The 144,179-nt window shown below is 43.0% G+C and overlaps 1 protein-coding gene across 1 annotated transcript; it reads right to left on the reverse strand.

Moving 5' to 3' along the window:
- Positions 1–39,473: 39,473 nt before the first annotated feature.
- ndufa10 (NADH:ubiquinone oxidoreductase subunit A10) lies at positions 39,474–90,936 on the reverse strand. Its single transcript, XM_048598721.1, has 10 exons — positions 90,794–90,936; positions 89,321–89,489; positions 88,267–88,482; positions 84,508–84,594; positions 80,073–80,194; positions 64,225–64,304; positions 56,084–56,138; positions 50,676–50,761; positions 43,685–43,793; positions 39,474–39,725 (listed from the first exon to the last, which is right to left on the reverse strand). Exons 1-10 carry the CDS (start codon positions 90,854–90,856, stop codon positions 39,657–39,659), a joined length of 1,056 nt encoding a protein of 351 aa, XP_048454678.1. The 5' UTR covers positions 90,857–90,936; the 3' UTR covers positions 39,474–39,656.
- Between the last annotated feature and the right edge of the window lie 53,243 nt (positions 90,937–144,179).

Raw genomic sequence — 144,179 nt, forward strand, 5'->3', positions numbered from 1 at the left:
CACCCTCTGTGTGAAAATGTTGCCCCTTAGGTCCCATACAAATCTTTTCCCTCTCACCTTGGACTTATGCCCTCCAGTTTTGGACTCCCTTACCCTGGGGAAAAGACCTTAGCTAGTCACCATATCCATGCATCTCATGATTTGATAAACATCCATAAGGTCACACCTCAACCTCCAATGCTCCAGGGAAAATAGCCCCAGCCTATTTAGACTTCCCCATAGCTCAAACCCTCCAACCCTGGCAACATCCTTGTAAATCTTTTCTGCACCCTTTCAAAGTTAACGACATCCTTCTATAGCAGGGAGACCAGAATTGAATGCAGTATTCAAAAAATGGTCTCACCAATGTCCCTACAGCCGTAACATTAGATCCAACTCCTATATACTCAATGCACTGACCAATAAAGACAAGTATAGCAAATGCTTTCCTCACTATCCTGTCTACCTGCGACTCCACTTTCAAGGAACTATGAACCTGCACTCCAAGATCCCTTTGTTTGGCAACTCTCCCTATGACTCTACCATTAAGTGAATAAGTCCTGCCCTGATTGGCCCTACCAAAATGTAGCACCTCACTTTTATCTAATTAAACTCCATCTGCCACTCCTCGGCCCATCTGCCTTTCAGATCAATATCCCATTGTACTCTAAGATAACTGTGCACTAAACCTCCAATTTTGGTGGCTTCTGCAAACTTACTAACTATACCTCCTTTGAGACAAAGATTTTGCAGGCCATCTTCTTTCTGGGGGGATCTGATGAGGCAATTTACCAACGCGAGAATTTCTCATTAACATTCGGCCAGCTGCTGAACATTAAGGATATATTTGGAATCTACAGTTAACATTTTAAATGAGAAAAAACACAATTCATACATGCGAGAAGCATGCAGGCAAGTTTTCCTCTCAGAGTGCTCATAATAAGAAGGATGGAAAACCCTCATATTTTTCGATAAACTATTTTAATGGAGTCTGGAAGTGTTTCCTCCCTCTGCCTTGGCTCTTGTTAATCTCTCCCCTCTCTTTGATGTGACTTTGGTGTGATGTGGGGAATGGCTTGCCAAGCGAGGCTCTCCATGATAAATAACCCAGGCAGCAATTCATATTAGGCCAAGCAAGGCTTGTGGAATTTACAATATACTTTGTTATTGATGTTCTACACAGGTTTCCCCTGCCCATAATCTCCAGATGTGTAATTCTGTGACTCACTGCAACTACCTAAGCTTATTATACCTCAATAACCTATCCCAGTCTCAGAGGCAATGAAAGAAATGTTTCTCCATTCATCCAGTTAACATAGATCCCATCAGCTTTTAACAACAGTGTCATTGTTTTCATCTTTTCAATGAAATAAGAGATGCGTTGCAATGATTTTCAAAGAAGAACAGGAATTGGGTTTGATAGATAAAACAATTTTAGGAGTTTATTTATTTTATACATTGTTGTATTTAATTCATTACTTAACTTAGGGTCCTTAAAGAAGTGGTTCATGAGATTGTTGATGCGTTGATTTTTTTTCTCAGTTTTCCAATTTTTTATTTTTAATTTGGGGGATATTCCATTTGAGTGAAACACACCCCCTAATGCAACTCCTTTACTCAAAAAGAATGGAGAGAGAAAGCAGAGAACTACAGGCCAGTCAGTTCAATGTCTGTCATAGGGAAGATGTTAGAAGCTCCTGTTAAAGATGTTACAACAGGGCACTTGGATAGGTTTGACTTTAATCAGACAGAGGCAACATAACTTTGTGAAACAAAAATCAAGCTTAACCAATTTATTGAAGTTTTTGGGAAGGTAACATGTGCTGTAGGTAGGGATACTGGTGGATATGCTGTAACTTAGACTTCCAGAAGGTTTTTTTGATAATATGATGCATCAAAAGTTATCGTGAGAAATAAAACCTCATGGTGTAGGAGGTAACGCATTTGTATGTATAGAAAATTGGCTGGCTAACAGGAAACAGGATAGCGTAAATAGGTCATTTTCCGGTTGGCAAGATGCAATGAGTGGTGTGTCACATGGATCAGGGACCTCAACCTTTTACAATATAAATGGCTTGCATGAAGGGTCACAAGCTATGGTAGCTAAATTTGCTATTGACACAAAGGTAGGTAGAAAAAGTAAGCTGTGGAGAGGGCTGAGGAGGTTACAAAGGAATACAGATAAATTAAGTGAGTGGGCAAAGATCTAACAAATGGAGTATAATGTGGGAAAATCCAAAACTGTCAATTTCAGGAAGAATAAAACAAGAAGCATATTATCTAAAAGGTGGGAGATTGCAGAGCTCTGAGAAGCAGTAGAATCTGGGTGACCTAGTTCATGAATCACAAAAGATTAGTATGCGGGTACAGTAAGTAATTAGGAAAGCCAACAGAATGTTGTTTTTTAGTGTGAGGGCAATCGAGTGCAAGAATAAACAGGTTATGTTTCAATTAAACTGGTATTGATGAGACCACATATGGGATACTATGTGAGTACCACATTGCTGTTAGGGAAGCTTGCTGTGCAGAAAATGGATGCCTGTGCTTCCTACATTACAGCAGGAACTGCACTTCTGAAGGTACTTTGTTGGCTGTAAAGCACTTTGAGATGTCCAGTGTTTGTGAAAGGTGCCATTTAAATTCATGTCTTTCACTTGCTTTTCTTTTTAATGCTCTACCACGCTGTCCTGTCAGATTGAAACAAATTATCCAGGAAATATATAAACTAGTGCAATAATACACCAGAAGTGAAAATCAGTCAGGCTAAAAACAAAGTCATTGGGGTGAATTTTCCCATTTTGAGTTTCAGTGCTTTATTAAGTCAGATTCATGGTGCACAGTTTGGTTAGCTCACAGTAGCATTCCTCACACAGTCTTTCTTCTTATGAATCATGCATCTGGGTCAACAGTGCCATTCTCATGGAATAATCTAGCAGGCGATGCACTCACCACTGCCAGGACCTCCTGACATTCACTCTGTAGGCACTCTCTGTAAAGCCACACACCATTTTGTAAGCTGTGAGCCAGGAACTGCCCCTTGCACTCTTGTGCTTCACAATCTTCGCTGAGGACCTGGGCCAGGAAGGAAGGCTGGCACCTCGTTTCGCTAACATGGTCTTGGAGGCAGAGAGGAGGGCAGTGCTTTATCCTACTGACTGCCAAAGGAGATCATGCCACCAGACGCAGCCAGCCTGGGCCCCGATCATGGCTCGGGTCAGTCCTGGATGAAGCAGGAGGCCAAGCAGTGCAGGATGAAAGTCAATGATCTCTCCTACTCCTCAAGGACAAGTGCCACACCCTCACTCTGCTGCCTCACACTGACAGGAGGAACACTCTCTGACTCGCCACTGCACACTCCTCTCACCACAACTCTCACTATTGCATGCATCATGTCCACTCAACAGCTCTCATTGTCCCAAACTGCAAACCCTTCCTGCCCTTTGCAATTTCTGCTCAGTCCCTGGGGACCTCTCCTGCTCCTGCATCACCATTAACTTCTCTTCCATTCACTCCTATCACACACAACCATCGCCTTTGTCTCTCTGCAGGAAAACCTGGCACACAACCTGGATGCCCCTGTGGGTAAAGGATTCTGCACAGATCCTCAATTCCTTCCTTGGAACAAGCCACTGGCAAAAAATTCAGAGCTGTAACTTTGACAGCTGGCAGGATGGGATGGCCATTTCTGAGGGCATGGCCTGCTCCAGCAGATGGCATAGCTCAGGGATGATGGCACAGAACACCACTAATCTGCTCTTGGATTGTGTTACGAGAACTGTAGGAAGTGACAATGAGGTCTGTAGGTGGGAGGTCGCATCGTTCTCCTCCACCTCCTTAAGGGGCATCATCACCTGCTGCTTTCTCCCTCGGGACAACGTTACAACTGCTCTCCCTTTCAACATTGTCATTGTATTTGAACCAATACCACAAGCCTCCAGCCATGGCAATGTGCATGTTAGCTGCATGAGTAGATACTCTGTGGGGATTATCAGAAAGAGAACACCATCTCACTCACAGTAGATCATAGAATCCCCACAGTGTGGAAACAGGCCCTTCAGCTCAACAAGTGCACACCGATCCTCAGAGCATCCCACCCAGACCCATTCCCCTGTGACCCACCTAATCTAGGCATCCCTGGGCACTGTGGGCAATTTAGCCTGGCCAATCCACCTAACCTGCACATCTTTGGACTGTGGGAGGAAACCAGAGCACCCAGAGGAAACCCACGCAGACACGGGGAGAATGTGCAAACTCCACACAGACAGTCACCCGAGGGTGGAATCGAACCTGGGTTCCTGGTGCTGTGAGGCAGCAGTGCTAACTGCTGAACCACCGTGCCGCCCACATGAACCCTCACATCCACCCCAATGAAAAAACCCATTTTATGCCCTGACACTATGTGCCATGAGGAGGTCAATGTCACGCCTCAATATGTTCCCTAATCTAAAAGGATGTTATGCAATGATTGTGTTCATGTTATCCTGGGGCAGTGGAATTCTAGCAGTAAGCCACTTTACTGGCCTATCCTTTCCAAAAATGCGCAAGTCAGCTTGTCTGATCGTATTTGCTTAGCTGACATGACAAGGAGGCGATTAGTGTGCATAATGTAATGTGGACGATTGTTTGATGCCATAATTTAGAATGGGCCTCTTGGTCAAGGAATGACCTGACAATGAATCTAGCAATATAGTGCTGGATGGGTGATATGACTGAATCAGTGGATGTATGATTAATTCAATTGCCCCTACTAGGGCCTCACATTCAGGCCATTTTACTCCACCCACTGTGCATGATTGTCTTGGTTTGGATCAGAATCAGAGGTGAACAGGATATATCCATAGACACCCCTGCTCCCTACCAGTGTGTCCCAACAGGTCATTTCTCCAGGCTGCTGCCCCTTGGTCATTTACACTTATATAACTTACTGGTGTCTTCCCCCCCACGCCCACCCCGGGGGAAATCCCAAAGGACTGTTTCTTTCTGGGCAGAGTAGGCTCAGCCCATCCCTGTTTCCTGCCCCAGGACAGAAGATGCAGCCTCTTTGATCATTATACTATCCTTCATTTGATCCAGCGACAATCTCCCACTCACACACATACACACACGCACACCATTTATTCTTCCTGCCTGGTGGATATTTGCTGCCTGCATATAAAAGGATAAAGCAGATGACCAAAATAAAAAGTTCAATGTTTTCACCGTCCGTCTCTGTTGACTCAAATATGATACATTTCTAATAAATAAACAATCTTGCATAATACTCCACTTTATGTATAAAATGACTCACTTGTTAGATTTAAAGCTTCCCTTTGATCTTTAGTTTTGACTTTGAAAGTTGCAAAGCCCAGCTGAGACCACTTGCTGAGACAGCAATAACGATTAAGGGGACTTCCTGTCATAAGGCAACGTGCAGTGCCAAAACAGCCATCTGCAGGTAGATCATTATTTCCCCAAATTATGCCAGCTTGGAAACACACACAAAAAAAACACTTTTAAGATTGCACAATGCAAGCCAGCAGCCTGCTCGAAGAAGCAACGTATATTTCAAATGAAAGCAAAATGCTGCGGGTGTTGAAAATCTGAAATAGAAACAGCAAGTGCTGGAGGAACTCAGCATCAGTGGAGAGATAAACAGTGCAGTCAGTGTGACTATTCTTCTGAAGAAGTTGTGATAAATCAAGAAGTGGGGGCAAGCGAGAAAGGTATTAATATGGAAACACTAAACAGATCTGGAAAGGAAGGGATAGAGAGTGAGAATCTAAGAGTAAGTTAACATATAAGGATAGGAGTGAGAAAAATTATAAAAGGGTGGGTGCAAGGAGTGTTCAAAACAAAATGGATGAAGCGATCTGATAGCCATTACAGAGTCGTGGCTGTAGTACAAGATGAAGTGGGACCTGAATGTTGAAAGGTACATGACATTGAGGAAAGTTCAAAAAGGTGGAGAGATAGCTGTATTAATTATGAATGATGATTTACTGTCACCCATACTCTGCAATGAATAACAGGGTAAAATACAGTGAAACGCTTCAACTGTCGCCACAATCTAGCACCATTCAAGTACTTCAGGAATAAAAAGAATAAAAAGACAAAGCTGAAAGGAGATCCATCTTCACTCCACTGCCTCCGCCATGTGTCCTGAGCCCTGAGCTGGCCTACCCTCACTGCGGCCTGTACCAGACCCACAATCGTTGGTGTCACCACTTTTCAGGCACCATCTCTTCATTGCTGGGCCCACCTCGCTGATGGATTGCTAATGTCGGGCCGCGTTCCAGACCCAAACTCGCTCTGCACCCAGGAACCCCCGGCTCCGCTAACGTTGCCGCCTTGCCAATAACCAGGAGTCCCCGCTCTGGGCCTAGCGGCAGCTAAAGTCCCTGACCAGGCCACCACCTCGCCAAGAGTCCTGCTCCAGCCATTCCTCTCTGCGACATCACCCCCCCACCCAACTTCTGCTACCACCAAGAAGAAGAAGACGAAGGAAAAGAAAAAGAAAGAAGACGTAAAGGGTATGGAAAGAAGGGAGGAAGTAGTCACTTGGAGCAGACAGGCTCAGGAGGCCCAGTGTTGCCTACCTTGCTGGCGCCGCCATCTTGAGGTGAAGTAACTAATGATGGCATTGGCACAATAGAGAGGAATGACCTAAGTGCAGGAAACCAGGACGTAGAAGCAAGTCGAGTAGAGATGAGAAATGATTAAGGCAAGAAGTCACGTGTGTGTGTTACACAGGCCCCTAAACAGTAATCACATGGCAGGGTGGAGTATAAAGGAAGAAATAATGGGAGCTTGTCAGAAAGATATGACAATAAAAATCAACCAGAAAAGTTAGATGGATAAAAATAGCCTAGATGACAAATTCATAGAAAGTTTTTGTGTTAATTTCTCAGAACAGCACATTCTGGAGATAACTGGAGAGCAGCCAGTACTAGACCTGGTATTGTGCAACAAGATGGGGTTAATTAATAACATCATCATAAAGGTGTCCCTACATAACACAGATTATAGTGTAGTTAAATTTTACATTCAGTTTGAGGGACAGAAGAATGAGTCCAAAATAAATATGTTAAACTTCTTTGAGGGCATGAAAGCAGACCTAGCTAAAGTGAACAGGCAAATTAGCTTAAATGATAGATCAATAAAGATGTAGCAGCAGACATTAAAGGGGACAAAGAAAACAGATACATTCCAACAAGAAAGCAACATTCTATGGAGAGGATTAATGGTTAATTAAAAAAGCTAAAGATTGTATCAAACATAAAGAATGTAAATATGCAAGATGCATGGAAGGTCAAAAGAAATTTTAAAAAAGTAACAGATGTCTAAAGCATTAATAAGCATGATAAAATTAGAGTGCAAGGAAAAGATGGACATGAATATAAAAGCGGTAAGAGTTTCTATAGATAATTTGAAAAGAAAGGAGTTAACAAAGTAAATATCGGTCCTACAGAAAGTGAGGCCGGTGAATTAATAATGGAAACCAAGGAGTGGACAGTTTAATTTAACAGCTATGTTGCATTAGTCTCCCGTATAGAGGACACAAGTAACATCCAAGAAATAGCTGTAAATCTCAGACTGAAAGGGAAGGAGGAACTCAGGAAAATTACAATCACTAGGGAAGTAGCATGGAACAATTTGCTCACAATGGGCTGACAAGGCCTAGAGACCCATTGGACTTCATCCATTCAGACTAGGTCTTAAAGAAGAGGCTAGTGAGATAGTAGATGCTTTGGTTTTAAGTTTCCAAAGTTCACTTGATTTGGGGAAGGCTCTATTAGATTAGAAAATAGTGAATGTAAATCCTTCATTCAAAGTGGGAGGGAGACAGAAAAATAAACCACAGGCCAGTTAACTTCACATCATAGCGAAACTATTAGGAGCTAGCATTAAATAAGTTATTGTAGGGCATTTAGATAAGTGCAAGGTAACCAGGCAGAGTCAACATTGTTTTTTCGTGAAAGGGAAATCATGTTTAAGTAATTTATTGGAGTTCTTTGAAAAAGTTACATATTCTGTGGATAAAAGAGGCAAATGTCCCATATTGTATTTCCAAAAGCATTTGATAAGGTGCCACATCAAAGTTAATTGTAGAGGATAAGAGCTCAAGATAACATATTGGCATTGATGGAACATTGGCCAACTAGCAAGGAACAGAATTGACAAGAAATGGGTCATTTTCTGGTTCGCAAGGTCTAATAAATGGTGTGCTACAGGGATTGGTGGTGGGCCCTCAGCATTTTATAAAGTTTATTAATGACTTGGACGGTCTGTCCAATGGTGTATAATGTAGGAAAATGTGAAATTGTCCTTTTGGAGTGGAAGAATAGAAAAGAAGCACACTATCTAAATCATGAGTAATTGCAGAGCCCTGAAATGCAGAGGGATTTGGGTTTCTTAGTGTATGAATCACAGAAACATTGTAGGCAGGTACAACTTAAATAATAGGAAAAATAATTAGGAAAAGATATAAGATCATGAGGGCTCTTCATAGAGTAGATGTGAAAAGGATGTTTCCTGTTATGTAAAAATACAGAACCAGGTATTATTGTTTCTCACTCAAGGCAGAGATGAGGAGATTTGTTTTCTCAGAGGGTGGTAAATCTTTGGAAGTCTCTTCCTGAAAAGTTGGTGGAAGCATTGTCCTTGAATAACATTCAGGCAGTCGTGGAAAATTTCTTGTCAAGCAATGGGGTGAAAGGTTTTCAGGAGCAGACTGCAATGCAAATTTCAGGTTACAATTGTATCATCCATTATCTTATTGAATGGCAGAACAGACTTGAGGGGCTGAATGGTCAATTCCTGCTCCTTGCTTGTATGTTTGCATAAGAGGGTGAAAGGTTGGCAGGGGTAGGCAGGAGAATGGAGCAATCAGTTCAGCCATAACCTTATTAAACAGCAGAGCAGCCTTGATGTGCTGACTGGACTACTCCTGTTCATAATATATATTCTTATATTTAAGGGTGACAAATAGCTACTCTACATATCCAAATTACTTTTCCTTTTTCAAGCATTTATCACCGTTTGAATAAAAAATTTCTTCTGAAGTTGCAAGTGCACTTTTCACTAACTTAACCTCCTGGGAGCTTATTTCAATTTAATCAGCTGTTTACCTTGTTCCTATATTCAGGATTTGTTGCAGTGCAATAGGTGTTACTTTTGCTTATGCTACAGTCATTGCCTTCCAGAGTTATTCATGTGTTTAAGCACTTCAAATGGGATGTTTCATACAGTTAAATGATTCCCTGGCTTAATAAATGCATGAATGGAACCACCTCTAATTGGTTCTCTTTGCAGAATTTTCATTGCAAGACCTCTCACCTCCAATGACCTTGAATGCATCTGCCTCCAATTTCATCATTGGCCAGCTCAATGTTCATTCCTTGTGTTTCCCTGTCTCTCCATCTTAACTGAGTGGTGAACAGATTCCCCATCACTTCATTCAGTTATTCTTGACAGCCTTTTGATTCATTTCCCAGTATTTTCCTTTCCATGAGCGATCTCATGTTATAGATTGGATGCTAACTGTAGGTCTTTCAATAGTATGTTTTATATTCACTGAATAAGACCATAAGATATAGCAGCAGAATTAGGCCATTCAGCCTAATCTGATCATGACTGATAAGTTTCTCAAAACCTATTCTCCTGCCTTCTCCCTGTAGCCCTTGATCCCCTCACTAATCAAGAGCCTATCTATCTCTGTCTTAAATACACTCAATGACTTGGCCTGCACAGGTTTCTGCAGCAGTAAGTTCCATAGATTAACTAATCTCTGGCTGAAGAAATTTCTCCTCATCTCAGAGGTAAAGGGACGTCCCTTCACTCTGAGTGTGTACCGTCAGGTCCTAGTCTCTCCTACTAGTGGAAACATCATCTCCACATCCATTCTATCCAGGCTTCTCAGTATTGTATTGCTGTTTCTCTCATCAGTCAAGCTTAAGTCCTGGCTGGTTAGCAAAGCACATGGGACCCTGGGTTTTATTAATACAAGCATACGATAAAAAAAAGATAAATCTACATTAAGCCTCTCCAAAACATTCATTCAGCCTTAGCTGAAGCATCGTTTTCCAATTCTGGGTGGGACACTTTAGGAAGAATGTAAAAACGTTAAAGAGATGGCAGAATGAATTTACAAAAATAGTTCCAAGGGTGAGAAATAACTTTGTGTACAAGGGTAGATTGGAAAAACTGCAGCTGTTTTCCTCCCAGATGAGAACAGTGAGAGATTTGATAGACATGTACAACATCACAAGAGGTCTGGACACTGTAGATTGAGAGAAACAATTCCAATTAGCAAAAGAATCAGAGGGCACTGATTTAAGGCAATTGGCAAAAGAAGCCAAGGTGACATGAGGAAAACCTTTGTCCACATTGAATGGTTAGGATCTGGAATGCATTGCCTAAGAGAGTTATGGAGGCATATTCCATCATGGATTTCAAAAGGAAACCTGAAAAAAATGGCAGAGAAAAAATCCTTGCAAAACTACAGGGGCAGGTTAGGGAGGATAAGGAATAGTCAAGTAGTCTCTTTTACAAAGACCTATCATGGAAAAGATAGGATGAATGGCCTCCCTCTCTCCTTTAACAAAAGTCTACAAACAAAATAGAAGGAAAGCATATTTAAAACAAATGCTCCAATACATTTTCTCACAGTAGGTTGCTGGAGATAAAGCTTTAATTCCTGTAGACTCAGGATAGTGCTGCCCTTTTTTCCAACACTAAACTTAGTGAATGCTGATGATATTTGAACACCAGTCTATGTTCCACATTCTGAGATCAATCCCTGAGCATTATGCAGAAACCTTATTCTTGGATGACATACCCCTAGCGCAGATATTTCAGGCTGTCTAAATATAAAATGCTGCCTACCAACCCCAGGAAACACACATTGATCACACTCCACCCTGTTTGCTCGTCAAAATGTAGTTAATATTTCCTGTACAAAATGAAAACTTGCAAGTTCAAATACAGCTTTGATTGATAGGACATGCTTTCCTTGACGATGGCCAGAGCCCATATAAAATTAGTTGGGCTCAGCTGTCAACTTAGTACCTGAATGTACAAGTGAAGACCATTAGGACATCTATAAGTGTGAACAGATATTCAATATGATACAGGAACATGGTAAGGATAACTGGTAACTTGGAGGGGATTCTGAGAGATACGATTTACATGCATTTGGAGAGGCAAGGACTAATTAGGGATAGTCAGCATGGCTTTGTATGTGGGAAATCATACCTTACAAACTTGGAGTTTTCTCAGGATGTAACCAAAAAGATCGATGAGGGCAGCGAGGTAGACATTGTCTACATGGACTTCGGTAAAGCCTTTGACAAGGTTCAGGATGGTAGACTAATCAATAAAGTCAGATCACATGGGATTCAGGGAGAGCTTGCCAATTGCATACAAAATTGCCTTGATGGTAGGAGACAGAGGGTGGGGGTGGAAGTTTTTATTTGGACTAAAGGCCTGTGACCAGTGGTGTTCCACAGGGATCGGTACTGGGTCCACTTTTGTCACTTTTAAATGATTTGGCTGAGAATTTAGGAGGCACGGTTGGTAAGTTTACAGATGACACCAAAATTGGTGGTGTAGTCAACACTGAAGAAGGCTATCGAAGATTACGAAGGGATCTTGATCAATTGGGCCAATGGACTGAGGAGTGGCAGATGGAGTTTAATTTGGATAAATGCGAGATATTGCATTTTGGTAAAACAAACAAGGCCAGGACTTGAGCAGTTAATGGTATGGCCCTTGGGAGTGTTGTCAAACAGAGAGACCTAGGTATTCAGGTACATAATTCCTTGAAAGTTGTGTCACAGGTAGTCAGGGTGGTTAAGAAAGCATTTAGCACACTTGCTTTCATTGTTCAGATCATTGAATACAGGAGTTGGGACATCATGTTGAGGCTGTGCAAGACATTGATGAGGCCACTTTTGAAGTACTGTGTACAATTCTGATCATCCTGCTATAGGAAGGATATTATTAAATTGGAGAGCGTCCAGAAAAAATTTACCAGGATGTTGCTGGGACTAGAGGGTTTGAGTTATAAGGAGAGACTGGATAAGCTGGGAGTTTTTTCACTGGAGCATCAGAGGTTAAAGGGGTGACCTTATAGAAGTTTATAAAATCATGAGGGGCATAGATAGGGTGAATAGCAAAGGACTTTTTTCTAGGAGGTGGAGGAGAAACTAGGGGCCATATTTTTAAGGTGAATGGAGAAAGATTTAAAAGAGACCTGAGGGGTAACGTTTTTACGCAGAGAGTGGTTCGTATGAGGAATGAACTGCCAGGCGAAGTGATGAGTGCAGGTACAGTTACAACATTTAAAAGAAATTGGACAGGTATGTGAATAGGAAAGGTTTAGAGGGATATGGGCTACATGCAGGCAAGTAGGACTAGTTTAGTTTGGGATAATTATCAATACAGTGTGGCGCTGGAGAAACACAGCAGATCATACAGCATCAGAGGAGCAGGAAAGTTGACGTTTCGGGTTTACACCCTTCATCAGGACTGGGGAGGGGGAAGGGAGCTGGGAAATAAATAGAAGGAGGAGGGGTGGGGCTGGGGGAAGGTAGGTGTGATGGTGATAGGTGAGTGCAGGTAGGGAGTGGTGGGGATTTGTCAGTGGGATGGGTGGGAGAGAAGATGGACTGGTTGTGCCAGGTCAAGGAGGCGGGGATGAGAGGGAGGGCTGGACATGGGATGAAGCCAGGTGCGGGTCGGGAGATTTTGAAACTGGTAAATTCTATGTTGAGGCCATTGAGCTGTAAGCTCAAGAGACGGAATATGTGGTGTTGTTCCTCCAGTTTACGTGTGGCATCATTGTGACATTTGGGATTATGGTCGGCATGGATGAGTTGGAATGAAGTGTCTGTTTCTGTGCTGTATAACTCTATGACTGTATGACCGATAAAACTCATAGTGAGGCAGTAGATAGTGCTCCTCAGAGACCAAAGTGAAAGCTGAGGGATGAGTATCATACGGTTGATATGGCAGTGTTTATTTGCTGGACTAGTGAACCAGAGAGATGCACTAAGGATCCACAGACATGAGTTCAGCACAGCCATTAATTAAGTAAATCTGGAAATAGGAAGCTTGTCAAAACCGAAGTAGAAGAACAGGAAAGAATTCAAGAATAAATAATAAATTTGGAGGTAAACTATGCGATTGTCATAATATGTGGAGCAAAGTGTAAGAGGTTCAGTTTTCTGCAGAATCAGTTTGCACAGGAAAGATTGGATGGAAGTCCATTCTCAGGAAACCAATGCCCCTTTAAGTCCTGGGTCTGTATGTTCCAGCTATTGCACAATCACCCTTACTCAGCACTAGTTTATATTTGGTTTTAATGATCATAAGAGACAGATTGCCTGGACATATTTCCTGTGCTCAATTAAACACTTTGCCACCAGGCAAATCCTTTGTTTCTCCTGCATTGTGTCTGTGTATACCCTGTTTCAACAGCGCCACCTGCTGCCTCTTTGTGAGCACCACTTCAATAAAGAAACTTGCAGAGTGTTCCCTGATAAACTAAATGGAAAGAAGAAGGGCCTAATCTACTAATTTACTAAGCTACCAAACTCATTTCTCACACAGGTCACACTGCATGAGTCACCCTAACCAACACACTCTATTGGTTGAAGGAGTCAATAAGACGTGTAAGAATTTAAAACTTCCGGAAATGTCTTTTTCATGAAGCAAAATGCTGAGCAATAGTAACTTCCAGAAAAGGGGTAGGGTATTCTGTGCCTTTAGCCTACGTTGCTATTCAATTAGATCATAGCTTATATGTAGTCCAACATTGAAGCACTTTGTTTCATATCTCTGATAATCTAACAAAAATCTATCTGAACCCTCACATCTTCAATTGATCCAGCATCCACAATCTTTTGGGGAAGAAAATTCCAGATTTCTACTACATTTTGTGTGAAACGCTTCTTGGTTTGGCTCCTGAACAGCCCCTTGCATGAAGTTTTAGGCTTATGTAGCCTTGTTCTTGACTCCTCCTCCACAGAAGATACTTTCTCTCTCTGTATTTCCTCAAGTTGCCTTAAACATCTCAATTAGATTACTCTTCTATCTACAGCACTCAAAGGAATACAAGCTAAGCTTATGCTGTCATGAATGTTGAACTGTAAGAATGGTTATGGTTTGAAATGTACATTTAACAAATTAAAGTTGAGAATTCCGAATAAATACTACAGTGTGGAGACATGTCAATGTGATCTGGTTGCTACGGGGAGAGAAATTCAAGCAGAAATCAATTGAGGACTTGAGGTGGCAGTTTAAACACCTCTTCAGAGCATCTAATAAAATGAATAGCTACTGTCACAGCTGCAGAAACAAAGATGCTTCTGCTCTGGAGTATTATGTTTCTTTTTGAAAGAACTGCAGGGGTATGGAGGACGATGTGCATAGGATACAGGTTGTGGTTATTGGAGGTCAGTCATCTCAGCTCCAGGACATCCCTCCAAGAGCACTTCAGGGTAAGTATTTTTAATCAACCATCTGGTTCACTAATATCCTTCAGGGAAGGAAACTGCCATCCTTACCTGGTCTGGCCTACATGTGACTCCAGACCCACAGCAATGAAGTTGACTCTTAGCTGCCCTCTGGGCAATTAGAGATGGGCAATAAATGCTGACCTAGTCAGTGAAGCCCTCATCCTGTCAATGAATAGAAAAAACTTGTTCAAAGATGTTATGTTGCACCCCTGTAGCAGGTGGGACTTGAACCTCAGCCTTTTAGCCGAGAGGTGGAGACACTACCACTATGCCACAAGAGCCTTAGTTCCTAAGTGGTGTGGCCCAGGCCTCAGCATCTTCAGCTACTTTGTCAATGACTATTCCTCCGTGATAAGGTCAGCAGTGGGGATGTTCGCTGATGATTATGCACCATTCACAACTCCTCACGTACTTGAACAGTCCATGTTCAAATGCAACATGATACTTCTCCACGTAGGACTGGACATTGACAAGTAACATGCCACACAAATGTCAGGCAATGACCATCTTCAATAAAGGCTAATCTAAACACTGCCCTTTTCATTCATTGTGATCACTGAATCCTCCACTATCAACATCCTGGGGTTACCATTGACCAGAAACTGAACTGGACAAGGCATATGGTACAGTGGCTACAAGAGCAGGTCAGAGGCTAGGAATCCTGAATCAAGTAACTCATCTCCTGACTCCTCAAAGCCTGTCCACCATCTACAAGGTACAAGTCAGGAGTGTGATGGAATACTTGCCTGGATGAGTGCAGCTCCAACAACACTCAAGAAACTCGGCAGTATCCAGGACAAAGCAGCCCGCTTAACTGGCACCACATCCACAAACATCCATTCCCCCACCATTGGTAGCAGCAGGAGCTGAGTAGCAGCAGCGAGATGCAGTGGAGGAATTTGCCACAGCTCCTCAGATAGTCCTTTCCAAACCCACAACCACTACCATCTCGGACAAGAGCAGCATGTCCTTGGGATTTCTCACCCCACGTCCCCACAAACAACTCATCCTGACTTGGAAACACATCACTGCCCTTTCAGTGTTGTTTGGTCAAAATCCTAGACTTCCTTGCCCAGTGGCATTGTGAATCATTCTACAGCAGATGAACCGCTCCAGTTCAAGGTGGCAGCTAACCAGCACTTTTTCAAGCACAACAAGAGATGGGCAATAAAATGTCAGCCTAGCCAGCAATGCTCACATCCCACGAGAGAACAATAACAAATAAAATGTCTAAACATTTATTCCACTTCCTCCAGGACCAGTATAACATTCTCCTGGTTTACAGCAGTTTCTGGATATTGTTATTTCCTCCATCGTGAAGACAGAAGATAATTGCTTGCTCAGACCATCCTTATGAGCTTATCACCTTGGTATGGGGCTGGAGTCATGTGTGGGCCAGACCAGGTGAGCGTGTTAAAGGACACGAAGGAACCTGTTCAATTATGTTTCTTGATAGTTATTTCATAGTCACCGTTACTGGGACTAGCTTATGCTTTCTAACTTTTAGGAAATTACATTCATGTTCCACAGATGACCTGCTAGCATTTAAATTCTAGTCCCCACAGAATTTAGCTGGTTGCTTTGGGATTCTAGACCAGTCTGCCCACTAGCACTGCCAGACCAGCTGAGCTTCACCAGCAATTTGTTTTTAATTCAGATCTCCGTCACTGCCAGTGTTTTGTTTTTGAATGTGTTTATTTATACCGACATCTTTAAATTCCTTATTCTCACTGGAGTCTTTGTTCCCTATCATTGGTAAAATGGTTTTGTCTCCCACTATGCAACAAGAGATAAAATATTCACCCGATTTCCCCGTTCCCTTACACCCTGGCTTTGGGGATGGTGATGAATTGAAGGTGTATACTGCTCACCAACTGACAAACTGCCCCTCCTTGCCTATTTCCAAGAAGACAGTGGGAAGCTACACTCCCAGCTACAGTTCAGATCTGTCTGTGAGTTGCCTGGGGAGACCCAGGGCTGTGTTCATGGTGAAGACACACTGCTTCTTACATCTCCATTTGAAGACCTGCCTGTGAGGAGTGACTTCAGTTCACACTCCGAAGCTCAACCAGCTGAACATTGGAATTCAGTTGGGGCCACTTCCGATTGTTCAGCTGTTTATTTTCAGTTTTGTCCCAACATGCTGCGATTCTCCACAGGAACAATTGGGATATTCCAGCTGTCTAAACTGGGAATCTTGGTGTCAACAGCTGGGATGGTCCACTCTGTAAACCAAAGGTATGAGTAGCTGATAGAGGTTTTCAGCCACCATCTCTGTACCTTTGCAGTGGTGGTGGGGATTAATGACTACGTTTGACTGTGGGGAGAGCCTTTAGTGGAAGATGTTGATGGAGAGGAGGGGATGAGTTTATTCAGGGAGGAGGGGGCTGTTGGTTGTTGGGAGAGAGAGGATGTTGGTGGAGGGAGGGTGTCGATTGAGTGGGTCTATAGGTCTATAAACTCCACCCTTTCCCAGGCTCGGTATTTAATTACAACCACACCACATGATAGCCACTAGAGGTTTCCTGCGCGCTCGCATTCAAACTCCTGGCCATTGGCCGTCAACCGCTGTGGAGTGTGTGTGCTCGCCAGTACTACAACTCCCATCAGGCCTCACAGGTCTCTGTCTGACACCAAGCTGCTCGGCCTTACCGTGTAGGCGTGGTGCTCTAAAGCCAGCATGGGTAATGTAGTTCAAACGCAGAGTGCTGGAGGAAGTCAGCAGATCAGGAAACCTGTGTGGAGAGAAACAGTTAATGTCTAGAATCTGACCTAACTCTTCCTCAGAAATGAAAGGGGCTGGAAAATGCAGGTTTTTATGTTATAGACAGAGGGGAAGTAAGGGTGAGGATGCCCAGAGCCAAAGGAAGAGGTTGCCAATGATGGGAAAGGAGCGATTGAGATGCCAAATGGGTGTTAATGAAGGTGTGAAAAGGAGAAAATTTCCACACTGCTCAGACGCAGCTGTGGGGGCAAATGGATGAAAACTAGACAAGGCAAACCAGGTTGGACTAATACAGTTAATGGTAGGGCTCTGGGGAGTCCTGCCAAACAAAGAGACTGAGGGATGCAGATGCATAGTTCCCTTGAAGGTGGAGTCACATTTAGACAAGGTAGTAAAGACCATAAGACATAGGAGCAGAAATTAGGCCATTCAGCCCTTCGAGTCTGCTCCACCATTCAATCATGGCTGATAACTTTCTCAACCCCATTCTCCCGCTTTCTCCCCATAACGCTTGATCACCTTTCTCCCCATAACCCTTCATCCTCTTGACAATCAAGAACCTATCTATCGCCGTCTTAAATATATTCAATGACTTGACTTCCACAACCTTCTGTGGAAATGAATTCCATAGATTCGCCACTCTCTGGCTGAAGAAGTTTCTCCTTATCTCCAATCTAAAAGGTCTTCTTTTAACCTTTACACTAAGGCTGTGCCCTCGGGTCTTAGTCTCTCCTACCAATAGTAACATCTTCCCAACATTCACTGTCTAGGCCATTCAGTATTCTGCAAGTTTCAATTAGATCCCCCCCTCATCCTTCTCAACTCCATCAGTATAGACCCAGAGTCCTCAAATGTTCCTCATATGTTAAGGTTTTCATTCACAGAATCACAGAAACCCTACAGTGTGGAAACAGGCCATTCGGCCCAACAAGTCTACGTGTCCCTTCTGAAGAACATCCCACCCAGATCCATTCCCCTACCCCTGCATTTCCCATGACTAACCCACCTAACCTAAACATCCCTGAACACTATGGGAAATTTAGCATGGCCAATCCACCTACCCCGCACATCTTTGGACTGTGGGAGGAAACTGGAGCACCCAGAGGAAACCCACGCAGACACAGGGAGAACGTGCAAACTCCATACAGACAGTTGCCTGAGGGTGGAATCAAACCCGGGTCCCTGGTGCTGTGAGGCAGCAGTGCTGACCACTGAGCCACCGTGCTGCCGTCCTGGGACCATTCTAGTGAACCGCTTCTGAATCTGTTCCAGGACCAGTATGTCCTTCTTGAGATATGGGGCCCAAAACTGCACACAATACTCCAAATGTGGCCTGACCAGAGCCTTATAGAGCCTCAGAAGTACATCCCTGCTTTTATATTCAAGTCCTCTCAAAATAAATGCCAAAGTTGCATTTGCCTTCCTAACTACTGACTCAACCTGCCAGTTTACCTTGAGAGAATCCTGGTCCAAATCTCTTTGCATTTCAGACTTCTGAATTTTATCCCCATTTAGAAAATAGTCCTGCTTCTATTCTTCTTACCAAAGTGCATAACCTCGTACATTTCCCATGTTGTACTCCATCTGCCACTTCCTTACCCACTCTCCTAACCTGTCAAAATCCTTCTGCAGCTTCCCCACCTCCTCAATACTACCTGTCCCTCCACCTATCTTTGTATCGTCTGTAAACTTAGCCAGAATGCCCACAGTTCCATCATCGAGATCATTAATGTATAAAGTGAAAAGTTGTAGTCCCAACACTGACCCTTACGGAACACCACTTGTCACCGGCTGCCATCCTGAGAAAGACCCCTTTATCCCCACTCTCTGCTTTCTGCCAGACAGCCAATCTTCTATCCGTGCTAGTATCTTGCCTCTAACACCTTGGGCCCTTACCTTACTCAGCAGCCTCCTGTGCAACAGCTTGTCCCTGTACCATGCTTCTTTCTCCTCGGCATTAATTTTTGCTGTGTCTCCTGAATTACTCCTAGAAACTCCTACCGTTGCTGTTCCACTGTCTTTCCTGCTAGTCTCCTCTTCCAGTGAATTCCGCCCAGCTCCTCCCTCAAGCCTCTGTAGTTGTCTTTATTCAACTGTAATACCATCACCTCTGATTCTATCTTCTCCCTCTCAAATTGCAGAATAATTTCAATCATGTTATGGTCATTACCTCCTAAGGGTTCCTTCACCTTAAGTTCCCTTATCAAGTCTGCCTCATTGCACAACACTAAATCCAATATTGCCTGTCCTCTAGTGGACTCCACCATAAGCTGAAGAAGGTGTTTGGCATGCTAGCTTTCATTGCCCTGAGCATTGAGTATAGGAGTTGAGATGTCCTGTTGTGGCTATACAGGACATTGGTGAGAATACTGGTGAGAATATTTTAGAATACTGCATTCAGTTCTCGTCACCCTTCTTTAGGAAGGATGTTGTTAAACTTGAGAGGTTGCAGGAAAGATTTACAAGGATGTTGCCAGGGTTGGAGGGTTTAATTTATAGGGAGAGGGAGGCTGAATAGACTGGGGCTGTTTTTTTCCCTGGAGTGTCAGAGGTTGAGGGATGACCTTATAGTGGTTTATAAAATCATGAGGGGCATGGATATTGTGAATAGCCAAGGTATTTTTTCCTGGGGTAGGGGAGTCCAAAACTAGAGGGCATAGGTTTAAAGACAGAGGGGAAAGATTTAAAAGGGATCTGAGGAGTAAATGTTTCACACAGTGGGTGGTGTGGGTATGAAACAAGCTGGTGGAGGAAGTGGTGGAGGCTGGTACAATTACAACAATTAGAAGGCATCTGGATGGGTACATGAATAGGAAGGGTGTTAAGGGATATACACTAAATGCTAGTAAATGGGACAAAATCAGATTAGGGTGACATGGTAAACAGTAGCTCAATCATAAGGCTGATGAGACCTATCGTGCTTGAACAGTCAGCAAGCAAGTTAACCTACAGGTGAAGCACATGGTCAACAGTGCTAAATCATGCAGAAGTGCATGAGATAACCCTTGCCCTTTAGTTCATTGCTGCATAAGAGAGTGTTGAAAACATAGCTCATTGTTAAGCAGACATATCCTCACTGATAGGCCATTTTAACTCACTTGAGAAAGACAAGTGAATAAGCTTTGCTGCTAGATCAATAACAAGCAAGGAGAGGTCAAAGGAATATTATTTGCAAAATTCCCTATTTTAAATTGGGACACAGCAGACCCCCTAATCAAATTTAAAATGTTTAAGCATTCAGAGCAACGGGTTTCTAGATATAGGTGCGATTGATGTAGGAAAATCAAGCTTTAAAATTTGCTTAGAAATTGGGAAGAAAAGTCAACAGAGAATTAACACATCAGTGTTAATAGCTAAGGAGCTAAAAGATCCCTAAATGATGCGGATCACATTAGAAGACCAATTAGAATCAGATTAAACTTGTGTAGCTAGAATTTGTGCTGTTTAGACAGAAGCCTACCAAATCCATAGACCACTTCATCCACAGCCATAGAGAAAAGGGCCCATTTTGTGATTTTTCAGATTGGGAACTAGTGGAATGAATTGTTGAGTTGGTGATCACATCAGCCCCCGTAGAAGCTTTCCAGCAATTGTTGTTGCTGAGATTACCACCATGGTGCTGGAACTGTATATGTAACGACAGCATCAACACGGGGAAGGAAGACTTTATGGACAAATGATAATTGTCCACGTGACAATTTCCAGCTTTAAGGGGAGAAAGCATGGCTGACCATGACAAATGAAGTGTTTTCCCCGACTAGGGTTTCTAGAACACAGGAACACGTTCTCAGGATAAGGGGTCAACAATTTAGGACAGAGATGAGGAAAGGTTTCTTCAACTCAATGGCTTATGAATCTTTGGCACTCTCTGTCCCAGAGGCCTGCGGATGCTCCATCATTGAATGTATTTAAGGCTGAAATCGACACTGTTTTGACCTCTCAGGAAATCAAAGGATATGGAGAGTGGGTGGGAATGTGGATTTCTGTCTGAAGATCAGCCACATCATACTGAATGGTGGAAAGATTCAAAGGCCTAAATGTTTGCCTTCTACTCCTTTCTCTTGCGTGTTCATTAGCTCTGGGTGAATGTATTCTTGGAGGTTACAACATATGACCCGCCGATGCCGACTGCCCCATGCCCTACATTTCCACATTGGTCACTGACAGTTCCTTCTTCACACCACATGGGTCTTCCTTATGCCAGTTGGAAAATGACAAGCCATTCTTACCCAATTGGGCGAAGTTTAACTCTTGGTGAAACGGTCCCCATTGCTTTTTCCCTATAATTAATAAACAAAAATGTTAAGGAAAATGAGACTGTAAAGCACCAATTATTTTAATGTTTCCATGAATTTTGTCCCACAGCAGTAACCTCCTATAAGAGCAAAAGAAGCTGTAAAGGTCACGAGTGATACATATTGGTCTAACCTGCATACTCTAAAATGGAGCTCCAGTACCGTCAGTGTGTTCATTTCCAAGTGGAGCTGTTTTGCTACTGGTTTTTCTGTCTGGCCGTCACTCATACACCTTGCCTCCAAGTCAGAAGTCTGTGGGGACCTGAACACAACAGATTAGATTGACACCTCCAGTGGCGTATTGGGGGAGTGCTGCATAGATGATTTGGAGTTGGGGACCACGTGTAGGGTGTCAAAGTTTGTAGATGACACTAAGATGAGTGGCAAAGCAAAGTGTGCAGATGACTGTGAAACTTTGCAGAGGAACACAGATACATTGAGTGAGTGGGCAAAGGTCTGGCAGATGGAATACAATGTAAATAAATGTGAAGTCATACATTTTGGTAGGAGTAATAGTAAAAAGGATTATTACTTGAATGGTAAAAAGTTGCAGCATGCTGCTATGCAGAGGGACCTGGGTGTCCTTGTGCATGAATCACAGAAGGTAGGTCTGCAGGTACAACAAGTAATTAGGAAGGCAAATAGAATTTTGTCCTTCATTGCTAAAGGGATTGAAATAAAAAGCAGAGAGGTTATGTTGCAGCTGTACAAGGTGCTGTGAGGCCACACCTGGAGTACTGTGTGCAGTTTTGGCCTCCTTACTTGAGAAAGGATGTACTGGCACTGGAGGGGGTGCAAAGGAGGTTCACTAGGTTGATTCCGGAGTTGAGGGGGTTGGCTTATGAGGAGAGACTGAGTAGATTGGGACTATATTCATTGGAATTCAGAAGATTGAGGGGGATCTTATAGAAACATATAAAATTATGAAGGGAATAGATAAGATAGAAGTAGAGAGGATGTTTTCACTGGCAGGTGAAACTAGGACAAGAGGGCATAGCCTCAAGATTAGAGGGAGCAGATTTAGGACTGAACTGAGAAGGAATTTCTTCACCCAGAGGGTTGTTAATCTATGGAATTCCTTGCCCAGTGAAGTAGTTGACGCTACTTCAGTAAATGTTTTTAAAAAAAAGGTAGATTTTTTTTGAACAATAAAGGAATTAAGGGATACGGTGAGAACGCGGGTAAATGGATCTGAGCCCACGAAAGGATCTGCCATGATCTTATTGAATGGCGGAGCAGGCTCGAAGGGCCAGACGGCCTACTCCTGCTCCTAGTTCTTATGTTCTTATGTTCTTATAGTGAGATGTGCCACCTTTCAGGTGAGCCATTAAACCAAGGCCCAGCCCCTTTTCTAACGTGAATATCACTGATTCCTTGACAATACTTTGACAAAAAGCAGGGAAGATAGTCTGGTGTATAACGTCACAAAAAAGCAGATCATCTGGTCATTCTGATACTGCTGTTTGGGGGAGCTTACTGTGCACAAATTGGCTGCCATGTTTCATCTATTAGAACAGTGACTGCACTGTGAGTGTACTTCCTCAGCTGTAAAGGACTTGGAACGTCATGAGGACATGAAAAGTTGAATTTTGCTGAAAATGTTGTGCCCTGTTGGCGAAGCTTTTGACCTTGCACTCACCAGGACAATACAAGAATGACATATTTTAAACTGTTCTCACAATTTGTACTACAGGAGCAAAGAGTCCTTGGTAGTTGGCAGGTTGACTCTGATTGGCTGAGGCATTGCCATGGAGAAAATGAAGGGAGATTGTATGCTCCCCATGTTCCCAGGGAAAAAAAAAGGTGCAATGCTTGCTCACATTCCTTCTGTTTATGAAGAGGTGCTGTGGGATAGAAATCTTTCTTTTCTATTGGAGATTATTATTTAATTCCTGGAAACTCCAGAACATTCTGAGAGGATTAGCAACCCCTGGTTGGGATGAAAAAGGCTGTGGTTATTTTCTGGTCTTTGAAGAAAAATGAAGTACTCTACATATTTTTCAGCAAGTGATTTATTGCAAAAGGGTTTCATTGCCAACGCTAGATCTGGTGGGAAAAGATATAGATTTCTGTGCTGAAAGAAAGCTGTCAGCTTTTCCAAAACTGTTGCCTGAACACAAGAGCAAGCCCTGAGGAACCACCCAAACTGTAGCTCGTGCCTCTACGGCTTTAATAAAGGTCAGTGTCTGTGTAAATATTTCTTGAATGACTTATCCAAAGTCGTCAAACCATAGGGATCTATATTCATTAACAGCTGCACGAGCCACATATAACACTGATAAATAAGATCTGCATATCCCTAAAACATTTACAGCAGAAAATAGCAACTGTTACTAAGGGAGAAACCCAATAAAGCATAGCAGAGCGTTGGGATAGTGACACAATGCATAACGTTCCACAACAGATACCATCACTGACCCCCGGGATAATATTACATTTCTCCACATACTTGGCAAAGTATAGCAGCACTGTGTTAAACCCATCACAGTGCGCTTCACAATTTGCCTAACACAAATAAAGATGAACTTGAATACTTACAAAAGTGCTGTTTATTCTTTTATTTCTTGTGATTACTTCTATGATTTTATGAAGTTGACGTAAGGAGCCTACAAAGGGATATGGATAGGCTAAATGACTGTGCAAAAATCTGGCGAGTAGTTTTCCATTTCGTTAGGAAGATTAAAAGAACCATATTATCTAAATGGTGAGAGATTGCAGAGATGCAGTGGGATCTCAGAGTTCCTGTATATGCACTGCAGAAGGTTAGTATGCTGGCACAGCAAGTAATTAGGAAAATACATAGAATGTTAATATTTATTGCAAAGGAAACTGAATACAAAAGTAGTGAGGTTCTGCTTCAGTTATACGGGCACTGGCCAGATTGCATCTGGAGTACATTATGGTCACCTTAAAGAAAGATGTAAATGCATTGGAAACAGTTCAGAGAGAGTTTATTAGACTAATAGCTGGAATTGATGTCTTGTCTTATGTGGAAAGATTAGACAGGCCAGGCTTGTACCTGTTTGAATCTAGAAGGGTAAGACTTGATTGAAACATCTAAGATCCTGAGGGCTCTTGGCAGGATGACTGTGGAGAGGATGTTTCCCCTTGTGGGAGAATCTAGAACTACAGCTCACTGTTTGAAACAACAGCGCTGCCCATTTAAGACAGAGGTGAGGATAATTTTTTTCTTATCGAGTGTGGTGAGTCAACAGAACTCTGTTCATCAAAATAAAACTAGCAGCAGAATCTTTAAATGATTTTAAGGCAGATGCAAATGGATTTTTAATTCGCAAAAGGGTGAAAGGTTATTGGGGTATGCAGGAATGTGTTCAATAATCAGATCAGCCATGACTGGCTCAAATGGCAGTGTAGGATTGAGTGGCTGACTCCTGCTTCTGTCTTTATCAAGGTGATGACTAGAGGGAAGGAAAAAGGCACTTTTCATACTTACCTCAGAAGGGCAATCCAGGGCCCTCAGCGTGATACCAACGATCCATTTTAATGCCAACACTAAACATGCGAGCCTTGCTTTATGAAAATAACATTTCTGTTTCCCAATCCAACAATCCCTAAGCCTGAACGAACCAACAATGAAATGCTAGTCTATGCCAAGCCTTGCAATGTTTTGTACTGTTGGCCCATACCCACAACACCATCCTGTCTCCCTCAGGTCTGTAGTTTCTAAAGAAAAAGCTTTGTTTACATTCCCTGAGGATGATTCTCTGGTTCACACACACTGCATAAAAAAAATCCAAGAGCCACAGGCAACAGAATAAATGTGAATGTCTGAGGATAACAGGTTATGCGATAAATAACAAGTACTAAAGGACATTTTCCAGTTGAGAACTCCTCAACTTTAAACTTCTCATCTATGTTTTGAAATCGCTCCGTAGCCCAATTGCTCCCAATCTCTGCAATCTCTGACAGTGAAGTGACTGAGTTTGACATCAAGGCAGCATCTGACTGAGTGTACCATCAAGATGCTCCAGCAAAACTGGAGTTTACATACTCAGGGCAAAACTCTCCACTGGTCAGCGTCATTCTCAACAATAAGGAAAGTCATTGAGCCATTTGAAGGCCCCTATTCTCAGCTCCAGGACATCTCATAGAATCCCTACAGTGTGGAAACAGGCTCTTCAGCCCAATTAGTCCACACCGATCCTTGGAGCATCCCACCCAGACCCCATTTCCTGATAACTCACTCAATCTACACACCCCTGGACACTATGGGCAATTTACCACAGCCAATCCAGCCACCCTGCACATCTTTGGACTGTGGGAGGAAACCAGAGCACCCGGTGGAAACCCACGCAGACACGGGGAGAATGTGCAAACTCCACATAGACAGTCGCCTGAGGGTGGAATTGAACTCAGGTCCCTGGCGCTGTGAGGCAGCAATGTCAACCACTGAGCCACCATGCCGCCATCTCTTGGGGGGTGGGGGATGGGTGGTGTGTGGAGGGGTAGTGTCCTCGGCCTAAACATCTTCAGCTACTTCATCAATGACCTTCCTTCCTTCATAATGTCAGAAGTGAGGATGTTCACCAATGATTGCACAACATTCCACACCGTTCGCAACTGCTCAGGTACTAAAACAATCCATGTCCATTGGAGCAAAACAGATTGAGAAAGCAGTTAATAAAGTATACTGTATACTGGGAATTATAACCAGATGCATAGTGTAACAAAAGTGAGGAAGATAGGCAAAAATTTTACGAACATTTGTTTAGCTTTGGTTTAACATCTTATCATTGTAGCACCCCTCAGCACTGCAGTAGATTTTCAGCCTGAAAGTTCATGCTCACCTTCTGGAAGAGAGTTTGAACCTACAATCTGATGACTATGAGGCAGAAATGCTACCAACAGAGCTTTTTCTGAAACATAATTCACAACTTTTTAACTATGTCTTATGATGATATGATGGCTTTTAGAGGGATATTTTCCCTTTTTTTTAAGGAAAGAAGTGATGAGTTGTCTATTCTCTGAACCAGAGAATCATCCTCAGGGAAGGTAAACAAAGCCAATAAAGTAAACAGCTTGTGAGACCTTGGGTTTTTAAAAGTTGGAACAGTAGATACTTCATGAAAGGGTGGAGTCAGGGTCCCACAGAACCAAGGTTTTAGTTCATCTTTTGATAGTTGTTAGGATTTTGAAGCTGCCATACATTTTGCCCTGCTGCAACAAAATGCTTGAGTTTTCTCTCTCTATCTCTGCCAGAATTTTCTTTTGATGTTCTTTCCTCCTGGAGTGGAGAAACATTGCAAGTGAGACAATCTATTTTGCTGAATTTGCCTTCGCCAAGGGTGTGTTTATGGGATGTTACTTTAGTGGAACAGTTGCTGTTTAATAGTTAAAGAATTTATTACTTTGTTAATATTTCCAGTAGAGTTAAAGTTAGACCAATTCTTTCTTCTGTTTGTATTTTAACTGTAGACTAAGAATGAAGTGTGTTTTGCTGAAAGCCGAGTAGTATAACCAATTGGGTTACATCTGGAACACAGCACCTTGCCTTTAAATAAGAAAAAGCTTGGCTGTCTCCTTGATATATTTGAAGGGGGTTTGGTCTGGTCCATACATTCTTCTCAATGAAGTTAGTGCTGTAATGACTACACCTTGAGTACTAATTCGAAAGGCAGTGGTCTAAGTTATGGGGAAATAATGAAGAAGTTGAACTTTTCAGCCTGGAAAGACAACTTTAAGAGAAAATTAAGCTTGGAATATTACATTAAATTAAACTGCAAAATGGGGGCACATAGGTTCAAAGTAACAAAGGTTCTTATTGAACTTGAATCAGTAAATACATAAGGAGGGAACACTGTGTAGAATGAACTTCCAGGATTGCCTTAAGAAGCAATTGGAGTGGGAATGGAATTGTGATATCACTAGATGGACAATTGATAATGAGTCAAAAGATCTCCCTTGTCCTTCCTTATTTTGTGATCAGGAAATGCTACTTTTTAAAATAAATATGTTGAATGCATTCCAAACCGCATCTAACAGTGCTGACTAAAATGGCAACGACAAAATGCAACTGAAACCCTTTAAAGGCACATTTTTTAAAAAAATGCTCAACGTAAAATTTACCCTACTTGTAGGATTAACTCGACCTCACTAATCCAACTGTTATTTTCACCCACTTCTCCCCAGACTTGTACTGCCATTGGATTTGTAAGTATGATCAATAAGGCCTGATCCTGAATTCAGCTCACATTCTGAAGGCAGTGCCACCTGCAGTTACAATAATAGCTTTCGGGTTAAGCAGCAGCTTTGATATTTTCCTCTCCATAACTTCAGTACTGTAACAATCTTCCATTCATTAAGCAATTAATTTAACTGCTATTAGCCGCCGTGTTTCATATCCTCTGCCCTACGACCAAACTGGGACACGATGATAAACAGGAATTTATTTTAACATGTATTAGTGCCTTGGACAGACACTGCAAACAGTTTTGGTTTTTATGAGCAACATTCTACTTTGGGCTCCTGTTTTGCTGACTTTGCACATCGGGTGGTTAACATTCCTCAGCAGGATTGTAATGTCTTCCAGAGGAAATATTAGGGAATTCTGTTGGAATGATGCATCAGCCTGTGTCTGCTTTATTGTCCTTTATTTAAGGCAGCATCTATCACTCTGAATCGTCGACAGTTCTATCTAACAGCACGCAGTCAACAGTGACCAGCTCACTCACACACAGTTTGGATACTGCCTAACCACTTTCAGACAACATTACAGCATTGGCCAAAACATGGATTACAAAAATTAAACTGCAGAGATAAAAGTGAGAGTGATTGTCGTTGACATAAAAACAGCATTTAGCTGAGTGTAAGGAGTTTTATCAAAATTGGGGTCAATGAAAATCAGGGTGAAAACTCTTTGTTGGTTAAAGTTATGCCCAGGAGAAAACATGGTTGTGGTTGTTGGAGGTCAATCATCTCAATCACAGGATATCTGTGCAGTAGGTACTCAGGGTAGTGGCCTAGGTAGAATCATCTTAAGCTGCCTTGTTAATGACCTTCCCTCCAACCTAAGGGCAGAAGTGGAGATGTTCGCTGATGCCTGTAAAACGTTCAGCACCAGTCACAGCTCCTCAATACTGAACCGGGTTCTTGCAAACGCAGCAAGACCTGGACAACATTCACACTTAGACTTTTAAGTTGCAAATAACGTTCACGCTACACAATTTCAGGCAATGACCATCTCCAACAATGGAGAATTCAGAGGCGAACGCTGATTGGTCAGCAAGTGGTCTAATTGGTAAAGGCACTGCCATGGTGATGTACCCATCAAGATAACTGACAGCTAACTGCAAGATTTGTTTAAATTTTAAATCAGGCATGTTGACTCTTGATTGATCAAGGCTTTGCCCTATAAAATAAACCAGTGAATGGTTGTTTTGTTAAGTTGAAATAGACATGATATGTTTACACGTTCTTTCTGCCTGCAAACAATAAGGCATTGTGTATTCACATATGTAGCTTCCAGTACACGCAAATATGCCACATTCAAAACTCATCTAACAATCTTAAATTTGTTGTCACTTTAATAATTTGCACTTTCAGTATTATGTAGGAAGTATTATCCAATCACAGGATCGTATCTAATGTTGAACACTGTGTTGAGAGTTTTGAAAACGCAGGCTGGATGGGTACAGCTAGTACCTTGCTGTGAACAGTCAAAGGACATGCTGTTTGATACTATCTCCCAGCCTCTGGAAGGTATTGCCCAGATACCCAGCATCGTGCCAGCACTGACATTCATGCACCCAATTACCAATTTGTATCATAGGCAAACTGTGCTTTTGACTTGATACAGCAATCCTGTTGATGGTGAGTAGCATTCCCGTTGCTTCTGCATAATAGCAATGTGAAACAGCTAGCTCCACTGTTGTTCAAGAGATACTTTAACCTTCCAGAGTAATCTGAGGTACGCTGGGCAGTTTTGAGGACTAAGAGTGTCTACCTTAAGCCTGGTCATCAGTTTATGTTACTTAGAATGATAAATGAGCTAATCAAGGTGGTCATTATTCCACACGATGCCTTTGTGTGCCCCCATTTCAGCATCAAGCTTGTACAGTGAATAAATAAGTCAAGCCTTATTTACAAGATTGCTGGCAAGGCCAATCTCATTGCATGTAAAGTATGACAGTTAACTGTCATTCATCATTAACTGGTGAATTGTCCATGGTAATACCTTTACCAATCGGTGCACTTGTCTGCCAATCAGCATTCTCCTCTCATACCGTATACACATTGTTCTTCCTTTACATGGGTATTCTTGCAAAGTGTCCTGGTGAGTGCAAACCAAAAAAGCTTCAACGAAATGTCTTTCTTTCATAATATAAAGGATGTGATAATTGTACGTTGAGAAACTAATGCTAACATTGAGAAGTCAATATGGATTTATAAAGGAGAAATCATGTTTTACAAACCTATTATCCCTTGGTTGAGAACGTAATTAGCAGAATAGATAAGGGGAATAGTGGATATGGTGCATTTGGATTTTTAAGGTTTCTTTTGACAAGGTCTTACACAAGAGGTTAGCAAGCAAAATAAGGACAGATGGATTTGAGGGTATTATATTGACCATGAATTAAAAATTGGCTAACTGACAGAAAACAGAGAGTGGGAATAAATGGATTATTTTGAGGTCACAAGGTATGACCAATGGGACACTGCAAGAATCTATGTTTCAACACAGGTTGTTCTCATTGATATCAGCAACTTGAATGCAAAGAACTACATGTAATATTTACGACTTTGCTGATGACACAAAACTGGGGAGTTGTGAGGAGGATGCAAAGAGACTTCAAGGGAATTTGGACAGGCTGAGCGAGTGGCAAGAGTATGGTAATTGGAACATAACACAAAAAAAGGTTAAGTTATCCACTTTGGTAGGAGAAAAAGAAATTCACAGAATTTCTCAAATGGTGAGAGTTTGTGAAGTATTGGTTACAGAAGAGATTTGGGCATCCATGTTCTTAATTCACTGAAAGCCCTCACACAGATGCAGCATATGATTCTGAACACAAATGACATGTTGGTTTTTATTGCAAGAGTATTTGACTACAGTAACAATAAATATTGGCTGCAGTTGGACAGAGCTTTGGTGAGGCCAAAGCTGGAGTATTGTGTGCAGTCTTGGTTCCTTTAGAATCATAAAATCCCTACAGTGTGGAAGCAGGCCATTTGGCCCATCAAGTCCATACTGGCGCTCTGAAGAGCATTCCACCCAGACTATGCCCCTCCCCCCACTTTATCCCTGTAAGCTTGCATTTCCCATGGCTAATCCACCTAACCTGTACATCTTTGGACTTTGGGAGAAGCACCTGCAGGAAACCCACGCAGACACACGAGAGAATGTACAAACTCCACACAGTCACCCATGGCTGGAATTGAACCCAGTTTCCTGGCACTGTGAGGCAGCAGTGCTAACCACCAAGCCACTGTGTAAGTACAAACATACTTGCCAAGGAAAGAATGCAGTGAATATTGATAAAACGGATCCCTGAGATGGTGGGATTATTCCAAGGGGAGATTTTGTTTATTCATCTGTGGAATGTGGACATTGCTAGCTGGGCCAGTATTTATTGCCTATCCCTAGTTGCCCTTGAGAAGGTGGTGGTGAGCTGCCTTCTTGAACCACTGCAGTCCACCTGCTGTGGGTTGACCCACAATGCCATTAGGGAGGGAATTCCAGAATATTGACCCAGCAGCAGTGAAGGAACGGCAATATATTTCCAAGTCAGGATGGTAAGTGGCTGGGAGGGGAACTTGGAGGTGGTGGTGTTCCCATGTTTCTATTGCCCTTGTTTTCTAGATGGAAGTTGTTGTGAGTTTGGAAGGTGCTGTGTGAGGATCTTTGGTGAAATTTGAGGAGACTGGATCAGTGCTTTTTTGCAGGGCTGAACAGATGCACGAAGAATGTTTGCCCTGACTGAGGGAAAGGGATGTCTGCCTAGAACCAGGGAACGCAATCTCAGATCGAGAAATAGACCATTTAGGGCTGAGATTAGTAGAAATTTCTTCACTCAGATGGTAACAAATCTTTGAAATTCTGTACTCCACAGAGCTGTGGGGGCTGAAGTATTGATATAATGCAGGAGAAATGGATAGATTGTGTGCTATTAAAGATTTGAAGGAATATAGGGATCATGCTGGAAAATGGCATTGAGGTGAAAAATCAGATACAATTCGGCTCAATAGTAGAGCAGGCTTGGGGGACGGAGTGGCCTATTTTCTCATCTCCATATTTCCTATGTCAATCTGTGTTAGAGCATGTTGAACTGAGTGCTATGTTACCTGGTGGTGTTGCTTTGGGCACAGGAGTAGATTTGATTTTTACAGAGAGAGGTGTCTGTATCATTCACGTCAATGCATAAAACATCTGCAGTATAATTCCGGTAGATGTTGTATTTGATAACGTGCGAGAGGAAAAGAAAATCAAGTGTTCACAAACTGCTGAATGGATTATATTTTTTTGGCCATTATCGGGAGTAATAATCTCCTTGCCCACTGTGAGTGAATCACCCCAGAGATGCACAGGGAAGATGAGTATTTGCTTTTCTTTTAATATATAATTATCACTTCACACAACACAATGCAGTCAGCAGGGGACCAGAGTTTCAAAATCTTGTTTAAAAGGAGCCCTGCTGCGAGACGCTTGCTTCCCACTTCCAGTGACTCAATTTGTTTTGTGATTTGAATGAGTGAGCTTTTCAGGGCTCTGAAGGGAGAAATTACATTCCTATAGCACCTCCCATGACCTCAGGACCTCACAGAGTGCTTTTCATCTTCACAATCCCATTTAATAAAGTCAACAGATAGCTCAAAATTTAATGGGGCAGCTCTACAATAACACCATCTCAATTGGAGGGCCAAATCTAAGAGGCGTTGGCTCTTACTAATTCACATTGATGAGATGACGTGTGTCCTATCTGCTAGCTGTAAAAATTTTAGTCTAAAAACTACAACGGGAACAAAAAGCCTACACTAAGTGGGAACTGCCCCCAATTGGTGTCAGTGCAGGCAAAGAAAAACATCACCGAAAGAAGGCTGATTTACCCAGGATGGTGTAGAGCTTCTTGTGTTGTAGGAACTGTGCTCTCCACTTGTCTAGCTGAGTAAAGTACATAAGGAATTCACGCTGAGGCCAGCAGTAGTGACTCACTGTGCAGGGACTCCAGCCTGCCTTGAATCTAGTCAGCAAGCACCAGTCTCACATGGCTGTTGAAAGCCTGCCATTCAACAGATGGAGGTTTGTCATAAAGAATGTAACGATCGGATAATCTGACTTTGTGATGTTCGTTCAGAGATAAACATTGGCCCAAGACACCCAGGAAGGAGAACTCTCCCATTCATCTTCAAAGCAGTGCCATGGGATCAGGTACATCCACTGAGCAGGCAGATAGAGGACTCAGTTCAACATCTCATCTGAAAGATAGAAGCTACAACAAGATTCACACTCTCAGTTCTGCATCAACCTTCATTTCCTTGTTTCCCTTGCTGTGGGATTTGAATGTAAAACCTTGTGGTCCAGAGGTACAAGAGCAGTTTCAACTGAGCCCTGATTAACAGCACAGCTTACTCTGTCATGGGTAGTGCTGGAAATATCAGAGGTGGGCACTTATAGCACACAGCATATTCTTACATCTTTACAACTAAAGGATTTTACCTGAGTTGCAATAAGCGTTGTCAAGTAATGAATAGATATGAGAATCCTACACATGACTCCAAAAACAAATACAAAGATGAATGGCATGTTCTGAAGTGGGAACGTGGACTTGGAAGGTTAACTCTGTTTCTCTCTGCACTAGTTGCTCTCTGACCAGCTGAGTTCCTCCAGCATCCTTTCTTTTTAGTTCAGCAACTGCAACATTATGCTTTTGAATTAAAGCCGAGACTGAACTGAGACATACAGTCAACAGCTTTAGCAGCAAATCCCTACCAAAGCTATTGTCATATTTTACTGTAAGAGTTAAGATTGTTAGTTTGGATATCCTGGGCAGAATTAGCTGCATTCCATTTACTGCTTATCTTAACTAAATGCTAAAAAAGTTTCTGAAACCCGAGCTCAGTCCGCATTTATCCTACTGCCTCTGAAGTCAGAGAGAGTTATTTGATGGCAGATGATGTATTCAATAAGATACGGTGATAACAGTTTCTATCCAAACCCTGTGCTCGCTGCAGTTATGTAGATATCAAATACATAAAGGCAGACTGGTTTGTAGTGTGTGTGGACTCACATACAGTAAAATCTTTCACACTAAACACAAGAAAAGCCCATCAACAGAACACTCAGAATTAGTATTAAATGTGAGGAACTCAATGATCTCGGTCCCTCCAATCAAAGTTATTTGCTCTGTTGTCTCCACCTCCTCTGCTCATGTTGGCCCTTCTTGCTTGCTTTTATTATTTTTACACCTGCATGGGCTATGAATATTCCTGCCTCCGTTTATTGTCTGACCCTAGCTGACCTGAAGATGTTGGTGAGACACCTTCTTGAACCACAGTAGTCTAAGGGGTTTACATACATCCACAGAGCTGTTAGGAAGAGAGTGCCAGGATTTTGACCCATTGACAGTAAAGGAACAGTGATATGTTTGCAAACCAGGATGATGTGTGGTTTGGAAAGGTACTTGCAGGTGGAACTATCTGCTGCCCTTAGAGGGCTGGTAGAGGGCATGGGTTTGGACAGAAGACTTGGCAAGTGCATCTTGTAGATGGTACCCACTATTGCCATCTGAATCTGAGCGTGTGAATGTTGAAGAGTGTGGATGGGGTGTAAATCAAGCAGGCTGCTTTGTCCTGGATACTGTCACGATTCTGGAGTGTTGTTGGACTTGCACCCATCCAGGCAAGTGGGGAGTATTCCATCACACTCCTGATTTGTGCCTTGTAGATGGTGGACAGGCTTTTGGGAGTTGAGGATGAGTCATTGTTTCAGAATTTCTAACCTCTGCCCTGCGACTGTAGCCCCAGTATTTATATGGTTGGTGCAGTTCAGTTTCTGCATTCCACATGGTTCACTTGGCAACAGTCCTTGTCCACATAGCACACAACAGCACATTGCGTAGAGCTAAACTCTCCACCCATCCATATATTTTCACAAGTGTTTTGTTTTAAACATAGAAGCTGCAGCTGGGGAATAAGTTAAATGTGCCGTGCATTGTGGATTGTTTTACTTGCAACAGAGTAAACTGTCTCCACTCACACCTCTGGGACCCATAGATGCTCCAATTTACCAAACACCCAGCTTACCTTCCTCCACTCACTCTGCCGCCTGTTATGTGTGACCTTCAGCTCTAAAAGGAACACACTATGGAAGGGGAAAGTGAAGCACATACAGTGCAGCACCTTACCGTCATCAAAGACTTGCATTTGTGAATCACCTTGAATATATCAAATTACCCAAGCAGCTTCAGAAGAGCAATATAAAATATGACACCGAGCTAAAGGGATAATAGATATCTAGAAGCTTGATTAAACAGGTCAGCTTTAAGCACCATCTTAAAGAAGGGAAAGAAACAGAGAGATGGCTAAGTTTAGCGTGGAAATTACAGGGGTTAGGGCTGAGGTAACTGAAGGCACAGCCTCCAATTCCGAAGTGATTGAAATCGGGGCTTGTCAAGGCAGCCATAGATAAATGCAGAGAACTCAGAGTGGTTTTGAGGTTGGACAATTTTAGAATTAGAATTAGCTTCATTACCACATGTGCTCACAAGCACACTGAAAAGCTTACAAGTTGCCACTTATGAAGCAATGTCAGGTACCTAGGTACAGATGGTCAAGTACAAATTCTTAGGGAAATAAAAACAATAGAAAAATAAGGAAAAGTCCAACAACAGGTTGTAAAAATAGAGAAGTAAGAGTTCAGAACGACAGTCCTTCTCACCCAGACTGCACTGGGCCTCACCTCGAGGCCCAGAGTCCGCGGTGTCTTTCACCCCGGACATCGCCCGAAGCCAAGAGGTAAAAAACAAAAAAAAAAATGCAAAAGGAGAGAGGTTAAATAAAAAAGGAAATGTATGGAGCGAGCGAACTCCGGCTCAGGAGTCCTACTCCACCACCATCTTGGAGTTGGCAGTGCTATATTACAGATAGGAAGGGGCTTGAAGGCAGCAAAGCATTTGAAACAAGGAGCAGAATTTTAAAATAGAGGTGCTGCTTGACCAAGAGCCAATGTAGGCGAGTGCGCTCAGGGCAGGAGGTGAAAAACTTGGTGCCAGTTGAAAGACAGCAGAAGAGTCCGGAATGACCCCAACTGCACAGAAAGCAGAATATGGGGAGAGCAGTCAGGGGTATGTTGGAATAGTCGAGTCTGGAATTAATGCTAACATGATGAGGGATGGATTCAGGAGCAGATGAGCTGGGGCAGGAGCAAAGTAGGGAGTTGTTAGTGAAGGCGCGAATATGGGTTTGGGGTCAAATAGGAGCGCAAACAGTCTGGTTTAATCTCAACACTGTTGCCAGAGTCTTGGAAACATTCTTTGGAGTGGGGACTGAAGGTTTCAGCCTTCCCAATATTTAATTGTTGGAAATTTGAAAGAATCCAGGACTGTTGGGTTTGACCATTTTGTACATTAGCTATTTATAGATTAAAAAAAAATCTAAAATCTGAAGAACATTTCTGAACACACAGTTCCTGCAGGGCCACCTTTGAGATTGATTGCTGCTTTCCATCACATACTATGACTTTCTCGTTGCAAATGCCTGCTTTCTGCACCACCTACAGGTGGCTTTTATAGACGTCTCAGCGATTCTTTGAAAACTTAAAGAATGATACTGTGGATCTAAAAGGCAATGGTATATTTCAAATAACGTCATCCGGGGTTTATGTAAAACTCCTCGTGTTATGCGAGGGTGCTGGATTGGAAGGGATGTGCTGTTCGAACACTTAAACCAGCTCTATTCAATCCAACCCTGTGCGAAGGCATAGTTGGCGTCTGCATTAAATAGCTTGTGCAGCAAGTCTAAAAGGTGAGATTTTAATGATGGGTCACCAGCAAAAAAGCTGTGACATTAATAAACTGAGGGAAGCTTTCCTGAAAATAATCCAAGGTGTTTAGTGCAAAAATATTACATAGTTGACGGATGCTAGAAACTGCATCAATTTGCGAGAAACACATTAATTCACTTTGCTTGATATTTAAACCAACACTTCTTTAACTTGGCTCCAGTAGCAAGTCACACTGTGGCCCTGATTCCGAGCCAGGATTTATTGGTAAGCCATTTACGCAACTGCCTGTTCATTATAGAGGTGTTTTCTCCAACATAGTGAAAACACAACACTGCGATACTATACTTTCAGAATAATGTTCCCAGAACAAGGCACTCTGAATGCTGTCACTCCCAATTTCAGTGGGTAATGTGCAAGCGTTAAGATTGCTGTTGTGGTTCTGGCAAGGAGAGCTTGTAAAAAGTGATACCAACTTGAAGTCAAACTTACAGCATGCCTTAAAGTAATAACTGAGCTGTGATCTTCCTGATGATACTCACCAAGGGCCGTGGCCTGACAACAGCTCTGCAGGGCCAAAGAGGCATGCCACCTGTCACATTTATTGGCCATTACGCTCAGTGCCTTCCGTCGTTAATAGTTTTCCAGTGACCTGCTCACTGGGCCTGTCCTGAGAAAGTTATAAAAAGTAATCCTTGGTGCAACCTGTAATGAGGAGTTTCCCAGCAGGGATGGAGGTAGTCAGGTCCCTCAGCAAGTTACAGCAGACCCTGGGGGAGGGCTCTGCTACTTATCAAGGCTTCTGGAGCATGCAGCTGCAAAAGCTCACATCAAAAATAAGAGGCAGCCCTTTGGAGAACCCTCTCGACAATACAATGCTGCCTGAATAGAAATAAAGAAGACAAGCTTGTTCTTTTCTTGTATTATTTGTACTCAAATAACTCAAGCTGCATGTTAATTCTGAGAAGGCTATTAATTGTTGAAAGAGGAATAAATTCACTTTATTACAAAAAATATGCGCTAGCTCAGACAGGGTCTGTCCTCATTAGGATGGGTTTTATGATGACAAATGTCATCGGTAACACCAGAATTGAGAGCCAGTGAAGACCTGCTTCGGTGACAGCACAAAGGGGAAAATGCTGCCTATACGTCCATGTCTTTTATTCACAGTGGTGTCAATGAACAAACGCTCAACACCACTCGTGCTCCCAGGCTGTCTGTAATTTAAAATAATAGTGTGGAGTTTGCAACTTTTGTCAAGTATTCCACACAAGCTCGTCATTTCATAGAATCACAGAGACTCTGTAGCTTGGAAGCAGGCCATACAGCCCATCAAGTCCACACCAACCCTCTGAACAGCATCCCACCTAGATCCACCCCCCCTACCCTATTCCTATAATCCTGCATTTCCCACCGCTAGCCCACCTAGCCTGCACGTCCCTGGACACTATGGGCAATCCACTCAACCTGCACATTCTTAGACTGTGGGAGGAAACCCGTGCAGGTACGGGGAGAATGTCCATGCAGTTTGCACACTTGCGCCGAGGATGGAATTGAACCCAGGTCCCTGGTGCTGTGAGGCACCAGTGCTAATGCCTGAGCCACCGTGCTGCCCATTTTTTCAAAAAATTCATTAACAGAATGAGGGTGCTGCTGACCAGGCAGCATTTATTGCCCAGAGGGCAGTTCAGAGTCAACCACATGGCTGTGGGTCTGGAGTCACATGTAAGCCAGACCAGGTAAGGATGGTTTTCTTCCCGAAAGGACATTAATAGCATTTGCAACTGCTATGTTCAGCACCTCCTCAAAAACAACTCAACCTCACTGTCTCCTTGCAAACTATTACCTCAAAATCCAACCTTTGGCTTCTCTTTCTTTGAAAACAAAAGAAAATCCCTAAACATTTCATGAATACAAAATCCAAACATCATGGTTCATATGGTCAGCAGCTACAAACCAAAAATGCTGGGCATACTCAGGTCTGGCAACGTCAGAGACAGAAACAGATTCAGTGCTTCAGCTTAAGGACCTTTCAGCTCAATGTGTAACAGTGACTGTTTCTCTGTCCGCAGATGATGCCAGACCTGCTCAGTATTTCCTGTGTTTTGTTTTCATTTGGAATCTTTGCAAACTAACTTGCCTCAAGATCTTGACATTTTAAAAGCATTACTTTGCAATGATAAATCAGGCTGATTCAGAGGTTTGACGTGGGCTCTGGAAAAGAAAATTGGGAGACAGATGAGAGAAAGTTATGCCTAGAACCAACACAGCCAATCAACAGAACAGTGCCCCATGGTCACCTTTCACCCATGTTACCATCATGGCTATCCACCATTAGGACCTACCCTCTGAGCAAAACATATTTCTGTATGTACGATACACACACTTCACACATTGAATAACTGACCAAAACAAGAAAGATGGCCATGTTCACACCATATTCACGTCTTGCAATCATTCTCAAGATTCTGCTTCTCAAAAGAGTAGTTCCTAGCTCTTAGAGCCTATCATAGGGATGTAAGGAGATGCTTTATAGCAGCATTCAATCCTGTCGTCCTCTCCTGCACCCTTTCCGAAGTCTGAGCATTATCTCTGGGAGGAGATTAAAAACCTAGACTCCGCATTCTTAGACACATGATTGAAGTCAGTCTGGAGGTAACAAAAAACACGGCAGATTTGCTGAACCAGAAGTTAAAATAGGTGATAGTAAAGGAGGCAGAAAGCTTGAAGACAGAGGATATTGGGGGGGCGGGGGGGACATTTTTTTCAGACACTGAACTGTGCTAAATAACGCAAGTGCATGAACACCCACCAAGGACAGGGTTGTAAAGGACAGTATCACTCTCTAGGAGAAAAGGAAGACTGCAGGGTGTCAGTCATTACCAGACCACCACCAGATTCTAGAATAATACTGACACAATTCACTTAAACACATTAAAGAACTGGTGTAACAACCACCCCACGTTGGGAATGTTTGCCCACGCTACCACATTTCATTCAAATCAATAAGGACACAGTAATTTCAATGTCAGGTTTTATTTGATATCTACAGTCAATTAATAAGGTACTCAAAATTCTGCACAGGCCCTGGGTAAATCCAATCAGGTTTGCCATGCTGAGCTTGCTATTTTACCATGCATCAGAGTTCTCTCACTTTCACTTCCTTTCAAATCTGTTTAATTGGTATTCCACAAGCCACACAGTTACTTTAACCAGATCCACTTATCTCCAACATCAGCATTGAAACCTTCTGCATACTTTCGACCTGGGAGCTGAAACAGGAGACATAAAACAGACATGGTAAGATTGCTTCATACAGGTTGCAAGAAAGCTGGCCTCTAACTCTTTCATGTTGCCTGATATCACTGTGCACTCAAGTTCCATTTGATGAGTGCACAGTTAATTGGTTTTAATTAACTACTGTATAACCAGTATGGTTATACGTGGAACATCACTTAAAAAAGATAATTGAATCCTATAATGACCTTGCATATAGATACAATTACTCACCCTTCAATTTCATAACTTATTTATTTACGTAAAATGAATGATAAGTTCCAAACGACAGAAGTAAGCAGGAGAAAGATCAGGGAAGGTGACTATAAGCATGCTCAGAAAGTGAAGTTTTAAAGGTGCTTAAGCATGCAGGTGATACTGAGGCAAAGACGGAGGAGGGGGCCGGAGCCGGGCGGAGGGGTGAGGGAGGTCAGAGCCGGGCGGGGGGAGTGGGGGGGTGGGGTGGGGAGCGGGGAGAGGCTGGTGTCTCCTACATCACGGCGAATACATTCCTCCCACCCAATCTAGCCTCCCCAATGGAATAACCTAGCTCTGTTGTCCCAGTTAACCCTTAAAAAATCTTAAAGTGCAATTCCTTAGAACATTACGAGTCTGCACCACGTGACCAAGCCCAGGAAACATTCCAGAGGAGTGTTTCCACTCCCCAACCCCAACCCCAACCCCATCCCCATCCCCATCCTCTATTATTTGGTTATGTCAAAGAAAGCTGTCACTATTCATTTTCAGTGTGTTGGCCAAACCTTGATTGCAGTAGTCCCTGCATTACATACACCAGCCTCCAGTGTGACCCGAAACAAAATCATATTTAAATATTTATGTCCAATTACCTGGGCCGTTAGAAGTTGTTTTGATATTAAGCAACCACCTTTCACTAAAGATTACTTACAACCAGAAACAAGCCAATACTTTTTTTTAAAAAGCAGTGTGTTATGACAGAGGGTTGGCGTTCGGGACAGGGAGGCAGGGACGGAGCAGAAAGGAAGAAGGTCCATCCTTCACGTGTTCAAAGCGATCAGGTCAGAGGTCAACATGAAGTTGAAGTTGAAGGCTTTGGTGAACTGAGTAAGTTTTCTCATTTTGCCTTGTGCACCTGAGGCAACACAGTGTGGAGTTAGAGGAACACAGCAGGCCAGGCACCATCAGAGGAGCAGGAAAGTTGATGTTTCGGGTTGGGACCCTTCTTCAGAAATGGGGCAGTGGAAGGGGGTTCTGAAATAAATAGACAGGAGGGGTGGGGGTGGGGAGGGTAGGTGGGATGGTGATATGAGAGTGCAGGTAGTGAGTGGTGGGGATTGATCAGTGAGATGAGAGAGATGATGGACACGTTGTGTCAGGTCAAGGAGGCGGGAATGAGAGGGAGGGTTAGACATGGGACAAGGCCGGGGGCGGGGAGATTTTAAAACTGGTGAATTCTATGTTTAGGCCATCGGGCTGTAGGTTCCTGAGGCGGAATCTGAGGTGTTGCTCCTCCAGTTTGCGGGTGCTGTCATTGTGACACTGGAGGCGGCCTATGATGGACATGTAGGCAAGTAATGAGAAAGGAGAGGTGTCTGTAGCCGGGTTTGCTTGAGTGTATGGTCGAAGAGTTTCAGGGCAGAGGAAATCACCAGAGGGTTGCAGTGGAGGAAAGATCCACTGAGGTCCTTCTGGAGGGAGGAGGATAACTTCTTCAAGGTGGGCATCCTTGGAAGGGCCTTCGCAGGGGTGTTATAAATTACTCAGAGATAGCAAGAACTGCAGATGCTGGTGTCAGGGACAACACTGTGTGGAGCTGGAGGAACACTCGGACATAGCAAGAACTTTCCCCATTTCTGAAGAAGGATCCCGATCCGAAACGTCAACTTTCCTGCTCCTCTGATGCTGCCTGGCCTGCTGTGTTCCTCCACCTCCACACTGGGTTGTCTCTGACTCCAGCATCTGGGGTTCTTGCTACCTGCGTACTTGAGGTACTTCTTATCATCATTTAATGGGAGCATTGAGGGATCAGCCCCACTCAATGCCGTGGGCACCTCAGAAATTTGCAGTGTCACCTATGATTCAGTTGGCAAAGCTCTCACCTGAGTCACAACATTCTGACTTCAAATCCCATCCCAGGCAAAAATAATCTGACCTGACATTCCAGTACAGTACTGAGGGAACGCTCACTGTCAGAGGTGTCCCGTTTTGGATGAGAAGTTCAACTGAGGCCTCGTCTGCTTACTTGGTTGGATGTAATAGTAATATTTTGAAGATCCATGATGAAATTAAAATTATAATGTGCGTCGGTTGTCGAGGGGGAGAGACAGAACAGAGCGAGAGAGGCTGAGTGGTCTGTACGCTCTAATCTTGCTTGCATTTCTTAGCATTGTGTTCCATGGACTTATTAACTGACCAGTCTCTTGGGATCACATTTTCCTCTTTCTTTCACTGCAACTTCTCAGCTTGCGTCCAGACTATAAATAGTAACCTTTGAACAGCCGTGCCAAGTTGCCTTGTTTAAACATGAAAGGCTAAGGGAAACCATTGTGGTTTCAGCCCAAAACTGAAATATGCACAGATTGCATGCTGGACTTAGTGCTCAAAATATACTTGCTCACAGCAAATTTTTCACCTCACTTGCCTAAAAACTACCTTCGGCCTGGGCTTACTGCACTAACCTAGTGCAGTTTTGTGGAAATGGGTCTTTCAGCAGGTTCAGCATACATTTTAATTCGAGAGAGCATTTTACAACTTGTACTGAGAACAGCTTCTTTTTCCTAAATGGGTGTAAAATTTGTAGGTACCAACAGCTTCCTACAGGTCTTATCATCATGCATTCAGCTGCACCCAAGTAGCTTTGGAACCTGTTGTTGACCCAAATACTGAACAACAATCAGAGAGAAGGAAAACCTTATCATTGTCCTGAGAAGGAAGAGTTGGACATTCTCAACTGAGAAGCACATTACACAAACCCAGCAGCAGCCAAACAGGAATGTGGCAATCATATCCAAGATAAAGTAACTGGATTGAGTGATGGAAGTTTAAGATGCACTGACATACTCTTAGAAAAACACCGGAAATGCCTAATGTAGTTCTTGATCATCTCATTTTCAAGAAATGTACAAATTGTTAACAATGAATCACCTAGGGTTTTAAAAAAAAAAAAATCCTTCCCTGCTTAAGCTACAAAATTCTCCCTAAGATATTAAATACACCAACAGTTGACTTGCTGTTTATTCATTTTTAAAAAGCCATGCTTCTCTAAGGAAGTGCTGTGCAAATCCTTCTCCCTGTGTGACCACATTTTAAAACCTCAATCTTCATGGGACCCCTGGGTAGGAGGGGTCATAGCACCTGAGCAGGGTTGGAGGCAGAGAGGAGAAAAGAGTGAAGTTCAGCTGGTCAGTGTCTAAACTGCAAGGGAGGTATTTGTAAAAAAAATAAACAAACTTTCCACAAGCTTTTTAAGGCAGCAAGAACCTTCCGTTTGGCTACATCCACCCACAGGAAAAGTCAGGAGGATTTAAAGAAGCTCATAGCTGTTAGCATTTAATTCCAGTTCCATGGCAGCCATTGCTGGGGACTTTGGGTCTACCTTTGGGCCAGAAGGCTTGGGTTCAAGTCCCACCAGGCTGGCACATGTGTCACAGCATGTTCAAACAGGTTGATTAAAATAACTGGTTACCATTGCTGCCTCGAAATCTCACTATTCTCCAGCTTTTAGGATTACCAGTGTGGAAACAAACCAACTTTGCAAATCATCTATGCTGACCCTGATCTGGGAGCCTTTGATACTATCATGGGGGCAAAAAAGCGTGATTCACAGTAAAAGCATCGAGTCAGACACAAATTATACTTCTATTCAGCCTAAAAATCCTTTGGAAGCACAAATACAGAAAAGCAGAGAAGAGACACATTGCATGCACTGAAATCTTATTTTTAATGCAGCCTACAGGCTTAATATCCAGTTCCCTACCTGTCTGTAGGCATGATACATTCGATCAAACTCGTGAGCTCCAATTGTGATTTCTGGAAGGAATCTGGGAAACGATGTCAGGTCAGCTACACGTTGCTTGTCTTCAACCCTAATCAAGATAAAAAGGTAATGTGAGTTGGCATATATCCCAGTGACAGATCAATACATCCACGCACACACTTTGCCAAGATGCACTGAACCTGGATTGTGATTGCTCTTTAATGTGACAGTCGGTACCATATTAAAAATTGCTGGATCAGAAACTACCACATGACTAAATTTTGCCAAAATATAGTATTCATTAATTTCTCCAAAAATAAAACTGTTGTTCGTTAACCAGGAACAAAACACAAGGGTAAGCAAGAGGCAACTGTAACACAGAAAACAAACTTGTTCAATGTAACAACAGCACACCCTAGTGTTTTTTCTCTGGCATAGCCCATAACTCAATGATATTAGTAGAAATCAAATTTTTCTACAATTATCATCGAGAACAACTTTTCTGACAACTGGTGCCTTCTTTGTCAAAACCCATAGTTCAAAGCTTTCAATTGCCTTACTACATCTGCGCACTCTGCTATCAGACTTGTGCATCTGCATCACTTTTGACTGAGACTGTTCCACAGAGTCCTGCCCCAAGACATAGAGGTGATCCAAGACTGACAGAATCTAATGCGAATAGGAGATCAAGAGAAATGGCCACAAGATGGTGGGATTATTACAGGGCCATTTTCTATTTTCAGTGAAATTCAAGTGTACAACAAGACTTCAAGTTGTCCTGACTTGTTCTCTACTCCCATGGCTCACTCAAAAATGTCAGATCAAAACAGACGGAAAGAAACAAAAGACTGATGAATTTGATATGTTTTTGCTGTGTCCCCAAGGCAAAAATTGTTCAATAAAACATACTGGAAATCAGCCAGCGCACATAACATTTCCCTCTTTTAAAGATGATATTAACCCATTTACTTGAATGCAGTAAAATAGCAATGGGAGCATGTGAAGAATTTTATAGTAGAATCGATATCAATTTATAACCTTACAGTCTGATAGTTTCAAAAGACGTTCTAAGCTCATAAGTTTTGCAATGCAAATAAATGTTGGCCAATGAACTTCCTTAGCTCGTTTCAACCACTCTCCAGACATACAGTGGATCCTGAAGTGAGCTGTCCTGATGTAACCCTATAATGTACCAATTGCCAAAGGCTCTCTCAACAGTGCCTAAAAGACTTAAAAAACATTTTTTCCAAAGTTAGGCAAAATAGTGACTGATCTTCTTATTGTTCCCTCTAAAATGAGTAATACTATTGTATTTTAATACAAGTGCACTGTTATATTACAGATTGCAAAGTCTTTTATGCTTTTGCCCATTGAAGCTGCATTGAGTCTTTGAAAGAGCACATGGAACAATGGCAACATTTGTGTGGAGCAGACAATGAGTGACTCAAACTAAGGACATATTGGTGCCATTTCAAATGAGTTCACATCTCTTTATTATTAACAACAGATTATCCAGTAAAAGGCAAAAATTTCTCATCAAGAGAAAATGCCAACATAATTAATTGGGACAGAACTTAACAGCAAAATAACAAAGGTTATGGAGCACACAATTATTAATGTAAAAAATTGTGCTGTTAACCTCACGAACCAGGGCTCACCATCAGCATCAAGAGATTCAAAACATTTGTTGGATTTGAGCAGTAAATATGTATTAAAATTGCTACAGGAAGTTAGAATAAGTATTTAACAATACAAAGACCACTTAAATGGCAGATATGTTCCTCAACCTCAGAAGACCGAGAACAGAATATTCAGTTGTAGAGTTCCATTCCTAACGGAATTGCTCCAAGAATCTTAACATTCAGTCAGTTTGCCTACTTTCTCCTTTCAGCCAAATCATTTTCCCCTCTCTTCATTTCCCTCTATTAAATTTGAATCCAATTGCTGGGCGGTAAGTCCCTGCTTAACACTGACTTGCTGAACACTATCACACTTTAATGTCACATGTAGTTATCGAGATATATCCATTTTACAGTGGAAACCAATGCTAAACAATATTCATATAGTCGACTTGTTCGGCTGGCTAGTCCGCTCGCAGAATCTTTTCCCCAGTGCTCCCACTCCCACTCTCAGTCCTGGGGCCTCTCATCCCTTTAGCTACCAATACGAATCTTCAATCTCGAAGTCTTTCAAACCCTTGGAGTCCACAGCCCCATTGGACACGTCAGCTGCCACTCCTACACTGGCCTGGTTCCTGCTCATGCCCCCACAGTCCAATTTCTGCCCACTATTCTCACCTTTAAAGTCCCTGGTGTTTACTGCTAACACCAAGGACTTGCTGCCCCTCTCCAACTTCAGTTCAGATCTTGCACTGAACTCTCCAGTGCCGTCTGGTAACAAAAGTTGGTTACTGGAGGTAATCCTGGGTTGCCTTCTGCTACCAACAAGCTGAGCAGGAACCCTGTCAATCTAAAGCTGGAGTGGGTGAGTGTAATTTTTTTTTTAAACATTTACTTACACTACAACATTCATATTTATTTTGTTTAATTTTGTCTTGATGCCATTTTATTTCCAAAGATTGGCATTTACTAACACTGGCCTTTCAAGTTACAATGTTTTGAAGTTTTATTTTCTGTTGCGAGAGGTCATTAAGTACCAAACTGTATGTTTTGTCTTTTAGGCACAGTGACTGATTTTGTAAGTTCCTTCAGTTGGGAATGCTCAGTTTTACAGATGTATGACATTGTAATCTGTACATTGTTTTTCCAGGCCAAAAATGTACAAGGGAACCAAACTCCGTTTTAATATTAATCCCTATCAGGCCTTAATGATTCACTTAAAGATTTCATCTCCAACTTTGTTGAGGACTTGCTGCATTTCCTTTTCCATTGTTCACACTGTACTCTAAGACAGATAGTTGACTATTTTGTTCAGAGATCCCAGATGTGCCTTTGCTGCTGTGCTATCAGCCACTTTCCCAGTAATCCACAGCACCAAAAATTTAGAATCAAAAGCTGCAGAAAACAATTCAACTTGTGGTGCACACTGTGAGATTACACACAGCATTTGCAAAACAGAAAGATGTAATTCTGTCTAAAATGTCTATAATGGTATTTACATTCCACACGGTAGCAAATTCCAAATTCTAACTCCCCTCCAAGTGACGAAAGGTGCCACAGCATTATTTTGAACACTCACGATGTTCTCTCCCGTGTCCTGGCTGATATTTAGGCCTTCAGTAACACCACTAAAAACAAATTGGGATTTTGCATTGCTGTGGGTGTGATCTTGCTGTGCAGACATTAGCATTTCCTGCATTATGGCAGTTCCTGCTCCTGAAGTTCTACATTCAGCAACCTCAAAACCTACAGACAAGATACTATGCATGCAACAAAGTGGGTCAATTCAATGTGTCCTGTAAACTTGAAAGGCTGGCTTTATATTGCCATCAAGAGTGATGTTAGCACTGAAGGATTAAGTGAACACAATGGCATTATGGGAACGTTATTAACAATTTAAGGCAAATGCAGAAAGTGAACCAATCAACTTTATAATGGACAGCACTATGTTACTTCGCACACACAAAGATGTTCAGGACAGAGCAGAGACTTTTAAAATACTTGACAAACTGAGAACAACAAACAATAAACCTTTAAACTCAGGCAAATCATGGGGAAATGCAGGAAGGAAGTTATCACTTTTTTTATGAACTTCAAAAGTACTCAGTTCATTCTTCCCTTAAAATACACACAGCGGAAGTGCAGCTCGACACAGAATCTTGCTCAAATATTCCCTTGATGATAAATAAGTGCCAATACAAAGACTTATCAGTCATTCAGTATTTATAGGGAAACCGCACAAACTTCCAAGCTCCAAAACTTCACAAAAGAGCCAGAAATCTGAAATAAAAACAGAAATGCTGCACAAACTCAAATATAGCAGCAGGTATGGAGACAGAGACAGTTAATATTTCAGGTCTGTGGCCTTTCATCAGAATTCCTCACATCCCAGCAATGAATAAAAGAAAATGCTGCAGAGGAGCAAGCAATCCTTTGTGGCAACAGTCTAATGCAGGCGACAGATTTGATTGGGATGGGAGAATGAATGTTGTAGTGTAATTCTTGACACTTCATACATGAGTGCTAGAAACATGCACAACTCATCGATAACGATACACTTCCACCCTGCTCACTATTCCATTATTTTAATTACTCCACTTGATGAGTGTGTATACATTGGAATGGAACAGGGACACAGCCCAGTCAATTTCCTCAAGTGAATTTGGTCTCTGGCCATGAGTGGTATTTCTTGCGATGCTTACACCTCTAGTCTCATCTGCTTTGCTCGTTCTAGGAACTAGATTTGATCTTTAGAGGGCCCCAGTGCACAGCAGTTAACCCAGTTGCTTGAAAAATGTTATTCCTTAATATCACCTTCAAAACATTCTCAATGTGGAATTAAATAAAAACAGGGACATGGTTTATATTGGAATGACAGAATCCTACAAAAGCTAACAAATACCAGAGAGATATTTATGACGTTGTGGATTTACTAGTTTATAAAAAGCACTGTTGATTTACTTTTCTATTTAATTTTTGTAGTGCACTGGAGCATTTCCAAACCAATAGGACAAAGCAATGTGGTGCTGAGGTTTTGACAAGGGCAGCTTGCTCTCAGACAGAAAAAGAAACAGTAACGTGTCTTAACCTTACAGCCAAAATCAGACTCCTTAATACAGACTGGAGGGGGACAGGAAGGAGTAGAACGTACAAGTATATGAAAAGATAGACAGGGTAAGACCATACAATTTAACAGCCTGCCTCGGTCACAAAGCACCAAGCATCAGAACCTTCAAATGAAAGCCCCAAAATGTATTTCAGTGTAACGGTAAGTGGCCCTGTCCGTAATATCCTATGGTATTATTTTGAAGAAGAGATTTACCTTTGATCTGACACATACTTACCTCTCAATCAACACCATTCTTAAAAAAATCTGGTTAATATCACCTTATTATTTATGGGATCTTGCTATGGAAAACTTGACTGCCATGTTTCCTATATTATAGCCTTGATTGCACTCAAAAATATCACTTTGGATGGGAGGTGCTTTGCAGTGTCCTGAGATTGTGTAAGGTGCATTATAAAGGCAATTTTGTTTTCTTACACTGACACCAAGTACAAGTCCAATGCCAATCATTGCCTGGGATAGATTTCTTCCCACTCACTTCAACAAAGGACTCAATTCTCTGCTGCAATAGCACTGCAGAGAACACCCAGCAGAATGCGCTCTCTTCACACTGGTAAAATGTATCAACCTGTCTATCCTTTCTCTCATGCTCCGGCTCCCACTGATTCTTCTCAGATTGGTCTCCATTATCCAGCTCATCTGTTTCCATATTCAACTGATCATCTTACACCATTTCAGGTCAAGAAGATCCTTCTACCAAATACAATTTGCCTTCCCTGATTTTTAAAGGGACAATTCCCCTCTGTGACACCTGGTTCCATTCTCCCATCATCCCTAATATTGCTCTCCTCTCTCTGGCTCCTTCCAATTTTAATAACGAACCTACTTTGTTTTCTTAATTCAGGATCAGGGTGTTGCTGGCAAGGCAACTTGCCAATTATCTTAACGTGGTGGTGAGCCACCTTCTTAAACTGCTGGAGTTGATGCGTTGTAGGTAAAAAGCACTGTGCAGCTTCAGAGTCTTCCAAGATTTTGATAATGAAGAACTGTGATATAATTCCAAGTCAAGGTGGCCTGTGTATTTTGGAGGGAAAATTGCAAGTGGCAGTGTTCTGTTGCTCTTATACTACGAGGTGCTGGAGGTTGCAGGAGCTTTGGCAATTTGTCACTGTACGTCTTGAAGATGGTACATACTGCTGTCACTATTTTTCAGTGGAGGGAGCAAATGAGCTGCCAATCAAATAGGTTGCTTTGTCCTGGATGGTGTCAAGTTTCCTGAATGATACTTTAACTTATCTGTTCACTTCACAAATGCTGGCTGACCTGTTCAATGTTACACATGTTTTCTGGTCGTAAGGTGAGCTGGTCTATCAAACCTGCACTGTACAGTTATGGCAAAAATCATGTACCCATCCAGTGCAATACAGTTGCTCAAGTGCTCCCCACAAGAACTGAAATGGTCACAGGCAACCAAATATATGTTTAAGTAAACAGTTATTCATTATATCCACATATTTTTCAGTTGCCCTCACCTAACTACGATATGGTTCATAGCTGCCACACCAAATCCCTAAAAAGTAAAATTCTCCATTACACCATCATTAGCTGATTCAGTTGTCCCTGTAACTTGCGACAAGAATGCCAGGTCATAATGAGCTCCTTGACCCAGATTCCAACAACAGGAGCCAATGATCACATTTCAAAATAGAGCAGCTGGAGTAGGGTGAAACAGGTCTGGAGTGATTCAGAACAAGAGGCTTCTGTCAAGATAGGTAAAACATTATCCAAAGATAATAAGCATATGAGGAACAAAAGACTGTGTGTGGGACTGCCAACTGCGCGGCAGCAACAGATTTTCAGCACCCTATTCAAATGGAACACATGCTTTGCAGTACTCCCTCAGCTGAGCATCAGAAAATTATTTTTTAAAAGTTTACAACTCGTCTAAGCAGGCAATTTTTTCCACGAATGTCTATTTAGCATTTCACTGGAATCTGACAGCAGGCGTAAAAGCAGAACATTACATAAATGCACGGTGGATCTAAGAGCATTCACGAAGAGGAACAACAAGTTTGACATTTCAGATATGCACACTCAGCTAGAATCCAGCAGTTACTCAAACAGTATGCTGTCTCTCTCTTTTCACAGTTATTGATAGAGCTGCTGTACCTTTCCTGATTTTCATTGACTGTTCTTTCAGACATTCAAATTTAACTGCATCTTTGTAACATCTTGCGGCATTCTTAGCAGCACAGTGAGCTCCATATTCTGAATGGTACTAATATCTAGTGTAACATGTACTCACAGCTGTCTGAGTAAATGGAAGGAAACATCACTTTGCTCCAGCCATGGCCCTTTCTCCCACTTTAACAGTCTGACGTCCTCAGCAACCTGCAATTACAGCAGGAATAATTTGGTCTCAGATATCAGTCAAAGTTTATTTTTCTAATAGGAGAGTACAGAAATGTTTGATACCTGAAAATAACTTCATTACAAATGGTACAACCACACAAACGAATTGGCAACCTCCAAAGTGGCAGCCACATTTCAATAACAATTTAAATTTATATGATTCAGAGATAGTAGGAACTGCCTATGCTGGAGAATCTGAGATAAGGTGTAGAGCTGGATAAATACAGCAGGCCAAGCAGCATCAGAGGAGCAGGATTTTCTGAAGAAGGGTCCAGACCCTAAATGTCAGCTTTCCTGCTCCTCTGATGCTGCTTGGCTGCTGTGTTCATCCAGCTCTACACCTTGTTATCTTAAATTTATATATCACCTTTGATGTTGTAAAATGTTCCAAGAAAACGTAACATCAAGGTGATATTGGGGAAAGTACCAAAAAAACTCAAAGATAAGTTTCAAAAAAAGAGAGACAGAGATGTGGAGAGGTTTAGAGAGAGAATTTCTGAGTCAAAGGATCAAACAAACGATAATATGGTCTCCAATGGTGCAGCAATTGGGAAAATGCAGTGGTAACACTGTGGCGCCTGACTAATATTAATCCTCAGCCAACTACGTGTGAAAAAATTACGTGGCCATTCATCACATTGCTTGTGGGCTATCGATGGCCTACACATAGTGGCTTGACCTCAAGCCACTGCTGTAAAGCACTCAAATGTGCAGAGAATGCAACAGGTGTTATACAAGGGCAGATTTTCTCTCTCCTCTGTGCAATGCCCAGAACACCACTAGAGAAAGGACAAACCTTTAAAGTGCATTGTCAAAAGACATGATGAAATTGTGGCCCAGGTCCTTTCTTAGTCAATGTTTCAAGTCAAATCAAATTTCTCACCTGCGTATCGCTCAATAATGATAAAGGACAACACTTAAAACCCAAACAAAACAAACTAACCATGTTTAAAAAAAAAGTTACTCTCTTGGTTCTATTTGACCCAATATGACTGGTTATGGCTTAAATCTGAGGCTACCATAAAACGACTTTTGTACCTTATGCAAGAATCAGGTCTTACTGCAAAGATATAGTGGCTTTGGTGAGACCAGACCTGCAGTACTGTGTGCAGTCTTGGCCTCTGTACTTAAGGAAAGATATTCTTACAGAAGACACACCAAAAGTTAATTAGATTGATTCCAGGTAAAGTGGGCTCTGGGGGATAGTGGGGAGGTGTTGGGAGGTATTGGGAGTGGTGGATGAGTGGACCAAAGTCTCCCAGAGGTAACGGTCCCTGCAGGAGGCTGACAAGAGCGGGGAAGGGGAGTACGAGTCTGGTGGTGGCATCCCAGCAAAGGTGGCGGAAGTGGTGACTAATGATCCTTTAGACATGGATGCTGGTGGGAGGGTAGGTGAGGGACCCTTTCGCTGCTGCGGATGGGAAGGGAGGGAGTGAGGGCCAAAGTGCAGGAGATGGGTCAGACACGGGTTGGGGTCCTGACAACCGTGGTGATGGGGAGCCCTCAGTTGAGGAAGGTGGTGGACCTTTCGATGGCCCCCCTTTGTCAAAGGTAGCATCATCAGAACAGGTGTGGAGACGGAGGAACTGGGGGAATGGAACAGAATCTCAATAGGAGGCAGAGTGCGAGAATGTGCAGTTGATTGGTGGGTTTGTAGCAGATATTGGGTAGATGTATACTTACAAAGATATTTTCTATTGAATATTGAAGGATTGAGTTTTTTGAGGAAGTGATGAAGATGATTGATGAGGGGAAGGTAGTGGATGTTGTCTGCATGGACTTTACTGAAGCACTTGACAAGGCCCCTCTTAAATAGGCTAGTCCAGAAAACCAAATCACATGGAATCTATGGTGATATGGGAAGTTGGATACAAAATTGACCTTGTCACAGAAAACAGAGGGTAGTTGTGGAATGTTTTTCTGACTGGAGGTCTGTGACCAGTGGTGCTCCATCAGGAACAGTGCTGGGACCTCTGTTGTTTGTAACATACAAAAGTGATTTGGATGAAAATTATTTGTAAATTTAGAGATGACATGCAAGTTGGTGGAGTTGAGGGTAGTGAGGAAGGATATCGAAGGATGCAGCAAAATATAGATCAGCAGGAAAGTTGGACAGAGAAATGGCAGATGCAGTTTAAACTTGACAATGTGAGGTGATGCATTTTAAGAGGTCAAATGCAAGAGGAAAGTAAATAGCCTGACCCTTAGGAGCACTAAGATACAGAGAGATCTTAGGGTCCAAGTCCATAGCTCCCTGAAAGTGGCAAGAAGTGGATAAGGTGGTGAAGAAGGCAAATGGCATGCTTGCCTGCATTAGTCAGGGCATTGAGTGAGTATAAAAGTTGGCAAGTCATATTGCAACTGTACAAGACTTAGGTCAGGCAACATTCGGAGTACAGTGCGCAGTTCTGGTCACCACAACAGACAAAGGATGTGGATGCTTTGGAGAGGGTGAGAAAGAGGTTTACCAGGATGTTGCCTGGATTAGAGTGTATTAGCTATTAGGAAAGGTTAGACAAACCTGGATTGTTTTCACGACACCGGTGGAGGCTGAGGGTCGACCTGATAGAAGTATAAAAGATTATGAGAGGCATGGTTAAGGTGAAATGTCGGGGGCTCTTTCCCAGAGTAGCAATGTCAAATACTCGAGGGCAAAGGTTTATGGTGAAGGAGGAAATGTTTAAAGGAGATGTGAAAGGGAAGTTTGTTGTTTAGACATAGGATAGTAGGTGCCTGGAATCTCCTGCCAGGGGAGGTGGTAAAAACAGATATGGTAGCAAAGTTTAATGGGCATTTAGACAGACACATGATTCGGCAGAGAACAGAGGGATATGGACAATGTGCAAGCAAGAGGGGATTAGTTTAGAATAGAATCACGGTTGGCACAGACATGGTGGGCCGAAGGGCCTGTTCCTGTGCTGTATTGTTCTGTGTTATCTGGAAAGGAAGGAGATGTAGGGTTACAGGTAGTAGTGGGGAGAATGGTTAAGATGGACTGATCATTCAGGGAGCTGGTGCAGAGAAGGACAACCTGAATGGCCTCATCCACACTGCAACAATCCACAATTCAGTAACTTCTCTGATGTAGGCTCAAACCAGATTGCGTTCACTTAAAATTAAATAAACAGTGCTTGTGCAGGCCTATTCAGCTTGTTTATCCTGGCAAATGATAGCTTCAACAATGTATGGTATACTACTGAAAACCTCTCTGGGCAAACACAAAGTCCAGAACAAATAAGTTGACAGGCTTAGCTCAGTGCAGTTTGATTTATTTTATGTGAAATAACCAAGACAAAATGTGGAACATAATCCCTTTGATACTGGGATCAGAAATTATATTAGGTCAATTTGGACCAGTTGATGGTGAATTTAACCAACACACTCAGTACATAAGCATGGTATAAAATGATTTATTCCAGTTTTAACAATTCAAAATGCGTCACAAAAACCACAATCATGTTTTGATTAAAAATTTTAGAGGCATTACAAGTATTTTGAAGTCTGAAAAGGGGAAGGCATGCTCCAATAGTTATTGAAAAGAACTTTACTGTTTTTTTCATTCAAAGTTACATGTGACCCTGCCACAACATTGAAACACCCCTTATTACTGAAGAATATTAAAGGCTGTTTAATCCTGTGGCAGGTGTCTTGGTTGTTTCCTTTGTCTGTCCACACCTTTTTGCTCTCTGTCGCCAAGCTTTGTAACTCCCTATAAAGTGCACATTTTTATTGTTTACAGATGCCATGTATGACACATGACTAGATTGATGTAATCATGAAAAATTAGAGTTTGGGATTTTTCCCAAAGGTCCAATCTATGACTAGACAGTAGACTGCATTAACAAAACAAGTCTAACTTGCACTTAAACCTACTACCATGAACGAGCCTGTGCTGTCTGGGTTCAACAGCTTGCATGTAGCCACAAATAAAATTTTAGGTTGTCCTTTCATCAGGATTTCAAAACAATCCCATTTAAAATAAACAGGACAGACGTATTAATAGAACGAATAATTTACAGAAGCAAAAGGACATGAATGACACACTACAAATACCAACTTCACACTCCATAGGAACTGTTCTACACATTGAATCAGAATCTGAAATCCTTCCAGGTTTCCTTCAATACATTTTAAAGCTTAGAATTTTGTCAAATCATATACATTAAGATTATTAAATCATAGAATTCCCTTCAGTGTGAAAAGAGAACATTTGGCGCATTGAGTCTGCACCGACCCTTCAAAGAGCATCAGACCCAGCCTCCTACCCCTATTTACTATGGCCAATCCACCTAGCGGCCATATCCCTGGACATTATAGACAATTTAGCATGACCAATCCACCTAACCTGCACATCTTTGGATTGTGGGAGAAAACCGAAGCACCCAGCAGAAATGGGGAGCAAGCGCAAATTCCACACGGACAGACAGTCATCCAAGGCTAGAATTGAACCCGGGACCCTAGCGCTGTGAGATAGCAGTGCTAACCATTGAGACACCATGCCAAGAAATCAAAGTATCTAATGTAGTTTATCTGATAACACCAGGCACTTGCCCCATTCCCTCAGAACAATTAGTGTGAAGTGGTCAGGTTCTACTTTAATGCCAGGGAAAACAAAGTGAATTGGATGTGAATACAATGTAACAGATAGCATGCTGTACAATAAAGATGCAGTGTGCTTACTGTCCAACCTTTTGTATTAATTGTATATTCAAGCGGTGGACATTGACTGGGAATGTATTTGCTTTTTCAATAGGAATAGGCTGAAATTGTGGTTGTTGGATTTGGAAGTGCATCTTTGTCATGTGCATCTCTAAATAAAAATGTAAGCGTGTTATGATCAGCTGCTTGAATTAAATCATTCTGTCTTAAGACCTCAGCTCTGCGGTCAGGGATAGTAATAATATTGTGAGGGTCTTAGAAGAGGCAAGCACCCAGGTCAAAAAAAAATACAATTTCAAGGAGCCAGTCACATTCTTCAAAGTTGCTCATCTCCAAATCTACCTGCTCAACTTCCATAAAGGCCTGAAAGGAAGGGAATGTTCTAGAAATCACACGAATGAGGAGGGGAAGAGGAAAAGTGGCCCTAAAAAAGCAAAATTATCCACAATTAGATGACTGGAAAGGAAGAACAATGTGGAACTGGAGTCACAATCACAAGTGATGTTACAAATATAAGCTCTTCTTGTCCATCATTGCACAGAAACATATTCTACTAAATACAGAAACAGGATGGGTGAACACTCAGCAGCTGGCCAACATGGGACGTAACCTTTTAGAGGAAAGTTCCATCATCATTCTTACCTTCTCTACATCAGGAGCCTGGAATGTATTGTACAGCAGAATTTCAGATGTTTCACTAGAAGTAAGAAAGAAACAGAAGTGATTACTATTGTTTTGGCAATATCTGCTGCTCAGACTATCCAGTGTTTAAGGACAGATATCTCAGAAAAAGATGGAACCTCACATACAAATTATTGACTTCTAAAGAACAGCATGTTACATTCTCTGAATGAGAGAAGGTCATTAAACTTATAGACACCCTCTTCACTCATTACTATGAGTATTCAATCCTTTGTTAATAGGAGATGGAATAAGTATGATAGCAAGAATACTCTTGGAACTGAAGTTTTAGAATCCATAGGAGTAGAGTTAAGAAATAACAAAGAGATGACAACACTGGTGAGAGTAGCCCTTTGGCCCCCTAACAATAGCTGCTCTGCAAGACAAGTGAATAATGAGACAATTAGGGCAAGTTAAAGCAATAGGCAGTCGATTAATCATGAATTAGTTTAATCTTCATGTAGGCTGAGAAAATCAAATTGGCAGAAGTAGCCATGAGGAATAATTCATGGAGTGTCTTTGGCATTGTTATCTACAATACCTTGCAAATCTAACCAGGGACCAGGCTATTTTGGATCTGGTAAATGTGTAACTGAGGCAGGTTTAATAAATGATCTCAAAGTAAAAAGTATCTCCAGGGAAAAGTGGCCATAACAAGGTAGAATTTAGCATTCAGCTGGGGGGGGGGGGGGGGGGGTGGAGAGAGAAGAAGAGAGGAAATACTTCAGTCGGAAACAATCGTGCCAAACTTAAATAAGGATAAATTACATGGGAATGAGGGCAGAGTTGGCTGGCGTGGTCTGGGAAAGGAGTTTAGCAAAAAGGATGGTTGATGAACAATGGCAGATGTTTAAGAAAATAGCTCATGACTCACAAAGATATATCCTAGTGAGAAAGGGGAATTCAAGGAAGGGGATAAACCAACCATTCCAACCTTTCCTGGCTAACCAGGAATGTTGAGGATAACATCAAATTGAAAGAAAAGCATTTTGGCAAAGATTAGTGGAAAAATCAAAGGATTGGGCAAGTTTTAGCAGGCAACAAGAAATGGCCAATAAAAAAGGAAAAAAAATAAATTAAGGGAAACTAGCACGCAACATAAAAACAGTCAGTAAAAACTTCTTTAAATACATAAAAACGAAGAGCAAGGCAACAGAGTACATAGGCTCCTTAGAAAATAAAGCTGCGGAGATAATGGGGAAGCCAGTAAGCTGCTAAAGAGTTGAATAAATACTTTTCATCAGTCTTCACTGTAAAAGGACACTAATAGTATCATAATGTACTAACTGATGAAGGGGCTAAAAGGAGAGGCAGAAATTACACAACGCAAGAGAAAAGGTATGATGAAACTAATGGGACTAAATATCAACTTGACCGGTTGCACCAGAGGATTTTAAAGCTGCTAGACAGTGGATGCATTGGTTTTTAATCTTCTAGTAATCCCTAGATTCTGGAGAGGTTCCAGAGGATTGGAAAACTGCCAATGGAACACGTTTATTTAAAAAAGGAGAGCAAAAACAGATAACTATAGGCCCGTCAGCTTAACATCTCTCATGGTGAAAATGTTAACAAGTCTATTAAAAATACTGTAATATCACTGCATTTAGAAACACATAATATAATCAAGCAGAATCAGCATGGTTTCCTTAAGGGGAAATCATGTCTGACAAATGTATTACAGCGCTTTGAAGTAAGAAGGGTAGATAAAGGGGAACCAGTAAATGTAATATATTTGGATTTCTAAAACACATCTGATAAGGTACCACATACAATACTTAATAACAGCCCATGGTATGGGGATGGTATATTAGCATGAATAGAGAATTGATTACTAGTTAATAGAAGATAGAGATTTGGATAAAGGAGGCATTTTCCAGAGAGGTTAAACTGTAACTTGTGCAGCACCACAGGGATTAGCGTTGCAGTCATAATTACTTAATATGTAATAAATTACCTGGATCATGGAAGTGAATAAATGACTGCTAAGATTACAGATGACAAAAATAGATGTGAAAGCAAGTAGTGAGAATGACACAAGGAGTGCACAGAGGGATAAAGACAGGTTTAAGTATGTGTGCAAAAATTTGACAGATGGAATATAATGTGAGGAAATGTGAAGTTATGCACTTTGGCAGTTAGAGTGGAAAAGATGAATATCATTTAATTGGAGAAAGACAGCAGACAGCTACAGTACAGAGGAATTTGGAGGTCCTAGAGCTTGAATCATAAGTAGTTAGCATCAGCGAGTAATCGGGAAGACAAATGGAATGCTCGCCTTTATTATAAGTATCAGGATAAGGATGGGCAAGTTACGGTGTACCTTTATTGAACTTTAGTTAGGCCACACTTAGAACATTGCCTATAGTTCTGATCACCACACTACTAGAAGGATGTGGTTGCTTTGGAGCGGGTACAGAAAAGGTTTAATTGGATGTTGCCTGGTATGGGGGATTTTAGCTGCAATGAAAGGTTGGAAAAACTGGGCTTGTTTTCACTGAAACACGGGAGGTTGAGGGGTGACCCGATAGAAGATTGTGAATGGTATGGATAGAATGGAGAGTATGAAGCTTTTTCCCAGGGTGGAGGGATCAATTACCATGGGACACAGGCTCAAGGTGTGAGGGAGGGGGATGTTTAAAAGAGACGTGCGATGCAAGTTTTTCACACAGAGGGTAGTGAGTGCCTGGAACATGCTGCCAGAGGAGGTGGTGGAAGCAGACACAATAGCGGCATTCAAGAAGCACCTGGATGAATACACGAATAGGATAGGAATGGAGGGATTCAATTCCTCCAAGTGAAGACAGTTTAATATGGAAGGGCAGAATGTGTCAGCGCAGGCTTGGAAGGTCGAAGGGCCTGTTCCTGTGCTGTATTGTTCTTTGTTCAAAAAAGGAGTGAAGTATAAAACTAGGAAGGTGTTGCTAAAATTATACAAGGCACAAATCAGGCTAACACTTGGAACACTGAACAGTTTGGATCCCCTTATCTAACAAAAAATATACTGGCATTGGAGGCAGCCCTCACAAAGTTCACTCAGTTGATCCTGGGTAAGGAGGGATTTTCTTATGAGGGGAGATTGAGTAGGTACTCATTGGAGTTCAGGAGAGTCAGGGGTGACCTTATTAAAACATAATTTTCTTCAGGCACTTAACAGATGTAGAAGGATTGTTTCCCTATGGGAGAGTCTAGGATGAGAGGGCTTAATCCCAGAGTGAAGTGTGACCCATTTAATACGAGATGAAGTGGATTGCTTTTTCTCCTAAGAGGGCAGTGAATCTGGAACTTTGTGGTACAGAGGACTGTTAAAGATATTCAAGGTTCAGATGGACAGAATGTTAAACAGGTAAGGGAATCAAGGGTTATGAGGATGAGCCAGAAAAATGGAGTGGAGGATTATCAGATCAGCCACGATCCGAGTGGCAGAGCAGTCCTCGTAGGCAGGATCTACATCTAGGAAAGGTTAAATTAGGACATGGCCAAGACCAAGGTGAAAATTTTACAAAGGAAGCTTCAGGGCAAGCAGGGCTTAAGACCAACAGGCACGAGGATGGCCACTGAGCAGGTGTGTTGCAGTTTGGATGTCTGTTGACATGAGCTGAAATTAAGTGGTGGGTCTGGGTTGTGGGGGGTTGGGGATGGGGTTGGTGCTAGAAGCAATGAGGGAAGTAAAGATGACCACCAAACTTCCTTTGCTGTCTCCATATGAACTGACATTGTAAATGGTTCCCATACCTCAGGTTCTGTACTGTTCCCCTTTCCCCTTTTAAAAGGGTCAACCTCGCTCCAAAAATAAATGCCACAAATATCAGCTTGTTCAAAATTCTGCACTCATCCTATAAACACTGAATTAGCATTTAACTGATCTATACTGGCACTCCCATTCCTCAACAGAGTCCATTAAACTCTCCATATCTCCTCCCACTCAAACTCCACCATATCCTGAAACCTAATTACCCCAATCCTTCCCAAATGAGCCATTCCACAAAGTCTTAACTTTTTATTCATCCATGCACTCCACCTTTGGAGGCAGGAGCATGTTTTGTTACGGCTGTGTTTGTATTGGCCACACAGGCTCTTGGTCAAGCAGTGCATCAATTTTAAAATTCTCATCACAGCTTTCAAATCCCTCGATGATATGGCCCCTCTTTATGTGCTATTGCCTCCAGCCCCTCAAGCCTTGGAGATCTCTGCTCTCCTCTATTCTGGCCTCTTGAAAATCTCCAACTTTAATTGCTCCACAATTAGCAGTCATGTCCTCAATTGCCAATAACCCAAGATCCAGAATTTCCTCCTCAAACCGATCCACCTCTTCTCTCATTTTGAGGCATGCCTTACAACCTACCTCATCGGTTAAGGTTTTGGTCATCTGTCTTAATATCTCCGCTGTGGCTCAACATCTAATTGTGGTGTAACTCTCCTGTGAAGTGCCTTAGGATGTTATAACACATTAAAAGGTGTTATTTGAGACTCACCTTAGGTCATTCTTTTACACTGGAAGTGCTATACAATGGGAAACTGTTACTGTAAAATTCAATGTTTCCTAATCACAAAATCCATAACGTACCAAGTGCTTTATTTCAGGGAATGCACCTGGGTGTAAGTACACTGTAACTTTACTCAACACTGTTAACTCTACTCGACAGATGTGGTTAATTATGAGCTGAAAACATTTCATTAATGAGCTTTGGGAAATCTGGTCCAGCGCAAATCCCATTTCATAATAAAACAGTTTTGGCCAAATGTACGCATAAACGTTGCCTAAACAGCAACTTACAAGCGCAACCATCCAATGTGTTACAAATTATGTATACAACAGCCAAGCTCTTTTTATGTAAAAAAGAGAGTTCAGAAGTGGAATTTTATTTAAAACAGTCCTCTCCCGTTGCATTTACGTACAGACTCCCAGCAGTGCCTATCGCATGCACAATTATTGTTGTTGCCATTTTTGAAATCCATGTCACTTTTTCCAGAACAAATGCATCAATGTCTGGTGTTTTTTGGCTTTGCTGCAGGAGCAAACTTGTATGAAGTATCCTGCCCGACACTTTACTCAAATGTCACTAAAACAAATACAACTGATGCTATCTTAATGGATCTCTGTATCCGGAAAGGTCAGCTTTTACTCTTCCTTAAGCAAAACTCTGCAATTTTAAAGCCATATATCAAAACCGACAAACATTTGAAAAGGATCAAAATCGTATTTTAACTCACAAAAGGTTTTAAAGCATTTTCTGGGTTGGGTGCTGAGCCACATTTATTAGTGAGCTGAAAGGGAAGTCAGTGGACCTCTGGTTTTCCACATGCTAGCTACGGCCAAAGGCTGAGGAGGATGCTTGAAGAATTATTTCAAGGATGTCTGCAACCGAGACAAGGGGACCCAAAACATCAATTCCAGCAACTGGAACATACACTAATTGATGATCAAGAAATACGATGACATCTTCTGTCAGCTGGTGTGCGCTAGATATTTTCTAAACAACCCGTTCAGGGATATTTGTAAACAGCAGGTGGCCTCCTGGTCCAGAGGCAGGGTCGCTACCACTGTGCCACAAGAGCCGGTGGCTGCAACAGCTTGGTAACAGACACAGAGTAAACAACAACCCACAAACACCACCCAATAACCGCTTCATTAGAACTGCCTCCAGCAGATTCTGCCCTTCAGCTACCAGCAAGACTGCACCAGAAGAAGCTATCCAATTCCCAGCGGCTTTGATTTGATGCGTGCCCATCATCTTACACAAGAACACCAATTCCGAACAACAGTAATTTAAAGCTGATGAACAGTGGCTGGAAAGAAACAGTACATGGCGAAATACTCTCTTTCGCCCAGTACAATCCACACTCAAAATGCTACTGACTGCACAATCTGATCTGATATAATTTCGACTGGGAGACCAGCAAGACACAGCCTGTCAATAACACACTGCAGAGCAGACTCTGGGGTTAGGTCATGGTGGAGTCAGGAGAGAAGTAGGAAAATAGATTGTAAGGTGGCTACAAAATACGAAACAGAACACTGGGGTTGAAAGTATTTAGATTAAATGGCACTGGGAGCACTGTTGTTCACCGTTAAAAAAATTATTTGGACTCAAATTCAACGTAAGATTTCAAAATTTGAGATTGACACAAAATCAAGTTGTGGTATTGACAGGGAGGAGACTGCAACAAATGCAGGAAGACATGAATAAATGTGCAGAATAGCTATGTATTCAGCAAACTAGTTTCAAAATCAACAGAAGGTAATAGTGTTTGGTAAGAGAAATAAAGAGGGCAATGCTTCTTGGAAAACAAAAGTGACTAAATCATGGAGAAGAACAGGCAGGTGGAAATAGTTTAGTTTGGGATCATGTTTGTCATGGGCTGGCAAGACCAAAGGGTCTGTTTCCATGCTGAGAGACTCTATGGTACACATATGTGAATCATAATTTACCAACACAGGTTAATAAAGTCATCAAAATAAAAACCAAAGCAGTAGGACAGTTCATCTTTAGAAGGATAGAATTGAAAATCTGACAGGTTATGTCAAACTTGGAGAACTTTGGTTAAGCCATACTTATGGAATAGTGTGAACTGTTCTGGTCTCCCTCTTACAAAAAGAATGTTGGAGGAGGAGATTTATTTGGAAGATTCCGGAGCTGAGATATTACACTCAACATAAAAGATTGAATGGGCTTGGCTCATTCCTCTACGGAAATGAAACTGAGGGGGGTTGACATGATAAGGCCTTTAAGATTATGAAAGGGTTTGATAGGATAAGTGCAGAGAAGTGCCTACCACTTGTAGACAACGCCAGAAATGGGACGTACAACCAAGGAAGTCACCAACAAATCCGGTAGTGAACTCAGAAGAAACTTCTTTAAAACAAGAGAAAAGTGAAAAAGTACAACTCGCCAGCACAGGGAGCAGTCGAGGTGAATAGTTTAGATGCAAAGGAAAAGCTTGATAAACTTGAAGGAGAAAGGAATAGAAGGTTAAATCAGAGGAGATTCTGAGGCATGGTTTAATAATAAAAATAGAATCCCTACAGTATGGAAACAGGCCCTTTGGCCCAACAAGTCCACACCGACCCATTCCCCTATAACCCATCTAATCTATACATCCCTGAACACTACGGGCATTTTAGCATGGCCAATCCACCTAGCCTGCACATCTTTGGACTGAGAGAGGAAACCGGAGGACCCGGAGGAAACCCACGCAGGCACGGGGAGAATATGCAAACTCCACACAGACAATCACCCAAGGGGTGGAATCGAACCCAGGTCCCTGGTGCTGTAAGGCAGCAGTGCTAACCACTGAGCCATCGTGCCGCCCACCAGAGAATCCTTACAGTGTGGAAACAGGCCCTTCAGCCCAACAAGTCCACACTGAACCTCAGAGCATCCCACCCAGACCCATCCCCCTATAACCCACCTAATCCACACCTCCCTGAACACTACGGGCAATTTAGCATGGCCAATCCACCTAACCTGCACATCTTTGGACTGTGGGAGGAAACGGGAGCACCCAGAGGAAACCTACACAGACACGGGGAGAATGTGCAAACTCCACACAGACAGTCGCCCGAGGCTGGAATCGAACCCGGGTCCCTAGCACTGTGAGGTAGCAGTGCTAACCACTGTGCCACCGTGCCACCTAAGGGGTCTTCCACTTCTGATGGAAGCAAAGAGAAATTCCTTCTTTCAGAGGATTTGGTCTTCCCAAGATAGCCATGGAGGCAGAGTCACTGAATACTTTTTTAAGGCCGAAATAAATAGATTCTTGAAAAACTGAGTTAAATGGTATAGGGAATAGGCAGGAATGTGGAGCAGAGACCAGAAGCAGATAAGCCATGATCTTATCCAATGGCAGAGCACATTCAAAGAGCCAAGAGATCTACTCATGCTCTGAATTCATGTGATTAGGCGTACGTTGTTTGTTCCAGCTTTATACTGTTGCATTCTTGTTGATGTGTACCATAGCAACATGGACCAATTAGGCCATAAGGCTGGCTCGTACTGTAAATTCTTTGTAAAGACTATTGTATGATGATAGCACATTTGTTGAAAATTCATGACCACTTGTTTCACACAACAAAAATGAATAAGGAATTGAAGTGCACCTACCTGATCTCTGGAAGAAAAGACTTCTTGTACGCGTCCTCAACGCTCTGTAAGTAATCCGCAGAAACGTTTTGTTCGTAAGTCTGCAAAACAACACAGTTCATTTTGTGGATACACGTGAAAAATATCATTAACCAAAAAAAAGGGGGAGGTTATTAAACGGGGATGTTAAGGTAAGGGACAGATTTATCCCATCAGCCACTCACTATAATTTCAATGTTCCTCAGGAAACCAAGACGCGCTGAGAAAGGAATAGAAAACCTGCATTTGTAATAGCTCATTCAGAAATTACACCCTAAAAAGTATTAAAACGTACTGACAATTCCAGAAAAGATTGGGCCAGATTGTCCGTTGGGTAGCATTCTCACACAGGTCGTCACTCCTGTCTGCATTTCTGAGGAGATTCTGCTCAGGGCTCCTTCTGTTCTGACAGTTCTCTCATAGCGGAGAACAGTTAGAGTGCAGCAAGCCACAGCCGACCTTCACAAAGCAGTAAGCTGCTGCAATCTGAAATTGAAAAGTCCTGACAGCCAATCTGACGACTATTATAAAAAGGGCAAGTCCGTGAGGGGAGTGCAACGTCAGGCTGACGGGAGAGTTAGGTGGCAGATGGGTGGAGGGGGTAGGCTTCAGTTAGGGGTGGTGGTAGTTGCCCCTTGCACACTGGCAAGCTAAGTGTTTGTAGTAGCGTGGGGTGGGCTGGGCAATGGGACAGGCGGGGGTCAGTTCCAGTGGGCAGAGGGAAACGGATGGTCAGGTCCAGTGGATTGGGTTCAGCTCGGGTCAGGTCTGTAAGAGGTTGGTCAAGCACAAGCGGGAGGTTCAGCTGTGGATTGGGGCAGGGGTTCCAGCTTGGTGGTGGAGTGGTGCTGAATCCTGGGGCAAGGAGTGTAAGGGGTCTAGGGGCTGTGAGCGAGACAAGTATGGGGCCAGTTTAATATGTATTCAGGTGTTAGACTATGAATTTAAAGAGTCTCACTTTCCTGAGTAACTATTTGACTTGGTTTCATTAAAACCGTCCAAAGTCTCCAATTTTTATGGCGATCTTTGGAGGTTTCTAAGTGTGGAGGAATTTTGCAGTATAAAATTCAATTTCCCAGACAATTCCTTTGGACCGTGCTACGATGGAGATTCTGTCAGGTTCTCACGTGTAACTCCTATCTACACTAGAACAACAGCAGTCTGCCAGTGGAAAATCTGCCCCATACAGAGTAGGAGTAGACCACTGAGCTCACTCCAGCATTCAACATGCTCATGGCTAATACTCTATCTCAACAACATACTTGCGCTCTCTCTCTCATATCTGCTGACAGTCTTAGCCTCAAGGCATCTATTTGTTGCTTAAATATATTCTGTGACATAACCTCCACAGCTTTCTACGGTAGAGAATTCTACAGGTTTACCACTCCGAGTGAAGAAACATCTCATTTCAGTTTGAAATGGCACTCTGTATATCCTGAGGCAGTGATTGAGTGCCCAGCTTGGGGAAATAACATCCCTGCATCCTGTCTGTTGAGCCCTGTAAGAATTTTGTGTGTTTCAATGAAACCCATCTCCCATTCTTCTAAACCCCAGTGAATACAGGTCAAGTTGACTCAATCTCTCCTTTTACACAAGCTTACGATCCCAGGAATCAGTCCTATGAACCTTAGCAAAGAGGGAGGGCAGCAAAGTATACAATTTCTATGGCAAGAAGACTAAAACTGCACAAAAAACAGCAGGCATGGTCACAGCAAGGCAGTGTAGAGCTGCTTGTTTCAACCTGCACAAAGTCCCATTCACACCCCACCCCATGCTCTTCATCCAGCTACACCTTGATCGCTGAATACTAATTTTTCAAGTCCTTCTATGACTTCATTCCTTTCCACCTCTGCAATCCCATTCAGTCCCCACAACTCAGATGTCTACACTCCTCCAAATCTAGCCCCGATATGAATCATTCCAGGATGGCTGGTGTTCCTTCAGATGCCTAGATTCTGGAACTGCCTTTCTACACCTCTCCAACTTTCTTCCACCTTCTCCTCCTTTAAGGCGCTCCTTCAAACCTACCCCTATAAACCAACATCGCGCATCTCAATATTCCCTCATGTAGCTCTTTGTCAAATATTGTTTGATAACGCTCCTGTGAATCGTTCCTGGGGCTTAAAGATTTTAAAGTGACTTTGCAAATGCAAGTTGCTGCTGTTACAAATAAAGGTTTTAGGTTGGGATACTTCTCTCAGTAGGACCTGCTGCTGCCATCAGGCATGCAAACGTACCAGAATTTAGCATTACTTAAAAGAGAATCAGGAAGATAACCTCTAGCTTCTAGCTGACCGTAAAAGCACTGGTCCTCAGTCCAGGCCACATTATACTGGTTCTTAGTGAAATACACAAATAAATAACTCCTGACTCAGAACTGAGAAGGCAACTAAGTGTCCCATTCAATGGCAAATAAGAAACTCCCCTGACAAACATACCGCCACCTTATAAATATCTCCAGGTACCAATAGTATTGGCGACTAATCTGCGAGTAGACCCTCAGCATTGTGCTTGTGCACAGTCACACACACATGGAAATTATCACCACTTTCTCACTGTCACTGAGTGAAAATCTGGAACTCCCTCCATGACAGTGTGACAGCATTTTAGATGTACTTAGGATAACACACTGCAATGATCTCAAGAAGGTGGCTCACCACCGGCTTCTCAAGGCCAAATACAGTAGATTTAAGCAGCACCGGGTCAAAATATGCTGACCCAGCCAGCACACTCGCATCCCAAGAGAGAATACAGGTATTTCTGCTATAATGCATGTTTCGTTAACATAAATTGGCTGTAACGTGATTGATGAATACTGCACACAGTATGGATAATGCAAACTTTTTGCTGTGCAGGTGTAGCGATTTCCCTATAACGCGATTTTCTTTGGCAATTTTCTATTGCGTGAGGTCACGCAAGAACACAACTATCACGTTATAGGAGAAATACCTGTATATAAAGCTATTTTTCAATGGATAGACCAGACAATATGCTCTAGTTACAACAGATATTCTCTTATGAAAAAACCTGGCATTCTCAAGGCAGCCAGACAATCACTACATTTAACACAGTAAAGAAGCATGACCAAAAGACTGTACAAATGCCTGGCATGAGTCAGAGTCCAAATTGTTGTGTGGCAGCTCTCCAATAACTAAATGCAGAAGGTTGTATTCGATTATATCCTGGGGCTGATTTCATGTCAGTTCTTAGCCAGATTGCCACACAGACTCTGTAACAAGGAGTGCCACTTTCTGCAAAGTAGGTGGGTGGTTGCGTGGTTAACTAGGAAAACCAGCCCATCAGGTGTTTCAAGATTCCTTTTGTGCTCTCCACAATCAACTAGTTCAGCCAAAAGAAAATTAAAGCTAAGTTCAGATTTTTCATTTTCAAATGAAGTTTCCAAAGCCTTCTGACATGGTTGCAGCTGCTGTCTTTATGAAATGGTCAAGAAGTGGATACGTCTACTACATTTCCTCCCTATTGTTCCCTTCCTAAGGAAATGGAGTACTCTCACTCTCTGATACCAGTATCCCACACCTTCCTGACTTGGAATGTTTTGTGCCAGTATCCTGTACCTATTATTCCACTATAGTGCTGATGAAAGCAATAAAGGATGTGCAGGAAATTGTGGTTTGATCAAGACAAAACGTAAGTTCAACTACTGGAAAGAACTTAAAATAAACAATAGTACTTAACCTTCCAGCTGATGGTGGATATTTAAAGCAATTTATATATAGAAATCATCATTCATGCCTGTCCATTCTACACTCCATTGAAAAAATGGCCATTCCTTTGCAGTCAGTTGCTCATTAAGGATCATCAGTGCGCAACTTAAATGGTTAATTAGAAGAAATGGTTTGAGGTAGATAGACACATTGCACATCAGAAACCACTGCTCTTTGGTATTATTAAACTGGGCCATGGAGCATAATGTCATAGAGTCAAAGTCGTACAGTGTGGAAACAGAACCTTCGGTCCAACTCGTCCACACTGACATATGCTAAATTAATCTAGTCCCATTTACCAGCATTTGGCCTATATCCCTATGAACCCTTCCGATTCATGTACCCATCCAGATACCTTTTAAATGTTGTAATTGTACCAGCCTCCACCACTTCCTCTAGCAGCTCATTCCATATACACACACCACCCTCTGAAACGGGTGTCCCTTAGGTCCCTTTTAAATCTTTTCCCTATGCCCTCTAGTTTTGGACTCTCGTACCTGGGGGAAAGATCTCGGCTATTCACCCCATCCATGCCCCTCATGATTTACAAACCTCTGGAGGTGAGCTCCAAAACTGAGGGCTCTTTGAACTTCTTGAGACAATCACAAGGGCTCAATAACCAAGGAGTCAATAACAGGAATAAAAACTAAATTTGACTTTTTTGACCAGCTTGACAACACAATGAAACTCGGATCCCATTGATTTTTGTATTTAATTTTCAATACCGGTCAATCCATTGCGTGCCCTGAACTTTACATAGTCCCGAGTTTTTCACAAATGTCTTGCTAAGCTTCCATTCCTTTTAATGTCTACCTCCAAGTTCCAGGAAACCAGATTTGCTCAATGCAACTGTTCCAAGCCCGCTGTGATGTGTGACGTTTTGGCAAGAAGACAGCAGCTTACAAAAACAAGCCATGCCAGACAAATCACATTCAAATCTTATAATTCGCTCGCCACAATCAGCAACAGAGAGAACTAGTTTCTGGATGTGGTTAAGCTGTTGTGTTTAAGCAGAACAGGCTGTTTACTTTGCCTGCACGTACCACTCAAAAACCATTACTGCTGAACCATTTGCAATATAGCATGTTAAACTGTTTAGATTACACAATATCAAATCTCAAAAGGAAACAGAACTGTAGACTGCAATTAGTCAATAATAAACACCAATGCAAACTGGCATTGCCATTATGTCTCTAACAAGAGTCAAACATTCTAAGGGACTTCACTAGGAGCTAAAATTTATTCAACAGGGCAAGAGCGTGTTAGGGGCATCCACACACATGGTCAAAGTGGTAGACATTGAGAATAGTGAGAGGCAACAAGATGGAGAGCATCCCAGAAAGCAGGGTCAAGACACCAGAAAGCTCTGCTACCTGACAGACAGGGCAAAATTATAACAGGAACAGAAAAATATACAGTGGACTAATTTGCCATCAATCAATTTTGAATTTGATGCATGAAGAACAGACAGCCAATTGAAATTGGTAAGGACAAATGTAACTGGGTCAGATTTTGTTCAACAGCCTCCTACAAACATCTTTGGGCTGTTTTATGATCTTGAAAGTGCTTTAGAAATGTGAGTTATGAGTTTATACTGGATAGAAGTCAGAAAGCCAGGAAAAAAAAAATTGAGAAAATAGTATTGTCAGAAGGTGAGATGGAGATGATTTGATGACAAATTGAAGTAAGACTGTAGAGACAAAACTGGGGAGTGATGAATAGACCATGAGGTCCTCAACTCAATGCAAGCTTAGAGAGGGCATGTATGTTGATTTCTGGCTGAACAAGCAGCCAAGGAAAGTGATGGAAATGGTGGCACAGCCAGTGCGGAGGGAGGGGTTGAGAGTGAAACTGCACTGATTTTGGTGGGAGGCAAACATGATCAAATGTAACAGTAGAGAGGCAGAGCTGGATATTGTCAGTGAACAGAAGCTAAACAGAGCCCAAGGGATTCTGACCATAGCTGAAGAAGACTTTTTTCTGGTTTCTTTCACCTTGAAATGATCGGAAAGGCTAAGACTCAATGAATGATGTTCACTACCTGTTCCATTTTTCTGAGTGATTTCAATATATCCACCAGTTGTACAGATTTTGATTGCCAAGGGAATCAAAGCCTTTTGGGGGCAGACAGAAAAGTGGAGTTCAGGCTACAATTGTGAACTTATTCAGCTGTGGAGGCAGCAAAAACTCTAAAATGGTCTATTGCTGAACTTTTTGTTCTTGTTAATGCACATACATGATTTTGTTTTGTTTTATGCAACTGTACATCCACATGTTATGAACAAATAGAGACAAAAAAACTTGTAAAAAAAGAGTTTCCCAACAACTGACAGAAGCAACCAAAAGGATAAGATTGCACATTCCATAACTTTTTTTGTAACAAATAAGCTAAAATCAACTCAAACAGTACTTAATAACTAGATAATATACCAAATTAAAGGTAAAGTTACTTTCACATGAATTTACACAACCGAGATTAATCTCACATCTCTTCTAGCTCTGCACTTCTATGCGGTAATACAAGCTACTCCTAGCTTTCCAGCAGGCTCACTTCACCCTACTTTACTACACAGAATTTTCCAGTGTCCTTCAAAAATCATTCCACTCAGCCTAAGTATTCCAGAACCAAACTTCACCAGAAAGGTCCACTCTGGTGCCTCCTCATTCCTTAAATTTCCAGGAACCCCAGTTTGGCCCTCTTCGAAGAGAGAGCCAGCTCTCACCAACCCTTCCTGCTTGGTTAAACACAGACTTTTCTTTGTCCTTCTCAGCAGTAGCTGCTTCTGTCTCCCACTTTCTCTCCGTTTCCAAAATGCTGTTGTCTTTTATTCCATGTCAAAGTGTGAAAGCACTTGATTTTCAATAGGTTTTGGTTGGGTTTCTTTTCCCCAACAACCAGATTACATGGGTATAAATGTTTAGTACTGTTAAGAACAGGGATAAGAGAGAACTGAAACCCTCTTCTGTTAAAACTCAATGTGTGGATAAATTTAATAGCCAACAACAAGCCTTTTACAGGTTAAAATGAAAGGTCATAGAATTTCAGGGTAAACAGATGGATAAACAAAGTATGTCACTATTCACTTATACAAATGTTTTGAGAAAGGTAGTGAAAAAGAATAGTGCACGTATCCAACAAACAAAAAAATAGTTTATAATTCATATGGTAGAAACATTGGTTTCAGTCTCCAGTTCTTGAGGCATAGATTTCTGCAGCTGTTGAGTTTGAGCATCCTTTTCGAACAGCACTTGGAGATCAGACAGAAAAACCAACATGACTGCCATATCACAGTGTTTATCTCAATCATTTTTCCAATGTTGAACTTCCTCCCTAAACCAATTCAAAAGCACTTTAGGGGTTGTGAAGTGCTTTGGAAAGTCAGGAAAGGTGTTCTATAAAAAGCAAGTCTCTCTTCCTTGTTATCTTCCTTCTGGGTGTTGAAAACTTACCAAGAGGAGACCCATCTGTTCCAGAGATGTACAAAACTCTCCCCGAACAGGTTTGCTTAGAAAATAGTTTTTTCAGACTTCTGCATTAACTCTCATACTCAGTATCCACAATCTCCTCTATGAGGTGCTCAAGATTTTTACAGTGGTAAATGCACTATACAAATCAAGTAGTTTATGGGGATACTAAAATCTGCTGATACATTGAAAAGCAGTTGCCTTTCCTATCCAAACACTGAAATCACAGCAACTAATTTCAGCATTAAAATAATGGAAGCAATTGACCTATAGTAGCATTTCATGGTTGTTCTATATGCACTGTGGAATTGCATAACATTTGCGCACTGATAAACATGCTGCATTTGAGTACTCAGGCAAAATGCAAGACCAGGTGCTCTGTACCAGCCAATTGTTGCAAATAATTTAACCATTTAAACCTGGAAATCTTGTGGGAAGGGGACAATGATCAGCCAACAGTAGACCACTAAGATGATCACTCGGTATCAGCCATGATCTTTTCATCATTAAACTGGGTGATGCCATATCTTTCAGCTTCCCAATCTCAGCATTAGTAATCTACGTGCTGTTAATCATAATGTTTGTATCTATTAATATCCAATTAAACTGAGGTGAAAGACCAGATGCTATTCTTCAAGCTCCTGACACTGCTGGAGGCACACAACGATCAGTGGGAGCAAAATGGAAAAGCAAAATGAGAAGCAACTGAAGGGGTCACACTAGCAGACTAAATGAAGATGACCCACTAACATCCATTCTCTGTTCAGCATCCCCTTCTTAGACGGTCGCTTGGGATCTAGGATGACTGGCTCAATGACTTCGGAGATAGCTGATCAATCAGCAATGCGATTCTGTCACATGCGGAGCACGGTAACTGGGTAGATGGGTTGTTTGGAGATTTGTGTGCTCCTCATGACACGTTAACTTTACCCCTTCACCGCTGATGAAGTCTCTCGATGCCTTCTAGAATCAAATTTCTCAATTCTAGTTGGTTTCAAGCCAAGAACTCCCATGAGTTAGTGGGTACATTTGACCCCTTCACCAGTTTTGAGGACATTCCTAAAGTGCTTCCATTATCCTTACTGTGGAGGAGACCTACATTTCTGCTTTTGTGCTGGCAGTGCAATACACACACTGAGACAAAGATCAACTGTGCAAGGAAGACCATCAACTTGGTGAAAGATGCTCTTTGGTCCGCCTAAAATTTGTTGGACTTCTAAAACAAGGAGTTGACCTTTTACGGAGTGTTGCAGACTGGCACATTTCAGGACTACGTGCTGAGGGACGCACTAAAGCTTGGGGCAGCTGCCGCCAAGGTGCAGTGGGGAAAGACCACCACCTAATATCTTTCTGCCCAACGCTCAATTGTCAGACCCTCCCGGTGCCTCAAATATGCGTAAATATAGTTGTGTACAAGTAAGATATGCCTTTGGTTTGTTTGCTGGATAGAGTCAAATTCCAATGTTTATCAATGTGTTTTTCTCCATATGCCAGTGAACAGAATCGAACTGCTTTAGTGACTGTATATAAAGATATTTCTATGAATAAAGTCTTTTAAATAAATAAAAATTCAACTGAGTATTTAAATTGTTTCAAACACATTAAACAGGAAATGTTTATACAGGAGCAAGTACTACAGATGCTGAAAGTCTGAATTAGAGACATGAAGTGCTAATGTGGCAGCATCTGAATGAGAAACAGTCAATTCTAACTGGATTAGTGAAATAATTATTCAGTACAGACCACAGATCTGTCTGATCATTAACCTGGGTGATACCATAATCCTTCAGTTTCATTTTTAGGAACAAATATATTTTGGCCTTTATATTTGTAACAATTAATATCTAATAAACAGTTTCAATTCATTTCATTTGCACCATTCAGCATCGTCCCTTTGCTGGTTATTCAGCTGTTGACACTTTACTCACCGTCTGACACTCTCGGTCACCCGCAGAGACCTATCATCTGACACTCCAATCACACCAGTTTATGATCTTTTGATCTCTCTGCCCATAAACTCTGTGTCTGTGTGCTCTCCTCCCTCACTACACCTGACAAAAAGGCTGTGCTCCGAAAGCTTGTGTAATTTCAAATAAACCTGTTGGACGATAACCTGGTGTTGTGTGACTTCTGACTTCATTGCTTCCTGTTCGAGAAAACACGCAGCCAATGCACTCAGAAAAAAAGCCCTGCTTTTTCACTAATTTCAAGGATGACCAGGGGGTTGTTTTCCTGTAACAATCAAACATAGCCCCTGCAACAGTCAGACACAATTGAGACTGTTAACAGGTGCTTAATTTGAGCCAAAAACTTTTTGTAACATTCTCAAGGGTAAATCCAGCAAAGGTCAGTCTTCAAAGACAAGATAAATTCTGTATGCAATTAACATCTGAAAGGAATCACTGCAAGCAACAGGCTAGACAGACATATGGCCCGGAGAAATGTCTATCAGGACGCTTTTGGATATAGCATTCCCCCCCTCCCCCCAAGAATATTATTCCTGTGAGACAGGGGGCAGCGTTAAAATGCAAGTTGGATGTGGCTGATCAGAATTTAGGGTTGAAACTTGTTTTTTGTTTGCCCTTGTTCAAAACTTCCAGCACGAAGGCGAACAAAACACTTCTGTACCTGTGATAACAAGATATACAGCTGGATGAACACAGCAGGCCAAGCAGCATCATAGGAGCAGGAAGGCTGATGTTTCGGGCCTCGACCCTTCATCATTTAGAACACCTCTGGAAAGAGCCTGCATTTATAAAGCACCGTTTATGATGCTGGGGGTATTTCAAGCACTTGATGTGAACTTTTTTGTTTGAAAAGTAGTCACTTCAGTTTTGCAGCCAAAAGGAGTGACCTCATTGTGCATGGGAATGACAGCCAAGGTGAACCACCAGTTAGTACTAGTGGCACCAATTCAGAAATATGTTGGCCAGGACTCCCAGCACAAAAGTGTCATGGAACCTTTCACATCTACCTGAATATGCATATGGGCATTGGTTTGATTTCTGAAACCTGGTAATACTAACAATACAGCATTGCACCGTCAGAGAGAGCCATAGAGACGTACAGCACGGAAACAGACCCTTTGGTCCAAATTGTCCATACTGACCAGTTATCCTAAGCAAACCTAGTCATATATGCCAGCATTTGCCCCATTTCCCTCTAAACCCTTCCTATTTGTATATCCGTCCAGGTGCCTTTTAAATGTCCTAACTGTACCAGCCTCCATCACCTCCTCTGGCAGCTCATTCCTTATACACGTGTGTGGAAAAAGTTGCCCCTTAGCTCCCTTTTATATCTTTCTCATCTCACCTTAAACCTATGCCCTCTAGTTTTGGACCCTCCTACCCTGGGAAAAGACCTTGGTTATTCACCTTTTCCATGGATCTCATGATTTGATACACCTCTAAAAAGTCACCCCTCAGCCTCCGATGCTCCAGGGAAAATAGCCCCAGCCTATTCAGCCTCTCCCGAGAGCTCAAACCCTCCAACCCTGGCAACATTTGCGTAAATCTTTTCTGAACCCTTTCAATTTAATAACATCCTTCCTATAGCGGGAGACCGGAACTGCATACAGTATTCCAAAAGTGGCCTAACCAATGTCCTGTACAGCCACAACATGACCTCCTAACTCCTATACCTCAATGCACTGACCAATAGTGGCAAGCATACCAAATGCCTTCTTCACTATCCTATCTACCTGCAGCTCCACTTTCAAGTAACTATGAGCCTGCACTCCAAGGTCTCTTTGTTCAGCAACACTCCCCAGGACCTTATCATTAAATGTATAAGTCCTGCCCCGATTTGCCTTTCCAAAATGAAACACCTCACATTTGTTTAATTTAAACTCCATCTGCTGCTCCTCAACCCATTGCACCATCTGATCATGATCCTACTATATTGAGGTAACCTTCGCCGCTGTCAACTACACCTGCAAAATTACTAACCCCACCTCCTATTTTCACATCCAAATCATTTATATAGACGATGAAAAGCAGTGGACCCAGCACCGATCTTTGTGGCACACCGCTGGTCATAGGCCTCCAGTCTGAAAAGCAACCCTCCACCACCACCAGTCTTCTACCCTTGAGCCAGTATCCAAATAGCTCGTTCTCCCTCTATTCAATGCGATCTAACCTTGCTAAGCAGCCTACCATGAGGAACCTTGTCAAACGCCTTACTGAAGTCCATATTGATCACATCCACCGCTCTGCCCTCATCAATCCTCTCCTACTTCTTCAAATAACTCAATTATGTTAGCGAGAAACTCTTTCCCACGCACAAAGCCATGTTGTCTATTCCCTAATCAATCCTTGCCTTTCCAAATACATGTATATCCTGCCCCTCAGGATTCCCTCCAACAACGTATCCACCACCGGTGTCAGATTCACTGGTCTATAGTTCCCTGGCCTTTCCTTACCAACTTTCTTAAATAATGGCAGCTCACCTGTGGCTATTGATGATACAATTATCTCAGCAAAGGGCCCAGCAATCACTTCCCTAGCTTCCCACAGAGTTCTAGGGGTATGGCTGATCAGGTCCCGGGGATTTACCCACCTTTATGCATTTTAAGCCATCCAGCACCATCTCCCCTGCAATAAGGACATTTTCAAGTCGTCACCATTTATTTCCCCATATTCTATATCTTCCATATCATTCTACACAGTAAACACTGATGCAAAATACTCATTTAATATCAACCCCATCTCCTACAGCTCCACACATAGGTGGGGCCTTGCTAAATCTTTAAGGGGTCCTATTCTCTCTATAGTTACCTTTTGCCCTTAACGTATTTGTAGAATCCCTTTGGATTCTCCTTAACCTTATTTGCCAAAGCTATCTAATGCCCGCTTTTTGCCCTCCCGATTTCCCTCAAAGTATACTCCTACTGTCTTCACCAATTTTTACAGATGCACCATTGAAAACATACTGTCCGGGTGCATAATGGCCTGGTATGGCAACTGCTGTGCCCATGACCGTAAGAAACTACAAAAGGTTGTGTGCACAGCCCATCTCAGAGGCCAATCTTCCACCCATCGACTCCATTTATACGGCTCGCTGATGCAGAAAGGCTGCCAACATCATCAAAGACCCATTGCACCCCATTAATGATATCCTACAATCTCTAATGTCAAGCAGAAGATACAGAAGCCTGAATGCACACACCAGCAGGTTCAGCAACAGCTTCTTCTCAGCCGTTATTATACCAATGAATAGACTCTCTAGCCTCAAATAAGCTGATCTCGCCTAGCACACGCTCTGTGCAATGTAATCTGTATGCATCTGTTTAAGTCTTTTCGTTCCGTACATCCTTGCTGACTATGATCTGCCTGTATTGCTCGTAAACAAAGCTTTTCACTGTACTTCAGTACACGTGACAATAAATCAATTTATACTCTTCTACGGATTCACTTGATCTCTGCTGTCTATACCTGACACATGCTTCCTTCTTTTTCTTGACCAAAACCTCAATTTCTCTAGTCATCCAGCATTCCGTACATCTACCTTGTCGTTCACCCTAACAGGAACATACTGTCTCCGAACTCTCGTTATCTAATTTTCTGACGGATTCCCACTTTTCAGCATTCCCTTTACCTACAAACATGCACGCCCCCAATCAACTTTTGAAAGTTCTTGCCTAATGCCGTCAAAATTGGCCTTCCTCCAATTTAGGACTTCAACTTTTAGATCCGGTCTATCCTTTTCCATCTCTATTTTAAAACTAATGGAATTTTGGTCACTGGCCCCAAACTGTTCACACACTGACACCTCAGTCACCTGCCCTGCCTTATTTCACAAGGGTAGATCAAGTTTTAAACCTTCTCTAGCAGGCGCATCCACATGCTGAATCAGAAAATTATCTTGTACACTGCTGTCATGATTTTATTGCATGCTCAAATACTCTGGCGTGTGGTTTATATTCGCAATCTCCAAATACAGCAGAAAACTAGGCAAGCTGATATGTCTCAGTGATGTCTCCAAAGACTGAAACGCAACACCTCGTTACCCAGAATGGACACAGGTTAAAGTGTTCCTGGATAGTTTGGAGGGTTTCTTCTGTAAAGCAGAGACAAGGAAGCTTCGTCTCAATTTTTAAAAGCTAATTTTTGTACAAGTGTAACCATGCTCTCTTGTTGTTCTGGACAATGCCAGCATCCTTCAGAATCTTGGAGCGGGGGTGGGGGGGGGGTGTGGTGGTGGTGGTGGTGTGGAGGAGAGTACACAACAGTATGCACCTTGGCATTTGCCAATGCTGTTCTACCCACCTGTCGTGTGGTTATAGAGCATAGGTGAGTTCAACTCTCCATGTAATTTCTCTTCAGGGACATAGCTTGTCTCCACTGAATTGCCAATTTCAAGTGGAGAACCAAGACTGGGAAATAGCAAAAGCAGACCCATAATCAAGCACCAATCAACACAAGTGATGTTATTAATCTCAACATTTTACCAACGGGTCTTGGAATGGAAGAATAATTACCACTCTAAAGCCATCAGTACTTGTTTAGGTGCTTGCACTCAAGCTGCTGGATAGTGTATTATGTGCACTTGAGGCAACTGACTCAACATCTGCTTCAGGATAATGTAAAATTTGGTTGGAAAATCCTGAAACAGAAGAATAAGCAAATTATGCTAAAATATATGCACATCTCCCTGTCAGTGAATTACGCCAACATTTCAGGAAAATCTCACTAGCATGCAGTAGAAATTACAAATAACATGAAACAAGTGAAAACTTGCATAAGCAAATATTAAAAAACATTAAATTGCACCATATTATCTGTAACTGTCTTGCATTAAGAGGGGCTAACAGTGTGAAGCCAAGAAACTGCCCTTTATGCACACCGAAGCACAGCACATTTCAGAAAATGCAACACTTTCTAAACGTGTCTGCCTACGAAGAGCTTTGTACATGGAAAGGTGACTGGAGTAGCTGCAATTTTCGCTACCTTTCCTTTGTATTGCTGTAGGAGATTGAAGCTCATCATATGGCAAAGCAGAATTACAAACAGCAAATCTCTGCATCCAGTTTAAGTCATAATGTAAATGGGCAGGGAGCGGTAAGTGCTGCACTGGTTGACAGTATACCACGCTCTCATCACGCAGGATTGAAGTTCCTCATTTAGTAAACACAAAAATTCACCCCACACAAAATAAAAATGTGAACGCGGAGTAATATTCTTGCTGGATTAGTTAATGAATCAAAAAGTGCAATCGACAAAGAAAAGCAGCGAAATAAATCTCCTGGCTAGATATTACATAGAAATTACAGAAAAAGCCATCCAGCCCATTGATCTAGGCTTTTAAGGGAGTTCCACATTAGCCTCCAACAACCCTCCTTCATATCACACCATCAGCACATCCACTCCTTCTTTACTCCCTCACGTACTTAACTAACTCTTTCTTGGATGTGTCAACAAATACATAAACGTACATCTGATACCAAGCTAAATCTATAACCAATGAGTTGCGTAAATGAAGCTTCCCTCAGTTATAGAGTCCTACAGTGTGAAAGCAGGCCATTGATCCATTGAGTCCACACCATCCTTCCAAAGAGACTCCCCCTCCAGACCTAACCCCTACCCCATCCCTGTAACCCTTACCCTCAAGTGTTTGGGCAAGTTCTTCCACTAAGCTATCAGGGAGATGACAAGCTCAATCTCCAAGATGTCTACAACATGTTTAAACATCCCTATGTGCCAATGCAGAAAAAGCGATACTCTGCCATTTGGAAGGAAAGCCCCAGTCTAAAGACCATGTTGCGGAAATGCTACATATGGTTTCATTACTATGTCTTTATATTGAGATAGCCCCAAGGATGCTGTGAGACTGCTTCTGCTCAGCTTAGTCTTAAAGCAGGTAACCATCTCAGCCTGAGGCTTCGACCACAATACAGTACGTGGACGATGGCTGTGTTGAATATTTTCCAAACTCATGATTACTACCTGAGGAGAAATTTACAGCTTCCAGCCACTTCACTGAGAAACTCATGTGGATCAGGTCTGGGGAGGAGATTATGCAAACAACCTATTTCCCCATAAATCCTGAAGTCACACATCGTGTGCATTAACAACTGAACCAATATCATGAAGTGACGACAACAGGACACAATTTTTGCCTTTGATCCACAGTACATGAGGCTGATGCAAGGAATCGCAAACTGCTCAGATACAGTCACTTCCCAGAATTTTTGAAAATAGAGCCCTACAGTGCTAAGCAAAGCATCTCAAAACTTCCCCACTATTGTATATGAAGTTTAATAATTCATTAAAATACCAGCCTCCAAACTGATTTTGTCTCTATTGAATACTAAACATGCAATGAATGACCCGAGATATATGCATTTGTCAATACCCTAGTATTTGCCCATAAAATAAATGGAAACCGCAGAGGGTGGCGCATATTTGGAATGAGTTGCCAGAGGAAGCAGCGGACGCTGGTACAATAATAACATTTAAAAAGCATCTGGTTGGATACATGAATAGGAAGAGTTTAGAGGGATATGCGGCCAAATGCTGGCAAATTGAACTAGATTAATTTAGGATATCTGGTCGGCACGGATGAGTTGGACCAAAGGGTCTGTTTCCATGCTGTACAGCTCTATTACTCTATGAAAACGAAAGGAGTACACAAAGCCCTTACCTCACCATGCTGTTTCAACCGCTTCTGTACTTCCACAACAGGTACATCCAGGTAGATAACAAGGTGAGGGGGAAGGAACTCACAAATGCTGTTTCCTTTGAGCTCATTGTAATGGTCGATACCTGAAAATAGAGCAGGATTGCACCACAGTGATTGGGTTATGGTCTAATAAAGACTGCAGTTGGAGATTTAGGAAATTGCCAGTTAGTTAGCAGCCGCACTAGATAATTACTGGCTTATGCACTTCCCCCAAGCAACTCCAACTCCTGGGACTTTTCCTGAATCGCAGTCAAACCTAGAGACTTCCAGAATTTCTCGGCATTTTAAACACTAGAACCCTGCCACAGCAGCATTCTTTTGGGGACAAAGCCTCTTCGCTCTGCAGTAGACCATCTTAATCAGCTCTCCAGCACTTCTCCTATGTCCTAACTTCATGGAGTGCTACTAATGGCTCATGGGACTTCTTTTGAACCCCCAACTACACAGAGCGAGTGACCGTTAGCTGTGTTGCTGAGAAAGTGGCTAAGGGCAGCATTTGCCCTGTACAGAGCTGATTCCACTGTCCTCTCCATCTTAACTCTGACTCATGACTAAAAACCTGACTGTTCAGTAACTCTAATTATTGAGTGACCCAATGATAACCGCACAACAAGCCCATGCTCTTGTTCTTTGGCAGTATTGGAACATAGGGGCAGGAGTATGCCATTCAGTTCCTTGAACTTGCTACATCATTTTAGATCATAGCTGACTACCTACCTCAATACTACAATACCACACTGCACAAACACCCCTCGATATCATCAATAACCTGAATTAATCAATCTTGGTTTTAAACATTATTGGAGCACTGGCAGCACGGTAGCTCAGTGGTTAGCATTGCAGCCTCACAGCACAAGGGACCCAGGTTTGATTCCAGCCTCGAGTGATTGTGCAAAATCTACGCAGACTTTCTCCACATGCTTGTGTGGGGTTTTCTCCAGTTGCTCTGGTTTCCTACCACAGTCCAAAGATGCTCATGTTAGGTGGATTGGCCATGCTAAATTGTCCATAGTGCCCAGGGATGTGCAGGTGGGTTAGCAATGGCAAAACGGGAATAGGGTAGGAGGCTGGGTCTGAGGGGGATGCTCTTTGGGGGTTGGGTGCAGCCTCGATGGGCTGAATGGCCTTTTTTTGCACTGTAAAATTATAGAATCTCAGAATCCATAATGTATATGATTAGACAATTTGGCAAGCAAAATTTTTCATGGTTAGACCAAGCGAGCCATGTGTCATTCATAGCATCTGACAAAGGAAACAACCAAGACACCTGCCACAGGATTAAACAGCCTTTAATATTCTTCAGTAATAAGGGGTGTTTCAATGTTGTGGCAGGGTCACATGTAACTTTGAATGAAAAAAACAGTAAAGTTCTTTTCAATAACTATTGGAGCATGCCTTCCCCTTTTCAGACTTCAAAATACTTGTAATGCCTCTAAAATTTTTAATCAAAACATGATTGTGGTTTTTGTGACGCATTTTGAATTGTTAAAACTGGAATAAATCATTTTATACCATGCTTATGTACTGAGTGTGTTGGTTAAATTCACCATCAACTGGTCCAAATTGACCTAATATAATTTCTGATCCCAGTATCAAAGGGATTATGTTCCACATTTTGTCTTGGTTATTTCACATAAAATAAATCAAACTGCACTGAGCTAAGCCTGTCAACTTATTTGTTCTGGACTTTGTGTTTGCCCAGAGAGGTTTTCAGTAGTATACCATACATTGTTGAAGCTATCATTGCCAGGATAAACAAGCTGAATAGGCCTGCTCGAGCACTGTTTATTTAGTTTTAAGTGAACGCAATCTGGTTTGAGCCTACATCAGAGAAGTTACTGAATTGTGGATTGTTGCAGTGTGGATGAGGCCATTCAGGTTGTCCTTCTCTGCGTCAGCTCCCTGAATGATCAGTCCATCTTAACCATTCTCCCCACTACTACCTGTAACCCTACATCTCCTTCCTTTCCAGATAACACAGAACAATACAGCACAGGAACAGGCCCTTCGGCCCACCATGTCTGTGCCAACCGTGATTCTATTCTAAACTAATTCCCTCTTGCCTGCACATTGTCCATATCCCTCTGTTCTCTGCCGAATCATGTGTCTGTCTAAATGCCCATTAAACTTTGCTACCATATCTGTTTTTACCACCTCCCCTGGCAGGAGATTCCAGGCACCTACTATCCTATGTCTAAACAACAAACTTCCCTTGCACATCTCCTTTAAACATTTCCTCCTTCACCTTAAACCTTTGCACTCTAGTATGTGACATTTCCACCTTTCTCTGACTATCCACTCTAACAATGCCTCTCATAATTTTATATACTTTTTTATCAGGTCATCCCCCCCACTACCAGCCTCCATTGCTTTAGTGAAAACAGTCCAGGTTTGTCCAACCTCTCCTAATAGTTAATACATTCTAGTCCAGGCAACATCCTGGTAATCGTCTTCTGCATCCTCTCCAAAGCATCCACATCCTTTGTGGAGTGTGGCAACCAGAACTGCGCACTGTACTCCAAACGTTGCCTGACCTAAGTCTTACACAGTTGCAATACGACTTGCCAACTTTTATACTCACTCAATGCCCTGACTAATGCAGGCAAGCATGCCATTTGCCTTCTTCACCACCTCATCCACTTTTGCCACTTTCACGGAGCTATGGACTTGGACCCCTAGAATCTATCAATCTCTGTCTTGAAGTCATTTAAGCACTGGTGGCACGATGGCTCAGTGGTTCGCACTGCTGCCTCACAGCACTGGGGACCTGGGTTCAATTCCAGCTTCAGGTGACAGTGTGTGAAGGTTGTACATTCTCGCCATGTTTACACGTGTTTTCTCTGGGTGCTCCAGTTCCCTCCCACAGTCCAAAGATTGACAGGTTAAGTCTATTAGCCATACTGAAATTAGCCATAACGTTCAGGAATGTAATTTGGGGTTACTTGATACAGTGGGGCGGCTGGGTCCGAGCGGGATGCTCTTTGGAGGGTCGCTGCAGCCTCGATGGGCCAAACGGCCTCCTTCTTCACTGTCCGCTTTCTATGATTTACTGAGCTTCCTCAGCCCCCTCAAATAGTGAGCTCCAAAGATTCACTATCCTTCAAGCTAAAAGATTCTTCCTAATCTGAGTCCTGAATTGTATGCCTTTTATTCGGAGACTGTCTCTCTGGTTCTCGACTCTGCAGCCAGAGGAAACACTAGCTGCATTTACTCTGTCTAACCCTTTAAGAATATTGCAAGTTTCCATGAGATCCTGTTTTACTCAGCTAAACCAGAGAACATAAGCCCAGTCTCCTCAATGCCTTATGATGAGATAGTCCCACCTTCCCAGAAATCAGTCTGAATGTGGCTATTACCATAACATGTTCTCTGCATAATACACTTCCTCTCCACAGCTGCCAGCTGACAGCATGCATAGAAAAAAAAGGTACAAAAAAAAGTCATTGCAAAATTTAGTGCAGTAAATATGAAAAGATCTTCAGGCTGAAATACACCATTGTAATAACTTGACATTTAGTTAAAGATTCCATGCACTGGATCAATATACCATTTGCTATGTTAATCTTTAGGCATGTATTTCAGTGCATTTAAATTCCTTTTCATTTACAAAATATTCATATATAACCAAAACAGTAACTTCGAAAATGTTGTCTAACAAAGGATCAATGCAATTTTGGGAGTAAAGGTAGTTACTTGGAATAGCAAATGTTTTGAGGTGCCACAAGACGAGTCGCTGGGTGCCCTGTTGTTCACTTATTGACAAACAATCAGTGTTTGGGAAGCAGGGTAGACACAAAGAAGGTGCCTCCACTTGGGTGGGGTCCAAGATTATAGGCCATGTGCGTAAGGCAGTCATCAATTAATCTAGAATGAAATTCAGGAGAAATTTATTTACCCAGGGAGTGGCAAGAATCTCAGAATTCAATAATGACAGACAAATGGTGGAGATGCATTTAAGCAAAGGTTAATAATAAGCACAAGAGTGAAAGAAATGAATACATTGATAGGGTTCAATGAAAAAGTGTAGGAAGAGGCTTGTGTGAAGCATGACCAACAACATTGATCTAATAAGATGAAAAGTCACTTTCTGTGCTCTAAACAATTTGTAATGCACAGAACAGAAAGTATAATCTGCCAACATCACCTTGGACTGTCTCATTCCACAATTGTAAAAAAATGGTCTCAGTGCTTTGGAGTGATGAAGAAACCTATTGGCACAGACTCTCGGATGAAGAGTGCAACTTGGGCAAAGTTGCAGGTGCCTGTACCATTAAAGGTCAAAATGGAATCAGGACAATAAAAACATCAAGCCACATCCAGCTCAAAGAAATCCTTCTCAACAGTTGAAGAATGCAAATCGTGCAAAGCATTGCTGCTACAAAATGGTATTACTTACACTGCTTCCGGATATATCCTTGTTGGTACATCGCTTCAAGAAAAACATAGTCACTGTAGGGCGACCGCTCCAATACAACACCTTGCCCTAAAGGTGCAAACACAAACGGATCAAAATGCAAAGTCTGTTGAAAATGTTTATCCTGTTAATTGGTTATACCATGATACAGCTGTCAGAATCTTTCGGATTTGCAGCTTCTACTTGGAAAATTCATGCCCCTTTTCGTTATCGTGACTCCAATCCTTACACCCACCCCTAGAAGTGATTCACAACGTATATCAACTTTACCCGGCTGAATTTAAGCTCCTCTGATGGGCCAGAGAGTTTATCCAGCTAGTTCTTGAGGTGACAAGCCGAGTTGTTGTCTGGCCTCAAAAGTGGGCCTCACTTCTGTCTTAGTGCCATGTGATTTTAGGGGACAAAAATGACCAAGTTTCCTGCTGGCAATTGCAACCTATTCAACACCACTGAAAAAAAAATCACATTGGTAGATAACAGGAACATGATCAGGCATTTGTGGCCATTTGTTGAATTGTGGGAGATACACATGGCCTCAGCCCACAAATGAAGAATAACTTCACTGAGCTGACGGCAAGCAGAACTCACAGAAACACACCTCAAGAAAAGTCAATACTTTGCCGTAAAATAGCGAAAATGTGCCAACTTATACAGCGAGGTATACTTAACTATATGTAAGCACATAAACTTTAACATGAAATAAAAGTCACCACATTTACAATGAAATTTTTAGCAAAATTAACAGTGTATAGAAATGCTGGCAACACTGGGTTCATGACAATTTTTGGCACCAATCCTCCCGACTGGCAGTAACAAGTATGGAACATACAAATATGGAGAGGCCATTCAGCTTCTCAGGTTTGTTCCAACATTCACTGCATTCATGGTTAGTCCGTATGTTAACTCAATCCAACTGCCTTGGTTCATTATGTTTTATTACGCTAAGCTAAAAAAGACTTGAAGTTATTAATTCAGCTAGCCTCTACTGTGCCTTACGGGACAGTGATCCACACATCTACCAAAAAGAGTTTACTGACTTCACTTTTGAAAGGTCTGGTTGACTTTGTAATGTCTCCTTGCCAAAGACTCTCATGAGCAGAAAAGTTTTCTATCAAACTAACCTATGAATACTTTAAAAAATCTTAAGAACCTCAAACAGCTCCACTTGCATTCAAAAACCAGGAAAAACAAGCCAATACATGCAATCACTCCTTAATCTCAGATTTAGTGACCTGGAAAATCTGTGCTATATCTCATCTAAGGGCAATATAATCCAAGGTGCTTTTTTCCAAAATTGTACACAATACTCTAAAAGTGATGTAGCTAGGGATTCATCCTGATGCAGTGCAAGTGTCTCCTCTCTATAAGTCAAGGAATAAATGGGGGTTAGTTAGCTCAGTTGGTTGCAAGATTGGTTTGCAACGCAGAGTGACATCAACAGCAAGTATTCAATTCCGGGACAAATTTAATGAATAGTCAGGGTCACTGTAACAATCCCTGGGAAACTCAGCAAATCTCACTCTACCAGTTTGAGTGCACAATCCTTACACCTTGGGTTGGCGATCAATGACAATCTACAAGCCAGTTTACTAATTTATCTTCAATTTTATGATCTTTGTTTTGAGCTAACAGTCACTTATTTTCAATCTTATTAAATGGCTTCTGGAAGTCCATAATAACCTACAATTTACTGACATTTCCCGGTCTACAGTGTGATGATAATACTGAACAAGTCAGATTTCACAGAGAAACCTGGCTTGATAGACGAGAAAATTATTTTTGCAATTTGGTTACCATGGTGCCTCGTCACCGAGCATGTTCACAAGAGGCCGCCATTGCACTTTTAACAAAAGAACAATAAGTTTATTAAAGCACAATAGGAGATAAAAAGTGGAAAGATGTCGTCATAAGGAGAAAAAAAATGAATCCCTTATCCCAGCAATATCTTTCTCAGACATTCAACATCCAACAAATGATCACTATTATCTTCACTTTTTCTTACTCAACCGACAGGGGCATAAGAGTTTCCTTTCAGTAAATTTTGGCTACCATCACTAGATGCGGTTCTCTCTGTCTCTGCCTGTGCACACAGGTAGTCTAACTCACTGATTTTTCTCACAGAACTCTGTCAGGGCTTTTTATCCAATTACTCTGACTATTTTCAGGTCGCTTAACAGCGCAACCCTAGCATGCATGTTTTCTTCTAAGTTTAAGCTGCTTCTGGATTCTCTTCTTCTAGATCATAAATGCTGAACTTAGTAATCATTTGGCAATTATTTCACCAGTTAGCTGGTCTAGTCATTTAGCTTTACTCACATGATTTCTCAGAAATTCCGTTTCAACCTACTGAAGTAAATTCCTGATTCTTAAAAGTAAACAAGTCACCTTTATAGAACTGAAAACTAAAATAAAACACATTTACCACTACTTCACAACTCAAGTTCCCAAATAATTACAGACCTCACACAATTTCTTTTAGTTACTTCCTCAGAAATTTAAATTAGATTTGCCAGACATGAGCTCTTCTTTATAAATACTTGCTTGCTCTTTGTTTTTCACAATTAATGTGCTGTTTCTGACTTCAATTACAGATTCCAGTAACTCTCCCACAAACAATGTGGCAAACAGATCTTTAACTTAATAGTTTCTCTCTCTCTCACCTTCCTTAAATGATGGAGTTACATTTCCAATCCATAAAAAAAATCCTGGAGTCGAAAGTCTTTGGAATATTATGATAAAGGATCTTTAGTCTTCTCACCACTTCCTGCAAAACATCAGCTGCTGAGAATTTGACAGACTTCACTGCCATTCTGTTAAAAGGCCTGCTTTGATGTAGTGGGACTTCATCCCAGTTATTGTAATAATGACAGAAGAGCCCTCTAATCTTCACCACTCATCTCCCCACAGTCACACACAATGAGCCACCCACGTCAACTCAAGCCTATATAGAAGGCTATGCCACTCCATGGTCTCTGACTCCCCCCATGACAGTCATATAGCATTTCCATTCCTACTGGCCCAGTATATACTGCATAGAACAAATGAACTCTATCATAACAAGAGGATGAGTGAAATAGGCTTCAAAAAAATTCATAACTTTCTTTGTAGAAAGTCTATGAATAATTTTAATGGAAAGTCCTTGCACTTAAAGGAATAAAAGTGTTAAATTACCCGGAACATTTAAAGTGTCAATGGCAAAAACTGTAAACACTTGAAACCTCTTATGTAAATGAATATTATGCAATTGGCAGCAGAGATCAGAGAGGCAGAGAAATTTTCAATCACCTGGGACCAAAGTGATTTACCACCCTAATGAGTTTCTGGACTCTCAACCAAGAATCACTACGCTGTCCTGGCTGAGATCCCACAAACCTATAATGGAGCCAGCCAGGTCTGGAATACTGGATATGGCCTCAAAACCTGAACCGGGCTTACCCATGAAGAAAAGGCACTGAAAACTGGAAGAATTGGGGATAGAGCCAGGATCCCAGAATCTGGGCAGATACACTGATTTCAAAAGACTCCCTAGTCATTCTGCCTTGATGAAAATCCAGGCCCAACTCTTGGGAGATAAAACTCTGAATATCTTATGGGAGAATCCTATAGTGTCAGTAGTCAGAGTGAAATGAATTTACAATTGCTCCTTCTTAATGGAAAATAAACTGCCACACCAGAAATTTATTTAAATTTGGACTTCTCGCTTTTGTAAGAAAAATAAATAGTTTCTTTTCAAGTCCACACCTGTTTGAAGAAGGTGCTCCAGAGCGTCAGAGTACTGCAGGGTCCGAAGGTGGTACATCCAACTCTGCAGCCGATAGGAATTTCCATCTGGAGATTTAGGGTCCTTGTAAAACTTTTCCACACTGCAGTTACCATTAAATGCAGAACTTAACTTCTGGCCATCACCTGTCTTCCAGTCCCAGTAATGAATATCAACCTCAGGGATATACAACATGTCTGAAGAAAGCAGAGCGTTGATAAATTGCAATAAGAACATGGTATTTCAAATAAGACAAAATACTTGCTGTCGTATAGCATATTTCACATCTTTGTGACATGTAAAGCATTTCATGGTAGAAAAAAACACTTTGCAAGTAATCCTTTTCAATTACAGAAAATGGTATTGTTTAAAATAGCATTACTGTGAACTAATGATGTTATGAAGAAAACTATGCAAAACATTAGTCAAACCGCAGCTGAGATACTTTTGGGCCGTTTACTGAAGGAAAGATATATTAGCATTGGTAGTCCAGAGAAGGTAGACAAAGATTGTTTTGTTTACAATTGAGAGATTTTATGGTTCTGGTTCTTTCAGTTAAATTTCTGGGATTATTGAATTTCTCATTAAATGAGAACAATCCTTACTGTGATTGTGGCACATCACAGAAAATTTACAAGCAGCTTTGATCAAGTTCCTCTTTAGGAAAAGAGCAGCAAAATAATTTTCAAACCACATTACCTGGAACTAAACTACAAATGCAGTCAATGTTGCATATTGCCCTCAATAACAGCAGGACTTGCTCAACTGCACTTACAGTTTTGGGAGATGTTTCAGTTTTATTTGTGATTACTCAAAATTTCCAGGAGATTGCTTTGGAGAGGTTATAAACTATGGTTGTTCATTGCAACATGTTTCAGCCCTCATTATCCAGTAATACAATAACAAACATCAATTGCACTACATCTATAACCTAAACCGTCCAACAAGCAATAGAGCACAGAAAACAGAAGCACAAACAATGAAGAGATGTTTAACATTTGGTGTGAGAAAAATAAAACAACCCCAGCATTTTACCTAGTTTCTCAGCCAAGCTTTTCACTAAGGCACCTTTTCCAGACGCAAGGTTTCCATCAATGGTGATGATTTTACTGTTGTCCTTGAACTTTCGCATTGTTGTGTCACCTAACATGTATGCCAACCAACCATACCTCAGCTCTCTGTGGGGAGTCATGTGGATCCGAGCCTGGAGCCCAAAGCAGAAAAACACAAACTGAGAGAGATGCAGGAAAACACATCTCTCTTAACTACACATAGCTTTTATTAACAGCGAGCCATTGGCCTGATTTGCAGTGGTTATAAATAGCAGGATTGAATTTATCCTCCTCTTTTGTGGGCAGAACAAACCACAGCAATCTTTCACAGTGCCAGCTAAATAGCAGTGTTGTAGCGACACTGGAATAGCTTGAGCTAGGGGTTTAGCTTGTTCTGGAGTGCAAGTCTTCAGTACTATTGCAGGAATACTGTCAGAACCCATCACCTTTTCAGTACCAAGGAACTTCAGCCCTTTCTTGATATAATGTGGCATGAATCAAATTGGTTAAAATCTGATGTCTTTGATGCTGGGGCCCTCTAGAGTAAACCGAGATGTGTCATCCACTTGGCACCCACTCTCTGAAACTGGATGCATATACTTGTCTTTTGCACTAAAAAAGACGAGGCTCCCCCAACAATGAGGATGTGGATATTTGTGAAGCGACCTTCTGCAGTTATTTCATTGACTGCCCATCACCATTCACAACTGGCTGCGGCAGGACTGCACAGCTTAGAGGTGACCCGCTGGTTGTGGAACTGCCTAGCTCCATCATTTGCTGTTTGGCATGCACAAAGTCCTCTCTTGTCACTTCGCAAAGTCAGAAGTACACAACGCCAGGTTACGATGCTGGCGAAGGAACAGCACCACAAAAGTTTGTGAGTTCAATATGAACCTGTTGGACTGCAACCTGGTATCGTGTGACTTCTGACCTTGTCCACCCCAGTTCAGCGCCGGCACCTCCACACCAGACACTTGGCAAGGTTAAAGTCCTCAACTTTAGTTACGCCTGGTGTTGCTCTTGGCATGTCCTCCTGCGCTCATCTTCCCTGAAGCACAGTTGCTTTCTAGGATTGAAGGTGAAGTTTGGTAGCGAGGGGGTGGGGGGGGGGGGGGGGAAGAGTGGGGGTGATATATTGGGCCTGGAAGTTACAGATTGTAACGGGAAGATAACACTGCACAGCGACTCGTGTATCCCCAGCTCTGCGTTGCTAAACCTGCTCTCAGCAGATTCTATTTCGTGCCCTAACTGCAAGACTTGCCCAACAGTTTGTTTTAATTTTCCTTTTGGCTCCTTGTGCTCTCTGTCCCTTCCCCCGGTGACCTCCACCTGCCCCTGACACTTTGCTCATCTCCCCTCCCCCTCTCTTTTCTTTTCCGCCCATCCCATCCTTTCTCTCTCTCTCTCTCTCTCTTCCCCTCTTTCTCTTCCCCCCCGGGGATGTGACCACACTGACCCCGGGTTGAAGGGACTGTCGGACTCCCCAGGCCGCCGCCGCCAGCAGCCTCCGCGCCGCCATCCTTGTCGGTTGCGGGGTCCTTCGTGACCCGCCGCCGCACGTCCGGAGACGCCGAGTCGCCCAGCGCGGTGCCTGGCCACAAACGACACACCCGCACGTACACGAGCTCGCCCGCGCACGCAAGCACGTGTCCTCATTGATGTACCGCCTCCAGCCACTGCTTCGTGCCCCTGACCTGCTCCAGCAACCTTTCCCGCTGCTTTAAGATCCCCCTTCCAATGCCTCAGCTGTTACATTCCAGTTCCTTCATGCAAATTTGTTTTCCCCCTTCACACCAACAACTCACTGCAAAATCTATGACCCCCTCCCCAAAAATCCCTGAGCACGTTGCGTTGCCCTGGTTGGTGATGTCAAGTTTAACCAGCATTGTTGGAGCTGTACCCACCGCTCCCTTAACACCCCTCAAACACCTGAGCAACTCCCTTGCATGCAGACCAGGGGGCGGCACGGTGGCTCACAGCGCCAGGGACCCGGGTTCGATTCCACCCTCGGGTGACTGTCTGCATAAGAGTTTACACGTTCTGCCCCTGTCGTGTGGGTTTCCTCCGGGTGCTCCAGTTTCCTCCCACAGTCCAAAGATGTGCAGGTTAGGGTGGATTGGCCATGGGAAATTGTCCGCAGTGTCCAGGCTGGGTGGATTTGCCATGTAGGTGTGGGGTTAGAGCGATAGAGTAGAGGTCTGGGTTTGGATGGGATGCTCTTCAGAGGGTCAGTGTGGATTCGACAGGCTGAGTGGCCTGCTTCCACACTGTAAGGATTCTATGATTCAGAGTGGCTTTAACACACCCAAATCTGTTTGATCTCCATTCCCATGAAAACCTCAATCCCTTAATATATCCTGTAGCCATATCCAAGTGGCTTATATTCTGCGCAACCATGAGCTTCTGAATAAACCCCTGAAGCCCCAAGCTTCTTTAGTAATTGCCCAAATCTCTGAATAAACCTGCCAGCTGTTTTAATGACATCCCAAATTTCATAAGACTTCCAATCTATTAATAAGACCTCCACCCTCATGTATATCTTCCTTAACCCATTCACTCCTCATCAATTCCTTTAAAAACTCTCTACAAGGGATAAAATAGTAAAACTAGGAGGTCAGTAAACCTGGAGATGACAGTACTGGTCTGGAATGAAACGTTTTTTTAAAAGATGAGCTAACTTGGCTCAGTTCAGTCAGTTCCAAGATTTGCTGATGTTTTGCATTGAGGAGCTCCCCTAACCCCAACTCCCTTAATTGTCCAGCTGCCTCAAACTAAAGTATACATGTGGCTTTCCTGCCCAGAAATAAGTAATATTGTTTATGTAATGGAGACTAAACAGATATAGATTGTTTAAGTGAGCGAATAAAGAAGTAGCAAGTGGGGTATTCTACTTTTCTTCTTTAATTAACTTATTGGTCCTCCTTTGCTGCATTTCAAAATTGCTCACAGCCCTCAAGTTTGCTTTTCATCAAGCATCTTTATGTGACTTCTCTTTCGATCTAAAACTAACGATCTTTCATTAGCCGTGGTTGGGCTACTTATTCTTGTGTTCTTTCGCTCAAAAGGAATGCAATAACTATTACAATGCATGTGATAATCTCTTAAATACTAACCATTGCCCATCCACTATCATGCCTTTCAATGAGGTTACCCAGCCTATTGCAGCCCTCATATCTTCAGAATTTCTTTTGTTTAAGTTGAGGACCCTAGTTTATGATTGGACTACAATTTCTACCCCATTGAAGAATTCTATCATGATATGATCACTGTTTCTTAAAAGAACCCTCATAACACCATTCCTAATTGACCCCTTCTCATTGCACAAAATGAAACCTAAGATAGTTTCAATGTACTGGTCTAAATAACCTTCTCGTAAACATTGCAGGAATTCATCCGTCGCAGGTTTATTGCTCATGTGGTTTGCTCAGTCTATATGTAAATTAAGGAAACCTTATACTGACTAGCACCTTTGTTGCATATTTTCTGAATGCAGCCATCCCCTAGCTCACCAATATTGTTTGGAAGCCTATAGACAATACCCATTAATACCTTCCGCCCCTTATTACTTCTGAGCTCTGTCCAGACTGATTCTACACCTAGATTTTCTGCACCAAGAACCTTTCTCATTAATACATTGTTTTCATTATCCTCTATCAATGCCATGCCATCTCCTTTTCCTTTTTTGCCCATCCTTCATTAAGATTTGATAGCCTTGAATATCCAACTCCCAGCCTTGGTAACACTGCAGCCATATTTCTAGTATCACAATCATATCCTACCCATGTATATTTATCTGCACTGTTAATTTGTCCACCTTATTACGAGTGTTCCACGTATTCAGCTTTGGGACCTTTAAATTTCTCTTCTTTACAGTTTCATCCTTTCTTTTTTGAATCACGACCCTATTTGCTGATAGCCCTTCTTCCCTCTGTCATCTCCTTTTGCTTTCGACTTTTCTATCTTTTGTTTCCATCTTTGATTCCTTCAGACTTGCCTTCCCGTTCACGTTCCCAGCCCACTGCCACTCTACTTTAAACATTCCCCCACTGAACTAGCTCATGCCCCTGTGAGGATATTGATGTCAGTCCTGCTGGGGTGCAATTGTCCAGCTTGAACAGGTCCCATCTCCCCCACAATGAATCCCAATGCCTCAAGAATCTAAACCTCTACAGCAACATGTTAAGGCAGTCTCTTCTCAAATTCCTGATCTTGCTGGCACAAAACGTTGGGATCGCTGGCCATTCACAATATGTGTCAATGACTGGGATGAGGAAATCAAATATAATATTTCCAAGTTTGCTGATGACACAAAACCAGGTGAGAAAGGGAGTGGTGAAGAGGATACCAAAAGGCTTCAAGGTGACTGATATAAGTTGGGCAAATAGGCAGATGCGGTACGACTTGAATAAATTTGAAGATGTCCACTTCAGTAGGAAAACAGAATGGCGGACTATTATTTAAATGTTGATAGAAAAGGAAATGTTGATGTACAAAGGGTCTTGTGTGCCCTTGTACACTGGTCACTGAAGACAAGCATGCAGGTACAGCAAACAGTTAGGAAGGCAAGTGCTATTTTGACCTCCATTGCAGAAGAGTTTGAATACAGAACAAGGATGTCTTATTGCAGAGATTACTACCAAGATTCTAAGTCATCACTTATTTTGTAGCTCCTTGTGTTGTCGTAGAGTCATAGAGATGTACAGCATGGAAACAGACCCTTTGGTCCCACTCATCCATGCCAACCGGATATCTTAAATAAATATAGTCTCATTTGCCAGCATTTGGCCATTATCATTCTAGACCCTTCCTATTCATATACCCATCCGGATGCCCTTTAAATGTTGTAACTGTACCAGCCTCCACAACTTCCTCTGGCAGCTCATTCCATACACGCACTACCTTCTGAGTGAAAACCTTGCTCCTTAGGTCCCTTATAAATCTTTACCCTCCCACCTTAAACCTATTCACGCAAGTTTTGGACTCCCCCACCCTGGGGAAAAGACCTTGTCTATTTACCCTATCCACGCCTCCCATGATTATATACACCTCTAAAGGTCACCCCTCAGCCTCCGACACTCCAGGAAATGTAGCCCCGACCTATTCAGAGTCTCCCTACAGCTCAAACCCTCCAACCCTGGCGACATCCTTGTCAATCTTTTCTGAACCCTTTCAACTTTCACAACATCCTTCCTATAGCAGGGAGACCAGAATTGCATGCAAAACACACCATAAGTGGCCAAACCAAAGTCCTGTACAGCCACAATATGTCCTCCCAACTCCGATATTCCATGTAGGACCAATAAAGGCAAGCATACCGAATGCCTTCTTCACTATCCTGTCTACCTGCGACTCCACTTTCAAGGAACTGTGAACTTGCACTCCAAGGTCTCTTTGTTCAGCAACACTCACCAGGACCTTACCATTAAATGTATAAGTCCTGCCCTGATTTGCCTTTCCAAAATGCAGCACCTCATATTTATCTAAATTAAACTCCATCTGCCACTTCTCGGCCCATTGGCCCATCTGATCAAGATCCCATTGTACTCTGCGGTAACCTCCTTTGCTGACCACTGCACCTCCAATTTCGATGTCATCTGCAAACTTACTAACCAAACCTGTATTTGTAGGACGTCATCTCTTCATCTATTTTGTTGGTACTGATATCGACCATAACGTCTGATTGTTCTTCCTTCACTTTCAGGATGTCCTATAGTCTTTCAGCGATTTCTTGATCCTGGCACCAGGGAGGCAAGGTACTATCCTGATGTCACAACTGTGACCACAGTTTATATGTTCCCCTTATCATGGAATCCCCTTGCATTATTGCTCTCATGCACATTTTTTCCAACTGTTTCCCCCCCATCAACCCAACACCAACGCATGCCACAGAGCCACTCCCAGTGCCACAGACGTTTCCCCCTCAATGCTAGTATCCGTAAAGGAAAATCTGTCAGAGAGGAGATGCCCCCAGTGGACTCCTGCACTACCTGCCTGGAGCTTTTACAATGCCTGGCAGTCACTCATTCCCTTTCTGCCTGTGCACTCTTTACTGCGATGTGACCACTTCACCGTCTGCGCTATCCATGAAGACCTCAGCCTTATAGTTACTCCAGCCGCTGCTCCAGATCCAAAACACAGGTGTTCTGTAGCTGCAGCGGGATAACTTCCTGTAAACATGGTGACTCCGGAGAAAGGATGTTTCCCTGATTTCCCAGATTGTACGGGAGGAGCATTTCACCAGGTCAAAGCCACCCTGCCGTAACTTACTCTTCAATGATTATTTTCCATTCATTTCATCTAGTTTAAAGAATATTAATTATATACCAGGGACCTGACCTTATTTATTATACTTTAAACATTTTTAACCTAGAGACCAATTTTTACATTAAAGACTGGACAGTAGAAATACTCACCTGTCTTACCTACCAAGATATCCACATGTTTTGCAGTGGCTCCTAGTCTCACTTGGTGAGCTTATGTTTTCCCTGCGTTATCGCTTTAGAATATTTTCAGGATTCACCTGTCTTGTGCAGCTTTTCGTCTCCTGCTCTTGTTGAGGCTGACAACAGAGAAAGAAAGAGGATGAAAAGCTCTCCTTCCCTTCTCTCTGAACTCCCTACTCACCAAACTTACAGTGTTACTAGACTTCACCAAGCACCAATAATAGAGCGCATAAACTTTCTCAATTATTCCCCTGGGTCTTATATCTCTATCCTATCAGTCAGTTACTAAACCCAGTGAGCTGATCTCACCTGCTGTGCTGCAGAAATCTTGATTTGTTTGTTTGGCGCAGCCTACAAGATTCTAAGGGACTTTCGATTTAAATTAGTAACTTCAAGTAAAAAGATAAATTTCAGACAAGTAGTCCAAGACTTTACATGAATCTTAGTTATGAAATAGAAAAATAAAGAAAATAGTTACATCATAGTATCAATTAGAAAAATAAGAACTACTGTTAAAAAGATAAACATTATGGTCTTTCGATAAAGGGCCTGCAGTGGATCAACGCAGAGAGCTTCCACATGTGGACTGACTGGGCTCAAAACAGCTGATCCCCGGCACCGTCCCCAGTCCAACAACTTTCCCCGCTCCACTCCGGGGATGCTCGCTGTCCCCACTGCGCTCTGGGCACACTGGGTATCCCTGCTCCGCTCTGGGCAAACTGGGTATCCCAGCTCCACTCCGGGCACACTGGGTATCCCAACTCCACTCCGGGCACGCTGGGTATCCCTGCTCCGCTCCGGGCACACTGGGTATCCCAGCATCACTCCGGGCACACTGGGTATCCCAGCTCCACTCTGGGCACACTGTGTATCCCTGCTCCGCTCTGGGCACACTGGGTATCCCAGCTCCACTCCGGGCACACTGTGTATCCCTGCTCCGCTCCGGGCACACTGGGTATCCCAGCACCACTCCGGGCACACTGGATAGCCTCGCTCCGCTCCGGGCACACTGGGTATCCTTGCTCCGCTCCAGCCACACTGGGTATCCTCGCTCAGCTCCGGGCACACTGGGTATCCCTGCTCTGTTCCAGGCACACTGGGTATCCCTGCTCCGTTCTGGGCACATTGGGTATCCCTGCTCCGCTCTGGGCATACTGGGTATACCAGCTCCACTCTGGGCACACTGTGTATCCCTGCTCCATTCTGGGCACACTGTGTATCCCCGCTCCGCTCCGGGCACACTGGGTATCCCCGATCCGCTCCGGGCACACTGGCTATCCCAGCTCCGCTCCGGGTACACTGGCTATCCCAGCTCCATTCCGGGCACACTGGCTATCCACGTTCCGCTCCAGGCACACTGGGTATCCCCGATCCGCTCCGGGCTCACTGTGTATCCCCGATCCGCTCCGGGCACACTGGGTATCCCCAATCCGCTCCGGGCACACTGGCCATATCGCTCCGCTCGTTCTCCGCATAACATGAAGCTGTAAACCTTTCACTGTACTCCTGTACTTGAGTACATGTGACAATAAACCTAATTCTAAATTCAAATTCTGAAACTCCCCCTTTCACCAATTCACAATCTTGTCGCTCTGTAACAAAGCAGCCCAGGCTCATACCTGGAATGGAAGGGTTGTTTAATGAGGAAATGTTGGACCACTTAGGCTTGTTTCTGCTGGAGTTTAGAAGAGTCAGAGGTGATTTGATTGAAACCGATAAGATCATGCAGGACCTTGACTGGATAGATGTGGAGATGATGTTTCCACCTCTGGGAGAACCTAGAGGTGAGCGCCACTGTTAAACAAACAGGGGTCACCTTGTTGGAACAGGGAACAAGCAAACATTCTTCTGTCAGAGGGTATTGATTCCTTGATACTCTTTTTTGTTAAAAGGTGATGAACGCAGAGTCCCTGAATAGCCATATAGTCATACAGCAGGCAAACAGACCCTTTGGTCCATCCAGCCCATGCCAACCATAATCCCAAACTAAACTAGTCTCACCTGCCTATGATTGGCCCATATCCCTCCAAACATTTCTTATTCATATACTTATCAAAATGTCATTCAAACATTGTAACTCTAGCCACATCCACCACTTCCTCTGGGAGTTCATTCCACAGCCAAAACCACTCCTGTATAAAAAGAAGTTGCCCCTCACGCTCTTTTTAAATCTTTCTCCTCTCACTTTAAAAATATAACTCCTAGTCTTGAAATCCCCAACCCTAGGGAAAAGACACCTGCTAGTCACCTTATCTATACTACTCATGATGTTATAAATCTCTACAAGGTCACTCCTCAACCTCCGACACTCCACTAAAAAAAAAAGCCCCAGCCTATCCAGCCTCTCCCCTTAACTGGAACCTTGAATGAGAGGATGGGAATGCAGATTTGACATGATAACCAGACCAGCCATGACCCATACTGAATGATAGAATAGGCTTGGGGGCTGAATGGTCTACTCCTGCTCGTTGTTCATGTGTTAGTGTGTAAATCTGACCTCCAGTGTCCTGCCACATGACCTTCATGTTATCCTGGGATATGATGTGGAGGTGCCGGTGTTGGACTGGGGGTGGACAAGGTCAGAAGTCAGACGACACCAGGTTATAGTCCAACAGGTTTATTTGAAATCACAAGCTTTTGGAGCACTGCTCCTTTGTCAGGAGAAGTGAGAGGGTAGCACACAGGCACAGAACTTATAGGCAGAGAGATCAATGGGCAGAGAGATCAAAAGATCATACAAATGGTGTGAGTGGTGTGTCGACAGACCGAATAATATGTCTCTGCAGGTGATCAAGAGTGTCAGATGGTGTGAGTAAGTGAATAACAAGTGAAGGGATGAGCAACAATCCGAATACACGAGGCAGAGAGATAATTACAAAAAATTAAAAATAAGATGGTGCTGGAGACAAACCAAATGGCTGGAATAACATGCCAGTTATAAGAGTTGCATGCCGAGGGTCTAACCAAAGTAACAAGTAATCCAAAACTGTACAAACTAATTAAGGTACAGAGATGATAACAAGTTATCGAGGTGATGGTGTCAAAACAGGACAGCAAGGAAGATTTTACAGATATGGAGCAGTGTGGTGGGGTCACATGAATCCAAGATCCTGGTTCAGGCCGTCTTCACAGGTACAGAACTTGGCTATCAGTTTCTGCTGGGCGATTCTGCATTGTTGTGTATCTCGAAGGCCACCTTGGAACACGCTTACCCAAAGATAGGAGGCTGAATGTTCTTGACCAATTGGGAGGGAACATTTCTCTGTCTGGTGATTGTTGTACAGTGTCCATTCAATCGTTATTGTAGCATCTGCATGGTCTCGCCAATATACTATGCCTTGGGGCATCCTTGTCTGCAGCATATGAGACAGACAACATTGGCTGAGTCACGTGAGTATCTGCCATGTACGTGGTGGGTGGTATTCCCATGTGTGATGGTAGTATCCATGTCAATGATCTGACATGTCTTGCAGAGGTTTTTTTTAATTTGTTCATGGGATGAGGGCATCACTGGCTAGGCAGCATTTATTGCCCATCCTTAATTGCCCAGAGGGCATTTAAGAGTCAACCACATTGCTGTGGGTCTGGAGCCACATGTAAGCCAGCCCAGGTAAGGATGACAGTTCCCTTCCCTAAAGGGCATTAGTGAACCAAATGGGTTTTTCCAACAATCGACAATCGACAATCGACAATCGGTCATCGTTAGACTCTTAATTCCAGATATTTATTGAATTCAAATTCCACCATCTGCCGTGGCGGGATTCGAACCCGGGTCTCTGGAATATTATCTGGGTCTCTGGATTAACAGTTCAGGGATAATATCACTAGGCCATCACCTCCCCAAGGTTGCCACAGCAGAGATGTGTGATGTTGTAGTTTATGTTGCCCTGAAGGCTGGGTAGTTTGCTGCGTATGATGGTCTGTTTAAGATTTGGCTGTTGTTTGAAGGTGAGAAGTGGAGGCGTAAGGATGATCTTGGCGAGATGCCTATCATCATTAATGACATGTTGAAGGCTGTGAAGAACATGGTGTAGTTTCTCCGCTCTGGGGAAGTACTGGACGATGAAGGGTACTGTATCGGTTGTATCCTGTGTCTGCCTTCTGAGGAGGTCGTTGTGGTGCTCCTCCCCATTAGGGAACACTTGAGCTGCCATGGACATTCAGCCTCCGATCTTCGGGTAAGCATCCTCCAAGGTGGCCTTTGAGATACACAACAACGCAGAATCGACGAGCAGAATCTAATAGCCAAGTTCCGTACCTATGAAGATGGCCTCAACCGTGATCCTGGGTTCATGTTGCACGACATGTGACCTTACCATTACTGTTCTGTATCTGTAAAATCTTCCTCACTGTCCTGTTTTGACACTATCACCTTGGTAAGTCCCTTCACTTGACAAAGCAGCAACACTCCAGAAGCTTATGATTTCAAATAAACCTGTTGGGCTATAAACTGGTGTTGTTTGACTTCTGACCTGACCCTGGATGCATAAATTAAACTTACAAGGAGGTCGATTGCATGGGTTTCATTGGGAAAGGATTATCAAGCATAACTTGAGAATCAAAGAATTATCACAACAGAAGGAAGCAGCAAGCTCCATATCCTAAACCCTAAAACAGTAACTTGCCTAAACCCCAATAATAAACCCCCTAATACCCTAAACCAATACCCATAACCTAAACTAATGTCAGCACCAATATCTCTAAACAATGCGGTTTTAGATAGAGCAAATCACACGATAAAAATGATAGACATGAGGCCCACCCTGGTCCCAGTGCCTGTGCCAATGACGTTAGAATCAGGGAGTCATAGAGATATACAGCATAGAAGCAGACCCTTTAGTCCAACTCATCCATGCTGACCAGATATCCCAAATTAATCTAGTCCCACTTGCCCCATATCCCTCTAAACCCTTCCTATTCATGTACCCATCCAGATGCCTTTTAAATGTTGTCATTGTGCCAGCCTCCAACACTTACTCTGGCTGTTACATTATTTTTAATGAGCTATTCTGCCAGCTGGATCCAGAATCATTGGAACCTAAACAATGCAGAAAAATCATCTCCAGAAGTTACTTCTTCAGAAATGGGCAGGGGGAAGGGAGCTGGGAAATAAATAGAGGGAGGAGAGGAGGGGCGGATAGGTGGGAGAGAAGATGGACATGTTGTGTCAGGTCAAGGAGGCGGCGATGATAGGGAGGGTTGGTCATGGGATGAGACCAGGGCGGGGAGATTTCAAAACTGGTGAATTCTATGTTCAGGCCATCAGGCTGTAGGCTCCCGAGGTGGAACATGAGGTGTTGCTCCTCCAGTTTGTGGGTGGTGTCATTGTGACACTGGAGGTAGCCCAGGATGGACATGTCACCCAGGGAGTGGGAGAGGGAGTTAAAATGGTTGGTGACTGGAAGGTGTTGTTGATTGTCACATACAGAGAGCAGATGCTCCTTGAAATGGTCTCCGAGTCTATGCTTGCTCTCACCGATGTAGAGGAGGCCTCATCGGGAGCAACAGATACAGTAGACCAGGTTGGAGGGTGTACAGATGAATCCCTGTCAGGTATGGAAAGTTTGCTTTGGGCCTTGGATGGAGGTGAGGGGGGAGGTGTAGAGGCAGGTGTAGCACCTCCTGCGGTTGCGGGGAAAGGACCCGGGGGTGGTGGGGTTAGTGGGGAGTGTGTAGCGGACGAGGGAGTCGCGGAGTGAGCGGTCCCTACAAAAGGCAGATAGGGGTGGGGAGGGAAATATCTCTTTGGTGGTGGGGTTGGATTGTAGGTGGCAGAAGTGGCGGAGAATGATATGCTGGATGCGGAGGTTCGTGGGGTGATACGTGAGGACAAGGGGGACTCTGTCTTTATTTTTGTTGGGGCAGGGGGTTTGAGGGCAGAAGCGTGATAAATGCAAGAGATGCGGGTGAGGGCATTTTCGATCACCGGAGAGGGGATGTTGTGGTCCTTGAAATAGGAAGACATCTGGGATGTGCAGGAGCGGAACGCTCCATCTTGGGAGCAGATGCGGCGGAGGTGGAGGAATTGGGAGTAGGGGATCGCATTCTTGCAGGAAGGTGAGTGAGAGGAGGTGTAGTCCAGGTAGCCGTGGAGTCGGTGGGCTTGAAATAGATGTCAGTGTTGAGGCAGTCACCAGAGATGGAGATGGAGAGGGAGGTATCGGAGACTGTCCAGGTGAATTTGAGGTTGGGGTGAAAGGTGTTAGTAAAGTAGAGCGGAGGTGAGGGATGGTGCTGGTGTAACAGCAGAAAAGGGACTGTTCCATGTATCCTACGAAGAGGCAGGCATAGCTCGCACCCATGCAGGTGCCCATGGGTCTGTAGCTTGTAGGAAGTGGGAGGAGTTAAAGGAGAAGTTGTTGAAGGTAAGGACAAGTTCAGTTAAGCAGATGAGGGTGTTGGTGGAGGGGGACTGGTTGGGCCTGTGGGAGAGGAAGAAGCAGAGGGCTTTTAGACCATCTGCGTGGGGCACCCCTCACCTCTTCCTCTGGTACATTGATGACTGTATTGGCTGTGCCTCCTGCTCCCATGAGGAGCTTGAACAGTTCATCAACTTTACTAACACTTTTCACCCCAACCTCAACTTCACCTGGACCATCTCTGATACCTCCCTCCCTTTCCTGACCCAAAATGTCAACTTTCCTGCTCCTCTGATGCTGCCTGGCCTGCTGTGTTCATCCAGCTCAACACTGTGTTATGTCTGATTCCAGCAAGTGCTGTTCTTACTATCTCCAGAAGACACTTGAAGCCCTACGTGGGAATAAAGAAGTGTACGATCAGAGCCATGTCAACTAATATACTGGATAGTCATCTTCAAAAACTGCAAAAGAATGATATTTATGTGCACTGTAACCGTAAGTATAGAAATAAATGACAGAAAGAGAGAAGATAGCAACTGAAGAGCCTCCCAGACCATGGCATATTCACACACAATCAAAAATGGTCACACATGCTGGCAAACTGCCACTCAATGTTCTTTTTAATTCAGGAGGTGAAAGATTGGAGAGCCACAGCAACCATCTCGGCAGCATCAGATCTGTTACTGGTGTGGTCAGTTAGCTCAGTTGGCTGGATGGTTGGTTTTGCAATACAGAGTGACGCCAACAGTGAAGGTTCAATCTCTGTACTGGCTGCATCACCACAAAGGTCCAACATTCTCAGGCTCTCCCTTCGCCTGAGTGTGGTTATCCTCAATTTAAACTCACCACCAGTCATCTGTCTAATGATAGAGCAGCCCTATAGTCCTCTGGGTCTATGGTGACATTACCATTGCTTTGCCTATCAGTTCCACTCAAGGGATTCCTGCAGGAATAGAGACGCAGGATCTGTGCAATGACGAGTGTTGACGAGTGATGTGCAGCTCTCTCCAAACCATTTGCTGAATACAACAAAAAGTGTTGATTCAGGACATTGATGGAAATTGTTTCATCTGTTCCTATGTTTCATACCCATTTAAAATGTGGCTAATTCACTGCTTCTGTTATTGTGGGCATCCTTCCCACTCATTGGTAAATTATTTGGCTGGCGCTATGCTATCAGTGGTTTCGCAAAGCCTTTTGAGGTTGTTCAAATTGAAATTGTACAAGAAATACTGGGTGATATGAAATACTCAACTGCTTCTCATAAACCTGCCTCTAAAATTAATGTTTTAATCAAAGAACTGTCCACAGAATCGGAAACTTAATTTATAAATGACATTGGAGCATTAGGCTGAAAAGGGAAATTTATTTGATGTGGGAGATGATGTAAAGCGATCAGAATTAAAAATGCAGAAGAAGGATGAGCCAGATAGAGTCATGGAGTCATACAGTACAGAAACAGACCCTTCGGTCCAACCCGTCCGTGCTGACCGTAATCCCAAACAAAACTAGTCCCACCTGCCTGTGCTTGGCCTGTATCCCTCCAAAGATTTTTTTTATTCATGTACTTATCCAAATGTCTTTTAAACATTGTAACTCACATCCGCCACTTCCTCTGGAAGCTCATTCCACACACAAACCACTGTGTAAAAAAAAGTTGTCCCTCATGTCTTTTTTAAATCTTTCTCGTCTCACCTTAAAAATATGCCCCCTAGTCTCGAAATCCCCCACCCTAGGGAAAGGACACCTGCCATTCACCTTATCTATATCACTCGTTATTTTATAAAGTCAATTCTCAACTACCTACGCGCCAGTGAGAAAAGTCCCAGCCTATCCAGCCTCTCCCCAGAACTCAAACCCTCCATTCCCGGCAACATCCTCGTAAATCTCTTTTGAACCCTCTCCAGCTTAATGATATCCTTCCTATGATGAGGTAAAGAAGCTGGCAATCATATTTAAAGCTACGTGGAGCAAGTGGAAAAACGTGCTTCAAAACAGAATGGAAACACTGAGGCCAATGCTGCCACCATAGAGCTGCCAGGAACAATGTGTTATCTTGAACAGAACTTAAAACAACCAAGAAATTATTCTTTAGGGAATAAAATTTATAGAATTATAGCATCCCTGCAATGCAGGAAGAAGACATTCAGCCCATCATGTCTGCACTAAGCCTCCAAAGAGCATCCCACCCAGACCCACACCCTCCAACCCATCCCCATAACCCCACAGAGGGTTTTTACCATGGCTAACCCACCTCACCTGATTTTGATTGTTTGAATACACTGGGGGCAAAGAGACCAAAAGGAAATTTAAAAAAGAAATATTGTGAACTGGACGAAAAGGAGCATTAGACAAACTGGAGACTGGATGAGCACAGCAGGCCAGGCAGCATCTGGAGGAAGGGAGCTGTCAGCGTTTCAGGTATTACCCTTTTTCAGGACTGGATGTGGGGGTAGGGGGAGCTGCACATAACTCGGTGGGGGAGGGGTGGAGGCAGAATGGTGGTGATAGGTGGACACTGATAGTAGGTACGAGCTGGTTGGTCGATGGAAGGGATGAATCCAGTTGGTGGCTGGAAGGGAGGGTCAGAAGGTGGAACGGAAGGGAGGAGGTGGGGCTGGAAGGGGAGCTGGGGGGATGGGTGGAAAGGTTATTTGAAATTGGAGAACTCAATATTGAGTCCTTCGGGCTGTAGGGTGCCCAGGCGGAAAATAAGGTGTTGTTCTTCAAATTTGCATTCTGAGTCGCAGCGACACTGGAGGAGGCCGAGGACAGACATGTTGGAGGGGGAGTCGGGGGTGGGGGGGGTGTTGAAATGGGCAGTGACCAGGAAGTTAGGTTGGCTGTTACAGGCTAGGTGGAGATGCTCAGCAAAACAGTCGCCTAGTCTACATTTAAGCCCACCAACAGAGAGAAGACCACATGGGGACCACCAGATGCAATAGACTAGGTTGGAGGAGAAAGGGAAAAGGAGCAATTACCTTTCTTAGCTAAACTTTGACACTACCTTAAGGAAGTTCTTCAAGAAGCTAAAGAAGATTTAACTTACCAGAAAAATGAAGTGCTCACACAAAAGTAGACCTTGCGAAGACTGGCTCTCCTGAAAAAGAGGACTCAAAACCAGGGAGAAGAACTCAAAGTTAAGAATGACCCAGATTTGAACGGAAAAGGCAAATTCAGCCATTATGAAGTACAACTTCAATGTTTCAGAGATAGTAGGAACTGCAGATGCTGGAGAATCTGAGATAACAAGGTGTAGAGCTGGATGAACACAGCAGGCCAAGCAGCATCAGAGGAGCAGGAAGGCTGACGTTTCGGGCCTAGACCCTTCTTCAGAAATGGGGGAGGGGAAGGGGTTTCTGAAATAAATAGGGAGAAGATAGGCGGACAGGAGACAGACAGGTCAAAGAGGTGGGGATGGAGCCAGTAAAGGTGAGTGTAGGTGGGGAGGTAGGGAGGAGATAGGTCAGTCCAGGGAGGATGGACAGGTCAAGGGGGCGGGATGAGGTTAGTAGGTAGGAGATGGGGGTGGGGCTTGAGGTGGGAGGAGGGGATAGGTGGGAGGAAGGACAGGTTAGGGAGGCGGGGACGAGCTGGGCTGGTTTTGGGATGCGGTAGGGGGAGGGGAGATTTTGAAGCTTGTGAAGTCATCGCTTGAAACTTCCTTTCCAAGACTCAGAAAATGCTTGAAAGGTTTGAACCACACAGACCCAGATGAAAACGGGGAGCAGGAGATTAAAAACTGAACAGAGTGTTTCAGAGATAACAAGGTGTAGAGCTGGATGAGCACAGCAGGCCAAACAGCATTAGAGGAGCAGGAAGGCTGACGTTTCGGGCCTAGACTCTTCTTCAGAGTGTTTCAGAGTCTGTTTCAAACAGTGAAAACCATGATAAACCTTGGCTTTAAAGGAGAGCAACAGAAATGCTAAATACCATGGGTGAGACTTGGGATTTCTCCTTTGATTCCAATTGACATTCCACAGTATCCCGAAGTCTGATGGATTTTCAGCAGGCAGCAATGCTGTTCTTGACAAAGGTAAACCAGACCATTAAAATATTCAGACCTTCATGAATAATACCCCAGTGTACAAAACAAACAAACTAACACAAATTTTGATAAGCAACATATAAAGTGAAAGAAACAAGGTACTGGTCTGCACAGATTACAACCCCGGTGTTCCCCAAAAACCTGGAAATGAAGTGTGAAAGGCTGTTTCAGTGAAGCTTGAGGCTGCAGCCTTTTGTACAAAAAATTGTGCATGTTGTTAGCTGAAATCTTGTGATTTCAGATGCTGCCTTGTCGAAAGTTTAAAAAACAAAGGATGGTCAAAATGTCTAAATCCACATAAATGCATAAGCATTTACAGTCATACAGTCATAGAGATATGGTAACACACCCTTCGGTCCAACTTGTCCATGTCGACCCCATATCCTATATAAAAGCCAGCATTTGGCCCATATCCCTCTAAACCCTTCCTATTCATATACCCATCCAGATGCCTTTTAAATGTTGTAATTGTACCAGCTTCCACTACTTCCTCTGGCAGCTCATTCTGTACAAGCACCACCCTCTGCGTGAAAAAGTTGCTCCTTGGGTCCCTTTATATCTTTTCCCTCCCACTTTAAACCTATGCCCTCTAGTTTTGGACTCCGCCACCCCAGGGAAAAGACCTTGACTATTTACCCTATCCACGTCCCTCATGATTTTATAAACCTCTATAAGGTCACCCTTCAGCCTCTGATGCTCCAGGGACAATAACTCCAGTTTATTCAGCCTCTCCCTATAGCTCAAATCCTTCAACCCTGGCAACACCTTGTAACTCTTTTCAGAACCCTTTCAAGTTTCACAACATCCTTCTAAAGGAGGGAGGCCGGAATTGCTCGCGATACTCCAAAAGCAGCTGAACCAATGTCCTGTACAGCTGCAACACGACCTCCCAACTCCTATACTCAATGCACTGACCAATAAAGGCAAGTATACCAAACGCCTTCTTCACTATCCTATCTACCTGCAACTTCACTTTCAAGGAACTGTGAACCTGCACTCCAAGGTCTTTGTTCAGCAACACTTCCCAGGACCTTACCATTAAGTGTATAAGTCCTGGCCTGATTTGCCTTTCCAAAATGCAGCGCCTCACATTTATCCAAATTAAACTCCATTTGCCACTTCTTGGCCCATTGCCCCATCTGATCAAGATCCCGTTGTACTCTGGGGTAACCTTCTTCACTGTCCACCACACCTACAATTTTAGTGTCCATCTGCAAACTTACTAACCATCCCTCCTATGTTCACATCCAAATCATTTACGTAAATGACAAAAAGCTGTGGACCCAGCACCGATCCTTGTGGCACACTGTTGGTCACAGGCCTCCAGTCTGAAAAGCAACCTTCCACCACCACCATCAGTCTTCTACCTTTGAGCCAATTCTGTATCCAAATAGCTAGTTCTCCCTGTATTCCATCACCAGTCTGTCATGAGGAACCTTGTTGAACCTCTTACTGAAGTCCATATAGATCATGTCCACCGCTCTGCTCAAATCAATCCTTTTCATTACTTCTTCAAAAAACTCAATCAAGCTAATGAGACATGATTTCCCACGCACAAAACCATGTTGACGATCCCTGAAAAGGGATTGTAAATTATCACTGTTTGTAAAATAACACTGCGGATTTATAATGTTGCATGTTTTGTATACACTATGTATCATTGTTACTTGTGTCACATATAACATGCCAGCTATTAAAGTGTTTGTGATGTTGTGATGTTGAGAATTTGCTGTATTTTAAACATTGCGGAAAAGAAAACTTTGCCATGGTAAAGTTTTGGAGGGATGGGCTGGGGGTGTGGGGCTATGAGGTGGAGGACAGGACAATGCTGGTCTGCTGGTGTGGATCAGCTTGGTGCCAATAACACAGGGTTCAATCTCCCTTCCTGCTGAGGCTTACTCCACTGATGATGGAGACTGCAGTGCTCAGGGTCAGACCAGCCTTCGAGCACAGGACCTGAGGGAGAAGACATGAGGGAGGAGCTGGCCAGAGTTGATTGGAAGAGAAGCTTCGGAGTGAAGACAATGGAGCAGCAATGGCAATAGATTGTGGAGGTAATTCGGGTAGCACAGCAGAAATTCAGCCCAAAGAAGAAGAAACATAGTGAAGAGAGGACAAGACAACCATGGATGACAAGGGAAGTCAGGGACAGCATAAAAGCGAAAGATAAAGCATACAATGTGGTGAAGATTAGAGGGAAGCCAGAGGATTGGAAGACCTTTAAAAAGCAGCAGAGGATAACTAAACAGCAGGAGAAGATGAAATATGAAGGGAAACAAGTTAGGAATGGTAAAAGAAGACTGCAAGAGTCTTTTTTTAGATAAATAAAAGATAAGAGAGAGGCAAAAGTCGACATTGGACCATTGGAAAACAAGGGTGGAGAAGTTGTAACGGGGAACAAAGAAATGGTGGAGGAACTGAATAGGTACTTTGTATCAGTTTTCATGGTGAAAGACACCAGCAACATACCAGAACTTAAAGGGAGTCAGGGGACAGAGATGAGTGTAATGACCATCACTAAGGAAAAGGTGCTGGGTAAGTGGAAAGGTCTGAAGGTGGATGAATCACCCAGGCCAGATGGACTGTTCCACAGGGTTCTGAAGGAGATGGCTGAGGAGATTGTGGAGGCATTGGCGGTGATCTTTCAGGAATCACTGAAGTCAGGGAGGGTCCCAAAAGACTGGAAAATGGCTAATGTAACACTCCTGTTTAAAAAGGGAGTAAGGCAGAAGACAGGAAATTATACGCCAGTTAGACTGACCTCGGCTGTTGGTAAGATTTTGGAGTCCATTTTTAAGGATGAGATTGCAGAGTACTTAGAAGTGCGTGGTAAAATAGCGCTAAGACAGCACAACTTCATCAAGGGGAGGTCATGCCTGACAAATCTGCTAGCATTCTTTGAGGAAGTAAGAAGCAAGTTAGACAAAGGAGAGTCGACAGGTGTGATCATTTTACATTTCCAGAAGGCCTTTGACAAGGTGCTGCGTAGGAGGCTGCTAACTGAGAGCCCATAGTGATAACGGCAAGGTACTGGCATGAAGAAAGGATTGGCTGACTGGCAAAAGGCTGAGAGTGGGGATAAAGGGGTCTTTTTTCAGGATGGCAGCTGGTGACTAGTGAAGTTCCACAGGGATCAGTATTGGGACCACAACTATTCCCATTATACCTTAATGATTTGGACAAAGGCACTGAGTGTAATGTTGCTAAGTTTGCCGATAAGACAAAGATAGGTGGAGGGGCAGGTCTTGTTGAGAAAGCAGGGAGGCTGCAGAAGGACTTGGACAGACTACGAGAGTGATGTTTAACAACATCTTTCCTATAGCATTGAGCCAGAATTGAACGCAGTTTTCTAAAAGTGGCCTAACCAATGTTCTGTACAGCCGCAACATGACTAACCCTAACTCCTATACACAATGCACTGACCAATAAAGGCCAGTGTAGCAAACACCTTCTTCACTGCCCTGTCAACCTGCGACTCCACCTTCAAGGAACTAGGAACCTTCACCCCAAGGTCTCTTTGTTCGGCAACACTCCCCAGGACCTTACCATTAAGTGTCGACGTCCTGCCCTGATTTGCCTTTCCAAAATGTAACACCTCACATTTATCTAAATTAAACTCCATTTGCCACTCCTCGGTCCATCAACTTATATGATAACCTTCTCCACTGTACACTTCACCACCAATTTTGGTGTTAGCTGCTGAAAAGGCTGAGCAAGTCACCCAGCTGTATTCAAAAAAAGAGGCTGAAAAGTACCTTCTCCAGGGCCATTAGACAGAGGGAATAAAAGTTTGACAGCAATGTCCGCGCCCATTGGACAGTCTGTAAATATAGGCTTCTCTTGTTTGGTTTTGCAGTTCGAATAGAATTGTCCTGCTTTTCAGAGAGTAAAAAGAATTAAAAGTTTCAAATAAGGTCGACATCCATCCTGCCTTCAGGACCCAGTTGCCAGGAAAGCACCAGGTTTCATATCTTGAGGAGGAAAATAAAGCAGCACCCCGACCTCCAAGCCCCTCACTTGGAAAGTAAAATGGATGCAATGCTTGGAAGGGAAGGAGACAGTAAAATTAGTATTTAGGACACATTTCAACCCTGGGAGCAAGTGAAATGCTCTTGTTTGTGAAAGGCTAGAGTTACCAGGGAAAATCTGAGATGCATATCTCAGTTGAGGCGGTTGGGGGGATCGGGGGTGGAGGGGATGCGGGGTGGTGTGGTGGTGGGCGAGTCCAGCCGGTTGGTGGTCAAGCAGTAAATTTTATTGATGTGATATGTATCTCTGCTACCAAGTCAGCCACAATTCTTACCCCTGTCTCTGAAAGGCGTGTTCCGAACCTCATTTCAGAGGCTTGGGGTTTAACTTACTCCAAAAACAATCTCTATTCCAGAACAAACATTTTCAAAGATATCATTTATCAACGCTGTTATTATTAATCTCAGATCCTGACTGACCTCTCAGGTCCCTTGGAATGAAGGGCAAAACAACAGGGATGTGTCCAATATTTATCTCTCGACCAATCGCATTAAAGCTTTGATAAATACAGAAAATGCTGGAAACATTCTGCAGGTCTGATTGGATCTGTGGATAGAGAAAAACAGTAGAGTACCAGGTCAATGACGTTTCATCAGAATCCAACACATGGGCTCAATACTTAAAATTTTAGCGTTGTTAGCAGATATGGGAAAATGCTGCAAATCCAGCATGGACATAAAACAAGGTTCATTTTTCTGAAGAAGGGTCCAGACCCGAAACGTCAGCTTTCCTGCTCCTCTGATGTTGCCTGGCCTGCTGTGTTCATCCAGCTCTACACCTTGTTTGCTCAGACTCCAGCATCGGTAGTTCCTACTATCTCTGGACATAAAACTGTATGTGGGTGGCACACTGGCTCAGTGGTTAGCGCTGCTGCCTCACAGCGCCAGGGACCCGGGTTTGATTCCACCTTTGGACAACTCTCTGTGTGGAGTTTGTACATTCTCCCTGTGTCTGTGCGGGTTTTCTCCGGGTGCTCTGGTTTCCTCCCACAGTCCAAAGATCTGCAGGTTAGGTGGATTAGCCATGGGAAATTACCCGTAGTGTCCAGGGATGTTCAGGTTAGGTGGGTTAGACATAGGAACTGCAGGGGTAAGGGGAATGAGTTAGGTTGGGATGCTCTTCAGATGGGTGGTGTGGACTTGTAGGGCCGAATGACCTGTTTCCAAACTGTAGGGATTCGATGATAACACAAGGGAGCAGAAGTAGGCCATTCAGCCCATCAAGTCTGCTCCACCATTCAATGAGGCCATGACAGATCTGACTGACTTGGAGTTTGAATACACCATGTTCCATTTTGTGGAAATAGTTTTTACTCAATGTGTTTTCATTTAGAGCGAGCATTTGAAAAGTTGGTGATCAAGGTGTAAATATGTTCTTCTTAAAGCCTCCGAATGAAATGTACATTTAAAATAAGAAGAGAAGACATGGCCTGAATTTGGCAAATGCACAATAAAACAATTTATTTATGTGTTTTGAAATGACGAAGCTGGAATGCCAGTGGACCCAACCCATCAGTTGGAGTTCATCTTTAGATTATACATTCATGTTTAAATTGCATTACTTCTTTCTGATGGAGTGATTCCATGCTCAGAGACCTCAGCACCAGTGCATGTGTAGAGCTCCCCACTTTTATTTGATGGGAATTGGTTTTTAAAAGCAACAAACAAATTTTAGGCGATCACATTGAAATGATCAATTTGATTATTGCGGATCCACTTTATTTGCTCTAATAGGACAAACACTATGACATATTGGAAACAAAATACACACAGCTTGCAGCAAAATTGGACTCTCATGTGTTACAGACAAGGTAAAAAACATCAGCAATGCGCTACTCCATTGCTGAAGAGTCACCTTGGATTTTGCAATGCCGTGTTCCTCAGTACTTTGTACCCAAAATAGCACTATGTGGGGCAACATTGTAAATGTCTCAATGTACTCATGTACTTGAGTACACGTGATAATAAACCTAATTCTAATTCTATTTCCTACATTTGATGCTTCACCTGGTGGTGACATTCGCAAGAAGTGATAGCTTTCTTTAATACATGTTCACAAAGCGATGTTTGTCAAACATTTTCTTATCTCTACGTGTCATCATGCTTCCTCCTGGTAACATCTTGCTGATAATCTAGAACGTTTCTCCATCCATGTACAAGCTAAAATTTATCAGTTACTTCCTTAACTGCATTTTCAAATGGTGTTATGGATTGTGCTAAAGACAGTTTTGTAATTATGTTTTGGCTTTCTGTAATCCTGAGCATCATTAATGACACAACTCACTTCAATGAGCACGAAACAAAAATGATCCCAGAAAATAAGTAGATCAGAAAAACGAATTGAAACATTTCCGTGACTAGACTGGGATTTTAAAAATCCAGCTAATAATCCCGACATTGGTTCTTTGTCTAAGTTTTGTTTCTTAATGTTCGATAACTGAATGAAGTCAATCCAAATTCCCAGTGATACCTGGCAGCCAATCACTGTTACCGAGAGCTGTTCGCCTGTTATCACTTGTAAACTGCTTCACAACAAATCGTTGTTGCTAGGGTAACAAAACACTAGTGTAAATGCAAGAAAAAATTTTCAGGGCTACAAAGAAGTAAACACAAGGAATAAATACGAAGCAAGTTGAGTTATGTCTAGCTAGAGAATCACAGGAAAACTCAAGTGCACAGCAAGATGGAGTCACTGAGCTCTTAGCCTCTGAAAACTGGGAATGAAGACGGATTAAGTCAGAAAACGGAAATTTTCTGGCATCCAAATCTGGAATTCCAGAAGTGTTAAATTGTCGGATAGGAAATTGACGATTCTGAGGAATTTCATGATTTTAAGTTTATATGAATCAATTAATAAGGCTAGGAGACTTATTTCAAGTCAGCACAGGAACGATGACAGGCATTGTCTAATGCTTATATGCTAACAGTTAGTGGCTGATATAGGTCAAAGCAATAACAAGTAAGAAATTAAAAAAGAAATTGCTGGAAAAAATGGGTAGCTCTGGCAGCATCTGTGGAGACAAAACAGAGTTAACGTTTTGGGTCCATTGACCCTTCCTCAGAACTGCCAAACCAGGGCACGATTACCTTCTTTTCTCTGAATGATGGAAGACCAAAACCATAAAGGTCTTTTCTCTTGTTTTTATTCACTTATGGGATGTGGGCATTGTTGGCAAGGCCAGGATTTATTGTCCTTAGTCGAATGTTTTGCTGGGCTATTTCAGAGGACAGTTAAGAGATAACCACATTGCTGTGGGTCTACAGGCATATGAAGCCCAGTAAGGACCATGCATTTCTTTCTCTAAAGGACATTTGTGAACCAGAACAGGTTTTGGGAAAATCTGGTTGCTGCACATTGATACTAGTATCATTAGATCCAGATTTCTTTATTAATCGAACTTACCCAGCTACTGTGGTGGGAGTTGAACTCAGGTTGAGGGATTATTGTTTGATTTAATTTAATTTATTGTCACATTTATCTTGTTACAAAATACAGGGAAATGTGTTGTATAGTGTTGCCACTGTCGGGTGCCACCTTAAAACACAGAAAAATAAAGCAAAACATAAAATATAAAGGCAGAAAAATGGAGAAATAGAGGAAGTGTCCAACTTTAGAGTCCTTCTTGTAGGGGTACTCTGTAATGGATCATGGGCCCGGTGACCAGGCAGGAGTCCCCTTCGCCTCTCTGCCACCATTGGAACAAAAGTTGCCTAGTCCATTAAAATAACCATTACACCATTATGCTCCAAATTTCTGTCAAGCGAGTCCTGTTAGAATTATGGTTGTCAGATGAAGGGTGTATGTTTCAATGGCTCGCCTTCATTCGCTTAACATATGAGGAATGATTGAGGACTCTGGGACTATACTCGATGGAGTTTAAAAGGATGAGGGGGGATCTAATTGAAACTTTCAGAATACTGAATGGCCTGGACAAAATGAATATTGGGAAGATGCTTCCATTGGTAGGACAGTCTAAGACCCAAGGGCACAGCCTTAGAGTAAAGGGAAGACCTTTTAGAACAGAGATGAGGAGAAACTTCTTCAGCCAGAGAGTGGTGAATCTACGGAATTCACTGCCACAGAAGGCTGTGGAGGCCAGGTCATTGAGTACATTTAAGACTGAGATAGATAGGTTCTTGATTATCAAGGGGATCAAGGGTATGGGGAGAAAGCAGGAGAATGGGGTTGAGGAACTTATCAGCCATGATTGAATGGCGGAGCAGACTTGATGGGCCGAATGGCCTAATTTCTGCTCCTAAGTCTTATGTTCTTATGGTCTTATTCCCTTTCATTTTGCCTCAACCTTCCTTTGTGTTTCCACAGGTTACTGCTAAGAGGGCTGTCCTATCTTTTGAAATGGATCAAAGAGACGAGAGTTTTAGTGGGCTTCGTTTGTGGGTAATCTTCCAATTGCCAACTTTAATTGCCCTGCACTGACCGGCTGGATTTCAAACACAGGCTCCAGAAGTGAAGTGACAGCGTAAGGACCTGCCGTACAATCTTATCTTGAGCTGTGTCGACAGGTACAATGTTCTGTGTCTCCATTCGCAAAACATGGCATCCAGGAGTCCATATGTGAGGATTAATCTGAATGAATTTTCAAAGCTTATCTGTCTCTGTGACATTCTGAAAGAAGGGAGATGGGGACGAGGTGGGAAGAATGAAAAAAGCATGTCATAGAATCCCAACAGTTTGGGAACAGGCCTTTCAGCCCAACAAGGCCACACCAACCCTCAGAGCATCCCACCCAGACCCAAACCCCTAATCTACACACCCCTGAACACGATGGGCAATTTAGCATGGCCAATCCACATAGTCTGCACATCTTTGGACTGTGGGAGGAAACCCACGCAGACATGGGGAGAATGTGCAAACTCCACGCAGACAGTCACCCGAGGGTGGAATCGAACCCAGGTCCCTGGCACTGTGAGGCAGCAGTGCTAACCTCTGAGCCACCGTGCTTCTGTTTTTTTTCAATAAGGCTTTTGTTTTTTTTTAAATGTGGCTGTTGTATGCAACACAAAATTCAGTTTTGGAATTATCAGTGGCTCGAAGCAGGACCACATTGCGGAAGCAGTATTCCAGAGACAGTAAAACAAAAATGAAATAACGGGGCTTGATTGCTTTCATAATTTGGCATTGAAACCATCTGGCTATGTGCCAACTCTCTGAAAGATTATTGAGGGGATAATTTTCACCAAGTGGCTGGTTGTTTGAACAGATACCATCACAGCTGGAGGAAGACAGCAGAGTGTTGTGTAGCTGACAATAGACGGCCTAGACCATTGCAGAACTATTATTGTATAGGGGTGGAGATGGTAGGTGAACCTGATGGCATGTTGTTTCAGGCCTAGTTTCATTGTTTCCAGAAGTTAACCCTGTGGTACCTGATTCTTCAGTTCCTGATACAGTCCATGAAGATCCCCCTGTACTCTTCCAGATCAGTGAGAGCAGAATCCTTCACCCAGTCTTGAGATGAAGCCAGCTGGTACCACTGGCATTGCAATTGAGGAAGCACTGCATATTGAAGAAGAGATGGAAGTTTCCATGTTTCCAGCTTTGTGAGCGCTCAGACTAGAGTTTCATTCAGCAGCACGCAGGACGTGTATGATTACTTTATCCAACAGCGCAAAGGAACAGGAAACTCTGAATATGCAGGAATATTCTTCAGGATACTGAAGAACCAGAATGATGTTCTACATTTCTCTGAGGGATGAGAAAATTCTTTGTTTTTCCCTGGTGATTCGGTGACACTGCCAGGTGTGACCATTAACTCTGATGTTCCTCTTATTTCATCTTTTCGCCCAGAATGTTCCAGACGCAGTCTGGGCAGTCCTGACTCTGACTCTTCCCGCTAAAGCAGCAAGCTCTGAAGAGATTTGCATTGATTCTTTGCAGTCCTTGAGCAAGGCACTTGAAGGAGTGAATCCAGGTTGTACAGCCTTCCCCGAGGTTAACTAAACACTTCATACGAGGCAAGAATCCCAAAGTGCTGCTCTCCTGCCACTGCAATCGAATGAAGATATTCCTCGGCTTTTCTTTTCTGGTGCAGCTTCACCATTCGGAGATCAATCATTGTCATTGTCATGGTCCTGTTCTCACTCGAAGGTGTCTTGAAAGAGACAAAAGTAACTGGCATCAACTGGTCACCTTTTGATGGAGCGTCTGCCAAGCTAAATGGTCATAAGACATAGGAGCAGAAATTAGGCCATTCGGCCCATCGAGTCTGCTCCGCCATTCAATCATGGCTGGTAAGTTCCTCAACCCCATTCTCCCACTTTCTCCCCGTAACCCTCGTTCCCCTTGATAATCAAGAACCTACATATCTCAGTCTTAAATGTACTCAATGTCCTTTAATCATTCTGAGCTTTGGGACACTGACATTCATCCTGTTCTTTTTGTTTTGGTTGCTGAAAGTGCAGTTCCAGACCATCCTTCCTGCTGTCATTCCCTTACATCATTTCCATTGACCAGTTCAGAAGATTTGTGTGATCTCTCTAAGGTTTGAAACAGTCAAAAATAGATTTTGTGAGTGCTTGGTGGAGTTGAAAACACATCTGGTTTCAGTGAGATAACAAGGTGTAGAGCTGGATGAACACAGCAGGCCAAGCAGCATCAGAAGAGCAGGAAGGCTGACGTTTCGGGCCTAGACCTTTCTTGACCCATCTGCAGTTCCTACTATCTCAGTTTCAGTGAGAATGTCTTTAGTTAAATCTTTCAGATAATAATGTAAGGAAAGTACTTTTGTTTGGAAACTGGTTAAAGACATGCATGGTGTGGAGAGGGTGGTTGATGTTGTGATAAGGCTTGATGGCTCTATAGATGGATTCTTTCATAAGCAGGGATGCCACTGTGAATACAGTGGCCATGTGTTAGTGTTCCAGTAAGAACTTAGACCCTGTGCAGCTCAGAAGGTCCTGCTCGATAACTTTAACATCATGTACAGTGGAAAAAGGAGCATACATTGAAAATCTCAAAGATGTCTGGCCTGAGCTGCTTGTATCAATCCGCTTGAGAACTTGATCAAACAGATGGACTTTTCCAAACTCTCTGATCCACATTAATCTTCCTAGTTAATGCATGCGTTTTTGCATTTACATTTTGAAACCACTAGGAAGTAACCCAGGATTTTGGAATTGGTAAAGTTCACTACAACTGAGATTGGTTTGGAGCCAAAATACTGCGACTGGACAGAATGACAGGTAGTTTATCAGAGAAGTCCAGGTAGCCTCATATATGAGCTCGCTCTTTGTTTATTCTCTTCAAAACACAGTCATCCTTGTCAGGATTAATCTTCCAAAACATCAAAATATCAAGAATTCTTCCAGTGAGGTTGAAGGCAAAAATGTAAATAACCCACTGAGAAAAAAAAATTGAGAAAATAATGGTTGACCTGAGAAGACCCAACCTGTTTGCCACAAGGTGAATAACGTCCCTAGGAACACAGACACTTGTTAACCCTCTGTCCAACATGACATGTAAACACAGTGATACAAGGATTCCTTTTTATAATGGTGCCTCTAACCATGGGGGACATGGACAAACTTCTATGTTTGTTGGGAAGAGTGCTAGAATAAAAATCTGTAATTAAATGAATCATAGAATTCCTACAGTGTTGGAAGTAGGCCATTCAGCCCATACCAGCCCTCCAAACAACATCCTACCCAAATCCACCCTACAACCCTGTCCCTGCATTTCCTGTGACAATCCACCTATTCTGCACATCCCTGGACACTACAGGGCAATTTAGCATGGCCAATCCATCTAACCTGCACATCTTTGGACTGTGGGAAGAAACAGGAGCACCCGGAGGAAACCCATGTAGACCGGGGAGAATGTGCAAACTTCACACAGCCTAGAATTGAACCCAGGTCCCTGGCACTGTGAGGTAGCAGTGCTAACCACTGAGCCACTGCGCCACCCCCAATGAACTTTGTTTTGAACCCATCATCCTCCCTGGCCTGACTTCCATCAGTCTTAACAGGGAACATTATCTCAACTCTGCTAAGTTACCACTGGCCATTGACATCACTGTGTGTAATTTCTTGCAAGACTCATGTTGAGTGATGGGAGACCTATTTCCACAGATATCTCTTCATAATGGCTGGATACTTGAAGCAGGACGTGACTTAAGGAAGGAATTAGTAGACATCGGTGAGTCTTGTATCATCCTTTCTCCTGGTTGCTTTAGGCTTGTGTCATTGTTACACTGTCCCTGAGGAAGATTTCAGCTTGGATCTCCCGCTCCGGTTTATTCAATCCCAGTCCAAATGGCCTGGTTGCTGATCCTGAATACTAGGAACAGGAAAATCAATCCTGAGGGCCCAAAGGACAACTGTGGCAGGGAGACCCCCCAGATAAAAGTGCCAACAGGGAGGAAACAGGAGACAGAGAGAGAGAGAGACAGAGAGAGAGAGAGAGAGAGAGAGCGAGAGAGAGTGAGTAAGGAGGGATTGAGGAGAGAAAGAGAAAGAGAGACCACCTGTGGGAGTCCGTGAGAGACACAAAGAGAGGGGAGGTAGAAATAGAAGAAAACAAGCTTCTGACAGTTAGTGTGAAAGGGAGAAAGGGAGAGACTGGACATGTTGCAGTCAGGGAGGGAGAGCACGAGAGCAAGAGAGAGGGTGAGAGGAAAAAACACAAGCTGTGAGAGACAGAGGGAGATAGAGAGAGAGAGCGAGAGAAAGTGACAGAAATTGCCAGGGAAACTCAACAAGTTATGCAGTAGAGATAGTAGGACCTGCCAATGCTGGAGAATCTGAGATAACAAGGTGTAGAGCTGAATGAACACAGCAGGCCAAGCAGCATCAGAGGAGCAGGAAAGCTGACGTTTCGGGTCTGGACCCTTCTTCAGAAAAGTTATGCAGTATCTGTGGGGAGAAAGTGGAGTTAACATTTTGAGTCCAGTGACCTTTCTTCAGAACTGATTGTAGCTAGGAAAAGATGGGTATGTTGAAGACAGTGGGTGTGGGGGTGAGAAGGTAGTGAATGATAGGTAGAGATGGAGCCCAGAGGGAGTGAATGACAATTAGGCAGACAAAAGGGATAGATAATGGTAAGACAGGAAGTGTTAGTAGGTGAAAATGGGTTAGTTGAAAGTAGCTCATGTCATGACAGGGAGAGGGGTGTGGGGGTGGGTAAAGTTGATAGAAAGTTGTGTTCAGGTCCTAAAATTGTTGAACTCGATACTGAGTTCTGAAGGCAGTAGAGTTCCCAAATGGAAAATAGGGTGTTGTTCTTCCAGTTTACATTGAGCTTCACTGGAGGACTGCAACAAGCTTGAGACAGAGACATTAGCCAGGGAACAGGGTGGTGCGTTAAAGTGGCAGGCAATGGAAGCTCAGGGTTTTTTTTGCGAGCAGAATGTAGATATTCTGCAAAGCGGTCACCCAGTTGATGCTTTGTTTCCTCAAAGTAGAAAAGACCACATTGCGAGCAGCGAATGCAGTAGACTAGATGTGCAGGTGAAGCGCTGCTTCACCTGGAAGGTATGTTTGGGTCCTTGGACACTAGGGAGGGAGGAGGTAAATGGGTAGGTGTTACACCTTCTGCGGTTGGAAAGGAAGGCGCTGTGGGGCTGTGAGGGGCTGTTGGGAGCAAAGGAAGAGTGTCCTGGAGGAAATAGTCCCTGTGGAAGGTTTACAAGTGAGGGGAGGGGAATACGTGCTTAGCGCTGACAACATTTTGGAGGTGGCGGAAATGGCACCTGATGACCCTTTGGATGTGGATGCTGGTGAGATGGTAGGTGAGGATGAGGGGGAGGGAAGGGGTGAGGGCTGAACTGTGGGAGGTGGGTCGGACGTAGCTGAGGGCCCTGTCAACTCTGTGCTGGGGAATCCTCGGTTAAGGAAGGAGGTGAATATTTCGCTGTGGAAGGTGTCACATCAGAACAGATATGGAGACAGAGGAACTGGGAGAATGGAATGGAGTTTTTACAGGAAGCCAGGTGTGGGGATGTACTGTCAAAGTAACTGTGGGAGTGTGGGTTTATGCTGGATATTGGTGGCCAGCCCTAACTCCAGACATGGAAACAGAGACGTTGAGGAAGGGAAGGGAGGAGTCAGAGATAGACCACGTGAAGGTGAGAGGAGGGTGAAAAGTGGAAATGAAATTACAAGTTTTTCCAATTCTGGACGGGAGAGGGAAGCAGCACCAAAGATGCCATCAAAGTACCGGAGAAAGAGTTGTCGTTGGGGGGGAGCTGGAATAGGACTGGAACAAGGAATGTTCCATTTAGCCCAAAAAGAGACAGGCATAACTGAGGCCCATGTGGGTACCCGTGGCCACACCTTTAATCTGAAGAAAATGGGAGGAGTTAAAGGAGAAGTTGTTCAGAGTGAGGATGAACGGAGGAGGGAGGATGGGGACAGTTCCGGCTTTGTTTCCAGGAAGAAGTGGAGAGCACTGAGACAATCTGATAGGGGATAGACGTGTAAAGGGATTGCACGTCCATGGTAAAGAGGATGCAGCTGGAGCCCGCAAACTAGAAATTCTGAAACTGATGTAAAGTGAGGAGGGATGTCAGTGGGAAGGGGTCAGGCAAGGGGGAAAAAAATCAAGACGAGGTTGGAAGAGATGAGTCCTGTGGGGCAGCAGCAGGTGAAACAATGAGTCTGCTCAGATCTTGTGCTCCCTAAAATCTGAAAGAAAGTGGAAAATTCTTGTTTGAACATCAAAGACCAGGAGACTGAAGTGGAGCTGAGGGGCAGGAAAGCTCTGAGCCGGTGTGTGGCTGATCAGAGAGACCGTGAGAGTGTGCATATGGAGACATCCAGCACTGAGTGTGGATCTCAGGATGCGGCAAGAACAGGTCTCTGAGGAACATGTTTGAAGGCGAGAAGTGGAGGCGTGGGGAAGATCTATGGTGAGATGTTTACCGTCATCAATGATATGTTGAAGGCTGCGAAGAACATGTTGTAGCTTCTCTGCTCCGGGACGTACTGGACAATGAAGAGTACTCTATCTGTCATATCATAGAACCCCTACAGTGTGGGAACAGACCCTTCGGCCCAACAAGTCCACACCGACCCTCAGAGCATCCCACCCAGACCCAGACCCCTAATCTACACACCCCTGAGCACTATGGGCAGTTTACATGGCCAATCCACCTAGACTGAACATCTTTGGACTGTGGGAGGAAACCGGAGCACCCGGAGGAAAGCCACGCAGACACAGGGAGAATGTGCAAACTCCACACAGACAGTTGCCTGAGGGTGGAATCAAACCTGGGTCCCTGGCACTGTGAGGCAGCAGTGCTAACCACTGAGCCACAGTGTATCCTGTGCCTGTCTTCTGAGGAGATCATTGTGGTTTTTCGCTGTGGCATCATTGCATGATGGCAACATTGTCATCAAACCAGCAAAGGAGGGGTCACCATCATACTGAATGGAACAGACTACTGCAGAGATGCGTACTGACAACTGGACAACCAGGAACACCACAGACAACTACCTGCTGATCTGATCAAATAACACACTTGTTCACCTCAGGATGTGTCTGAGGCCTTGTCAGTCATGTTGGTGGTTTTCGGAGGTCGTCGGTCGTCAGATCTGCTGGTCGTGGTCGGATGCCATTGGTTCCCCTGGTATGGGACAGCCCTGTGTCAGTAGGTTTCGGGGAGATAGCTGTGCAGATAGTTCTCGGGGAGAGTAGCTGCCTGGGATCCCTCTTCTGTTGGGAGTGAGGGAATGGCTCTCCGTCTCTCCTAGATCAGGGCTAACAGTTATACAAACTGTGTGCTCCGTATCACCTCACAAATCTGTGTTATCGATTGTGTTTCTATTGTCCCCTTTGTGGTGAATTGGCTTCCTCATAGTTTAGAGTAGGTGTAAATGTGTTTTGATTAAGTGTAATGTCCAGTATTTCTGCAAATGAATATTAATTGGAGTTGAATGCATTGGTACCTCTGAAGAGTCCAAGATGTCTGTGAAGTTGTTGCCTTAGGTCTGGTTCATTGTTCCTTTCAGACTAAGGCGTGAATAAGATTTCCAACTGAACCATGGTTCCAGACAGCTATCCCCATGACAGCTATCCAGATTATATCCTTTCTTTTTGTTTTAAAAGTTCTGTTAAAAATCCAAGGGTTTTGGTCTAGTATTCTAAATCACAGGGATTTTTGCTCACTACTACAGATTCATGGCGAGGAATCATGAAACAACTGCATGGTGATATCAACAAGTTTCATCCCACCATCAGACATACCCATGGCCTACTCTTTAGAATCAGTCTCATTCTTGGACACACACATCTCCATCATTGACAGACACCTCAGTACCTCACTCTACCGCAGGCCCATGGATAACCTCACAACGCTGCACCTCTCTAGCTTCCACCCTAAACGTATTAAAGAAGCCATTCCCTATGGACAAGCCCTACACATACACAGGATCTGCTTGGATGAGCAGGAAAGTGATTGACACCTTAAGATTTTGAAGGATGTCCTCATAAGAACAGGATACAATGCTCAACTCATCAATCACCAGTTCCGATGTGCCACAGCGCTAAACCATGACAACCTCCTCAGAAGACAGCCACAGGATATGACAGATGGAGTCTGCTTCATCGTCCAGTACTTCCTGGAGCAGAGAAACTACGACATGTTCTTCACAGCCTTCAACATGTCATCGATGACAGCGAGCATCTTGCCAGGATCTTCCCCACGTCTCCACTTCTCACCTTCTAACATGCGCCAATCCTTAAACAGACCATTGTTTGCAGGAAACTACCCAGCCTTCAGGACAACATCGACCACAACACCATGCAACCTGCCATGGCAACCACTCTGAGATCATGCTTGATCATCGACGTAGGTATTACCGTCACCACGCACATGGCAGATACTCATGTGACTAGGCCAAAGTTGTCTATCTAATACGCTGCAGGCAAGGATGCCCCGGGGCATGGTATATTGGCGAGACCATGCAGGTGCTATGAAAGCAGTCAAGGACATTCAGTCTCCAATTTTTGGTTAAGCATCCTCCAAGGCAGTCTTTGAGATACACAACAATGCCAAATCGTTGACAAGAAACTGACAGCCAAGTTCCGTACCCACAAAGACAGACTCAACTGTGATCTTGGGGTCATGTCGCCCTACATGTGACCCCACCATACTGCTCTGTGTCTGTAAAACCTTCCTTACCATCCTGTTTTGACAACATCACCTTGCTAAATTGTAACAATCTTTCCACCTTAATTACTTTGCACAGTTTTGGATTACTTATTACTTTGGTTAGACCCTTGGCATGTGACTCCTATACTGATCATGTTATTCCAGTCACTTGGTTTGTCTCCAGCACCATCTTATTCTTAATTTTTTGTAATTATCTCTCTGCCTCGTGTATTCGGATTGTAGCTCACCCCTTCACTTGTTATTCACTTACTCACACTATCTGACACTCTTGATCATCTGCAGAGACATATTATTCGGTCTGTTGACACTCCACTCATGCCATTTGTATGATCTTTTGATCTCTCTGCCCATTGACCTCTCTGCTTATAAATTCTGTGCCTGTGTGCTATCCTCTCACTTCTCCTGACGAAGGGGCAATGTTCCGAAAACTTGTGATTTCAAATAAACCTGTTGGACTATAACCTGATGTCGTCTGACTTCTGACCTAGTCCACTCCAGGCCAAGTCTGTCAACTTTCAAAGGAAAAGCACTTAAAAGCAGGAACATAGAACATAGAACATAGAACATTACAGCGCAGTACAGGCCCTTCGGCCCTCGACGTTGTGCCGACCTGTGAAACCAACCTGAAGCCCATCTAACCTAAACTATTCCATCATCATCCATATGTTTATCCAATGACCATTTAAATGCCCTTAAAGTTGGCGAGTCTACTGCTTTTGCAGGCAGGGCATTCCACGCCCTTACTACTCTCTGAGTAAAGAACCTAAATAAATAAATGAGTTGACACCATCGAGTGATAAGTGACTTGTGACTGATCAAATAATGACTGCAGGAGGAGAGTATCAAGTGATTATGATAAAATCCTCGTAATCCTGAAAAATCCAAAGGATGACCACAGAGTCCATTGGAAGACAATGGAGCTCCTACTTGAGTTTACTTTGTTCCATATATATGTAGAGCTGTGTTGTCCTGAACTTCATATTTTTGAAGCTGACTATTAAAGCTATTAAAGTTGTCGCTTCTATCAGCAATGAAAGCCTCTTCAGACCTGTCCAACAATGACCTTAGAAACCCAGGCAAAATGTAATGGTCAACACTTGAAGGTCAATTATGAGAGAAGCACAACCTCTGAAAACACTGCCTGGAGTGCATACCCTTCAGTTAACAAACGACAGAAACTATTGATCGATTTAACAGCAGATGCAGAGGCAGGAGATGTGATTTGGACTCTAGGGTGTCAGCGCCAGCGGACAGAATAACCAAGCTCACGACAGCATCTACAGCAATAGAGGCATTCCAAAAAGGTCTTCACTCATTCAAATGTTCCAACATGGAACACAACTGCAAAGCGAATGTATGTGAGCATGAAGCCATACTACTGGGGATAGAGTCTGCAGGCTGTGCATCATTCATCCACCTTTGGCATGATAACCCAATGCGAGATAACCTAGTAAGCAACATGGATAGTCCAGTCTCATCCATGTACCCAGACATTGTCCAGTTTTTAATGATACTTGTAATGTACGTATCACCAGATGACATTGGAAAAGTGAAAGCAATGCAGAAAGCAAAAGCTTAAAGTGGTTAGACAACATGAAAACTATAACTATAAGCCAGATAGGGACAGTATTCTAAACAACCACAAACATGTCGCAGGCATCATCAAAATAATATCCATGGAATGTCTAGTCAGGCTATATGGTCAGGTGATGAGGATAACCCAACAAAAAATGAGCAATCTTTAACATTGTGAACATGCTGTCATAGTGACACCGACGGATGCCTTGCTAACCATTCATGATATTGTCAAGCATAGCAACGATCACAGGTTGGAAGGACAGCCATTGGAAAAATACATATTTACAGTGAGAGCAAGCCATCATACTCTGTAACACAGATTATCAGCCAACGACGTACTCTGCACAGTTACAACTGACTATGCACCCATTCCAAACTTGCAAACTTCATTGTGCCATGGAAACAATGCACAATTACTATTCGGCAGACAAGCGCAGTCAACAATCTGCAGTAGATACTTGCTGACAATCTCAGGAGTACACGCTACTTTTGTCAAAAAGTAAGAGAAGTTAAACGATGCCCATGACTGCATTGCCAGGAACAAATCGCCCAAACTGAATGTTAAACAAGAGATTAAAACAACACTCAACCAATGGCAAAGAGTCCAAAAGAAATCATCAGCATGTGCCCAGAACCAAGATTGTGTCAAGTATGATTCCCAATGGCATGAAAATACACTGAACAGGTAACAAATCAGAGCAACACTGTAAACAGGAAGAGTAAGTAATCCTATTGCAGATAGAGCACAGTTTAAGACACAATACAAACAAAACACCCGAATCAATATTTGGAAAACATAAAGGAGCTTCCAAACAAGGTGACCATAGCTGAGCCTTGATGTAGCAGGAAACTATTGTTCGGCTTCACAGAGCTTGTAAAAGGTTTATTTCAGCCACAATGTTATTTTGTTTGTCGTCATATCGGCAGTTTGATCTTTTCTCAAGGTAAACGTTGCATTTAGCAAAAAAGGAGGATGTTTCGATATGTTATAACTGTACCTCTCAGTGACTTATTGCTGCCCACGAATAATGCCATAAAGCAGCAGCATCTGTCCATGTCTCAGCACATAAGTTGTTCCATTCCCCCAGTTGTTTCTGAATCTGAGAATGCAGTCTAGGAGCCATCTCTGGTGTTCATCATTGATGACCCTGCACATTAATTAACTTTTCTGACCACAAATAGCAACCATTATTACCATCAGTACCATCATCTCTAAGAAATCACATCATTAATTGTTGTCAATCACTGACACCTCGACACAGAAGATAATATATTAGTCCCATGAGTCTGTGGTCAACAGTACAGCAGAAGTGAACAAGGTCAGATGTGTTCACCTCGTCTCCCAGTTTTATGGTGTAGGTGTATAGCCTTACCTTCAAATAAAGAACCCACATTGTTGTTTTTCCTTGTGTGATTATAATCCTTGTATTCCAATCTCCCAGCTCCTCTGTCTCCGTTGCATCTGTTCCAATGATGTCGACTTTGACAAGGGAGCCTCTGAGATACCCAACTTCTTCCTCAACCGAGGATTCCCTGCCACCATGGTTGACAGGGCCCTCAGCTGGGTCTGATCCATTTCCCGTACTTTGGCTTCACCCCCTCTTTTCCCTCCCACAACATTAGAGACCCCCTCATCCTCACCTGCCATCCCATCAGCATTCACATTCAAAGGATCATTAGCCACCATTTCCACCACCTCCAGTGGGATACCACCACCAGATAAACATTCCCCTCCCCTCCATTTTCAGCCTTCCGCAGGGACCGTTCCCTCTGAGACACCCTGGTCCACTCCTCCTTCACTCCCAACATCCCCCCCACAGTGCCACATCACCTTCCCCTGCAACCACAGAGGGTGTAACACCTGCCCATTTACCTCCTCCCACCTCAGTATCCAAGGGCCCGAACATACGTTCCAGGTGAAACAGCACTTTACCTGCGCTTCATTCAATCTAGTCTACTGCATTCGCTGCTCTCAATGTGCTCTCCTCTACACTGGGGAGACGAAGCATAGACTGGGCAACCACCTTGCAGAACACTTACGTCCTGTCTGCAAAAATGACCCTGAGCTCCCTGTTGCCTGTCACGTCAACACTCCACCACCATGCTCCCCGGCCAATATCTTTGACTCAGGGATAACAAGGTGGATGAACAGAGCAGGCCAAGCAGCATCGGAGGAGCAGGAAGGCTGACGTTTCGGGCTTAGACCCTTCTTCAGAAAATTTGTGTCTCAGGCTTGCTGCAGTACTCCAGCGAAGCCCAGTGCAAGCTGAAAGAACAACACCTCGTTTTCTGCTTAGCATTCCTGTAGCCTTCAGGACTCAATATTGAGTGCAACATTTTTAGGGTCTGAACACTTTCTCCCATGTCCTTACCCCAAGCCCCATACATCAGGCCTTGTCATCACAGGGGATGCTACCATAAATAATCCATTGTCAGCCACTTAATGGTCCCCATAAGCGGCTATTGTTTCTCCCAGACTGACGTTTACCCATTGTTTTGTCTGTTCAACGGTTTTTCTCTCTGTCTGGGCTTCATCCCCACGCATTGTTTACTCCTTTGCCCTCTCCCCAATCCGATCTTCAGCATACTTACCAAACTAGCTACATTTGGTCCTGAAGAATGGTCACTAGACCCGAAACTTTAACTCTGATTTCTCTCCACAAATGCTGCCAGACCTGCTGAGTTTCTCCAGCAGTTTCTGGTTTTGTTACTTGTATGATTGGTTTGTTTCTATCAAATAGAAGAAGACAACAGTTGTGCCATCGCATTTCGGAGTATTGATTCATGCCTTTAATTCCTCATGTGCTGAGTTCCCGTTCTCATCTGGGATGCTATGGCAAGATGTTAAACTGAGACTAGGCTGCTCAGTCAAAAGAAGTAAAACCAGACAGGAGTCCTGTACAGGTTCTTGCAATCAGCTTCAGAAAAGTGATACCTGGGGCTTTGGAGCGGCTTGGTTTTTATCTTATCAACCAGGAGGAAGGCGAATTACATGGGAAGATTCAACAATGACTTGCATTTATGTAGCACCTTTAGGGTACACGAAAGGTGTTCCACAGGGCTGTTATCAGGCAAAGTTTGTAACCAAACCAAAGGAGGAGACATGAGGACAAGTGACCAAAAGCTCATGAAGGAGGGTTTTAAAGAAGACAGAGGGGTAGGAATTCTGAAGTTTAAGGCAAACTTTGACTAAAGGTAGAGCGTGGTGAAGGGAATGAGGGTTGTCCAAAAGGCCAGAGTTGAAGGAACACAGAATCCTAGGATGCAAATCGGCTGCAGTGGTGTTCCCTTTGGATCGAGGATGATCTTGAAGGATCGGGAGATTTCAGGCTGAGCCGGCAGCATCATTCTCCTCCTAGTCAGTGGTGTCACTACCTCCATGATTTAGGGTGGTGTTGAGCATATCCGAATACCCTTTTCCTTTGGCCACCCTTTGAGCACTGGAGAACAGAGAGCTAGGAGAAGACAGCCTGCTGAGGGAAACGGATTTCAGACTTCCAGACGCAATGGCCCATCCATGGGAGTTGGTTCCTTGGGAGTAGCGCTTTAACACTCATAGATACTGGTTCATGGAAGATGCTCATGTTAATGTGGCATTCCTCACATTTGATCCTGAGGATTTGATATAAGCACCCTGGTGAAAGCTCTTAAGGATTTAAATTTGATGTCAGTAGATGGTCCAGGTTTCGCTGGAGTAGAGGAGGGCGATCACACAACAGTCTTATAGATCAGGAGTTTTGCTAACTTCCAACAGTGTTAACAGAAAAACACATTTTCACAGCTTGAAGAAAGTTATTCTGGCATAGTTCATTCAGTGCTAGGATACAAATAGGAGGAAAGGAAGAAAATACTTTAAGGCTGCACTGAACCCTCAGAATGGATCTTTTCAGACCTTCATCAAACAATGCAAGGGATAAGGAAAGGTTCTGATCAGACACAAGTTATTGGAGCTTTGCCTTCTTAATAGACTTGATCTCAAACTGATCATTGTTCTTTGTCAGAACGGTGGCTCCAAGTTCAAAAGAATTACAGACTGCAATGGAATGATGGTTTAAAAAAATGGCATTTTGTTTTGTAGAAAATAAAAGAAAATGAGACGGGGCAGTGCAGTCAATTAGCACATTGTCCTTTTATCTCTGGGACTGAGCTCATATCCAGACAGAATGTCTCATTGCTGACTGTAAAACTTTTAGTCAGTGCAATTTCCAGTGGGCACAAGTTCACAAGAACAAACCTCTCCCAGTTCAACACATTTCAGAGAATTTGACAAGCTGGGAATGTCGCACTAGGGCGGCATGGGACAATACTTATCAGCGTGGCAGGGGGCAAAGGTTAATGAATACAACAAAGTAGAAAGGGGGGTTTACTCAGTTACATTTCGTAACGTCACAATGAAACGATAGCATAACCACAGACCATTCAGCCTGATGCTCTGTGCTGATGTTAATACTCTGCGCAAGCCTCCTCGGACCCCTTTTTCAACATTGTATCCTTCCATTCCTGTCTCCCTCATGTGCAGACCTAGCTTCCCTTGGAGAATATTGATACTATTTGGCTAAACCTGTCATGGGGTGCTTATTAATGACTCTCATTCCTGTTTCTGACCAAGAAGGTGGGAGCAGGAGTTATGGCATAAAGCTCCTAACAACCCATCGTCTGTCTGATTATAAAATGCTGCTGATGTTGTTGGTGTATACCTTGTCTTAATCAGAATCTTGTTCTGTGATGGAAAATACTTTGTCAGCTATGCTCCTTGAGAGCAGTTACATGTGCAAGTTCATAGATGAAATGAAATTAAATCATGGTTAAATTCTTAATGTTCAACTGTGACTGCAATAAATGGTTATTTTCTTCAAAATAAAAATAATAAAAAACAAGCTCAATATCAAAGCACAGATGTTGCCAAAGACCCAATTCAAAACATTAAGGCACTGTTCATTGGAACACCGTACAGGTTCGAGGACAGAGAGATCTAAGTGTGAGTAGGGCAGGGGATGAAAATGACAGGTGACTTGAAATTCTCAGTCAACTTGTGGACTGAATGGAGGTGTTGCACAAAGAGACCACTGTCACAGATAGACTGGATTAGGGTGTCATGCATAGACAAGCTCTCGTTATTTATTCCTTTGTATTCTGCACGTTTGTGTGGTTACTGTTATAGGGCCTGTGCACTCTCCCACAGTGACTTCCTGCTTATCTCTACCCAAACCACTTCCATGTCCTGCTTTCTGGATGTTAGGCCATCCATCCCTATGGCACTAGTACCAACATTAATTAGCAGAGCTAGCCCTTTACTTTTTCTTAGCTTCCTGTTTTACCTAAATGCCACACACCCTTTAATATTCAACCTTAATCCAATTAAGGGTCTCCATGATTGGCAAAGCAGCCTTCCTACCACGATCTAATTGATGGTGGAAAGGTGCTAGCGACCCTCCACCACCACCCTGTCTGATTATATGCCACCAAACACATCATGGGGATGGGCATAAGTTTCCACTCAATCTATCTCCCAATTAAAGTAAGGACCACTCATTTGCATTTTTCTATCCACTTCCAGAATTGTGTAGACAATATTGGAGCTTGAAACTGGCAGGGGATCAATCTGAAAAGGGAATACCTGTTTTGCCATTTCAACCCATCTGTTAAATTAATTTCCAGTAATTAAATTTCCACTGTTTACCAATTTAAAAACCAAATCTTAGACATTGTGAAGAGAACATTCCATCTGTGACCACCTAATCCACTCCGTTCACAACACCCTAATCCAGTCCAACCATCACCCCTAACCCAGTCCATACAGGCCTTATAACAATAACCACACAAATGGGTAGAATACAAAAGAATAAATAACAGGAGCTTGTCAAAAAAGTATGGCAATAATCATGGGGTGTTTCAATCTATAGATAGACTAGAAAGATCAGACAGGCCAGATGAAGAGCTCATAAAATGATTTTGGGATAGTTTCTTAGAATAACTTGTTCTGGAGCCAACCAGACAGCAGGAAACACTCAGCCTAGTATTATGCAGTTACAGATAGGATTAATTATTATACTCAAGTGAAGAGAGCATGCTATTATAATAAGATAGAATTGTAGATTCAGGTTAATTCAGCCTGGCCCACCATTCAACAAGATCATGGCTGATCCAACATTCCCCACATCCGCTTTCTTGCCCTTTTCCCCGTAACCCTTGATTCCACTACTGATCAAGAATCTATCTATCTCAGCATTAAATATGCAGAAGAACTCCTCCCTTACAGTTCTCTGTGGCAAAGAGTTCTGTCTCCTTGTCAAAGACTCACAACCCTCTGAGAGAAGAAATTCCTCCTCATCCCAGTCTTAAATTAGCACCCCTTCATTCTGAGACTATGCTCTGTGGTCCTAAACTCTCCCATGGGGGAAACATCCTCTCAGCATTTACCCTGTTGAGCCCCTTAGGAATCCTATATGTTTCAATAAGATCACTCTTCATTCTTCTAAACTCCAGTGAGTAGAGTCCCAAGCTGTTTAACCTTTACTCATAAGACAATCCCTCATGAAACTTCTCTGAACTGCCTCCAATGAAATAATATCTTTTCTTAAATAAAAGGATCCAAAACTGCTCACAGTACTCCTGGTGTGGTCTCACCAGCACCTTCACAATTGCAGTAAGACTTTGCTACTCTTATACTCCAAAGCCCTTGAAATAAGGGTCATCATTCCATTAGCCTTCCTGAATACCTGCTGTACCTTTGTGCTAGCTTTTGGCGTTTTATGCACAAGTGCCCCCAAGTTCCTTTATGTTTCAGCTTGCTGCAGTTTTTCGCCATTTAAATAATACTCCGTCCTTTAGTTCTCCCTTCCAAAATGTACCGGGGTAAGAGGAAGAAAAGAGTGAGTTCAAGTCTAGTCTTTTAAACTTAAGACAAAAGCAGTTATGAGGGTGTGAAAGCAAGGATATCTAAAGTGAACTAATTAATTGGATAGCCGTGATGTGGAGATGTTGGACTGGGGTGGACAAAGTCAGAAGTCACACCACGCCGGGTCCCAGTTGCGGAACATATCAGCGGGTCAAGAACATTCAGTCTCCGATCTTCGGGTAAGTGTCCTCCAAGGCAGCCTTCAAGATACAACAACGCAGAATCACTGAGCAGAAACTGATAGCCAAGTTCTATACCCATGAAGATGTCCTCAATCATGATTTCGGGTTCATGTTGCACTACATGTGACCCTACCATACTGTTCTGTAAAATCTTCCTTACTGTCCTGTTTTGACACCATCACCTTGATAACTTGTTATGATCTCTCTGCCTTAATTAGTTTGTACAGTTTTGGATTGCTTGTTACTTTGGCTAGATCCTCGGCATTGGACTCTTATACCTGTTATGTTATTTCAGCCATTTAGTTTGTCTCCAGCACCACCTTCTTTTTAATTTTTTGTAATTATCTCTCTGCCTCATTTAATCGGATTATAGGTCATCCCTACACTGGTTATTCAGCTGTTGACACTTTACTCACACCATCTGACACTTTTGATCACCTGCAGAGACTTATTATTCGACACTCCACTCAAACCATTTGTATGATCTTTTGATCTCTCTCTCCTTGATCTCGCTGCTTATAAACTCTGTGCCTGTGTGCTCTTCTCTCTCACTTCATCTGATAAAGGGGCTGCGCTCCGAAAGCTCGTGATTTCAAATAAACCTGTTGGACTATAACCTGGTTTTGTATGACTTCTGACTTGGTTAACTGGATTAAGGGATAGGTCAATAGAAATGCAGTGGCAGATATTTAAAGGGAATACACAGAATAGATACAATCCCAACAAGACTGAGAAATTCCAAGGGGTAGAACCACCATCTGTTGTTCACTGAACAAGTGAAAGATAGCATCAAACTGAAAGATAAAAAACAAGTAATTCCACAAAGACAGATGGCAGGACAGAAGGTTTGATAGAATATAAAACAGAGCAAAGAATGAATAACAAATTACTAAGAAGGGAAGATGTAGAGTATGAAAGAAAGCTAGACAGAAATATAAAAACGGGTAGTAAGATTTTCTATGAATAGTTAGAAGAGTTAACGCAGTGCGCATTGGTCCTATAGAAAGTGAATATAGAGATTTAATAATGGAAATTAAGAAGCTGGATGATTAATTGAACAAATATTTTGCATTCCAGAAATAGCTGTAAATCAGGAAATGGAAAGGAAGGAGAAATTCATGCACATTACAATCTCCAGACAGTTGGTACAGAGCAAACTGTTAAGAGTCGTGGGCTAAGTCCTTGGTACATGAACTTTAAGATATAGCCTGAAAAGAATTGGGATAGCTGATGCATTGTGAATAATCTTATAAAATTCCATAGACTTTCTCTCCATCCTATTGTGTGGTTACTGTCGGAAACAGACTTGACATGGATGACTTCCCAGGCCCTGGAGCCCTCAATGCCATGATAGGCCAACAGTTGGCTTATTAATTGCCAAAATGGTTCTGATTGTAACACGTTCTCCCCGAGGGAGTTTTCTTGCTGGCTCTCCACTGACAGCCAAGGCTCCCATCAGCTCTGCAAAATTCCCTGCAATACCTGTTGGTAACTCTAGGTGGTGAATGACGATCACTGCAGGTAAACATACCTCCTACGATGAGGCAGCAAGTTCAGACAGTACAATTCATATCAATCTGCTTTCAGCAAATTTGTGATAATTCGTAGGGAATCCATACAAATTATTTCCGTCAATATTTCTGTATTTAGTCTAGTACATTGAATGGTTTTCACCTATGGACTCAATCGTTGCCTGCGATACCGAAAGTGAGATTAGATACTTGGCAGAAGACCAAATGGCTCAGAAATTCCAGCTCTAGGTATTCGATCTGATACATGGAAGGCTCTTTAATTGAGAAAAATCCTCCTGGTCTCAAAATCTATTTGTCGAGCCAGCGAAACTAAGCCAGTTCTCTGATTGAGTTTTCCGCCATTAAACATGTTTTGTCAGTTGATGTTTTTGAAGTTGAGGGATAATGCTTTTGATGTTGCTAATCATTATTGTGGAAACTACTTCATTTACTAGAGAGTGTGTGAATCTTTAGCCACCTGCAAACCAGACAAACAGGCTTGTAATATCACACCACCTACCATGTAACTCAGTAATCCCTATGCTGCAGTGTCAGAAATCTGCCACAATTTTGTTGACTCAATCTCAATTCAACTCAATCTTACGCTGCTTGCTGCGTACAACGGGCAAGTGTTTTAGAGGCACACAGTCCACAGTCAACACATTCCCAGTGTAAAGCCCAGAACACAAATCCCTAGGGATGCATTTCTGCTTCTGATCCCTTCATGTGCTGACGGTCTCGTTGCCGCAGTCTTTTGGGTAAAGACTAGCAGCAGTAGAAATACATATTCTCGCCTCTACCGCACTACCAGTTCACCCATCCCATATACCTTCAACCATGCCCCCCAAAAAACACCCTCTAACCCAGCACCCCTTATCCCATCCCCTCACCACCACCTCCCTCAAACTGACCTCTTCACCTAATGATCACTCCAAAAGACATCTCATGGGAGCAGGAGGAGTCTGTGCTCTCCCTTGAGCCTGATCCACTATTCAATAAAATCGGAGCTGATCTATATCAATTCCGATTCCTCAGATCCCGTAATTCTCTTAGTACCAGAAACTATTGGATCTCCGTCTTGAATATCCTTATCAGCTGAGCATTCAAACCCATGGGGCACAGAATGACAACAATTCACAACCCTTCGAGTGGAGAAATTTCTCCTTTTCTCAGTCCGAATTGGCCGAGCCCTCATTTGGAGGTGAAAACTTTCACTGTCTTCTCTCCATACCAACCTCCTGCCCCTAACTACAAGTATTTCAAGAGGAGCATCAAGTGGATAAATACAAACAGGAAGGATGTCACTGTTGGCTGCAAATCAATTTGGCCATTTAGATGAGGGAAACTTGTAAGAGACAATTTGAATGTTAGCCTTGTGACCCAATGAGTCTTAGAGCTTCAGATCTTCACAACCCCCCAACTCCATCTATTATTTTCAGTGTACTGTTCAGAAATGGCAAGTCCTGCAAACACATTGGAAATTACTTCCTCATAATGTTGTCCCTCCCTGTCACATGATGCGCTGTAAACTGGAGGACTTTTAACACAGAGAGTGTTTCATTTTCTTGTTGCAGAACTTAATCCAATCTCTACCTGCAATAATAACAGTTTGAGTTGACAGAGCTTGATTATCTCCAAGAGATGTCCTGTGGTGGCTCGCAAGAGCATTATCAGACAAAGATTGACATGGAGGTATAGAAGTGGATAATAGGACAGGGGACAAAAACCTTTGGAGGAGAGAGAATTGGAGAGGTTTAGCAAGGGGACAGGAGATCAGGGCTCAGGCAGCTAATGACATTTCTACCAATGGCAAGCAATAAAAACTGGGATGGACAAGAAACCTAAACTGGAAGAGTGAAGAGATCTCAGAGGGCGGTCAGACAGTGGCACACTCATCTTTGAATGACAAGACTCTGGGTTCCAGTTGCTCTCTATTACTTGAATGAAAAAATCTGTTGAGACTCTAGCGCAGTAGAGGAATGCTGCACTGCCAGATATACTCTCTCTCAGATAACACCTTCCACCCTGCGCTCAAATTCATCTGGACTATTTCTGACACCGCCCTCCTCTTCCTGGACCTCCCCGTCACCATATCCGGAAACTGACTCACCAACAACATCCATTTCAAACCCACTGATTCCCACAACTACCTCAAATACACCTCCTCCTCACCCTCCCTCCTGCAAAAACTATTCCATACTCCTAATTCCTCTGTCTCTGCTGCATCTGCTCCCAGGATGAGGCATTCTCCTCCAGGACATCTCAAATATCCTCCTACTTTAGGGACTGTAATTTCCCCTCCTCTGTTATTAAGGATGCTCTTAACTGTATCTCCTCCATTTCCCACTCTTCTGCCCTCAAACCACACCCCCTCTGAACAATAAGGATAGAGTACCCTTGGACCTTGCCACCTACAATTAGACCCCACCACCTAAAAGACATTTCCCTCCCCACCCAGGTCGGCTTTCTACAGGGAGCATTCATTCTGTGACTCCCTCATCAGCTCCACATTCCCCACCAATTGCTCCACCAGACCTTTCCCTGCAACTGCAAGAGTTTCAACACCTGTCCCTACACCATCCCTCTCACCTCAGTCCGAGGTCCCAAACAATCCTTCCAAATCTGGCAGAGATTCACCTGCACTTCATCCATTATCTATTGCATCCATTGCTCCCAGACCATCCGCACTCTGCACGCACCAACCAACCCAAGCCAACCATTTTCATTCCCCTTCCCATTTCCCGGGGGACATGTCCATCCTTAGCCTCCTCCACTGCCAGAGTGAGTCCAAACGTAAACTGAAGGAGCAGCACCTGATATTTCACCTTGGGAGCTTACAGCCCAATGGCCTCAACATTGACTTCACCAGCTTCAAAATCCATCCAGCCCTAGCCTTATCCCATGCCCAGGACCTGCCCCTCACCTCCTTGACCTGACATAACCTGTCCACCTTCCTACTCACCTCTCCGCCCCAACCTTCCCACTGGCCAATCACAATACTCCCTACCTGCATCCACTTATCACCATCTCTCCTATCCCAACCCCAGCTCCATCTCCCTCCGTCTATTTATTTCTGGGCTTCCCTCCCCCTCCCCAGTCCTGATGAAGGGGATCGGCCAGAAACATTGACTTTCCTGCTCCTCGGAAGCTGTCTGACCAGCTATGCTTTTTTAACCTCACACCTATACAGTCTGTCGCCTTATCTGCCTGCTTGGGTGAATGGATGTAAACTTTCAATTCGTGTCGTTTTGAAAAGGACCAATGTCCTGGCAAACATCTATCCTTCAACTGGCATCAAAAAAAAAATCATCTAGCCATTACTACTACATTGCTGTTTGCAGGAGCTTGCTGTGTGCAAATTAGCTGCTGTGTTTCCCAGGTGACCACACCAGCTGCATTCCAAACAAAGCTTCAAACCTGTTTGAGACATACTGTGGTTGTGAAAGTTCAATTTATAGCTGAGTCTTTCATTTTTGCAGAAGAGGCATTGTACAAAATGCTGCACACGCTGGAATCGGAAATGAAAGCGGAAAATGTTGGCAACACTCATCAGATCAGGCAGCATCTATGGAGAAGATACAGCAACACAGACATTGGGTTATGGTTTGAAGTCAACAGCCTTTTGATGGTGTGGTGTCAGACACATACCCTGCAGATGAATGGCCTATAAGTGGCTTGGTAAACTGCCCAGGTTTGATCATCTTGGACTTGTGCCAATCTCAGTCCCTGTAACTGCAGGGGCAATGCAATTGGCATCTGTACCTTAAGGGTTAAGTCCATCAGTGTGTTCGTCTCTTATCACTGTGCAGTGGTCATTCTCTTCACCACCCACCTGGTCCTACCTCGAAGGTGGAGTTGTATAAGTGTCTGGTTGGGTGAAATTGGGCCCATTTCCGATCTCCCAAAACATGGGAAATTAAGTCACCAACTCCCACTGCCCAGGCGAATAGCCACCTATGTATGGTATCGACACGCCAGCGGCTTCATGTGAGAACAGGAGTGGAAGAGAAAGGGGAGAGGAGAGATCAACTGCAACTTTATCTTGTGGAGAGTGGTAACATTGCCAGCAATCAGGGATGATTAGTTGTGAAGCTGGACAAAACTCCGAGCATAGACTGTATTGGTACAAAGGTCGCCACAGTGATGAACAGTGAGGCCTGAGCGGAGTGTATTATCCCCTCTCTTTGAGATTTGTAGGTTCATTCACCAGTCTGTGGTTGAGCAGCATTGCAGGTCATGAGCAGCTGAATGTCAGGCTCCCAGCTGCCTGTTGCACTCCGTCTGAGCAGTTCACCTTGCCAGTGACCCACTGCAATCAGTTCAACACCAATTATCAGTTACCATGACATCAGTTTCCATCCCGTGGAGGTTACAAATCACTTAAGGTAGCACAACCGCACTCCCAAAATGTGAAAGATATCAGAGCATTTCACTGACAGTTCGTGCAGATTTATTTTCTGAATTGCCCCTCTCCTTTTTTTTCCTTTGCTCTGCTTCCCCTTCGAGGTTTCACAGTGAATCAGTTCCCCGGGTGTCTCAATCCTTCCGGTATCTCAAGCAGGTGCCCATGTGTCCGGGATAATCGGAATGTGCACAGTCATCTAAAACAGACAACAACCCACTGAAGTGGTCAGGGATGTACGGCAGATGTGGAATAGACCACCGATGCGGAAATACTTTATCAACGGCCCCCTTCAAGTGCAGTACAACATGTGAGCACAGTGTCTAACTATGGCTCTCTGATCCAGATCCTGTCCATTGGAGAGGTTGCATTGAGGTAGATCTATGGCGGTCAGTGTCCACCCAACAACACCATCTGCGTCCTCAACAGTTATCTGTGTGCAATATATATTTAAAATGACAAACTGGTTGTATCAGAACAGCTCGGCAGAAAAGAAAAATGGGTTCGGCCTCTAACTGGAGTAGTGTGACCATTTCAGGGCATTACACTTTAGGACAGAATGAAGGCTTTAGAGACATTGCAAGAAAGAGTCATGAGAATGGTTTCAGGGATGAGGGACTTGAGTGGAGAAACTGGGTTAAATCTCCATGGATGTGTTGTTGAGATTGTGGAGTAAGGGGTTAACTGTATGTTTGTTCTCAGAATATATGTACGTAAGGAGTGATGCCATGGTGAGATCAGTTCACGTCCAATTGCACGAGTCTGTATGGTTCCAGAGATGTCTTTGCTTATTATCCCTTGTATATGGTTGTGTTCAATCAGGTACATACCCTGTTACTGTTCTCTCTCCTGGGTGCAGACCAAAACCTGAGGAAGGAGGACCAACATCCTCACTGATTTCTTGTTACCCATGGCTGGTGACTGATCAAAATGGAGAAGGTTCATTCAGGAAGATGCTGAACACGTCAAGAGACTTCATCAGGAACATGCAGAGGTGAAGTCAAAGTGTTATAGAGTGTGCTTAAACCTCCATCCACCCAAATCTTCAATGGCCACCTGCCTCACAATTGCCAGAGTCTGCAGTATGCATATTGGGCTGACCATCCATCTCCAAACCCAATAAACCAGGCTGGAAAAAGTCATCCTGCATAGGAAGAGGCAGATTCTTCTTAGAGAAGAGAAAGGTGAGGAGATTTGATAAAGTTGTTCAAAATCATGTAGGGTCCAGACAGAGCAGGTGGGGAGAAGCTTCCATTTGGCATGAGGGTCAAGAGCCAGAGGGTATGGACTTGAGGTTGTTGGCAAAACTAGCAACGGGGACATGAAGAGAGACATTTTGATGCAGCCTGTGGTCAGCATCCAGAATGCACAATCTCACCCAATCCACACAGCTCCGTTAGGTATCCAGTCATATTCCATACTCCGGATTTTGGCAAAGGAGCCAAAACTAACTGGAGGAAATCTCTTTTATTCAGCAGTAGGTGATTAGGATCTGGGACTCACTGCTTGATAAGGTGATGGAAGCAGATTTAATTGGACCTTCGAGACACCACGTGGATGGAAATGGAAGCAGCTGAAGAGAGCGAATTTGCAGGACCACCTGGAAAAGGTGAGGGAGTGGAACTGACTAAATTGCACTTGGATGGATGCAACACAGACCGATGGCCTGAATGGCCTTCATCTAATCCGAAACAATTGTATAAACCCTGTTGCTGACAGCCCTGTGAGTGTTAGCAATTCTTCTGAACTTGGGGATGTTGAGGTAGATGGTTGCCAGTCAATTTAGTGGAGGCCTAGAAACCTTACAATCTTTAAAAAATATTTGGAAGAGCACTTAAAATATCACAACATTTAAGGTTATGGGGCAGGCGCCGGAAATTGGGATTAGCACACTTTTAGTACGAGTAATGTCATTGCAGACTCGATGGGCCCAAGGAACTTTTCTGCACTGTATCAATCTATGAATTTCAAATCTGAACGAAATTGAGTGACAACATGAAGCAGGGAGACTTTTTTTTAAACTTGTGCATCTCAGACCCCACACTAGGTGGTGTCATAACACACTGTGCTGGTGGAGAGTTAAACAATTCGTTCCAAGGAATTCAATGCATTTCACGCTGCATTCTGAATTAGTTCAAGGTTTGTATACAATCCCCACTGTTGAGTGCGGGCATGTTTGTGACTTGTCTGCTGTATTCAACGGGCAATGAAACTCAGAAAGGGAAATATCCAGCATTGTCCTGAAACAAACAGGTGATTATCACTCCAAAATCCTTTTCTAATTGTTATCAAGCTGAACGTCGAATCTCATCACAAAGACATTTTTTGAAAATGTTGACTTGTTTGGACATGTTATAACACACCTCGGGAACAGATGGGACTTGAACCTGAGCCTTTTGGTCCAGTGGTAGGGACACATCCATTGCACCAAAAGAGCCCCATCGTCACTGAGGTAACTACCACTGAGTGAGTTGGAAACAACTCATTAAAACCCCTCGAAAACTTGACTCCGTCTGAAACTGGCAGAGCTGTTTAAATTTGTAAGTGCAGGACAATACTTTTTTTAAACACAGCTTTTATTGTCAACACCTGAGTGAATATGTTAAACAAGAACACCATGTTGTTTCAGTACTGACATGTACTTGGCTATTTCACGTCAACATTCTTCTCAGATACCTACCTCATTTTCAAATTTTTTGTTTTTTTTCTCACATTGGCTTTTTCTTCCCATTTCCCTTCGTGAGTGTCTGTCACTGCCTGATATTTCCAGCTGACTTCATGGGCAAGGCGACCAATGAGAGCAAACATACATTGTAATAACGTTCTGAAGATCTAGGTTTGAAGAAGGGTCACTGGACTTGAAATGTTAACTCTTGCTTTCTCTCCACAGATGCTGCCATACCTGCCTAGTAATTTCTGTTTTTGTTTGTACGTAAATTTACGTGTTAGCTTCAAATGTATGGTCTTCAGGGTTGGTGGTGCAATAGTCAGTTTCCTCTTGTCACGTGGAGGAAGAGGGATCCCATAAAAGGCACTCATTTGGTCTGGGGCAGCTTGACTTTGCCTTGTATTGTTCGGCAACGTAGCTGCGCAAAACAGTCAGAGCGCTTAATATAAATCCACCTTTGCAATGGTAATAACAAATGATTTGGGTCTTTGTTTTTATTCTTTTGATGGGATATGGGCATCGCCGACATGAGCCATTTGCTGCCCAATCCTAATCGGCCTAGACTGTATGGCTTGCTCAGCCAATTCAGAGGACAGTTGAGAGTCAACCACATCACCATAACTCTGGGCCAAACCAAGTAAAGTCAGTTGATTTCCGTCAATCCAGGGCATTAGCAGACTACAACAATTGATGATAGCTGCTGTGGTCGCCATTATTGAGGCTAGCTTTCAATTTCAGATTTTACTCGTTGAATTTAAATTCCAGCAACTGCAACAGTGGGAATTGAACCTGCATTCCCAGAGTATTAGCTTGCGGTCTTTGGATGACCTGTGCAACAAGAATAACAATACAACTGCCATCTTTCCTGATGCAGGAGCTTGTACAAGGTTTGTTTACGTGATGGGAACTGTAGTGTCTTTTTGACCAATTAAAGGTTATGCAATCCGGAAACGTACAGAACAGTAGATTCGAGGACTCTAGTCTACGTTGTGTTGACTGATCTCAACTCTGATGCTGAATATGCCCTTTTTATTGGCCTCAAAAGTTTCTGGTTAGTGAACTAACCTGTTCTTGATGAAATCTGTGTGTCAGCCCGTGGGATGAGGGCTCAAGCAGGTCTGGTTGCGCTGCAATATCATTGAAAAAGGCAGCCAGCACTCTCTGTTCAGTTGCATTCAATGACAATGGCCCAATGACTGAATAAGAGACGGACTCCCTTTCTGCATGAATTTCAAGGTTAGGTTGCATTCCTGGCCAGCTACTCTGATGTTATCAGTTAATTGTTTTCAGTAAATACTTGAGTACAAATTACTCTACAGCATTCAAATGGATACAATGGCATTGTGGAGAGGTGCCATGGGAGTAATTCTGTCTCACCGTCTCACACATTACATACAAAGCAAGGATTTGACCCATCTAAATTTGGTCCTCTAACGTTTGACTATGGTTCATACCTCTTATAACCCAGCTCTCCTATTGAGCTTCATGTGTCCAATATCTCAGAGTAAAGCCTGTCTTTCAGGGTCCTAACCCTCTTTAGTCCTGAAAAAGTATCCCTTTCATGCTTTAAGTCTCCCATCATAATACCCAGCCTCCTTTACACTGTCGCTGTTATTTTGTTCTTCACTACACTGTCCAGCAGAATATTGTAAATGTTTTGTCAGCCTTCAAACAAAGGCAACTTCAAATTTTTGCTTTTTGCCAGTTTGAAATTAAGATGTTTGTTTTCATTACCTTGGCTTAATTTGAAGTAATGTTCTGAATGTTTTCCATATTATAAACAACCTGGTGAGATCATCCTTGCCATAAACAACAACAATCAGAACTTTTATTTAAGCAGCACCTTTAGGATGATAAAATATCCCAGGGCATTTCACAGCAGCTCTTTAAAACAGAATTTGACACTCGGGCACAAAAGGAGATATTGGGTTGGATGATCAAAAGCTTGGTCCGAGGGGTAGGTTTTAAGAAATGAGATAAAGAAGGAAATTCAGGAAGAGAGTTGGAGCGGTTTAGGGAGGGAATTCTATAGCTAGGGGCCAAGGCATCTGGAAATGCAGCCTCAGTGTTGGAGTAATTTTAATCGGGAAGCTAAGGTTGGAGGAGCACAGATACCTCAGAAGTTTTTGGGTTGGAGGAGATTACAGAAATAGGGAAGGGAAAGGACATGTAGTGATTTGAAAACAAGAATATTAATTTTAAGATCAAGATGTTACTTGGTCAATGGAAGTTAGTGAGAACAGGGCTTACGAAGGAATAGGATTTGATGCGAATTAAGACATGGGCAGAAGAAATTTGGATAACTTCAAGTTTATTGTAGGTAGATTGTGGGAGATCAGCCAGGAGTGTGTTAGAATAATCAAGTTTTGTGGTAACAAAGGCATGGGCACAAAATTCAGCAGCGGATGACCAAAAGCAGGAGTGAAGGTGGGTGATGTTACAGAAGTGGAAATGAATGCTGCAATGAACAGGCAAGGGGTGAATTAAACTCTTTTTATTCTTCCATTTTTCTGTCCATTAGCAGAGGTATTTTCAGCTTCTTTCTCTCTTTTGAATCAGGCTGTGGAGAGTTGTTTGTGACGTCCAATTTCAAATGGTCAGCAAAAAACTAATTTTTTGCGTCAAATGAGAAATATGGTTTATTTATAAATTCACACCCAGAACGCATTATCAGAACAACAAACATATGAGAAAGTAAAAGGAAAAAAAAAGTTCATAATAAAGAATAACGCAAAATAAAACAATTCATGTGGTTTGCAAGAGTTCAGCAAATACTGTCTAATGAGCTTTAATTCTTATAGGAATTTGTATTCGAGCAGGTTCAGTTGGTTAAGCTAAAAGTCACAGAATTCCTTTAAATTTGAACTGAAAAAATTGCGGATGCTGTAAATTAGGAACAAAAACAGAAGTTGCTGGAAAAGCTCAGCAGGTCTGGCAGCATCTGTGAAGAAAAAAATCAACGTTAACGTTTTTGGGTCCGGTGAACGTTCTGAGGAAGGGTCACCGGACCCGAAACATTAACTCTGATTTTTTTCTTCATAGGTGCTGCCAGACCTGCTGAGCTTTTCCACCAACTTCTGTTTCTGTTCCTTTAAATTTGAGGTTGGCACATAGAGAGATTTGGTCCCCTTTCTAGAAGAATACAAGGAACAATTTCGAAACAAGGTTTCAAGGAACTTTGCTTGGAGTTGGGGCAGGCTTAGCCAAGCTCGGAGACTTGCTCTGTTTTTCAGCAGTTATATTCTTCGCAGACTGACTCGATGTTAAAAGTAGACTGATTGTTACCAAATTAAGGGAAAGCATCAAAGTGTATAATTAAAACTTTTAAAGACCAGAGGAGTTTTGGTCATGTGACAGGGTTGTTGGATGAGTCACTATAGTTAATAAGGCAGTTTCCATGCCCCTGGTCAAAACCATTATTCACTATATTAGCTAGATAGTGGGCCATTAGTGCCTTTTCAAGCATGATGAATTTTGATAGTTCTCCTTGTTCATTAGATCCTGTTCTGGAGTCGTACCATCTACTGTTCTTTTGTGTTTATTGATTGTAATACCCACACAATACAACTGTGTGAGATTCCAGCAGAATACTGCC

Source organism: Rhincodon typus, chromosome 7, assembly GCF_021869965.1.
Source record: "Rhincodon typus isolate 14 chromosome 7, sRhiTyp1.1, whole genome shotgun sequence".
NCBI lineage: Eukaryota > Metazoa > Chordata > Chondrichthyes > Orectolobiformes > Rhincodontidae > Rhincodon > Rhincodon typus.

What these genes read in the sequence shown, in the direction of transcription:
- ndufa10 (XM_048598721.1), bottom strand. Translation starts at nt 90,856, where the DNA reads ATGGCGGCGCGGAGGCTGCTGGCGGCGGCGGCCTGGGGAGTCCGACAG. An exon ending in GACAGTCCCTTCAACCCGGG is followed by an intron (nt 89,490 to 90,793) that starts GTCAGTGTGGTC and finishes TTTGGGCTCCAG; the next exon opens with GCTCGGATCCACATGACTCC. An exon ending in GGAGCACCTTCTTCAAACAG is followed by an intron (nt 84,595 to 88,266) that starts GTGTGGACTTGA and finishes TTGCACCTTTAG; the next exon opens with GGCAAGGTGTTGTATTGGAG.